Here is a 144,179-nt window from a genome sequence, read left to right as displayed (position 1 = left end):
TGGTAGAAGGGCTCTGCCAATCCTCCAAAGGCTCAGGACTAACAGAATGGGGCCCTGTAAAATGTGCCTTCTCAGAGCACTCCAAAACATCCACAAATTTACCATCAGAACCCAGGGACAACGCTGGCATCACCCAGGGCTGACCCTGAGCTGGCACTCCCAGGCAGAGGCAGTACAGAGGCCCTGGGCCCCGTGTACCCCGATCTGTCACACGCTGGGGCTCGCTGATCACTTTGCTCATTAGGGTGATCATGTGAGCATGGCAAGACCTTCTACTTTGTTCTACCCAAGTGCAGACCACTGACATTAAAAAGTTATATTTTCAGAAAAATATACTGCAGCAGGCTCTCTTTTATGAAAAACAACTCATTATTTCAAACAGTTCCTTTGCAGAGCAGGTGCCTCTGCCTCATCGGGTATCAAGCTCAGCTAATGTTTTGATTGCAAATAAACATCTGCCTTGCTTTTAACTCACACTGACAGTTCCCTGTAGCCATTTGCAGCACAATGTGGTGTGAAATCATCCATGTGAACTAGAAATCTTAATTGTTACTCTTGTTGCTCTCAATCAACACTGCAGGCTCTTACCTCACACCAAGTGACACCAGCAATGGACAAAAACGTGAGGTCCTGGTATTTATCTAATACAGCAGCAGAGGGAAGGCCCTGAATACTCATTCAAGATGTTGACCTGAGCAAAAACAAAAAAAGAATTATCTGGATGATGATTCAAATCAAAGGATCCAAAAAACACAGAGATTATTTATACTGTAGAAAAACCTTTTTGGCCTGCTTAGTACTTTTAAGCAGTTTTCCTGTAGTCACAGGCTTGCGATGGATAGTAATTATTTCAGTCCTTAATACAGACTTCAGCCCCCCTCCTTTTTCTCCTCCCTCAGAAAAAAAAGTTATAGGTAGTAATTTTCCTTCTTTGGCCAACACATGGCTGTGTGTGAAGAATACTCTGGATATCCAGCACGATGTAGGCTTTGATGGATGGAAATAAAAGATCATTCTCTGCAAGCTGGAGCTGAAATGTTAGCCTTTGAGAGCAAAGGTTATTTTATCAGGAAATAAATCAGAGCCCTCTTTCATTACTGTTTTTTTCCATGCTCATCTCAGTGATGACTAGGGTGTGTGTTCAGACCACAGGAATCTGAAGAACCACCCAGTCGCTTCATCAGTCCTAGAAGACGACAGGGCCCAGAGTCAGAGCTGCACCATCCTGGATCTTTTATTTTTTTCTTTTTCTTTTATTTTTTTAAATTATTTTTATTTTTATTTTTATTTGGTCTTATTTCTGTTTGTTCTTTTGGATGTTCTCATTTATAGGCTGGTGGTTACAGTTCATTCCATGGACTCTGAGCCAAGAGACACAGGGTTTTTCTTCCAGCAGCCTGTCCCCTGTGCTGCCATGCCACGAGGTGCCATCCCATGGCTCTCCCTGATCCATCCCTGGGGAGCTGCCTTCCCCCAGCTGTGGAAAGCACAGATCCTTCTGCAGATCAACATCCATGGCCCTTCAGTGCTTGTCTTCAAGGCAGAGGCTTTGCTCTTCCGTCTGGCACATCTGCCCTGCGCTCACGGCTCGCTGCCAGCTCCTTGCGTGTGGCACTGGGACAGTGTGCCAGCCACGGGGGTGGCTCCAGGGGATGTGGCTGTGGAGCCTCCAGATCCCCACAGAGTGAGGGGACTTGTTATTAGATCTATCCTAGGGAGGCATGCAGGAAGGAATTGCACTCTGCCCCTGTGTCTAAAGCCAGGGGAAAGGGGGGCCCAGCTGGAGTTGAGAGTTGGAGAGGAAGGAGGGGAGGGTTTGGGGAGACAAACATGGGATGGCAAGGGAGGAAGGCACTGGAACAAGCCTGCACATACATCACATACATAACATACATAACATCCCCCAGGGTGGGTGGCAGGGGCTGCCAGCAGGGCAGAACAAGAAGTGGCCATGGAGAAGCAGGGTCTGGGTACACGAGTGAGCAAGGAGGATGAGCAAGGAGGATGAGCAAGGAGGATGAGCACAGGCCTTGCCAGGGAGCCAGCCCTGTGAAGTATCCACAGCCCCAGGCCCACAATGCCTCCCTACATCAGTCCTCAAATAAACTGGGACACCACACCTTCAAGAAAAGATACAGCTATTTATAAGCATTCCAAGTATGCCTTTGATGCTATTTCAAAACCCTAAGATATAATTTAGGGTTGCTTTTTTTTTTTTTTTTTTTTTTTTTTTTTTTTTTTTTTTTAAGAAAAAAAAATGAGAGTATCAGAGAAGAGAGAAAAGAAAGATGTTTGAAACCAGAAATATAGTCCTACCATCACAGCTCACCACTGACTTACAGGCCTGCAGGTCCCACTCAGCCCCTGCCTTCCTGGCAATCAGATTTTAATTCACTGATTTATCACTGACATTTCATACAATTAAGTGTGTATTTTTTCCAAATATGAATTTTACATTTATCAGCTGCTAAACATACATCACCCATGCCCCTTCAGGAAACATAATAGGTATCACCATTTTACAGATGGCAAAATTAAGACATCAACACACTAGGTGACATATCAGGTTTGCCAAAGCAAGCCTATGTCAGAGATAAGGTGAGAGCATGACTGCTTCATTTTCTGTTCTGATGCTATATGCCATGCTTTTCTTTTTAATCTGTCTTACTTCAACCTGGCAACAATTTTAAGTCTGACTGGAGAAATAAGATCTTCAAATTGAATGTCTCTCGGTGATCTCACTGTGAGTCTTACTTTTTTTACATCAAAATCCTGCCATGGATGGAGTTTTTGTTTGTTCTTGACATCACTGTAGATTATACATTGTTTTAATCATTGGACATACCCATCTTTTTGGATACTTGTCTGTTGTATTACAGAGGTCATGAAGTAGTTGCAAGATCCAAGCTTTAGAAGCATCATTGATCAAGATTCATGCTATGATATTAACCACAACAGAAGGTTCCTTTGAATAAAATGAGCAGAATTTATGCTGCTGCAAATGGGTCACCTCATCAAGACCTCTTTTGCTCGCCCATATTTTGCACAGCTTGGTTCACACATGGTTGTGAAAAATCTCTGACTAGGCTTTGCAGGAGGAACAATCAACTTGTAAGGGGCAGCTCTGGCCTTGCGTCCTCAAATGAGGTGAGAGGAATATCTGAACCAATATTTCATCATCCTGAACATGCACATCAAATCTGATAAATTTTAGAAGGCAGCATTTTAACCATGGCTGTGGCCTTTTTTGATCCTGGACTTGTGCCCATGATATTAGTCACATGCTATGAGAACAGCAGCTGGGTTTATCACAGCATACATTTTCTTCTATCTAATTACAGTCCTGAAGTCTAAATTATCTGCACGGCTTTGTTTGAAGTCTACAATCCTGCTTTGAACATCCCTTTAACTTCCTGCCGGTCTTGCAAAATCTTTCTGTGATTGCTCTGGAGGGTTTCTCGAGAACCCAGCATACTGAGCAGGAGCCAGCAAAGGCAGTGGCTTCAGGTAAGTGTAAGAGCAGAGTCTAATGTGTTAAAATTCAGCAACAGTGTGTCATGATTATATTACAATATATTTATATCCTTTCATTCCACAAGTGTAGTGAGAATTCTTCTCATCCTTTAAGGATTCTTTATGCTGCTCAGATGATACAAAAAGAAATGTTTTAAGGCATCAGTGCCCTTCTGCTAGGAAATATCATCCTTATAAAACAGCTCACCTGCTGCCTTGGGAATGGTGCAATGACTCTGGCCCTCTCAAGCCAGTGACCCAGGAGGGAAGGAGGGAGAGCAATGGGAAGGACAGGGAAGGGGAAAGGCCTACATGGAGAGGGCAGCACGCACAGTATGAGGATGCCCTGCCACAGCTCAAAGGATGATGCTCCAGGGCACCCTTCAGAGTGTGTTGATTTGGCACAGCCTGGTTTTTGGTAGCAGGGGAGGGCTACAGAAGTGGTTTCTGTGAGAAGCTGCTGGAATCTTCCACCATATGTGACAGAGCAATCTCTGATGGTTCTGAAGACAGACACGCTACTGGGCCAGTTAGAGAGGCTGCTAACACCTCTGTGATCACATATTTAAGAAGAAAATCAAAACAGCACAAGCGTAGTTTTTCCCCAGGGGCAGCCCATGGCGATGCACCATGGCCACCGCCACATGGTGCGGCCTGCAGTGCCCCTTGCCGGCCTGGCCACCCCTCACCAGCCACTGCAGCATCCCACAGGAATCTTTAAATTAGTGGAACTTGTTGGCAATGGCACCTACGAGCAGCAGTTTTTATTCTGGTCAGAGAAGAGGAGGAAATGAGGACACGTGAGGGAAAACAACACAGCGGCACCAGTGGAAGAGAAAGTGGGAGGAGGTGCTCCAAGCACCGGAGCCAAAATTCCTCTGCAAGCCAGAGTGAGGACTATGGTGAGACAGGCTGTCCCCCATAATGCAGGAAGTCCATGGGAGATGCAGAGATCCACTAGATCCACTCACAGTCTGTGGGAAAAATACTCACACCAGAGCAGGTGGATACCAGAGAAAGCTGTGATCCAGTGGGAGAACCAAATGGAGAGAGGGGGTCCTGGTTCCAGAGACACAGAGTCCTTGAATCCAAACTAGAGCAGCCTATCCTTAAAGGACTGCACCCCACGGATGAATGACCCACGCCACAACAGTTTTGGGAGAACTCTTTGCCTGTGGGAGGGACCCCATGGCACAGCAGAGAAGGCTCCTCTCCCTGAGCAAAAAGAAAGGATCTCAAGTGATGGACAAACTGACCAAAACCCCATGCCCCGTCTCCCTGTGCTTTGATAGGAAGGAGGGAGGGCCTGAGGAGAAAAAAAAAGGTGTTTTAAAGGCATATTGTACTTCTCATTATCCTCCTCTGACTCTGTTAATAATAAATTTACTTTATACCTTTAAATTTGAACCTATTTTGCCCCTTACAGTGCTTTCTCCCAATCCTTATCTCAACTCATGAGCCCTTCATTTATTTTTTTTTTTTCCTCTCCTGTGCACAGCTGAAAGCAAGAAAGGGGTGAGCAAATGACTTTCATGAGTGTCTGGCATTTGGCCACTGTCAAACCATGGCACAGAGTCCAAGAGGTGCCCTGAAACCCTCAGAAATGCAGCCCTGCCTCCCAGCATCACAGAGGGTATTTTATCCATACTGTACTCCTGGTTGGGACTCCATACACACCTGCTGAGTTTAACATTTGTGATAGCCTGAGTGCATCACTGAAGACATTATATTTATCTGTACAGTATGGGGAAAGTTAGCAAAATATACTGTGAACAGACTTTTCTTAAACACCATTTTCAAAATGCCTTAGGATTATTCACCTCATTTTAAATACATACTGCATTTGAAACCTGCTTAAATATATCTTTAACTGAAGACTGGACATGTTCCAACAAAGTCATCTATATAGTTGAGCAAATGATACTAAATTTGTGACCATATGTTATTTTATTAAATAAAAAACAACAAAAATTGTTATTGACAAAGAGAAAAAGAAAATATCTTCCCAGAAAACATGTATTTACTTAGTGTTATGGCTGCTATACAAGTTAAGAGAAGCCAAGACATTCAAAATCAAGGCTATCCTTTATGCTTTTACCCAGCAGCTATGTGAGGTAAGAGTCAAGTGCCAGCCATAACTTGCATTTCTTGTCCAGCACTGGTTGATGTACCAATTTGTGTGTTATGGCAACAGGCTTCATCTGTTCCTTCAAACCCTTTCCTGCTTTTGCAGTGCCTACAGTAAGCATCCAGAATTTTCCTCTTCCTGACTCTTTTATCTTCCATCTTTTTTACCCAGAGCTGCTGCAGCTCAGCCGTCCCTGAGACGGTGCCATTGCAGGACAGACTTTCCTGGGAGAGGCAAAATCCCAGAGGCCTGAGGGATGGAGGGGAAGGATGGGGGCCAGAGGCTGACTGAACCAAGGGGCCAATGAGTCCTGGTACAGGGAGTGCCTCAGCTGCTGCTGAGCCTGTGGCCACACACCACAGCCAGGGGAACATGATGCATGTTCCTGCAGATTTGGGCAGCTCTGGGCACCAGCTGCCTCCACCCAACCCCTCTGGACTCAGATCCCTGGACTCATCCACCCTCTCAGAGTACACTCCAGGCCCTACAGGCACTAGTGTGAGGATGATCCTCGCTCTAAGCAATGCTTGGATTGGCTTGCTCATACTTAGGATCCAGCAGGAAAGAGAGCTATGTATCCCCCATAATTCAGGAGCATCCAGGCAAAGCTCAGGGTTTCACAGGTCCTGTCCAACCTTGTGATAAGGTGCCTAGAACCAAGAAGAGCTGAGTATCAGCCACAGCAGAAGTAGCTGGTGAGCCTCACTCCACAAACCCCACTATTATTTACTGTACAGGTTGCATTAAACTAAACACCTGAGCCACAGAGCAAGACACCATGCTCTCAAGTTCTGTGCAGCCTCAGAACTGAGGGATGATCTCCTCTCTGACAAGGATACTGGAATGAGAGCCTGACATTGTTCTTGCAGATGAGTTCTGTTCATTTCTCTGAACCAGTATCACAACATACAAACAAGTAATTTCCTTACAAGATATACTTTCCAGAGTTCCCTTGTGCACAGCATTTGTCCTCGCAGAAGCACAAGGAGAGGAGAGAAGGATATGAGCAGGGGTCAGTGTGGGAGAGGTGTCCCTGACCAAGGGTTTGTAGGGTGAATGGCTTGTACTTGAATTCAGTGCATGCTGGCTGACAGGCCAGGACTAAAGGGTTGCATACCAAGTGGAATTAAGATGTGCTAGTTTTCCTAGCTCCCATAATTTTTAAAGAACGGAAAGAAAAAAAAAATTCTCGTGGAATTAATCTATTTCTTATGCTCATTCCAGCTGTGCTTAATTTACCCTCTGCTATTTCTCCCCTCTGATCGAGGAATGCTGTATCCGTACATTCATATTTCCCCTTAAAATCCCTGTGTTGAGCAGAGCTTTTCTTAATTGCTTTAATATGCTGCATTCTGGGATGGGAGAAGCTGATCCAGAGTGACAACTGCTCCTTGTCCCCCAGGCTGTGGCTGCAGCCCACGCTGGCCCATCTCACCCAGCTCTGCCTGTGCAGAGAGGCAACCACGTCATGTGCTGGACACAGTGACACCAAGCACTCTGCAGCAAAGCCAGAATATTCCCCTCTGCCTGGCTCACTTTCATTCATGGATTAAAGGCAAGAGAGAGGCCTTTGGGCGGTCAGATGGAACCCAGCATCCTGGCAAGGCTGCCCAGCCCTGATTTAGCAACCAACCAGATGGACCAAGCCTGGAAGAACAGGGACGGGGCAATGCCAAGCCAACGAGGCAAAGGAAGCACAAAAGGGAGAAACCAGGGAAGAGGAGGGAGATTCAGAGCAGTTTGAGGTTTGTGTGTATGTGTTTGCCTCGACTTGGCTGCAGCTGGTTTCTGTCTGCAGCCCCTCAGATAACCTGGGCTCTGCACCTAGCTCTTGCATATGAGACAGGCTGCTAGACAGAGCATCTGTGCTGCAGGCAGCCTAAACATTGCCACAAGCTCTAATGCCACAGGAAGACCTCCCTGCAGGCAGAACAAGAGCCTTCTCCCACCAAGTAGCCTTGGCTGCACCAGTGACACCAGTATGTTAGCCCAGACCCAGAGCAGGGACACATCTTCCACCACCTTCACCTGCCAGTTTCCTACTGACCCACCCTGCAGATGAGGTGTTGCAAGACTGTGAGAGTACTAGCTACCAAACCACAGCCCTGTTTTCTTCAAGTGGAAGGAGTTTCCATGAGTTGTCCCAGTGGTTTCATTTTTCTTGTCCTTGAAACAGTATCCCATACCCCAGACAATGTGTTATTCTGTTCAGCAATACAGGAGTGTCCAGGAGGAAGGTACACACCTCTCCTGAGGATGAACCACAGAGGGGTAATGTATCTAGACCCCTGCATAATGACCAGATTGAACATAACACAGCTCTTTGCCAAAATAATCACCCCATGTAGGCCAGTCTCATGAGGTGTGCAAATCATTAGGTCTAACGTATGTGGCAGAACTGCTCAGCAAAATAGGAATTACATAACAATTTATGGGGGATAGAATGCACATTCTATGCCATAACTTCCTCCTCATGGAAATTTCTCTGTAGGTATTCCTCCCCAGCCCTGTTCCCCTGCTGAAGATGCCCTGACCATTATTCAGCCTCACGTGACGCCCCTTACTAGGAGTCTGTGGAGACTGCTCCCTCCCTGAGGTGTTTAGGATTCATTGCTCCCCTCTTTGAAAGCCACTCCAGGGAAGCTTGGGGCAGATCATGTAGCAGGAATTTTTTTTATTTTTTTAAATTTTCCTATTCTGTCCTTTTCAGAGACAGATGAACAACCATAAATAGACCAAACTCTTGGAAGGAAGGAAAAATAAAAGAGAAAGGCAGGCAAGATGATGATGATGTGAAGTTATGCAGTGAGACCAGGAAGCTGACAAAGAGGTAAATTATCTGGCCTTTTACAGAGGTGGTCCATGGTGGTGTGTACACTGTGCCCTGCCTTTGGCTTTGGAACAACCCACAAGCAGCAGCCCAGTGTCTGAAACAAGCTGGGCTGAGTCTCTGGATGCCAGGGAACACCAGCACCACCGTGTCCACTAACAGGCCAGGCTGGGGTTTCCTCCTCTTGTGGCCACAGCTATGCTTCACCACCGTCTGGCTGGCTGCTGCTATTTATTCCATGATTTTCTAAAAATGTGCTCCAGCTAGATATCCAGACTGTTGCCAACCTCCTTCTTTAATAAAAGTAACAACAGCAAGGTATTGAAAATCACGAGGCATTTAGAAATATACAGACTCCTTTATGGGTGAAATAATCTAATAGACAAGCTGTTGTTAATTTACAGCCTCAATTTTCAGACACACTTCTTGAGTCAAAAGTACTTCCTGCTCCATAATTCCTACAGGGACACAGGTGGCCCAAATTGCAGTATACATCTACTGTACATTAAAATGTATTTCGGACTTAGCTTAAACATTTTTGAAATCTCAAGTTTATGTCTAGACTATTTTAATCAGCTAAATGTCATAATAAGCCATATGTTGGGCTTGATAGGTTACATATACCAGCCCTGCTCATAAAGTATCAAAAGGTGTTTTTAAAAAGGAGTCTGTGTTTGTTTTACCAGGAAAATGGTGCTTTTAGTCAGTCGTATCAAACCTACTGGCAAAGTGCACAGGTTCTGACGTAACTACTGGGAAAGACGGAGGCCAGGGTGGCCGCAGTGTGGGGAACAGAGATGGCTCAGTGCAGCCCCCGGGCACAGGCAGCTCTGCTGGCAGGGAGCCCTTCTCCTCCTGCCCGCTCGGAACGGCTGCCGGCACCCACGCACCCCCCAGGCTGCTCCTCTCTGAGGAGCATTCCTGGGCTGAAGTGCATGAATATTTTTTGCCAGACCCTTCTATGCAAGAGCAAAGGGCACCAGCCAGATCCTAAGCATCGCTTTGCATCAGGCCTTACCTGTGTAGGGGGTGACTTGCTAGAGCAGTGCTGGCAGGTTCTTTGGGTTACACCAGAGAAAGAGAGCTTTCACCAATAAAAATCTGCCATTACCAAATTAAATTAATTAAGCATAACTGCACAAAATCAACCATTCTTTCTCCAGAGATTTTGCTAGTATAAACCAGCAAAAATCAAAGTCTCTTTCCTGAGCATTGTTAAGCCAAAACGCCCAGCTTGGGAAATGACCCATGACTGAGGGATGCCTCATGCCAGAGGGACGGTTCCTCACCACGTAGGCTGAAAGGGATCCTCTGTTTGCTCTGAGCCACAGAGGGCCTATGGCACACAGACACGTAGCTTGGACTGGCTCCAGCAGCCAAGGATATACATGCACACAAATTCATCACACTGTTGTATGAGATTATTTCCTTATGAAAAGCTGGCTCCCTTCTGGATGCAGAAATTCCCCTTCAGTTTCCAGACACTGCCACAGGGAGGTCTCGCAGCCCCAACTCAGGCACCGTGACCACCAGAATGGCTATGGGCCATGCCATGCCCAGTGTCCCCCAGGGCAGTATGTCCATCCTCCTCATTCTCTTCTCCTGATAGCCCTGGCACAGAAGACTTTTATTGGAAAAACCACATATGACCCTTGGAGACATATTTGTGTGTGTCCCAGTGGATGAATCTCAGGAGTTCTATGTCTGGGCACTTCCCTCTGGAGGTTCCCCAGGGACTGAATATACATACAGGAGAGCTTAAAGAGTATTTTAATTACAGTCTTTCCTCAGGAAAAACAGTCCATTCAGTGCACAGAGATCCCCAGGGGCAACACCTGAATTGTGACTAAAAGTAGAGTAACCCTTTGGTTACCCTCCATCATAGTTCCATGGGATGAGCCATTTGAGATAATAGCTGGAGTAACCCACAAACTTTACATCTAACCCCCCTCACACTATCCCAATTCTTTGGCTCCTGAGTAATTTAGCCACTCGCTTTCCAGATGCAATTTTTTTTCCTCCTTTTAACAAGCCTCCAGGGCAGAGGATGAGAGAGAAGTTGTCACGCTCTCATTCTGCAAAGAAAGTGTACTTCCTCTGCAGAGTGTGAAATACAGTCCAGTGGGGTGAAACCACGAAGAAGCAGAGAGTGCCCATGGTACCAGGTAAGAATACTGGCTTTTTTAAAAATATATTTTACTGTCAGTTTCTCCACCACAAAGCATAAATCCTTACGGGATCCCTTTTTTCAGAGTTCCCCTGTTTGCCAGCAGTAAACATCTGAGAGCTGTTTTTATTCCCACAACAGTTTATTGCCATGCAAATACCATAATTTTCAGTCTCTACAAACAGAGAGATCGTCATCCACCCAGTTTGTTACTATACTTGCTGGGCAGAAGGATGTAGTAAAAGTCATGATTGCTCTTCATGTCCAAACTGGAATTCCAGTTTTTAACTCTTTCCCTGCCTCTGCAAGCCTCAGGTTATTTCTTCTAATGCCAGCTAGTCAAGTTGAACTCTGGTGTGAAAATCTGCCCCATCTTCTCCCTGTCATGCTGAGCACCTGCAGAGGAAGGAATAGGCACAGAGTTACAAACACACAGTGGAACTCATCAGCCAGTGGAAATTGGTACAGCTTCACTGAAGGTGCCATGCTGAAGATATGCAGCATCAGGGCTTATGGCCTTAGTTCCAAAATAATGAGTCCATGGCCATGACCCACAGGTGGTCATTTCACTTTTTTCTCTCCCAGGCATACATCCAAGACCCTGGATCACTGCAGTGTAGGTCTGCCCAACACCTTCCAGTCTATCTGTCTGTCTGTGCCTGGACATGAGGAGTGAGCTTGCTTGCCCCAACAAGAAACTTTGGCATGCAGCACTGCAGGAAGGGACAAGGCCAGCTGGATTTGGGGGGCCTCTCGGGGTCTTACTGGTATAGACAGATCAGCCCCTTTAAGAGAGGACATGCAAGCAAATGTAATTCTGCAACTTCTGGATGACTGATTCCTAATATGGGTGAACAGGAATCAAGAAAAGAAAGCAGGAAGCAATTAGGAATAAAATGGAAAGAGTAGACAGTATCAGCTGAGTCTCTTTTCTCAGACACATAGCTCAGCTGGGCTGGGGACATCTAGTTTTCTGTAGAAGCAAATGGTGATATCAGAACAAGGATAAGGAATGGGATCTGTGTTCATCAATAAAGAGAGGTTAAATTCTGTTGTTAAATCAGAGACACACTGAGCCTTGCCATCACAGTCACTAGGATTATGCATGAGTTTTCAGTCCCTCTACCTGATAATGCTCTTTCTTGCTTTAACAGTTCAGTGTCACAGAGGCAATAAATAGTCCAGGTAGGATCAATCTACTTAATTAAGGCTCCTCTAATTCTCAATACAATGGTTCTTCTAATTCCTAATATATTCATCATGGAAATTACATGCCTCCAGAGACTTCCAAAATGTCAGTCCTGGCTATGTCCTTAACAAGGGACTAGAAAGAGCTTCCCAGTCCTAGGTCCAGACATGTAACTCTTTTCTTTCTGTGGGAAGCAAATCTGGGTGTGTTGGAAGGGGACAAGCAATGTCCCTTCTCATCTGGCTGAAGGGAAAACCAGGGCTGTGAGGCACCTGCTCTTCCTGCTTAAAATCAGCTCTACAGGGAAATCAGGCACTTATTAAGGAGACCCAGATCCCATTAACAAGTACATCCATCTTTCCTGTCAATTTGATGCACCACTTTGTTCCCAGATGAAGGGAGTTGAACACAGCTGTTACCTTGAAGGTCAAACTCTGAGTTCAGTCTTGCACCTGAACAGGCAAAGGACACTCCTTGGTGTGATCCTGCAATTATACTGAGACATCTCATCTAAACACTCTTGCACACATTCTTGACATGAAACATTTTCATAAGCATGTACATTTCTTTTATCATTGAAACGCTCTATGTGGCTTGTTTGGGGTTTTTTAAAATCAAATCCTTGTGTAAGGTGTTCACACTTTTAATCTATTTCTCATTAAAAGTTGTTGGTTTTTTTCCTAGAAGTAGCTTTGCTTTCATTTTTTGAGGGTCTGTTGAGATTTCCTTTTTTTAAACTTACAATGAGGATGATATTTTTAACAAGCAGTAATTATAAAACACAATACCTGATAGCTTCACAGACAGATGGATCACAAGAGAGTGTAACTGGAGGCGGGTAGGAAATTACACCCCTACCATTCACAGATGCCTCTGTTCCTTAGACAGAGACACTTCTTCTGATCCTTGAGAGCTCTTTAATCTAACAAGCACACAGGGAAGAAAATATACTCTTCTACATTGAATGTTGTTGACTACATCTCTGTCAATCAGCACAATATTTCAATTAGGTTTTAGACAGTGGATTTTGACAAAACACTGTCTGTTAGACCAAAGTTGCTGTTTGTACAAGTTGCTAAATGGTGTGATGCATTTTTCATTACTTATCCAGTCCTGAATCAAAGTCTCTATCTTTCTAAAATATATGCTGCAGTTTCACCATAAATTGTTATGTTGGGAGCAGTTTTCATAGTACAAAATCTACAGCTTGTGCAATACTAGTCAAAACAGGAGTAAATTCAAAAGCGACTTGGGATCAAAAACAGAAACCATTTTTTTGATGAGTTTTAATGTTTTTAAGTACCAAAGAAAGATACAAGGTTGCTAAGTCACTCAGGCATTTCTGAACATGCCTAAGTCTTGAGTAATCTCTAGTGTTTCTATACCATTTCTATTTCCAGAAATAACCTGTTCAGTTCCATGATGAAAGGCTCACACCCACACAGGAGAGCACAGAGACACCAGTGGCGCCTCAGTCAGAGACAAGAAACCTTGTCCCAGCTCCTCCAAGGCTGTCCCAGGAGAGCATCAGCCTCAGGAGGTAGGAAAGACCCAGGAGCATGAGTCCAGCAGGGCAAATCTCTGGGGTACTGCATAGGACAGGACTGACCAGAGGGCAGGATTAGGTCATTTGTGCTGTGTTTGTGTATTTCTACCTGCTTTACTCCCTGTTGCTTTCAGGCTGTGCACACAGGTGTGTGTGTGTGTGTGCACTCATCTGCCTACTGGGAGCACGTGCTCAGTGTCACTGCTGGTTGGGCCTGAGCCTGTGGAGCTGCAGCAGCTTCCCCTCTACTACAGAGCTACTGGTTTTGGCAACTTGTAATATAAATCTTGTGGGTATTTTCAGGCAAAGCTTGAAATTAAGCATTCATTGCTCTTAAATTGATTGTTTAATGTCAGATTAAAAATAAAGCATGAGCTGTAATGGTCATTAATAGAAGAACCATGGGAAAAGTAAATAACAATATCAGATCCTCTTAATAAAGCCACAGTATCTCCATTCCCAGCTCCATCTTAAGCTCTTCTGGCAGTGAGAAAGATAGACATGATATGGAAAATGATGGAGGGAAAGTCACAAAGCAGGGAAGGGCACATCCTGGGAGGTCTGCAGGCTGTCAGCTCTGTCAGGGCAGAGGACAATTAGATCAATGTGACACACATTTGTAAAAGTGTCCTGATCAAGCAGATCAGCCTTAAAGGACCTGATGCCCTCCCAAGCTGCTGAACCCACTGACCCAGAACAGGGGCAATGAGGGAGGCAGCAGCATGGCCTGCAAGCAAGGAACCTGCGAGGGAAAACACAGCCAAGGCCAGAGCAAATCAGATGATGGTGTTTCTCCTGGTGTCTCCCCTAGACCAACACCAGAAGCAGTTATAAAAATATCATTCCCAAAATTAGAAGACAAGGGGGAGGAGAAGGAACAGAGGGAGTTATTGACAACATCATCAGTCCAACAGACAGACGCCCACACCACTGCCATCCTCCACCAGAAACTGGGTTAGGTCTGTATTTGTTGGGTTGGTTAGTTGGTTGGCTTACTTGTTTGTCTTGATAATAATATCCTGTGGGTTTCTTCTTGTTCAACTTTTGGGTTTTCATCCTTGAAGTTGAAAAACTCTCAAGTTTTTCTTCAATAAACTTAGAGCATTACTTAGAAAATTTCGTCCTTCTAACACAAAAAGAAACCCAAGATTCTTCTCTGCTCACAGGAAATGATACTTAAAGAAAATAAAATAAAGAGCCACACAAGCAAATTGCTGCACCATCATTTTTTTTCAATTGACTACAGGAAAGAACACATTCCTACAGGCAGGTGACAAGGGCTCCGTTCTCATCTGCTCCTGTGACAATAAATCCCAATTGCTCATCTGTGAGGAATGATTTAGTTTTCTTTAGCTATGGGACAGGTAAGGTACAGAGGTCTCCTCCCTGGGGAGAGTAGAGAGGTCCAATGCTGTCTCCACCGACCCTGCTGCAAGTCATGCACTTGGCAGGGTAGAAAGATTTGCTCTTTGAGTAGATTTGCTGTTGCTATTATGAGGAATGGGCTGCAAAGTGCCTGAGGCAAAACAGCAGGATCCCTCTATTTTAAGGAATGTGTGTGTATACACTGAGTATATAAACCAGATCTGACAACCAAAGCGGCAGCAAAATTAAAAGAAAATGAAAAGAATGCTATTTATGACTGAAAAGAAAAATCACTTTAAGATTAGGAACAAGCAAAAGAGAGCCAGCAAACTATATAATCCTGTTGCCCTGTCTCTTCCAGTGTTTTGAAACAGCAACAAAAACGGCCATGACATCAATGTTTGAAATGCAGCACATGCCCCAAATGTTTTTTACAGTGGCTGTTCACGAGCAGGGTTAAGCTCTGCTGCAGCACAGCCAGATTTATCACTCAGCCAGTTGCCCACAGAATGGGATGTATGTACTGGAGAGTTCAAGTACTACAGACCATCAGCCACTCCTGAAAAAACTGGCCGGGCCAAACAGATCAAAAGCCCAGCTACTAAGTGGTAACCTGCTCACTAATTCCCATTTTAACACACAGTGATTGATTTACCTTTTCTTTGTCCTAATCCTATCAGCACTCATCTTTCCTAGGTGGGTACCTTTGGCTCTGTTGCCCTGGGAACTCTGCAGGTGGATGCAGGAAGTGGGAACCTGTCACTGCTGCAGGACCAGCAGATCTCAGCCTGAAGCCATGAGCTGTGCATTAAATATTGGCACATGACATCTTTTGAAAGCAGCTTTTTTCTTAGCATTTGCCCAAGACTCCGACTACAGGAATTGAGAGAGGGTAATGAAGTGATGTCAGTCACTTCCCATGCTGTGCCCCAGCCCTGCACTCCCCTGTCAGACACCCAGGGCATCTGTCAGCTCCTCCTCAGGGCAGGTTGGGATTTTAATCTGTGACCACCAACTACCCACTGACCCCAGTGTCCAGGGCTGTCACTGATTTGACACAACAGAAAACAAACATCCCTAGAAAGACCCCACTGCTGGGGTGCAGGGCAGCAGCAGCAGCACACAGTCCTCTGCAGGGCAAAATGATGCTGACCAGTCTCCTGACAGTTTCATGCATCCCTAGGAAGGAGCTTGGGTTCCCTGTGAAGCAGCAAGCTCAGCAAACCAAGACCACACTGAGCTGGCCTTGAAGTCCAGCTCCTGTGAAACTTTTTCTTCCACTGGGCTGGAAGAGAGCATCCAACTTTCAATTTCCTGCCTGCAGCCACTTTGAAGCTGGCTCGTACAACTGAAGTGTATTTTTTTAATGTTAAATTTAAGAATTCCTACATTTAATACAGAAAAATTATTACAGATGCTGAAAGGTTTCTAACGTTTCACCTGAAATGCACACATTGGATGAAACCCTTGGACGCAATGTCTGAATTACTGTAGATCGTTGTAAAGAAATAATTGCTAAATTAAAGTCTATATGAGAAAACCAGTAAAGATGGATAATTGCAAAACAAGGCATGCAGGACTAGATAGGAACACAAATTCTACCTCAGCCACTTATCAATATCAAAGTACTTCAGAGAGAAGTGATTATTTCAGGGAATATATGTAACAGCACATAAATCCTTCATCCATAGTGCCTCTGGTGCAGCCAAGTTCTAAATAGTCATCCAGCTCAGCCTTGCTCCGTGGGGCCCATGGGCAATCCACAATCCAAAAGGCACCAGAAGGTGGTCCGGGAACTGATTGCAGAAAAATAATTAAGGAACCAAACTAAAAAACACACACAGCATCCCACGCAGTTGGCAGGCATTTCTGTCAGTGCTGCCTACAGGCACCACTCACTCCCTGGCTGCTGGTGCTCAGATCAAAAACCTTGTAGGTCCTTTGATTTTAAAAGATTGAGAAACGCTCGTTTAGCTTCTGTGAAATAGGGCAGAGCTCTGACTTGGGCTCCCAAGGCCTGAGTCTTCTTCTACTGCATCAGGAATGTGCCACCTCCTCTCCCCTGTTCCTCCATCACACAGAAACTACCAGCAGAAGGTTCCCTGGCCAGTAACATGCAAAATAATGCCTCTCAAATTCACTCCAAAGTCTTACCCTGGTGCCAGGCCCATGGCCCCAGCCCTGTTAGCAGCATTACAGGGGCAGGACTGGACCCACTGTGCTGGGGTGCTGGGTGGGAAGTGCTGCCACTCCAGAAGTGATGTCGCTTCATCTGCCCTTGCAGAACCACCCCACCCATGATCACCCCATCCCAGAAGCATGACAAGAAATGCCTGACCCTGAAGAGGCTACAGGGCAATGGAGTTAAACCATAGCTACAACTGAGAGATGCAGCTCATCCAGTAGCTAAATAAAAGGTGAAAGGATCCCATTATTCCTAAATTTGCCATCCTGACAAGCACCAAAACTTGAAAAATAATAACATCTAGAAATATTTCCAGGTGTGACAGACTCTGCAGTTTTCCAGTGAGCAGTTTGCATGACCCTGGAGGAATTATTGGGTATGCACGTTTAGCTGATTGATAGATTTTATTAGTAAAGCAGATTTCTCTGTCACAAAGTCTGCTCCAGTCTCCAACTAGGAGTAAAAGAACATTGTTTCTCCCCAATAAAGAAACCAGTATCTTATAACTGCCCAAATTTAAGAAAAATGTAGTTCAGGGATTTTATTTTTTTTAATTACCCTGTATTTAAAGAATTACCAGCAAGCACCCTGTTTCTCTTGTTGGGAGCTAACATCAAAAAATTGCCTGACAATTTTTCTAAGAGCCAAGAAAGTCAGCTAGTAATCATGTGGAGTTGTGTGGCCAAAGGTACATAAACTGGCTTCACATGGGACCAGCAGTAGATCAGATTGCATTGGGCGGAATGAAATAAAAAATCCCAGAAGTCTAGTTTCTTTGGAAATGTACCAAAACTGTCTAACCATACCAACCTGGCACATCGTATGTAAAAAGTGACTATTTCCTAGTACAGTATATGGGGTGTTTTATAGAAGTCAAAAAATCAGAATGGCCTTAGTCTGACATCGTAAACACAATATACTGTAATGTCATTGAGAGACTACTTGTTACCTACTTGTCCCAAGATTAATGCTGAAATTGAGCACACAGATCTACCTACAGTTTCCCTCTGAGCGCAGACATGCCTGAAAAATCTTTTTGACATGCAACTTGGAAATAGTTACAATAACTATGTAATAGTAGAAACCACTTCTGTTTAATTCACATATATTATTTACATTGGCCCAGGGAGTTTACAGCACTGGGAAGCAACACTAAGGGAATGACACCTTGTTGTGCAGCAAATCTTCTTCCTATCTGCAGCAGAGCTGCCCTCCTTGCTGTGACAGCAGGACTGTGTTTGGAGATACAGGTTACTCTTTCTCCCCCAGTCCCTCCTCACCTGGGGCAGCATGGCAGGGACAGAGCCCACAGCCACCAGAGTAGGGGAGGCAGGTCTGCAGTGAGGCAGCTCTTCAGCTTGGGCTGGCTTATCTGGTGCCATCCAAGAGGTAATTTTTGTGCCCCCTTTTCAAGACCAGGCCTGCAAGGGCAAGTCTGTGTGTAAACAGGTTGCAGAAGATTAACAGGTGTCTATGCAGTTGATAAGGTTTAGGGTTTCATGATAATCACAGATTGCAATTCTGCTGTGCTTCAGGTGCAGATGGAGGCTTGACAACAGGGAGGGAGTTGTCATTAAAGCCCATGAGCCCAGTCACAAACTGCAATTCTGAAAGTGACTACATCCTTAATCTATTCATATTTAGCATTTAGATTAGATTATCTCTTTTAACAGGCTGCACTGTGTCTTGGAGTCAGTGCATCATTCTTGCTGAATTAGATATATTGTCTCCAATGTAACTTACAGATCACCAGCAGCCTGGAGGCACAAATCACTTAGATTTCAATAATAAGAAAGAGTGGTAATTAAAAGATGTTGCAGAAAAAATCTAACACGATTTTATGCAAATCAAGGTTTCTTTAAATGCAAACCAATATTTGTTAAGATTATATTCTCAAATATAGCTTGTGAACTCCTAAAGGAAAACACTATGACTTCAACTCTCATGTGAGATGCCAAGACTGCTAGAGCCACAAAATACAAAATGAAACAACAACAGTTAGATTTGATGACATTTGCTCTAACTGCAGACAGTAATCACTAGGTGTCCATAGGCATGCAGAAAAGACAGCAAAAAAGGTGAGAAAGCAGTAGGAAACCAATATGATCAACCAATTTGTAAACAGCACAGGACCTAAACCTGGAAGTTTCTGCCCACAGCTCCTTCATGCCAGCTTTCAACAGAACTTTATGTAGCTGCATCTAGTGAGGGCAATCAGTCATGCTTGTAGCAAGAGTGTCTCCCACAGTTACTGGTTAATAGATTGGTGTGGTGATCTTTTTGGGTCCCTTCCAACCCAGCATATTCTGTGATTCTGACTCTAACAAAGGTAGCCTTCCTTGCAAAAGTAATGCATGCAATGAAGAGTTTAAATTATATTTATGACACTTGCTTCTAAAGTGTGAAGGTATTTCTGAAAATGGGAGAAATTTTCATGCTCTTCTTTTTGCCTTGTATGGTTATCAACTTGTAGCAATTAACTCGGTCGTGCTCCCGCCGCTGCCTCTCTCCCCAGCGAGCATCAGTGGGTCTCACCCACAGTGTGCTCTCCTCGCTGCATTCCTCAGCTCTACCAGATGTCAGTCCCTTCCCTTCCTTCAGGAGGGCTAGAAGCTCATGCTCAGAAGGTCCACAGCCCTTTCTAGCCTCTCCATGTCCATCTCAGAAGGTCCACAGCCCTTTCTAGCCTCTCCATCTCCATCTCAGAAGGTCCACAGCCCTTTCTAGCCTCTCCATGTCCATCTTGGGGTTTTTCTCCTTTTCTCTTTTGCCATGAAAGGACAGAGCACAGAGGAGCTGAATCAAGTACAAGGTTTTCCAAGTTATCTGCTTGCTATTAGGTATCACTGTACATCACTGAATTATTTATTCCAGCTTCCTAGGCAGGTGTGTGGCAAATTTCCATACAGCTTTAATGGGAATCAGATTGCCAACTTCAAACCCAAATTCTTCATCTGCACCACAGCATGACTGTGAAGTGTTGCTGAGCAAGGGCGGAGTGAGCAGCTATGTAGGAACAGACCGCAGTCACAGCTGGGAGAAGTATGTGGGTCTCACTTAATAAAACTTGATAGAAAATATTTGTAGCTATTAAAAAATATCAACAAAGGCATGATACACTTCGTGTAACCAACAGGATTGTCTCACTGAGATGGACACAATCTGGATTTCAGAATTTGATCATCAGTGGGGACTCACTCCACTTTCAGAGCACATGGGACACACCTGCTGGCAGACACAGGGGAGGGTGGCACAGCAGAGCAAGAGCACTCCTTGCATGCAGACTTGCTTTAATTCCATTTCCAGGTGCAAAGTCAGGGTTTTCAGAGTATCACATGCCCAGCATGAAGAGGCAGATCTCATCTACATATAAAAGATATTGAATGAGCTGGGAAAAATGAGATGGGACCCTCCACTGCAGTGTGATCTCAGTGGAGGTACCAGGGGGATGTGCACTTGACTGACAGTCTGCATGCACCTGAGCAGGTACCCCTGTGCCTCCTCTGCAGTGGGCAGAGCTCAGGGCACAACCATCCCATCCAAAACGAGGTGCCTTCATCTGGTCTCCTGGGCATCGCACATTTCACAGAGAGGCACCAGAGGACAGGTCCAACACGGGCAGCAGAAGACAGCTGAGATGGACCACTCTGGGGTAACAGATACACGAGAGCCCTTGGCAGGTGGTAGCCTTTAGAACAAAGCCAGCTTGTGTGGTCTCATCAAAGGGCAGCAACCAGCAATCCAGGTGGCATGGCAGCCAGGATCTCAGTGGTATTGCTGGATCTGCTCTGGAAGCAGGTAGTGGGATGCTCCCTGGGTGGTGGCTCCCAGCAGCGCTTCCCCTGCCAAGCTGATTGCTAAATATTTATCCTACCAACCCACAATCAGGAGAGTTTTGTGAAGAATCATGGGGTGTACTTTCTGCATAGCACACTACAGACCTAGATGACAAAACAAACTCTAACCAGAGAGCAAGAAACACCCCTCCCCCCCCCAAAAAAAAACAACAAAACCCCCCTCCTTTCACAGGGAAACAACAGAATGCCTTTGTTTGTTCCTTGCCAATGTCAAACACGATTCACAGTCAGATGTTAAAATAAAATGGCCTCATTTTTACTGTCACTGATACATTGTGCTGATTTGGTCAAAAATAAGACCTCTTAAAAATTACAAAAACCTGCACAGCTTCTGGAACAAAAAACCAGATCTGAGTGGAAGAACAAAAAGTTGGTACAAACTGATAGTGTCTGAATTTGTTTCTTTTAATAGATAAATGTCTGTGATTATCACAAAAGGGGTAGAGCCAGCAGTTTCACTGAAGAGTCCTTGACTGAAGAGTCCTCATGGTCTCCCTAGGCTTGCACAAATTGAATGACTGCACTGCTGGCATAGCTGCTCACCGTGCCAGCAGGGCACAGAGGGACTGTGGGGAAATTATGGTCTCAGTTATGGATGGGGAGAGGGAAAGCTGTGCCTGGAGACTGGCCATGTTTGCAATGCTGTAGCTTGAAAGTGTGCCAAGGGCAAGCATGCCTTTATCACAGTGGAGCAGACAGAAGCATTCAGCACACCTGAAATTTTAGAGTTTTAATCTGAAACTTCTCTAAGCGGGATTCAGTTGCCCAGGGTACCATGCAACCTTGGGTGAAGCACATACTTGGGAGCAACTTCTATCCTAATTATTCACTTAAATAAGAAAATAAACTGGAAATGGAAATAAATGTGTAAAGGAGTTCCATTTTGGCCATTGTTTTGAGTCACAACATGGAGTTCAATACTGCTGCTCTCTCATCTGGATCCATCTCCAAATGAGATGTTTCAAATCAGGATAACTACACTTGCAAATTGACTCAGTGAGCTGAGTATTGCAAACAGTGTGCAGCAGTGAAAGGGAAGCTCTGCAATGCCAGTAAAGCTTATTCTGAAAGAGACTCACACACAAACAGAAATGGCAGCCACTGGACAACAGCAAGATGGTGCTGGGGGATGTGATGGGTTCAGGGGTCTTGGTGAAGGCTCTGATTTGCAGACATAAGTGGTGAGGACACGTTCCAGTTCTTCAGAATAAAGTGTCATCTGTGAACTAATACCTGAGAAAAAAGTTTCCTGTCCACCAAGACCATTTTCACTTAGCATTGCCCTACACAGACACCTACTCTCTCCAGGTCACCAGCATAGTCTCACCACTTGCAGAAGATTGCTCATCATTGGCTTCAGTCTGCTCACATTCATATTTATACTTAGTTTGAAGAAATCTTCCCACTCAGTAATATGAAAAAACCCACATTTGCCTCTGCCCTTAATGTCTCCCTCACATATGGGCGTTTCCTCAAGTCAGTTGATTTTTTAGGGCAGTAAATAGCTCTGTGTCTTCCTAATTCCTTCCCTTTTCTCTCCCCACCAAGACATTCCAAAATGATCCCCCCTTTTCTTACCCTCTTAGTGATCATCTTCCTACCTGTGTTTTAGAAACACACCCTGTTTTAAAGCTGGCCCCAGATCCACTGCCCTCTGACATGCCAGGCTGGACCAAGAACAGGCACTCACTTCCCCCAGTCCTCCCTGTAACCTCAGTGTGCTCCTGCCAAAACCACAACACTCATACAAATCCAAACCAAGAAACATGGTCCTAAAGCAGGTTTTTCAACCCTTCCATGTCAGAAGGAAGGGTTTACACATATTACACATATTCTTAATAGCCATTACTCTTGTTATACCCCCTTTGGAGAGTTCAGACTTCAATTCATGTCTTTGGCAAACCAGTCATGCCAGGGCACCTGTGATGGGCACTCAGCTGGTGAACTACTAGAGAAAATCTTGGCCTGGAGATGACAAAGATTTTCATGACCAGTGTGAATAAAATCATTCTTGCAAAAAAGATTTAGAAGTTTGAAGCAAAGGCTATTAGAATACAACTTTTTTTTTTTTTTTGCTATCCACAATTTGTGATTAATCAGAAAAGACCTTGCTATTCCTGCATATATCACCCTTCAGTGATGAACAGGATTCAGGTCAGAAAGATCACAAGGAAGCAGAAGACCAAGGTACCTGCTTGTTAGAAGCGTCTCCTCCTGTTGGACTAGAGCAAACATCTGTGCCCAGCAGCCCACATAGGCTGTGTGCCAACAGCACACTCCATCTGCTCACAAACCACCATGTTTTTGTAAATGGTCACACCTGAGCCTGCTTTTGTCACTTGGGGAAATCCATCTGTTTATCCCACTAGTTGTGGACACTTGTTCTTCACTACAGTTAGCCCTCTTCAGCTCTGCAAACCCCAGTTCTCCTGGCTTTCCCACCTTGTCTTTTTCCTCTGCCTTTACCTCAGGCCCAAATGCCAGAGCACCTCATTCCCTGATGCACACACACCTTCACCAGCACGAGCCCAGCACTGCTGCCCCTGCTTTCACTGTGCCCTGCCCTCCCAACCTGCAGGGACGTATTGAGCAAAGCTTTGCCACCAAAAGCAATGGGAAACTGCACTGAGAAATGGAATGGCCTAGCAGCAGCCCCCAGCACTCATAATGAAAAACAATGCAGGAATTGGTGAGGTCTAAAAGATTTTTTAAAAATAAATTCTCTGTGTCAGGGTCTCACAGGAGGTGGGTCTGGATACTTTTTTTTCCATGCTGAGCAATAGAGATGGAGAAAAGTGTGAGTGGTCATCTAAGGGCACAGCACAGAAGTAGTTATGATCTTGAGATGAGAAGACTTCACTCAAAGGGACAAATAAAGCAATGAATTAAGGTATGGTGGCAAAAGTGCCATGTGAAATAAACAACTTTAATGAGGTTGCAACCCTGGATTTATAGTCCCATCTTCATGTGCAGGACTTCAGGTGCATAACACCATTAGCACTAATGGGATGTGCACAATTAAAGCCCCATACAACAAGATGAGACTGCTGCTATTAAAATCAGCCATGAACAAGCTTCAAAGAAGTTCTCCCATTTAGCTCAGCAGAGTGATCCAAAAGAGAGCATCTCTTTATAGCTGAGCTGATCACTTTGTAAGGTGCTCAAGTAGGAGCACCTACTGTGAGTTCTCTTTATGATGGGTATGAATGGGCTGGATGCTGCTCCTGCCCCTGGACATTTTAGATCTCCTCTGCCAGGAACAGGTTTCTGCTCTCCATGAATGGCCAGTAAAAGTGTTGGCTTCGGTCACCATCAGCTCTTGCTTTCAAGGGAGGGGTTGGAACAGAGGATAACCTGAAGCCTCCCTCCCTCTTGATTCCTTGGCACGTGTCATGGAAGGGCAGAGGCTGGGCAGCGTGGCTCAGCTCACAGACAGCGTGTGTGCCCTGAGGCTGCCAGCCCCAGGCTGGCTGTGCCCAGCACACAGAGAGGACTGCAGCTAGCTGGGGTACCACAGCCCAGCCAGGTGACTTACCTCAGGCACTGATTCATCCCTCTCAACTGCTCCCAAAGACAGCTCTGGGCTGGCCCATGCCCTGGTACAGCAGCTATTCAGCTCTGAAAAAAAAGCCCCTGGGGATTCAAAATCAACATGAGACAGCATTGAAGATACTCTATAGATTTTCACAGGGACAAAAAAAAAATTGTCTAACACATACAAAATACAGGACAAAATGGTTCAGTATATTAAATCTGCAAATGTCTCAACTGTTCTCAGGAGCAGAGCACATATTATACACCCCAGTGACAATATGCCAGCTGAGACCCTACTTGTTTACCTGCTATTAAATAGTGCCACCAGGCAGCCATCTCCAGCTGCAAAGGGCAGCAGTTTATATTATCAGTTTCTTTAGAAAACAATGCAGATAATACACTCAGAATTGCTTTCTTGCCAGAGAGAGGGAAAAGCTATTTAAATCTGAATAATTCCACAGCATATCTGAAGGTAATGGAATAAGGTGCAGAGGCTGAAGGCAGAACTACAATGACAAAACATTAAATACCAATATGACTTTAGATATTATATATTATGCTCTCCCAAGAGTTGTAATTCTTCAGATATATGAAGCATTCAGAAAAATTGAATTGAACCCTTCATCACACTTTTTTTTTAATACAATATTAAAAATGTAATTTTACCAGAAGCCATGGGGAGTCTTATGTTCTTAATACACTTAGAGATTTTTACAAGCTGATGTTAAAACTGACTGAATTGTCATACACATTCTTGTTCACACTTAAGTCTGGTCTGAAAGCTATTCTCTTTAATTTTGCACTGTAATGCCTATATTCTTATATTCTTAATACTCACAGATTTAACAGTACAAAATTTTCACATCACCCCTGAAAAGTCCACGTTCACACAGAATCCAACAATTTCACCATCAGCTTTAGTGGCAGCAGGCTTAAGCCTAGAAGTCTCAAATCTGATAGACATTAAAGAACGAGCAAATTTCCCAGCTAATCTAATTTAGCTAGCACAAGAACATTCTCTACGAGGCCAAGGATATTACTGGCAGCACAAGTAGCCACACTTATGAGGAAGCTACTTAACATTTTCCATTGTAATACTCTGCTTCAGGATAACTTTGAACAATTCAGGCTAAACATTCCTGATGTTAGCTGTCTGACTAATAGGATCTTTTTTGGGAAGGTTTAGCTCAAGGGATTCAGCTATTTCCAAGGCTGAGGTTACAGAAAAGGGAAAAAATAAAAGAAAAAGAAAAAAGAGAAGGAAAACTAGAGTTTCATATGAAAAGCTCTGGCACTTCCATAAGGGAAAATGAGAGTTTTGATCTTAAAATTCAAAGAATGACCAAGGATAAAGGCTGACAATGAGTAACATGATTATCTAATTACAGAATTAAGAAACATAAGAAATTAAAATCAGGTGCTAAGAAGAGGGGAGGCAGAACAACCTTGTCTGGCTGGTAGCATTACCAGACCAGAAGGGTTCATCACACCGATGCATTTTGCCTCAACCTGGCTTTGCTGTTCAGCAGGTAGCAAAGCAGCTCATTAACACCTCTCTGCTGTCAGCTACACATAGCAGGTAATTGCATTGTGCTGCTGCTTTCCACTCTCTTGGCTCTCAGAGAGAGTAACTGTGTCTCCAACACAGCCTCAAATACAGCTGGCATGGCAGTCTACACAAATTCATACAATAATTTCTGCTTTATTAGACTTTGGAAATCTGAGCCCTCAAGAGACAGGAAAAACCTGAATTGTCAGTGCAATCTTCATCCTGTTACTCAGTACACAACCTTTTAATAGCCTAATCATGTACTATTTTCTCCATAAGATGTAATAATAAGGCAATTATACTTAGATTCTCCAAATGATATCAAGGGCCTGCTGAGCATGGGCTGGATTGAGCACATGAAGTACTTTAAATGCATATGACAGATGACAGCATCTGTCTTAAGGAGCTTACACTCAGAAAATACAAAAGAGAGAACTGCTACTTGTTGTACTGGAGGAATGAAGCACTGGGATTCAAGGACCTTCTCAGGGAGGACCTTTATCTGGATCTATTGTATTCGGGTTTAGATGGGATCCTATTGGGCTCACGTCTATGTTGCTAGGCAGATGTGAATGAAGAAGCAGCTCATATGTTTCCAATCAAGAGCTGCCCTCTACATAAAGAAATTATTCACCCATGTCTATCAACAGCACTGCTGACACTCTAGTGCCTAGAGTGGCACATTCACTGCTATGGCCTGGTGGCAGGCAGAGCTTGCAGCTGGTGAGCCACAAGACATGGACAAGCTTCTCTCCAGGAATGGGGGTTTCCTCCTTTGGGATTGCTAAAACCCATGGCCCAGGTCCACTTTCACATCCTTCAGCAAGGATGCCCTTCTGTATTTTGTAGGAGAAAAGTAAAGTTTGGCTGTCTCAAGAGAGGAAGAAGCAGCAGCTGCCTATGAAGGGGATGAGAAATTTCAGACAGATGCCTGATTCGTGCCACATATTTAAAAGAGATGAAACGTACTATATATAAACAAAAGGAGTCTCTTCTAATAATGCTATGATCTAATGAAAGTTCTTATGATTTAAGAAATATTCACACCCACAAATGCTGACTTTTCTGCCAGCATGCATAATTTAAAGACAAACAAAAACCAGTCACTTTACAACCATGGAAGTAGTTTGGTGTTTGATGCAGAAGCGTCTCATAAATTACCTGATTTCCCTTCTACAGATACATAAAATTAAAATGTCTGGGTATCCCCATTTCCTTGGAGTGTGGGGATTAATTAAATGCTCTCAGAAATCTTAACAAAAAATCAATTTGCGAATGGGAGCTCTTCACTTCCCAAGAGCTTGTTTGACTGCACTCCATGTCAGCCAGCCCCGGATGGATGCTGGTGGTCCCTGTGAAGGCAGATCTGCACAGCCTCCCCTGCCACACTCTGTGCTGTGCACAGCTGGTGGTGTCAGCATTGATGAGGATTATGTTGAGCTTTTCTGAGGCAGAGCTGACGCAGTCATGCCATCTCTTAGCTCCTCTGATCCCTCCCCAAGCTCCCTGGCCAAGCGCAGTTACGAGAGAGCAGCGGCTGAGCTGCCAAGGTCCCGAGCGGGCCTGCAGGACGCATGGCCACGGGAGCTGCACCAGCACTCGCTCACCAGTGAGAAACTCCTGCAGAGAGAACTGAACATCTGATGTGGCAGTTGTGTGTAGGAGTCATTGTGAACAGCTATTTGTGGTTGAACTAAGAAGACCAAAAAGCCACAAGAAACCAAGACCATGATTGCTGGTGCTCACATATATAACTGTAGAAAGTGCTCTTCTATGAACTGCAAGGGCTTTTCCCCTTAACAGTACTAGAAATTTAGATGTTTTAGAGCATGACTTCAGGAGTCACGTGAAAAATTAACTTTAATATGACCTTAAAGTCCATGTAAAGAAGTTGTTAACATCACTGGAATTTGTAATTGCTAATCATTTTGGAAACTATTTTCTTCATAGCCAGTAACAACAGATTTGCCAGACTTCTGCACAGCAATTAATATGATCATGCCTTTTTTGTTGGGTTTTTTTTCCCCAATGAAAAAAAAAAAAAACTATCTGTGTGGAAATCACACATTTGGTCGAAAACAGAAACTGCTCATGTGTTAAAATTCTTGCAAGACAGACTAGCCTTGACCTACTTACTTCTAAAATAAATAAATTGGTCATTATTAGTCAGTAAATTGGTCATTATTAGTCCAGACTTCCCTTTCAAGCACATTTTTTACCACATCTTGAAAAAGGCAAGTCTATTGCGACTGGGGAATTCCAGTTATATAATACGTTTTTCTGCCTTAGATGTAATCTGTGAGCTAATAATTAAATGTGCTAATGCTAAAGAAGTAAAGTGAAAGATTTGGGAACAAAAAAAACCAAACCAACTTAATCAGTTCTGTGACAGAGAAAACCTTATTTAAGTGCTTTGTTTTCAAACATCAGGATACACAAGCAAGCAAACACTTCATGTGTTATGAGACCCCTGAAACTTTCAACCAGATTTCAACTTTCTAACCTGAGGGATATGGCTCTCCATAAGTTTTACTGAGAGATAAGGGATGAAATCACACACTGAGTAATGAAAACATGACATATATAAAACTACATATGTATTGGTCAAATCCAGAAGGGGGGGGAAAAAAAAGATTGATTTATTCTATGACACTTAAGCAACATCACCCTCAGTAATGGAGAGAGACTGAATAAATTGATCATTCAAACCAGAATGGCAATCCTTGTTACACATATTCTTTTCATCTTATGAAGTTTGGAAGGCTTCAGCTGTGTTTCTGATGGATGAATACATTGCTACTCTTCCTTGTTTATTTTACTGACACTCTAATGCCTTTTAATATCATTGTAAAATGGATCTGGCCATTTTTCCTCACATATAAATGTTTGCTTTAATTGAATAAGACATTAAGGGGTCTTTTGCTTTTCTCTCAGTAAGGAGCCTTTTGCAAAGCTGTTGTTTTCAGACATCCTCCACAGCTCTGCACAGTTCACTACTGTTAAGCATATGATGAGTTGTGTCAACAGCAATCTGTTCTGTCAATAAAAGATCAAAAATAAAACACAAGCCCAACTTTGTATAAACCTCCTTCCAGTAGTAAAGCTGACATGAAAAGCTTCTGAACAAATCCCTCTGGGCTAGTCCGAAGAGCAGCACCACCATCTCCTGAGCAGTGCCAAGTAGAAGTGCAGGGGCATGAGAAGGCTGAATTTGGGATCATACCTGACACCTGAGCAACTCAAACCTCCACCATAAATGGAATGTTCAGATCACAAAATATAAAGTGTCATTCCAACTGCAGACAAAGCTTTCCAGAAGAATTCATGGAAAAGTAAATATAATGACAGAAGGCATGGGTTTTAGAGCAGCATGCTGGTTTTGCTTAAAAATCAACAAGCTGTGGGCAAAATCTGAAGAAAATTAAATGGCAGTATAAAATTCAAGGGGAGAAATGCACAGGCATGGAAAATCATGAGGGACGTATCTTTCACCCCAGGGCTGTCAATCCGGATGAGAAGCAGTTCTACAGACAGCAATTCAACTTCTCTTGCTGCACACACTGCACTTATTTTGACTAGGATATTATTTGCACCACCAGCTCCTAACGACATCTCAACAGAGCATTCAGAGTCCTTTGGCTGCCAAGTGAGAACCATTAAATAGTGCTTGCTTCTTAAAGATGCCTGAGATTGTCACCCATGATTTGTCATATCAGAGATTTGTCAGAAGGCAAAAAAAATGAGCAATACAGGCTAACAAGATGAATGCATGGACACAGAAATTTGCAAAGTATAAAGAGCATAAACACAAAGATGTCAAATGTTCTTTACAAGCATTATTGGTTGCCAATTCCAATCCCATTGAGTATCCTTGCTAGCACCAAAAAGGACATCTGCAACCTCACTCAGACCTTCTCTACTCTGCCCCTCTGTGCACGTGTTTACATCTGCACAAACACTACCCATTCTTACATGGCAGCTCCTTATACCCACACTGGTCAGCTCTGCATACATGTCCAGACTTCGACAGGACACACAGGAGTAGAAATTATGCCTCCTACATGTTTAAGTATTTGGAAGAATATCATGTGGAGCTAAAAAGAAAAAAGGACATGATAATCTGGGTAGAAGAGTGGGAGTACCCTATGTTTCTTCTATGTGGGCAGTCAGCAGCAGAATGCTTTACAGCCTAGATGGCTGTAAAGAATACCAAACAGAGAATGGAAACAGTGCATCATATCATGATGTCAAGGCAAGGCCACATCAAGCATGTTCAGATTACAGAAAAGCTCTCCCATTTAGTTTCATTTTCCTTAAATACTAACATTAAGAACTAGATTCTGACAACAGCTGTGGCAGTTAACTGTATGTAAAGAATTTTTTTATTTTTTTTTAGTTAAACCGATAGAAGGTCCAAAGTTTAGCACCTTTTCCTATGGCTTGTCCTGAACATAACTGGGGTGCTGGTCCAACCAGACACATTTCAGACTGTTAGAAATGCTGAGATTAACCTGTTCCACTTTGCTTTGAGCCAAGTAGGAGCATGCACCATCCATTGCTGTGACTACCTCAAATGACCAGAGCATGGAATTTCTGCCCCTTTATGCAATACCAAGCTGCATCCACCCCACCTTTCACCAGCAAAGCCTTTCTGTCTACACAGGACAAGGGGGCTGGGAAAGGGGCACCTGTAAGTGGCAGCAATGGCACTGAGACCTGAGCTAGAGCTGTGGTTAAGGGAGACAGCACTTCACATCCACGTTTGCTCCAATTATCAGTAGAGTTAGACATTTCATAAGTAGCAGTGGAACAGAGGCAGTAAATCTCACAGCAAAATCTCACCAGCTATACTGGTGAAGATCCTAAGTAATAAACAACTAGAAGAAATGCTGTTCTTCTCCAGCATCAAAACTAAGATAATTGTCCCCTTTTTTCTCCTTTCAGATGTCACTTTTGAAACACTTGCACATCTAGCTTGAAGAGCCTGTAGGATTCACACCAATTAGAGATGGATACCATAGTAACACTTTCTCTTACAAGGACTACAGTTCTGCAGAAATAAAAAATCAATTACAAGCCAGTTATCCCAACACAAACCTGCAGTTAGGAGCCTGACAGGAGATGACAGCTTGATGCAGACCGTGTGTGTGTAACTGGTAACCACAGGGCAGGTTTTCCCCTGTGTGCACATTTGGTCTCCTGTGTGAATCTGTTACCTGTGGACATGTAACAGAGAGGGAATCATGGGGCAGAGGCCATGCCTGCCTCTGCAATGGCTTGCTGACCAAAAAGAAGCTCTAACTTCTTTATACGCATTTCTCAAAGACACTACGTCACTGCATATTCACTAGTACACAGAAAAGCCTTTCACAGAGAAGAAAGCAGAAAAAACAGGTAATGCTACAAAAATCAGAAACAGAAAGGACATACCTTGTGGTGAATGAGCTGCCAGCTCACTTACATTAGGTAAAGAACAAGTAAAAGCAAAGCTATAGAAATACATAGATAGTGGGGAAAGTCCACACTGAATCCAGTATGAAGACACAGCCCCATCCCTATTAATCTCCAATCTCCACAGATGTTTATTCTCTTTTCTCGATCAACACCTTCAAGTGACTCCACCTCTTGCCTCCCAGAGAAGCTTCCTCTGAATTATTTCCACCATGACAGAAGACCAAAGTGTAATTCAGAACAGAACAGTTAAATTATCTCCAAAATTTACTTACATGTCACCTACTTTTTTATCTCATTTCCCTCTCTGACACAGGTCTATGCCTTTAGAAGCTAAAAATCTCTACTGAAGTCTTCCTTGTTTCTTAATGGACTTTAATTGACATTTAGCACATTTTCAATCTGGCTAAAAAAAAAAATCCACTGAGTGCAGAATATTACTGCCTTCTTTCTCCATTTACATCCTCAATCTTAAAGAACTAATTCAAAACACACAGGTTGTTTTTAAGCTGTTCCAAGTATTTGTTTTGCTAACTTTGCAGACCTCCTAGTATGTATAATGTTACTGCTGCTTTCTTCCATACACATACAGAGTCAGTCTTCTATTCCCAGTTATCCAGGAGATCATTTTTTCTCACTCAAATATCTCATCTTAGCCTAATTATCTGCTCCAACTTCTGTTCCCTGGTGGTTATTTTGGTGCTACAGAAAACTAGAAAAATTAACTCAGTTTGAATACTCTTTGTATAGGAAATGAAACTCAATCATGTGGCACTGTAGCAGGATACTTCAGTGATCTTTGATTTCACTGTATAAAAGCTAACACAAAAAAAGGTGCCCAAAGTTTCCAAAGTAAAATATCAGCCTGGCAATTTGACAGATATGTGAGGGCTGACCAAAATTTGCATGCATATCTACATAAATATTGCAATCACTATAGTTTAGATTGGAAAAGAATAAGTACTTAGTCTAAACCCCAGGTTTCACACACTTATGACTTTCCAAAATATTCACCTTAGAGGCTGAGATATTCCATGCTAGGCCCATATTTAAATAATATTATTTTAAAAGACCAAACCACACTTTTTCAGCTTTTTACGCTCTTGGTATTCAAGACACAATAACATGCAAGAACTCAAGAGGAAAAAAAGATGAAATCACGACAGCAACATGTGTGAGCTGCCATGTACTAAATCTTTAACTTTCCTCTTAAAAAGATGAGTAGACCAAGTTTAGGAATAAAGACTCATCCACATGACAAAGCTCCAGCAGATGCTGCTCTTTTACACCGCACTGGCTGCTCCAGCTACTTCTGCACTTTCTGTCATGAACAATTCAGTATCATCACTGGATTGCACAGAATTGCTTAGGTTGAAAAAGACCTTTAAGATCTCCAAGTCCAACCATTAACTGGTTTTCATTCCAGCTTTTGGTTCCAGATTCTGATTTCAACCCAGCTGATGGCAGCAAGAGGAAATGGGAACACACCAAAATGTGGTGGAGACCTGTCTCCACGTCTCACTGGTTTTGTATGTTCTGAATGTGAAGTCTAAGAAACATTTGTGATACAGAAGGACCATTGCACCATACCATCCAAAGAGATTAAAAGAAAAAAGAGCAACTGCCCCAAGTGTCTAACACATTGCAGTTGTAACTTCTCAAGCAAAACTGGGAAATCTTAAATTTCTTCTCTAAGACAGTTATACTGAACATTTGTAATATTTGTTTTTATTTCTGACTCCAAGTTAAATAAAACCTGTATTATTTGCTATGACTAAACATGAATAACTGCCAAGCATTTATAAAACCTGAGTGACCACAGAAAATTCCAGTTCAATTCGGCCAACAAGTAAGAAAATACTAAAATATCATTAAAATGTGCCTTTATTTTTCTATTATAAGAGAATTCTCCATAAACCAAGTTGATTCTGTTTTACAAGACTTTCCTCCCAATATAATAAATTTTCAAGATGATCATGAACAGTGTAAAGCTGTAAATTACACTTCTTGTTCAGGGCTTCAGCAAAGTTTCTTCAGTTGCTGTAATCCTGGAGAGCCTGAGCCATGAAAAGCTTGCCCAGGTTCTGTGCATTGAACTCCTTAATATTCTGGCAGTAGGTATTAATTTGACCTGTCAAAAGAAAAGAGTAAACCCTTGTCAGTTTTGAAATTCAGAAAGACACCCCAAAAAATAGTTTTTCAAAAGACAAATGTGTATGAATCACTGAGGATTTATATGGACGCCACTAACTTGCTCAGCTACTCCACACTTAGGAATTTTACATTTTCAGGATGCCCAAATATGTTTGTAACTAAATTAGGAAAACAGGTAAAATGATATGCTCAGAAAAAACCCTTACTTTTCCAGCACTACAATTTCTGAAAATACATATGACAATAAAAACAATAAGCAATTCTTGCTGCTGAACTGAAAGCTCAATCACATTAATTCTTCATTTTAGCTGCTCTAAAAATTCTACAAGACTGAATTTCAGTTCTGTTCTTATGTATATGCCTTCTCTATTAAAATATTTGCAAGAAATATTTTTCAGCAGCACATTGAAAATTGTGCCATTCCTCTCTGACATTCTGATAGCTTTTTTTTCTACCTAATATTTCACTTTATTTCAAAAATCATCAGGGTATGAAGATTTGTCAGTGCTTTACAAATCAAATGTGCCCATCAAAGCATTTTTATACTCTTACAGCTACAAGTTATTTCCCTTGTTAGCTACGAATAGCAAAACCTGAAGCCAGTTTAATCAAAATTAAGGCTGTTTAGAAAGCCAATAAACTCTCGATTTAAAGAGAAGTAGAGAACTGTCTATTTGAGAAGTTTTTCAATGCCTCAGAGACAAAGACCTGAGTTTTATTCTTTATCCACAAACTTTACTTCATCTAAGTTGAAGTGGATGCTTTCAATTCTTCCCCTGACTATGGTAAAAGAACAAACAAAGAAAGTGCTTTGGCTGAAAACTGTCTTTTCCTTTAAGTATAATAGTTTTCAATTGCTTCTCTCGTAAGGGGTGATTCATCCTAAGCTTCACTTTCATAAAAAACACATCTACACATATACACTCTTCAGTTGCATTTATAAGCTCTGCTAGAGCTGAATATTTAAATACTTTAATGCTGCTAGGATTCAGTAACTGCTAAAAACTATAAAAACAATAGGGTTTTCTAAAAGAGTCTGTAAGGAGTAATAAATCAAGAACATTCTTTCTTCTAAACACAGCACTTATTATCAGTGTGAAACTATTCAATATTAAAATAATAAACTCTTGATCACTTCAAAACTCAGGTAATTCAAATCCCCCCTTTTTTTTTTTTTTTTAATGCCAAAGCACTCTTTGGTGTACAGAACATTACCAGGATTTTGAATTTTCTCTCAGTACAAAACAAGGTGATAGCTATCTGATCCAAAAAGCCTGCTACAGTTAAACAATTTGACATGACATTTTCCAAACTTATTTTACTTAGCAGGGCACCTAGGTTGCCTGCTCTCTGGTGGCACTGTGAGGTCCCAGGTGTTTTTATCCTTTCAGGAGGCACAGAACAGGCACTGACAGTGGCTATGCCTGCAGCCCACCAGTGAACTGAAGAAACTGGGGGGTGGTATCTCTAGCTATGCTTTATTCCAATTTATATTTTCTCTCTCCTGACAGTGCAAGAATATGGGGCTAGTTTCTCTAAATCTCTGGCCATACAAAAAAAAGAAATTATCTCCACTCTATTTGAAATTAAAAACAAAACCTTCTCAGCTGCTGCAACAATCAGTTTAAACCTAAAATATTATCAATAACTTGGGGCTGCTATCAACTGCTCTGAATGAGAAGTTCCAGCCCAAAGAGCTTATTCCTGAGTCTTGTCTGTACAGCTCCTGAACTTCTGGAGCTGAGGGAGGGGCTGGGGCGTCAGTGAAGGGGGCAGTTACACCCATTCAAGGAAAAAGCCTGCCCCATGGAGCATTTCTCAATCTCTCCTTTAAAATGTCAAATTTACAATATCAAGGATAGGATGTGGAATGCTACCTAGCTAAAATATCATACCATGATGGCAAAGGTAATGAAAACTTAAAATGCTTTCAAAGGATACAACTGTACTTTTTTCCAAGCAGACATTCTTCTGTTCAAAGGCAATTTGAAAGCACTGCTAAACATTACCTGCAATAAGGAGTGACTCCATTCTTGGAGGTGGTTGTGGTGGTTTAAAAAGCTTATTGATGTCCTCCTCAGGAAGAGGGGGCTCTCCTCGGCTTTGACGCTGTATATTTTCTTGCTGACGTCTCTGCTGATACTGAAATAAAACAACAGAATCAAAATGCAGCAGGACTTACAAAGCTGCAAAAAGATTTCTTTTCAGATGCTTTCAAGAAACCAGTAAGTATGTTTTAAAAATTACATTTTTTTAATGCAATTCAGGTTACTACAAACAATATAATGCAATTCACAGTTTATTTCAATTCACTGGCAACAAGGCATTCCCCATTCCACACAATGGCACCTTAAATAAGGGAGATAATGGAGAATCATACAGTACTGAGGTAGTGGGCTTAGCTTCTAAAATTTTTCAAAGACAAACAGTGTATCTGATGGCAAGAATAGAGCACGGTTGAGAAAGGCCTCTACTGCCTCACACGACAGAGAAAAGCAAGGGTGGAATATGGAGGTATGAGAAGTCACCACCTCAGACAGTTGCACAAACCAAAAATTCTGCATTTTATGTAAGTTAAAGGTCAAAACAATATTAAAGTGAAAGGGGAAGAGAACTTGATTAAATAAGGTATTTTAAGCCAAAAAATATTAATTCCAAACTGAGAACAAAGTGGTGGCTGAAACCAAGCACAATGGTTCATTTCTCCATTAATATGCTAGAATAGCAGCTTGTAAAATTTTTTCTGCTATATATATATAAAAAAATTTGTTTTCCATACTTCTCTTTGCCACAGAGATTACTCAAACTTAATAAAAATTGAGAGAAACGTTTCTGCAGCTATCAGATAAACATTTGTTCTTGCAAAGCTCATAAATTCAGGAACTATGTGAGATTTCATACTGTATGAGGATTTAGTTATAAAGTTTGTCTTCAAATTCCTCCATCCAACACAAGAAAAAAGTCTTTAAGGAGACAAAGAGTACAGAGTGTTTTCTCTTGCTTACTTAAATGTATCTGTGATCCAATGAGTTTGAAAACAGTTCTTACTTGGTGGCACAATCAAATGAAGTAATTTTTTTCCAGTAGTAGTGACAAATACATGTTTTTGGACAATGTTAAAAATAAAATATGAAATGCCCATATTTGTATGTGAATTGCATGCAGTTTCTTCTTTCTTTGTATTACCCCATTCACTTCTCAGCAGTCTGCCTATTATTCTTTATTGAAATGGCTTGCTCTTAATCACAATTGCTCCATTCTAGAAATGAAGTTACGACCACTAAGTATGCTGCAATGAGCCACTACTGAAGCAGCTATAGTTAGTAAAGAAATTAGTGAGACACCATGGAACCTTCTTTGCTCTGCTTTTCAAAATAAATAGATCCCCTTGTTGTTAACAAAAACCTTTGAAGTAGATGCCATCATTCTATTCAAATTAGGCAGTAAGGGAAAAAAAAATTCTGAAGATAACATGCATGAAGCTTCTATGTCCTTGGGCATTCCATAGCTAGGACAGATCACTGATCATGTGCTCCTTCCCAAAAATATTCCCTGCCCAAGCTACACTTTACTTATGTGAAAAAAAGCAAGTTTGATTTTAAAACAGTCTGAATGAAGTCTTTTACATGAACAACAGGTGCTCTTTTTAATAATCACTTACTGTGTGTGGCAATACCTGCAACATTTTATCTTAAAAGTGATCTGGCCCATTTTCAGTTGCCAGTATTGAAACTTGTCATATCTCTGTCTGCTAGATGAAAGAGCTCAAATTTATCCTTCACGCAGGTATCTCTTGAGTAAGCAAGTAACTTGTTAACTTTTCATATTATGTGAATTCTGTTCACCAAAATCTTCCCTCCAGGCTTTCAAATAATTCTCATGGTGCTTTTTTCCAATTTACCACCATCCTCCTACAGTCAGACAGAGCATTGCTTTACCTGTGCAGCAAGAGCAAAGAAAGTAATACTGTCTTCAAATACCAGAATAGTTAAGGTTGGAAGGGACCTCTGGAGGTCCCTTGTCCAACCCTTCTGCTCAAGCAGGGTCAGAGACTGAATACGAAGAGTGCTGCTCTTCATACTCAATCTCTAATCAATGGATTTTAATTCTAATTCTCTAATGCTTTGGATTTTAAAGAGGCTCTTTGGCACCAGGAATTGATAGTCAGCATCACCCAACCAGCATCACTATTTATTGATACTAAATATGACTCAAATGTCCTTTTCAATCAGAGAACAGTCCAACTTCCTCACAGTCCACTGGACTATGCTTCTTTATTTCTAGATACATGACTACATGTGATTGTACTAAGACACAGTTTGGTTTGGAGCAAAACTAGTAGTTTCACCCCTTTCATTTACTGAATCTCTTATGCCTGTATCCATGGTGTATTTATAAATTATTTTGGTTTATCCTAAATCACTAAAAAACATGTAAAATAGCAAAGAAAGCTAAATTCATACCCTATGTCAGTAGAAGTGAATTCATTTGGTAATTGCCCACTGACTAACCCATTTTATAAATCTTCTTGTACTGGGTTTGTGTGGCAAGATTTTGGTAGCAGGGGGACTACAGAGGTGGATTCTGTGAAAAGCTGCCAGAAGCTGCCTCCATGTCCAATATGGCCAACAGCAGCTGGCTCTGAGATGGACCAAGCACTGGCCAACACCAAGCCCAACAGTGACAGCGACAGCACCTCTGGGGAAAAAATGCCAGCCAAGAGAGAGGAATGAGAGTATGTGAGAGACACAGCCCTGCAGACACCAAGGCCAGTGAGGAAGGAGATTCCTCTGCAGCCTGTGGTGCAGAACATGGTGGAGCAGCTGTGCCCTTGCAGCCCATGGAGCAGGGGAGGAATGTGAGGGGACCTCTCCCTGAGGAGGAAGGAGCAGCAGAGGTTTATGATGAACTGACCACAGCCCCTGTTCCCTGGCCCCCTGCACTACTGAGGGGAAGAAGGAGAGAACATTGGGACTGAAGTTGAACCCACAAAGTAGGGATGAGTAAAGGGAAGGTGTTTTAAGATTTAGGTTAATTTCTTATCACCCTACTCTGATTTGATTGATAACAAATTTAATTAATTACCCTAAGTCAAGCCTGTTTTACCTGAGATGGTAATTGGTGAGTGACTTCTCCCTGCCCTTAGATCAACCCATAAGACTTTTTTCTCCCATGCCCAGCTGAGGAGAGGAGTGATAAACTGGCTTTCTGGGGCATTTGGCACCCAGCCAGGGTCAACCCACCACACTGCTTAACAAGTGTATTTTTGAAAGATCTTGCTTAGATCCCAATTTATCTGTCTTGGACAACACAAGACAAACTATATTTTGTGGGGAAAAAAAATGCTCTCATTTAAGTTTGTCCATGTTACTAACCTGATGTTTCTGCTGCTGCTGCTTGCTTACATTCCTCAGGTAGGTATTATATTTAACAATGTCTTGGCTCATCTCATCCACTCTGTCCATCAGCAGCTGCAGGCTCTTCCCAAGGTGATTACTGAAAAAGGAGAAGCATTCATGAAAGATTAAATTTACTACCAAAAAAATTAAAAATTAAAAATCCATTCTGTCTCTTGACCAGTATTTCTACACTAATGACACCATTTGCAAATTTTTAAGTTCCTGATTATCTTTGTTCATATATTTATTTGATGATACTTTACATGGTATCTCCTCCTCTAGCATCTTTGCCTCACTGCAAATACCAACTTTAAGTGTTTTGGTCTTTCTAGGAACCTCCCACTAATGAAAAAACAATGCCTTGCATGAATTTACAGTTATTAGAGATGCAGAGCATACATCTAAAAGAAAAAGTATGATGTTTTGGTGACATGCAACCCAAGCAACAATCCAGGAGATGTGCTCAAAGTGTTTGGTTTCAAATTACTTTTTAAAATTCACTACCTGAATTTGGTTTTGCACAAATTTTTAATTATCCCTCTGTTAAATATTATTCTGAGTAAGAACAGTTAAATATTCTTCAGAACTCCATCTCATTAACCATGCCTGGAAGTTCAGCAGACATGGTTTGATCCTAGCTGTTGAGAGGGAGTCTGTGTCCTGTCCAGCCAGCTCCACATTCCATACCATAGGCAACATGGAAGCAGCAGGCTGGGCGTGTCCAGCTATGCGATCTACTGCCTTGGCCAGACAAATGCAGTCTGTTAAACAACTTTTATTGTTACCATTTTTAGCAATGCATTCAGTATTTTGCAGAAATGTTCAACTTAAGGTATACCTTCCAAGTCAAAGTTTTGGAAGTTTTTAGGTTGGTGCCCATGGAGACATCCTCCTAAATTGTGTTTACAGGGTAGAGCAGTAAAAGAAGGACACTTTCTACTCACTATTGATCTCTTTGATCAGAAGCTGTTTTGTTGGCTCTGTTATCCTACTTGGCTGATGACCAACAACTCAAAACTCCATCTTTCTCCTCCTCTGAAATCTAATAATCATGAGAGTTTCTTTCCAATTTAGAGTTTGGTGCACTTCAATGTCAGAATCCCACCCCTCAATCACTGTTTCACAATGTTATCTGAGATTCTCTCTTCTTTCACAATGCTTTCCTATCATCCTACAGCCTATGGACTGGAAAAACTCTAACTGGAAGACACAGGCATAAAGTCAAAAGAGAATCGCACATGTAATACTGTGCACACCCCTAAGTGTAAATTATTTCCAGACTCCATAGAACTCATAGCTGGAGACAGAAGGTGATCATGCACTTAGGAATACCTGCAGAGAAGAGAGCTGGAGACACCCTTATCTCTGAGTGCAAGGACAGCTGTTTCACTCACTGGGCTGCTCACTGAACAAAGGTCTGCATCAGGAACCTCAGACCACAATTTATTTACAAGCCAGAGTTAAATCGCACTTGTGTACAGAGGCAGATGGTGTGGAGGATTTCAGCTCCACAGCAGCAAGAAAGGCGCCACTATAATAATTATTTTTAAACTTCTTGGGGTTTTTTTGGTTGAGCATTTCAAGCACATGATATTTAGAACTGTGGAATATTGCCATGGCCAGGAGCATGCATGCTTTCAGTTTTTTACAGAGTTTACATTGTATGGAGTTAGTGTTAGAACTGGATATTATCAGAAATGCCTGTATGGGTACACACTAATAGCTTTGTAAGGTATGTGCACAACAGAAATACAGAATTATTTTACAGATAGTGTCCCTGTGAAATATAGTTGGTTACAAAGAATGATTTTATGTGAATCTCTTTGGGACCAGCTTAGTACAACAGAGCACAGAAACAGAGAGTTATTGTCAGAAGTTGCAGTAACACAGTGTTTGCTCTCATTGCCAGGGCAACAAAAAACAGATAACTTAAACAGATGTGAACTGAGACACGAAGTGATAAGTATGCTGCAAATACAGAACCAGCTTTTCCCTCAGTTCTCATGTGGCTGATACCCTTTTTTGCTCCATCTCTTAAAAAATAGAAAGACAAATAGGAAGCAGTTTATAAAAATGCTTACATACCATCTCTAAGTAAGTTTTATTCAGCTGAAGTTTATTCTGCTGATACTTTGAAGTTAGATCACATTGCTCCAGACCATAACACTCATCATACACCTAATTTGCCCAAAGAGTGCTTTAGGCACCTCCATACACTGTGCATTCCCTACAGCAGATCTTAAAGCTCACACTGCCACATACCTAAATGCCCTCTATGCATCAATACAATTAAAAAAAAAAGTTTAAAAAAAAAAAAAATATATATATATATTTTAAAAAGTGGTCCCAGTAAGTGCTGCTTGCATCCTTATCTAGACTCATTTCCCTACAGGGCTCTGTGACAGTCAAGTGTAGACAATGCAGAGCTCAGCACTTGCATTTGTTGTTGTTCTGGGGGGATCAGTAATAAAGAAACTGCTATTTCAATGGCTGCATTTCAGTCAGCAGATTCAGCAAAAGAGTCAATTAAATTGAGTTTACATTTAAATTAGTGAGTAATGCAGACCAACAGGAACAGACCTATAAAGCAAAACAGCTGGTGCTGAGAAACCAATGGCCATGCTACATGTGTTTGGGGGGGTTCTTATCACTGCTTCTGACATGGTCCAGTGATCTGCAAGTGGCTGAGGCACAGTAATTATCCTCCCAAAGCCTCTTTTCAGTTTAGTTTCATCTGAAACAAATCAGGTCTGAGATCACAATGACCTGAAGGCACTCTTGAATTGAGCTAGAAGACAGCTCCACCATAAGATAGCACCAGGAGACCACCACTCCTCTGGTACAGTGAATCTTCATGGAAGAAAACTATCAGCTTTCATCACAAAGTCCCCCCTCTCACATGGGGACTGTGTTCTTTTTTGTGAAGAAATACAGATAAGAAAAGAGGGGGAAAATTAAAAATCAGAAAAAGTACCTGCCATGTGGATTCTTACACATCTAATGAAGAATAATCTAATGTGAGAACACTCCTTCACCACAACTGTTACCAGAATCACAGACCTGCAAGGAGTGACCCACAGAACTTCTGGAAATTTATAATTTGAGACTTATTTGTGTGGCTTAGATAGCATAAGCAAAAATGCCCCAAAATGACTAACACATACCAACTACCAAAGGGAAATGTCAAAGCCTCTTTACATCATAAAACACACTAGAAACTATAGTCTGGAAAGTAGTTTCTTGAGCTGTGCATTTTTTCTGTAACAGCCTTATATGTAATGGGATGTAATTGTTTACCCACAAGGGCAGATATAAGATCAGGTCATCGACACATGAGATTCCTTGTTTAACAATGATCAAATACAAGGGTCAATTAATTCTGAGGGTGAAAGGCAGAAACCTGTGAGCAGAATAGCCTAACCTGCAGATAACACTGATGGTCTTTCCTGTCTTGTTCTTCCTGCTGGTGATCCCTGCAGTTGGCAGTGATGGAATCCAGCACCCACAGAAGGAGAAAGCAACAATGATACATTAACTGAACTCACAGATCACTCACTGCACAAGGGCATCCTTGTAGGATACAGATCTGGCTAAGAGACCTGAATGCAAGCCTTGCTCTTCCCAAGGGAGTGAGTGCTCATACCACCAAAGCTTCTCTTTTGCAGATACATTTTAAGGAGAGCAAAGGTCCAGTTCACTGTTGCCAGCAAAGGCAGTTTAAGAGGTTCCACCATCAGCATCTCCCTGCCTCTCCCTTTGCCCACAGCTTACAGCAACCTGAGCTGTACGGATTCAGCTGTTTGCGTGGGCACACTTCAAACTCCTTCAGTGAAACAGTCTACTCTAAATGCAAAAACACCCCCTGTTAGGGTTTCTATTTTTTTGGGGAGGCAGAGGGGAAGGCTGGAAGGGAGGAGTGGGAGTCTGACTTTTTCCATCAGACTATGCCACAAAAGCTATTTGTACTGCCATATTCTGAAACAGATGAGGAAATAAAAATCTTTGAGGGTGGGAGGGATGTAGAGATGAAATGGGGGTAGTGGGGAGAAACAAGACAAACAGCTGGGACTGGAACCTCAAACTGGCTCTGCTTCTGTAGCATTCATAATGGGGAACTACACATGAAGCCCATATTTCAGCATCTTTAATCAGAAAAGGACTCCAGACACACTTGCTAAAGGTCTGAAACATCCAAAATGAAGCTTCAAGTCAGACAGCCAAGCTTCAAAGAGAAGAAGCAATTCCCTTGGCTCCCAGTTCCCCTGTGCCGCTCACTGCTTTGCCTGTGTCCAGGCACAGCTGGGCTCAGCTGGCACAGCCCACGGGCCCGCGCTGCCCCACGAGCCGGGGGCACTGCTCCTCCTGCTCCTCTGAGACCCCAGTCACGGTGCTGCACCCAGGCACCAAAGTTTGGGCTATAACAATCCTGAAGCTGGAGATGTGCAAAAAAGACAGCCCCCTAAACCTGCCTACAATTGCCATAATTGGACCCCCTCACTTAATTGATTTTATTCTGCTTGTACCATGGCTAAGGAAGATGAGAGCAAGGAACAGCAAGAGAAAGCGCTGGAAAATGCTGGATCTGCTGCTCATTTTTTCCACTTTCCACCACTCCACCGAGGCCTCCTCTCAGCCACTGCTTTTTGGGACAGGTGCCATCCTGTTCAGAATTTTCCTCCTGGTGGGAACAGCTTTGGGTGGATTAGAGAAGTACTGCTGGGCAAAGCACATCTTTTTGACTAAAAATGTGTAAGGTACGTTCCCACTACTTAGCAGAACTTGTTTACATCTCAGCATTTCAGCCTGAGTTCAACCTGTGTTATTTAAGAGGATTTTGTTTGAATGAGATATGTAAGTCAAGAGTCTTGAGTTCCATTCTGTTTTCTATTCTGACTTTGATGTGTACCTTTGGGCAACAAATTTACTCTCTCTGTGTCAGGTTCCCCCACCTGCAAATTAGAGATTTTCATAATTATCTTAATAATCCGTTAAGCACATTGAGAGTTTTGAATAAGCAGTGCAATGTATAAAGGTTAATATTGTTTTTAAAAGCCAAAGCAACCCTTCTTATGTTACTTCTGCAAAAATACTGCATCTGATGTTTGAAAAATATAACTGCCAAGTAGATGTTAGTGCAGTAAATGTTCAGCACATGTTTGCTTCTACTGACGCACACTATTAGAAAAATTGCTTGAGACAAATTGAGATATTATAGAACAACCCTATTATGAAGCTAGACCACAAAAAAGCTTTTTTTAATTTAAACTAGATCATCAATAGAATAAGGAAGAGATGGAAGAGAATGAGAAAGTTGGTTGTAATTATTTCCCTGCAGATCTGGAACATTATCTGACAGGATTTTAATTCTTGAGTCTCTATCAAAAGACTGGCAGTACTCCAAGGTCTTCAAGACATTTTGGTCCTTAAGGGTAGCAGGATAACTGTTTGAGTAAAAGGCCTTTACTTGCTATTACTTGCTAACCTTGTGCTGGTCTGCCTTCAACCTCTTTGCCTAGAGGACTTGAGTCAATTCATATTTCACAAGAGAAACACAACTTTATGTCCAAAAAAGTAAATTACTATATACAATTATCACAAATATACTTCAAATGGAGAAAGATACTAAGGTGCAAGCAAAGTGCCTCAAATAGGTAGAGCTTTAAACTCAGACAAGGTGGGTGGCTGAACATGTGAAAATCCTGAAGAAGCAAACTCTCCAGAAGAGAGGAACTATGGGTAAATAATTTTATTGCCAAAATCATTGCTTCAGAGAGTACAGAAGTTCAGGGATGCTACCAAGGAGCCAAAAAAGCCCCCCAAAAGCCCATCAAACCCAAGACTCCAAAGAAATAAAACAACAACAAAAACCTAAACAAAAATAAAAACAAACAAACAAAATGTCACAAACTCTAAACAAACAAAAAACCAAAACAAAACCACCCACAATTAAACAAAACAAACTAAGACAAAAACCAAAAAACAAGGCCAAACCCAAAAAGTAGCTTTGAAGTTACTGTCAACAACAGCAAAGTTAAGTAAGGAAGATATGCACCAAAATTAAAAGTTGTTATTTGAAATGTTTTAGCCTAAACTGCTGAAAGACAAAAATAAGGAAATATGAAAATAAAACTCCAGAATAGTGGAGATTTGAACTCCCTTTCTTCAGGTAATACATGCTTTGACAGAGTAACCTTCATAGCTGAATTCAAGTAAAAACTGGCTAAACATTTCAGCAGGCAGTACAAGTCACCTAACCTTGAATAAACAAGCATTAAAATGCTTTAATTTGCCACCTGCTTTGCCAGTTATACCAATATAAGATATCATTGAATATAACCTGCCTGGTAACTAAAAGTAGCTATCAAATATTAAACAAAGGACACATACAAAAACCTCCAAACAACCCACTGGAGTAATTCCCAAAACTTTCTCTCCTTCAAACCAAACTAAGCACCTTACGTTCCTCAAAGAGATCAGGTGAGCTTCAAAAACCTGCCAGGAAAAGTCTGGTTTTAGTTTTGGGCTGGTACTTTTCTTGTTCACCTCTCATTCCCTTTTCTGGTAAAAAGACCAACACAAAAGCCTGTCTGTCTTGCATCAGACATTTAACACCAGAACAGAAAGTAATTTGTACATTTCTTATCTTTTATCTTGAGTCAGGACAGTGGCACAGAACAGTTACTACATAAGAGCTAAAGCTGTGATTTGTGATCTGTTCAAATTACTTTCCATTTCCGGAACTGTATTGTGTCACTAGCAGCAGCCCTTACTAGATCCAGGGTGCCAGGCAGTCCCAGCCCTTTATACAGGAGGAAACCCAAAGAATCAACTGAGGGCAATGCTGCCAGGCCACCTGGGAACCTTCTGTACCCTCAGCATGGTCCTTCCTCATTTTCACCACAAAGTGAAAGAGGTCACAAGGAATCAAACCACTGTCATCTCCTACATCCAGTCCTCACCCTCTCCTCAAACGGGAAAAGCTTTGTGATCTTTGACCATGGAAAGAAAATTACTTACAGAACACCTGCAGAGTAAACACACTGAGTATCTCAGCAAGAATTCTTCACTTCATTAATTCCAATGTGCAAAGTAACAACTTTACTGGACAGAATTACTGACTAAGTATTACTTGTGGCATTCGTAAATACCCCAGCAGAGTTCAACTCTACACTCATTCTCTCTTCATCACTTCTCTAAAAGCTATCAGATCCCTCTGAACATCCACATAAGCTCAAGTAGAGAAAGTGGAAAATTTCTGCTAACTTAGGCAACACAGGGACCACTAGAAATACATATCCATTAACTTCAGCCTTACATGATGGGAGAGGGAAGGGGAGCAGGAGAAAAAAGGAAAAAGAAAAAAGGCCACTAGAATCAGAATCTTGGCAGACAATAGCTTGATGCCAAAGTGAAGTGTTTTACCCCAAAAAACTATTCATGAATACAACCTAGCATTATTTTGTGTATCTCGTTATTTTGGTCAGACCAATAATAATCCAACTGATTGTATTGTGTAAGATTTAAATACTGCCAAATTTTTGATCATTCTGCTAGAAGTCATGCCTACTTTGTCATGCCTACAAAGTGGATTTTCAGGGCAAAGTGCTACAAGAAGAAAAAGTTATTCCTAGACAAACTTATGAGAAGATCATTTTAGAAACTCTTAAAACAATTTCCAACATCATGAATGCTGTCTGTCATGACAATCAGTGGCATTTTTGCCTGTTTATCAGAGCCTTTATTATTTTATTTTAAAATTCATCCTTCTACTGAAGATTTCTTTTTTATTAAAATAATTTATGTAATTACTAACAGAATGTTTAACAAAACCGATTTTTTAATAGATCTATTTGCGTGAAATTTCTGAGTGCCCATATTTTCTTGAAAAACCACGCTCTTGTGAAACATTTATACATTTCAAGCACTGCAAGTATATGAGGGTAAGAGACTGAATTTAGTCCTTGAATCTAATGCTACAGTTTTACCATGCAGTTTTTCCTTCAGCAAAAGAACATGAAGGGTAAAGTGTTAACCCCATTAGAAGTCAAGGCAAAGCTTCCATGGACTGTAATGAGACTGGGATTTCACCCAAGGTGTTAAACTGTGGTTTGGGAAAGCGAATAAAAGTACATCCATTATTGTAACAAGTACTTACCTGCTAGCCAGACTGAGCAACTCATGTCTATCGGCTACTGCAGATTTCTTTTCCAGTTCCCACAACATCACATTGATCAGGTATGAATTCTTAATTACAATAGGCACTTCTTCAAACATGTTTTCATATGCAATATTTGCTTTTTTCAAGCTGTGAAAAAAGTTATGGAATATTTACTAATATAAACAGTATTTCTCTTATTCTCTTTGTTGAATTGTTGCTCCAACAAACAACAGTTTTGTAAAAATTCTTAATTTTCATACTTTCAAAATTAAACAAGAGTCAAATTTTATTAAGAAAGCATTTGCATGGCAAAACCTCACGTTTACAAAGACTAGGAAAAGCTGCTCTAGGAAAAATTCTCAGAAGACAAGCAGCTGCCTTGCTTGTTAATAGATTACCTACGTGAAAAAGCCTCCAGCAAGAGACTGTACTGACAGGATTAACTCTGCCCCTTCCAAAATATTTTACTGGTTTTCCTGCCATCAGCGTTTCTTGAGCAGAATTAAACAGTTAGTTACCACATGATGCTAAAATACCTTTAAATATCATAACTACGACCATGAAGAACAATTTTCCCAATACCTGAATAAGTAAAACTTTTACTGACCAAAAAAGTAGATTCACAAAATATTGTCTGTTTTGGAATAAATCAATTCTGTGGTGAATATTAAAACATAAATTTTTAGTGTGCATTTTTTTACAACATACACATAAAAAACTATTGCTGTTGCTTTATAATAAAGTAAATAAAATAGACAGTAATACTTTTCATAAAATATGGATATAAAGCATGATTTAGAAGTCTCTAAGGAAATAGAGCTTTAACTTCCTTATATTCATACTGGATTTTGTAACAAAAACTTTTGCTTTTTGCCTCCACCCCCCCCTTTTTTTGACTGATCACTGATTTGTTTGCTCATCATTACAGTTTAAGACACTAAGCAATGAAATGAATACATTTTTCCTCAACAAAAGTGATTTTAACAAGTTGTTTGTGCTTTTGCTTTTGAACACCAAGCAGTTGGAGGCAAAGGATGCTAAGGCCTACATCTGTAACAAGTAGTAATCTTTTGAAACAGAGTAATTATCCTACTTTACTCCAGAAGATGGTGTCCACATGGGGAGTTAATCTAGAACAAATACACTGGGACAGCTACTCCAGAATACCTGTTCTATTTTAATTCTGGGGGGCGGAAAGAGCTTAAAGATAGATCAGCTATTTCCCTCCCTCCATTTTTTTCCCTGTTTTTGGCTCTGCTCCCACGTACAGCTATCTACCCCATGGTCCTTACAGCACACCCTCTGAGTAGCCCCAAACCCAGTTTGGGTGCCCCCACTTCTGGAAATGCCCAGCCAGCCTCTCACACCTCCTCAGCCCACTGTGCCACTGCACGACTGTCACAGCCCATACAGGGCTTTTCCCCCAGCACACACTGCTACATGAGATTTTAAAATACAGCGCTCCATAACCCCAGGTACCGTTCTGTGTCCCAATAACTCAGCAAACCCTATGAGAAAATGTTATTTGAAGTTACTTACGCTTCTGGAGAGAAGTCTTTTTCCTTGCAAACTTCCATCAATTTGGGAGTCAGCCTATATGCCTTCAGTGACAGAGACCCTTGGGCAGTCTTAATGGGATCTATTATTAAAAATGGAAGGAAGCCTATTATTACCAAACCCAGACTGCCTTTTTCTTTTTAAATATCTGAATGACATAAACAGGAGGAAAATTACTAAGTAGTCCTAGTGAAAAAAAAAAAAAGATAATAAACACAGAAAAGACACCATAGCAGAGGCAGTCCTATTGCACTGCTATGTAAAATACAACCAACAATATAAAGTGATGCCAAGTAGTAAATTTAGCTTGGAGAACTTGGGGGGAATCTTGATCCATTCTATTCATATTATTTCCCCATTAAAGGTCCAATTCACATTTCCTTTTTTTGTATGAATTATCCACAGAACTTATGTAAGAGTGACCTCATTTAAATAAAGAGTCTTCCTTCCAGTCATTCTGCAGTAAATTAAAATATTCATTAAACAGCATTTTATATGAAAAAAATTAATTTTAGAGTAGCAATAAGCTAATTCAGATCAAGCTGCCATGCCACTTTGTGCATGACAATGTAACTGGTACATACAAAGATTCGTTTTGCCTTGAATTTAGGCGGAAATTTTCTAAACAAACTGTTACATTCCTTGGACAAAGAAGCTTAACACTTGCAGCATGATAACAGCTGAAGCATGCCAACACAAGAATAAAAGCTGTGTTAACATTCATGTTGTCTGAAACTTAACACAGTAAAACTTTTAGCAATCGGTGATAAAATGAAAACCAAAATAGACTGAAACAAGTGGAAAATTCATCAAGGTCTGATGATGCAATGTTTCCAGCCAATATAACTATACTTTAACAACTTGTTCTTTACTGTAATCCAATTGTTAACATACTGAAACAATTTTGGGGCAGCTCATAAGATTGATCGTATTCATTAGTATTTTTTCTGACAGATACTCAGGACGTTACATTTACTTCTCAGCTGGAAACTATATGCAAGTCTGCCAGATATGGCAAACTGTGAGTGTTTGGGGAGGGGGAGGCTATAAAGCTGTTAAATTGCCTACGGTTCTGATACAGCACAGAACATCTGGTCTGGAGAGCTTGAGGAAACACCATTAAATAGGCAGAAAAGAAAAAAATCTTTGTGCTAAGAAACAGTCCAGGTTTTGTATGCTTCTGTCAGAGGTATTAAAAAAACTTGGCAATTCGTGTGATGATTGGTCAGTCACGTACAGAGCCAGACATGCTAGCAAGCGGGGTTTGTTAGACATCTGGTCGGGTTCCACCAGCCCCTTCCACGAGGGAGGGGAGATGAAGGAATAAAAATGAAGCAGCTACTCCAGCATTCCAAAACGTACACATCAGGGCTCTGATAGCAAGAAAAATAAACAGAAAGAAGGAAACCCTGTCTAGACTTAGCTGCTGCTGAGGCTGCTGTAGACACAGGGTTGGTATTTACTCGAAAAGGCCTGCCAGGCTACTCTTACAGGCAAAAGACAGAATACAAAAATAGTAGTAATAATATTAAGAGGGGAAAAGAGTAATAAAGGAAACCTCATACTAACCGTAAATGAGAACTACAGACTCCTCAATTGCATGCTGGTAACTGAACTGGGAGTCCAGGAGGGCACGGGTGACAAAAGAGCCATAGTATGTGGACTGGTACCAGCCAACGTGAAGATGATCAATGTTTACGTGGCGCAGGCTTCGCATCATTTCCATCTGGTATTGGACTGGATTAAATAAAAGGCGTGTTAAAAAAGTAAACTTACACAATCGGTACTATTTAAAGAGAAAGCTTGATATTAAATGAGTCACTTGTATTTTATTTTCATTTTTTGTAACTGACTAGAAATTTGTTTACTCACTGGACTGTCTTCATTAAAACCCAGAGTTTCCTCAGAGAATGAGAGTAAAACCAGCCTGAGTAAGTAGACTTTTTTCAGCTGCAGTTAATTGCTAAAGTGATCAACAAACTGTTACACGTCATTTACAGTGTGCATTACCTTCCACATTCATAAAAAAAAAATCTGATACTGGGTTTCATTAAGCAGTAACATTTTACCATTTAGTAACAAAGACTTATTGTGATTTAAGTTGCAATACTGTCTGGAATTAGGTAACTTTTGGAATCAAAAGGAGAATTATTTAATGAATATATGAAATTGATTATAAACTGTCTTTTTCACAACATAAAACTACATTTTCAGTATCAGAGCGTGGGGAACCAGCTACAGCTGTTAGATACTTCTGTTTGCAATTTATTTCCAATGTTCAACACTGTTTCTTCTTTTTAGGTGTATATAAATGCAAAGGATACATGCATGTACATATTATTGTTTATAATACACATATATCTAAATACAGCAAGTTACCTTAAACAGTAAATGACATATTTTTTGTACGGCTTTTTACACCAGCAGCACAAAAATTCTATTTCTATTAAATGCTTCATTCAAACAATCACCTTCATGGAACAGAGTTCTGTTCAGGAATATTTAACATAATCCTATCAAACAGAACAACATACTTTATCACTTATCAGACCTTTTAAACAGACAGACACTGTGACTGCTGGTTAAACTTAAGGAAAGAGAAATCAGTGTGATTATCAGATGAACCAACATTCGGAGCCAACTCACAGGAAATCAAATGCAAGAACACTACACAAGCCTTAAGTTTTGTCTGCAGCTGCAAAAATTACAAAGATAACACACACACCCCATGTGTTCATTTTCGGTAATTTTTTTCAAGGCTTCTCCTTGTACCGATGCAAATATGATATTCATTATAAAAGAGAGAAACACAAATTAATTAGCTGCAGAATGTGCTACATTTTCAGACTCTACTTCATATCCTTTCAAAAGGGGAAAAAATCCACACATATTACTTAAAGATATGAAGAGACATTCTTCAAGACTGGACAAATATTTTTCCAACTTATCACTCATCCTTGCAGCACAAACTACATTCTGCAGTCTTCTTAAATTGCCTTTTCATTAAATTGCCATATCTGACTGTTGTTTGTAGGAACCTATATACACTTACAGAAACCTTGCAGACTTCTTCTATCAGTACATGCTGGTGATTGTATTTTATACCATAGTATCTTAACAGGAATTACTTGAAATTTGTGTTTCATCCAGGGCACCATGATAATCCAGCATCCCCCAACCAATACAGGAAAACCATGTGGGCTCTGTCTTAACACAGCCAGTGAAGGAGAGGCCTGCTTGATGTGGGTGTCTCTAAACCAAGGCAAATCTGGAGATGCCTCTACACTCTTCAGGGCAGCCTGCACAATTGATCAAACAACTATTCCCAAGTCAGAATGAAAACCTTTCCCCTTGCCAGACCTAAGCAAGCTCATTGTGCTACTTCCAGAAACAGAGGCCAGGCTGAACAAAGCTGCTTACCCAGAGCCCAATGCTTTTGCATCTCAGTGTTTAGCTCAAAAGCAAAGATCTAGTTTGTCAAAGAGGTTCAGTCCTTTAGAAGTTTTTGCGGACTTTTTGGAGGTGAAGATGATAAGTTTCTAAATTTTATAATTAAAACAAGAACAAAGATCTCCCCCAAAACAAACTAAAAGACTCCTCATGCAAGCATGATTTTTAATTGAAAAAGCATATCAAGTTACTAAGTGTAGCTAGAATAAACTCTTTTGGTTAAAAAAAGCTTCTCAAAGGTATATCTGTGTAGAAAGCAAGAATGACTTGTTTCTCATATGACTTGCTACAACATGCTAAAAAATGAAATTATAGTTAGATCCTTTGTAGCCAAATGAAGTCATTAAGAGGAAAAACTAGGAAGGATTTTGTGATTATTAAATTTAATTAAATTAAATGTGGACTTTTAGATAGCTGAGCTAGAACTTCTTGCAGTGGCAATTCTCTTGTAATGTTAGACACTCTCAAAGTAGAGATGGTCATGTAATGATGGGGGAAAGATACTTAGACATAGATTCCTATGAAATCACGCGGCTGATACATCCAGATAATTTCCACCTTGAGAAGTGTAATATTCAAGAGCAGGAAAACACCCAGGTCTTTAACAAACTTGAATAAAGGCATTTCATGCTCTCAAAAGTGTTCCTCTGAGAGCTAACTGGTAACCAAGTTCCAGGAACAAGTTCTTTTCTTAAACACAGTATACCCAGCTACACGTAAGAGATGTAACACGACGCAAGAGATACTATCCAGAAGAAAAAGGACTCACTGAAAACCATCCAGATTTCATGTCAGCAATTCCTCCTCTCATGACTGTTAGCAGTTAGATGATAATGAAGGCAATAGTGGAAAAAATGTCAAAGAACCAATAAAGCATCAATAGCTAACATCTTTGCCTTGGGAAAACAACTGCAGAAATTAAAACATGATGCAGTCCCCACCAGGGAGAAATGGAAACTCTTTTAACCAAACATATATATTTTATAACATGTATTAGAAGCTAGATAGCTCCAACAAACTGCCAACTTGCACAAATGGATAACAGCCCCCAAGCTGCTTTTGTTGATACCGTTACCACTGTTTCTTTACATCCTTTGCCCAATCTACAGAATGTCATCTTTTTACCTAGAAGCTTAGCACAGACTGGGCAAGAGTTCCCTCTCTCCTTCTATTTATTACTCAATCTGCTAGCATTTGGGACAGCTGTGCAATTTTTCATGTCACAGTCCTTCCCAAGCCACTCTGCAAAGCTGACACTGAAAGAGCCTCTTAGTCTAAGAGTGCCCAGAACTGAGGTGAGCAAAGAAAAGGGCAGGGGAACAGCCAGACCAGGATGCTGCCTCCTTCTCCCTCACATTTAGACAGTGTACCTACATTTTAAAACAAACTATTTGTTCAGGAATGTCCTTATGATGAGCAAAGGCAACAGGCACGCCTGCACTTCCCAGCAGTACTGCTTGCACTGAGAATGTGCAAACTCTGTCTCCTGAGCCACCAATGCTCTCCTGAGCACCTTTCTGAGATTCTTAGATTTTAAATTTTTTTAAAGATTCTCACTTTTCTTATTATTAAAAAACACCAACTCCTTCCTCTAAAATGTCAATTTTGTTAGTTTGCAAACAAATGGGTGGGGGGAGGGAATAAAGGAAGCTAGAAAGCATTACTATAATTTGTCTAGAACAAACAAAGTGCAAAACTATACAATATGGGGTTTTGTTTGAAAATGACTGACTTGTGTGGATTTGTATTACCAAAATGCCTTGACTGAAAAACCTTGACAGTAAACCCTATTATAGCAGTTTATTTGTTTTAATAAATATTGTAAAAGATTTTTAAAAATAATAGAATAACAAAGACATTTTCCTTTTCTAGAAAGTACTGCCAATATTAGAAACTTTTTCTGGGCTTTAACATATAGGAAATATATACCCTACCTTACCAACAACAACAACAAAAAAAAAAAAAAAAAAAAAAAAAAACAAAAACAAAACAAAAAAAAAAAAAAAAAACACCAACTCAAAAAACCCCAAACCAACCACAACCAAAAGAAAAAAAAAAACATAATATATCAGACACATGACAAAGAATTGAGCCCTGATGTAACGGCCCATTCAACACTGGGACAATTCAGCCACGTTTTCTGTACCTTAAAATATCTGGTCAGTAATTTCACTATTTGAAAACCTAATTTCAGAATAGGTCAAGTCAGCTGAAGCATTGAAAAAAAGGTCCATCATTATTCTAAAATGCAAACAAATCTAAGACCCTAGAGTTAAAAACAACTGGCAAATGATGCAAGTTTACTTATTACTGAATTCTTTACCAAGAAAAATTCATTAGAATTCACCTCTCATGGGGTCACATATGCATGTTGCTGACTGAAACAGTGATTGTTATCATCAGAGGAGATGCACTTCAGCCTGGCCACATTCAGACTATCAGTAACTATTGTGACACGTGAAACCCACGTGATCATAGTGGCCTGGAGGCAATATATTTGATATCACCTCACTGGCTCAAGGCCTTAATTTCCAAAAGATAACTCAATTGATACACCTTAAGAAACTTGATTTTAAGAGCAGCAATCCACATGCCTCCTAAAAAGCCACACCCCACTGAAATGGAAGGACTCTGTACCAGTGTTAGGTGCCACAGACTGACTGGTTTTATGTTGAGCAGCTGCTCATCACCAAGCTTGCTGCAGTGGGCCCTGTGCAAAAGAAGTAACAACCAACTCTAAGCTACAAATCACTAACATCTGTGCAGCGTTCTGCCACCTCGGTCTGCCACTCACAACTTAGTGTTTGCCTCAACCTGCCTTTCCCAAATTTGTCCTTTAAGTGTGCTCAAAGAGCAGAAGCTGCATGTGCCTTCAGGAGGGCAGGTCACTGGTTCAAGAACAAAGCAGACCTTTACTGCTCCCTCACCTTCTACAGACTCCTCACAAAGACACTCTCAAGGAGAATGAATCTGAGGATGAATATTGTTTGCCCAAAGAATGCTGAGCACCCAGAAGACAGATAAAGTAAAACTACCTAAAATTTACTCACAATTAGGCATACTGTCCAAAGGACACAAAAGTCCATCAGAAGAGACAGCATCCAGTTTCTGTGCCAACACTTCTCTGAATTTAACTAGCAACATGAACATAGCAAATTTTGGTTAATCTGGTCAAAATATACTGAAAAACAACCAAAATATTCCTTTTATAGCACTGCTATTAATGTGGGTTGTATTTTTAATGCAATAATTTATCTGTTTTGAAGTGCTACCATGTGGTAGCATGCGTACTGAACAAGTGCTATACACTTCGCAGCACAAAAAAATTTGGGTTTTTCTATACATATTAACTTTGCCAAACCACATGTATGCTTCAGACAGTATCTTCAATGACTAAACCAAGTTAGCAGATGCTAGTTCAAGGAACCAGCGTATGCATTTGAAAAGAAGGAAAATTGATTTATTTAATTTAGCACAGAGAATTATGGAGACAACAGATTAATTCGTTTCCCTCCACACACACAATCTCAATTAATTGTCTAAAAAACTATGAATCACAATAACTGCATCTATTGATAACAATTCCAATTGTGAAGATACAAAAAAAAAAGGAATGCTACAACCAACTTGTTATGGTTAAAAAATATAACTACAAAGAATGAGAAAAGAGAAACCAGAATTCAGAATTAATTCCAGCAAAGGCAATGTTTCATCTGAAAAAGCCTTTAGATACTGTTGAAATATATTTCTCCGTCCAAAGTGTGCAACACATATGCATACAAATATTTACAGATTTTTATCTATATCCAACCACCTCACACGTACACACTTCTCCCAAGACAAATGCACAAACTCAGTAACTCAACAATTCCCCTATTCATGGAGAAAAAAAATTAAAAGTAAATATTGCCTTCCTCAATAATATTAATTTCCTCCTCTGAAATATCAAGTCATGGTTACAAAACAGTGCTCTATTTTATGCACTTTTGCTATACAGGGCTGGAAGCACCTGACCTCATCTAAACTTGGAAGTTAAGCAGACCAGGGTCTGTAGGTAGCTGGATGGGAAAAAAAAATCATGAAAACAGGCAAAAGTCCAAGAGTCATAGTTATAAGAGCACAAAACAAAAAGCAAGTCGAAAGACTTAATTCAACCCTATTTTAATTGCTAAACTGAAGAATGAAAATAAGACTAGAACCTATGTGGCCAAATCACAGAATCACTATCACTGGGTTGGAAGAGACCTTCAAGATTGAAGACGCATTCCCACTGCAACACAAGATCACCAAGTCCAACCCAGCCCCAACACTTCAGCTAAACCATGGCACCCAGTGCCACATCCAGGCTTTTTTTAAACACATCCAAGGATGGTGACTCCATCACCTCCCCGGCAGACCATTCCAGTACTTTATCACCCTTTCTGTAAAAAACTTCTTCCTAATATCCAACCTATATTTCCCTTGGTGCAGCTTGAGACTGCGTCCTCTCGTTCTGTCAGTTGCTGCCCCTGGAGAAAGAGACCAACCCCCACCTGACCACAACCACCTTTCAGGGAGTTGTAGAGAGTGATAAGTTCACCTCTGAGTCTCCTTTTCTCCAGGCTAAATACCCCCAGCCCCCTCACTTGTTCCTCATCAAACTTGTGTTCCAAGCCTCTCACCGGCCCTTTTTTCTTTTTTTTTTTTTTTTTTTTTTTGAGGAAATTGGGTTCTAATGAGTTAGCAACAGAGGAAGAAAAACTGAACATTCACAAATCTGCCTTTTCTGTACAGGCTATGTGATAAATTTGCTACAAATCTTTAGGAATCCACTCCATCTATGCCACCAACACTATTGCTCTAGTAAAAGCCAACCTCTTCTGAGTGAATGCTTATTACAGCAACTGAGGCTTTGCTAGTACCTTCATGTTTTTCTAAAACAAAAAGGTCCTTGCTTTTATGAGAAAGAATGAGAGAAACAGAAGAGGAAAGACTCTTCAGTACCAATTCATTATGTACACTCAGTAAACTCATTCATTTTTAACCTCGATCACAACCCAATGTTAGTTTTATGACAGCACTGTGTGATATTAATTGTGCTCAACAGAATAAAGTACAGGACACCCAAAGGAGATATCACAATCAGTAGGTGAACAGTGAAAAGTAACAGAACATAATAAAAATAAAACCCCACATTTAGAGTGCTTCTGTCGGGAGATACTTACCCAAGTGTAAGCATGTACCTCCAGAGTGTTATTTGTTATTGGGATCAGGGACATCCCAGCACAGCCAGCAGTGACTGCCCATGACTACCTTGCTACTTTACAGAGGAGGCTCCAAGCCAAAGGCCAGCACAAGGACAGCTGACAGCTCCTGACCAAGTAGGGCAAGGTAGGAAAGGGCAGCTCTGTCACTGGTGGGAATAAAGGATGAGGACAAGTTTTGAGAGCAAATGAGTAAAACAAGGGAATGGGGAGCACGGGGATGTGCGTGACAGGACAAAGGGAAAGCAGAAAATGGAAGCACACCACTTCCTGCACATGTGCTGGCACTCACCCAGGGTTTTCTGACAGTGGGTTTGGGACTCTGGTCTAAGCACACAATCAGTGAATTAGGAGCAATCAAAGCCATCAACCTATTACAGCATTTTATTAACACATGAGTAAACAGTCAGATAAGCCTTTGGACAAGCTAAATCTCACTGACCACACAATTCTCTACACAATTCAAGGTAATGGAAACTTGTCCTGTTTTTAAATAAGTACATTCAAGCCTCAAGACGACTCTAAATGTGATGGGTAGGACTGTCCAGGTAACTTGTGAAATTGTCTTCTAATGTGTGCAACATTATTCCAAAGGATAAAAGCATTATAATACAATCTTTCAGAAATATTAAAACACTGAGTTTTCAAAATGCATTTTTAATTCAGAAATTCACTACAAACTAGCATCCTGAAATAATGTTAAAATCAAGCAATATAATTAAACTATTTTGTTGGCAATGATTATCAAGAAGAAATGGTCAAAAGAAAAAGCAACATATTTGAAGGCTTTCTGCCATATCTTTGGAGTATTTTTTCACATTTATCTAGAAAGATCCATCTTCACAGCATCTTACAAACACCCGCTAATTAATCCTCCATCTCCTCCTACAGGGCAGGTAAATATTATTCTTGTCCAAGCATCCATCTGGCTAACTACCCTACTATTTCTACACTGATTGAAGACAAATTTGATATGAGATCAAAATCTTTATCCAGAGAAAAAGTTTCAGTCAGCCTACACTGTCATGACAGCAGTAAATTGTACTACTAAAAATGCCATCTGTTCAGCCTAAAGCTTGCTTTCCTTGTAAGAAGGCAGGAAGATGATATCTCATTTCCTAATAAACATCACATGCCTAATGAAAGCATCAACTGTTTTCTATTAGGAGTGTATTCCCATGGACTTCAGCCCACCTTGAAGCCTTTACTTACACCAATTTTGTCCGGTGTCATTCTAGCTGCTAACATGCAAAGTAGGATTAAAGGCATGAAAAGGAATTAGCATGGTCAAAAACCAACTCTTTGTTACAGTAACCTCATATCTAACAAAGCACATCCTTTAAAAAAAATGGTTTTTTTAAAGTTTCCTAAGATGTCCTTAACTTTGTTTAACAGCCATTGATTTTAGCTTGTTTACTCTAGTGAGGATACATTAACAGGTAAAAGCTCTCTCTTTACAAAATATCAACATATTCTTTACAACATATCATACAATGCTCTAAGTTACAAAGCAATTAAGCACACAATAACACAAAAATGTGTGGTGAAAGTAATTCCTTTCCTACATAAATGTCAATCAGATTAATGTATTTTTTATGAAATTTTATATTACATAAATACTCAAAGAGGTTATTCAATTACCTGGAAAAAATTGGAAATGTTTAAAGATTAATGAATTAGACAGTCACTTTTACTTTAATGTAACACAGTTTTTCATATTCAACAATTTGAAAGCAGAACAGGAACAGACTGAAATGGAAACAACTCAAAAATCACTGCATTTTTAAAATCAGTAATTTCATACAGCATGCATCACAAGAAAGTCAGTCTCATTTAGTTAATAACTTCTCAGTAAGTGAAGAAAAATGATGATTTCACATAAGAGGTTTTGGGCCTTTTAAATTCCTCATCTCCCTGAAAACACAGAAAAAACCCCACTTTTCTTCTTTGTAAAGCTTCAAAGTTTGGGTATTTTCTACCAATCACTGTTTGCACTGCTGAAATTGAAAGGGCAGTGGGAAGTGGAAGGACATCTTCCACAGCTTATTTAAAGTCAAGACACCCATCTTGTGTTACCAGATACAATGAAGCAAGTGGTTTTCTGATGGCTTGGTATTAAATATGCACAAGTCTGCTTTCAAGAATTTCTCACATTGTTCTTAAGTTTCAAGCTCATAAAACAGTCTGAGCACTGAAGCATACACAGCCCCCATACAGCAATTTTCCTGAATTGTCTTTACAGCAGTTCATTGCTACTGCCTATTTTTTCAGCTGAAAGTTACACCAGTTATTTTTCTGTGACCTCCATCAGCCCATCATGTAGGGATAACACTACTAAACATTTAGCAGTGAGACTCAGTGAAGTTCCAATTTTTGGCAAAACAAAAGAACATGGTAGCCACCACCATAAACTCATCCTTTGAATCAAAATTACACAGGTATTTTATTAAAAAATAAAAATATGATTGTATCTTCAACATTGCCCTTACTGCTTCTGCTGGGGCCTACTGTGCAGGGCAGGACCTTCCCATGCACTGGGGTGGGTGTGAAGCAGTCAGCATCTATTGCTCCTTTCAGGAAGGCAGAAGGACCCCACACAACCCCCAAAATTCAACTAGTTTTACAAAGTCTACCAGTTTTGTCTAGCCCAGGTGCTGTTACTTGCTGAGCAAACAGCTATGAAATGCCACATTAACTTCTTTCTCTTCAGTAAGAACAGCACTTAACTATCACCCCTCATTTAACACAGCAACTAGGAGCTTTGTCTAACACCTAGACGAACACAATGTCACAAGGACGCTTCAGCACACCTCTTACAACATTCTTAGAGCCCCACTTCCATCTCCAAGGAACACATCCCACTGAGCAGTCCAGGACACAGCCTGAGACATCCCATCTGACCAGCTTAGAGAGCAATGACTAAGCTGAAAGCTCTAACAAAGGGCAGCTTCACTTGGGTCTCTGCGGTAGGACCATCTACGAGTGCTCCTCATGGCTGTCAGCCAGGTCTTCAAGCCATGAGCAACACTTTAATTCACAGGAGGTACAAGTAAGTCAGAACTCAAGCCAAGCCCTACCCAGCAGACAGATGACAAAGTATCTCTTCACTACTAGATCCAGGGTCAGACATTTGCTTTGCCAAGCATTGGCTTCCAGATAAAATAAGTCAAGTCCTTTTGCTTGCAATCCCTGCCACAACAGAAATCTTTGCCCTTGTTTAGCTTGCAGGCAGATTAGAGTGACAGGTTCCCTTCTGGTTTAGTTCCTGAGCTAATGATTGCCACTACACAACAGACACATATTTAACACCACTTCTTATCACTAGGCAACTCTTCAAAAGAGAGGGAAAACTCAGCTTTTTTTATCCAAACTGTAACACAAAAAATTCTTAACATGCAGGCTTACAAAAGGATAAGTAAACAACCCGTCCACCTAAAGATTTCTCTGGATGAAGTGCAAGGTTTGCATTGCACATGTGGAGGCCACGGATCCATACAGAGATGATGCCTAATGAGAGCCAGAACTGAGTATATCAGACAACTCCGTTTTTTGAGTGGCACAGCTTACACTAGTATTTTATTGTAGCATGATGGCTACCAAGAGGTGTTTGTAGTTTTCTTCAGGATAGTTTTAAGTTTGTGAAATAATATGAAGGAAACTGATTTTAGATGGGTTCAAAAGTAGAAGACACTGATCAACATTTTCTAGGGAGCTTGAGGAAAAATATTCAATTTTGGAGGAAGAATAAGACTACTGGTTCAAACCTTGTGAAAGCATTTGCCCCAAGGACTCTTAAATTACTGCAATTAGATCACAAGACATTTTCTGCTTTTTTATTAAGTCTTCCCTGCCAACCAACACTCACAGTTATTTTGGAAGCTGTTGGCTGCACCAAGAAACAACAGATTAAATCAAATCTCATAGAGGTAGTCCCTTCCTGCATGTGAAAATCAGCCTCCTTTGCTCCCTAAATATTACATATAATATTGTGTGCACTTCAACATGACAGGTGATAGCATTAGAAGGATATTGGAGATGCAAGAAGTTATACAGTGGCCACGTATGCTAGCAGGTAGCAAGAGCTTGCAGTGAGAGACATGACACTGACCAAAAATTCATCATCCAGAACTGATGGCATCCAAATTCTGAACACATCTCATCCCATACAGCTAAGCAGTGATGTTAGAAAAAAGCCAGTGTTATGCTTCATTAGGTAAAACCTTGTTTTTATGCCAATTCCAAAACAGAAATGTTCAAGAACATCACTAATACATTGTACTGTTTCCTTACATGACTACTACCACAGCATCTATCAATTAATTACAATGTGTGCAACATTTAATTAGTAAAAGAGTATTACAGTACTTAAGGTTTTAAAACTGTTACAGTTTCAGGCATAGCAGCACAGGCTTCTAAATAACTACAAAATGATGCTTTTAAACAGGGTTAGCAACTCACAGCCCAGGTGCCATGGAAAGCCAGCAGTACAGTTTTGAAAGGCTCAGTGGAAGCTACTGCGCCGCTTTACCACAAGAGCCACCACAATTAGGGAGACACACGCACACCAGATCTTGTTTTAACACACAGGAATCTACTGCAGTACCTAAAAAACAATGGGTCAGTTTCCAGAGGCTTCCTATGTGGATGTAAAAAAGGTAAAATCTCGTACACCAAAATGGCATTTCAACTGGTCAAGACAGATCCAGACTAACTGTGCATTAACTGCATTAACATTATCCAAATCCCCAAACTATTTCTATACCAGACTTCCAACCTTGTCCTGAACAACCTGCATAGTTAGCTACTACATGTCCCATTTTCTTCCCAAGGAAATCAGATGCATCATCATCCCTTACTGCCTCCTTTATTTTCAGTCATGCATGTGCATATATGTACACACACATACATACAGATGTGAGGGGGGTGGAAGAAGGGGGAGAGAGGAAAGAACACATACGTACACACAACATATACATATATATATCCCATATGTAAATACATATTTAACCATTAATCAAGGTGTATTTCCCATGGTAAATGTTAATGCACATGACCATGCTTTTATATACACAGAAAAAGTAAGGTAAAGGCAACTTCTCAACAATAAACAAGACACAGAAGGCTGACAGCATTTGTTTCCAGTATTACAAAGTTCATCTCAATCCTTACCCCCACTCCACCCACTCCAAAAAATTTTCAGCTTATAATTTCTCACCACTGCCCAGATAATAACATCAAGGTCAGGGGAAATCAGGCCAAGGTAACTCAGGACAGAAATCCCCATTTCACTGAGCATTACTCCTGCAGTAAGGAACTACAACACTGCACAGCATCTACTGAATGGCATCGTCATTGGTATTGCTCAGTGGAGTTTCTAAAGCCCGAGCTAACACTAGCAATGCCTGCATCAGTATCACTTCTACTTCTTCAATGTGTCCTCAAAAAAACAATTAATTCAGGCCAGATTCAGGAAGTCTATTCCATAGCCCAGCAAGAGAAACAATAAAACCAGGAGTGGTTAGATATCTGAGGTAAAAGACAATCATGCCTTTGCAGGTGCAGCCTTTGGCATACACAATTTGAGATTGTGCACTATGTTCAAATGCAAAGATACCAAATAATTTAAACAAAACTAAAACCCACAACAGCTTAAGAATATTTAATTTAGAAAATAAAGCTCATGGCTTTTAGATCAAGCTACACAAGACAGAGTCAGGACGAATTCCTCCTCTTTCTAGGGCTTGTAACATCATATGGCAGGATTTTGCAAGCCAAAGCTAATATTTCAGCAACATAGCACTTGCAACTTTTATATCTAAGTGTGGCTTGTTCTTTTAAAGTAGCCAAGAACTGAACTCACACCCTGTTTGAACAGGCAGAAGAAGTGTTCTGTGCCAAGAAGGAAGTTATAAACTTAAGGTTTTTTACATTGGAACCAAGTTGGGAAGCAGAGGGGCAGATTCACTGCAATCAATTCTTTAATGAGTAAGAGAAAAAGCACAGTACATCAGAGCTGGAGGCAGTAGGCTGTGGTTCCACTGCTTGCTCAGCTGAAGGACTCCCTGATGGGGGCTGGACAAGTCAATTCTTTCCACTCCCACTTTTCTCTGAAGAATACAAACCCTTGGGACAGCACTCACCATTTATTCTGAACAAAGCCTCGAAGCAAAACAGTTTCATTTGAGGAAGAGATGAATCATCAAATCACTTGGTGGTACCTATTTTTCACTAACTGCCAAAATGCCTTTGTAACAACATTGTATTTACAAACTTAAATTATAGTTGGAGGGGGAAAAAAAGAATACAAAAGATTAATACTATCCAAACACACTTCAGAAAAAAGCCACAAAGATGATGAGCCTTGCAGGGCTGTGAGCAGCAGCACTAAGTCCATCTGGATGCCAGTCACTCTTTGTGTGCCCAAGGGATTGATACTGGGTCCAATACTCTTCAGTCATCTTCATTAATGACCTGGATGATGGGACAGAGTGCACCCTCAGCTACTTTGCCATGATAAAAACCATAAGGAGGTTTGTGCTGACTTCCAGAGTGACTTAAACAGGCTGGAAAAAAGTTCAGCAAAGGCAAATGCAATGTCCTGCTCCTGGGACAGAGTAGGCGGAAAGAAACTCAGCAGAAAATGCAACTGTGAGTCCTGGATGGACATTTGGTTGAGCCATCAGTGGACCCTTGCCATCAATGGATGGCATCAGTGGAGCCATCAATGGACAGGCCAGGAGTTCTTGGGCATTAAGGGAAGCATTCCCAGCAGGTTGAGGGAGGTGATCCTTCCCCTCTGCTCAGCCCTGGCGAGACACATCTGGGGTGCTGTGTCCAGTGCTGGGCTCCTGGACCGACTGCAAAGAGCTCAGGGACAGGCCACAAAAATGACTGGGACTGGGGCATCTGTCATTCAAGGAGAGGCTGAGAGAGCTGGAGAAGGGAGAGGGATCTCATCCATGTGCGTGAAGATTTTGGAAATTCAACTTCAATATATGACAAAATACCTTATTTGTTTGCTTGATTTCAAACTCTGAGGAAGGGCAAACTTCCCAGCGCCTGTCAAGAGAAGCCGTAGAGCCTCCAGCCTTGGAGACAATCAAAACTCGTGTGTACAACCTGCTCTAGCTGTGCTGCTTTGAGCAGGAGGATTGAACCAGAGACCTCCAGACACTCCTTCCAAGCTCAGCAATTCAATGATTCTCTGACTGGAAAAGATGGCTTAATAAGTTAGAATACAGTAATGAAAAATAACAAAAAGAAATGCCAAACATTAATTTCAGTCACATAAAACATTATTTTTTTAAAGGGGTCAGAATCACAAAGTTTTGCTGATTGCTAAAATAAAAATATCACAATGTAAGTAAACCAAGTTTGCCTTGAATAAAATATAGGTTTCTAGAAACAACTATAGTGTGAAATCTCATTACAGGATATTTTCTGTGTTTCAAAAGCATTTATTTTCATTCTGCATTCATCTTTTTGTTAGTTATTGAAAATGTTAAAAGCAATTATACAGAGGACTATATAATTCTCAAAGGATTCAGCCTAAATACTTTTTCAAATGCAAACAAGACACAGTCACAATAGGTGCAAAATCTTTGGTTAACAGCCACAGACTATATTTATTTTACACACTCTCACTGAATGTCAAAAATGTAACAGAAATTGTTTCAAAAAATTAACATGGGTAAGCCAGTCTGAAAATATTTTGTTACACAAACTGTGCTTAGATTTGCATCTGCAGTTCAATATGGTAAGCAAATACAAAAATACAGAACTGTCAAAGGACAAAAAGGAAACAAAGGCAAGGACTGAATAACACTGAACTGCAATGTCAAGAGAACTTGAAAATAAAGGCCTGAAGAATTAATTTTGTTCAACAGAGAAACGTGGCAGAAAGAAATGTAAATTAAAAAGGATTTAATGCTTTTTAACCATGATGTCCTATTTTTAAAGTTGCATTTAAATTTTTTAAAAATAGTGTTGCAGCCATCAAGAGCAGACTCAGTAAATTCTCTTTAATATCAATATAACCAGAATTACAACTAGATGGGCTGCTGAAGACTCCTTCTCTGCAAGATATTACAAAGAATGATATTTCCTGAAGTATTTCACTGAAAAAACTAAAAACTTGCATTTGCCACAGTTACACATTTATACCAGAAAACAGTTCAAAATAATACAAGTTTAATGAGCGGAACAGTAGCAACTTTGAGGTATCTGTTAAGGTGACAATTCAGCAAGAATAACCTCAATTTATGCTCACCTAATTATTTTAAATTTCTCAATGTATTTTATTTTTACGTATAACGATCACAGTATCAGGTCCCAGTAGGGAATCTGCAAACTTTGTAAGAAGTTTACTCTGCCTTAGATGAAAGATGTTTATATCTTTCTCTCAAGAGTCTCTAAACAACTACTTAAAAACCTGCAATTTGTGTTTTAAACACCTCCTCCATATTTTATCATTTGAATATACTCAAGGGGACTGGAAAAAAATCCTTCTTTCTGTGGGAAGACTGAGTCAGCGATGCTTATTAGAGAGCCTTAACATATCCACACAGACACAGAGCTTGTGGTGTATATGCACAGAGCCTTAGCCATAAAACACCAACCAAATCATGCAGATTGGTAGCATAACAGTTTTTTCACTGCCCAATACATTCAGTTGCTGATTAGCTAAGAGTCTAATACAGTTTTTTTACAAATAATCTTTCTTCAAGTCTTAACATAAGGAGTTCAGGAGTCTCGAAACCATGTCCCACTCTATTAGCAAGTGGAAGATTCCACAGAAAAGAAATGTCCTTGCCAAAGTCCTGAAAGTTAGAAACACTCAAGAAACTGACAATTGCACCTACTGAAACTTCTCTGCAGGAGAGCTGAATTTCACAAATCCAGATGTCTACCTTGGACTCAGCATAACCCATCCCATGGTGATCCATCCCACTTCTGCGATGGACAACCACTCCTGCAAAGAGATTTCCAGGCAACTGGCAAAATGAGCTGCATGATCACCACAACACAACTGAAACTTTGCCCTTTCCATCGTTGTCCTTTAAAGAGAAGGAGGCCAAGGTCTTCTCCTCTGCTCCTCTCTCACAAAAAGGCCATGTGGTGAACCAAGTCTATTCTCACAGCCTACTCTCTTAGCCATTACTTTGGAAGCATGAGGAGAGTCAGGAATAGTACCCTGGACTTAAAGACATGTAATTAGCTTTTAAAGCAGACCTCCAAATTCCCTGACATGTCCTCACATTATTAAACATGACTGATGAACAAAATTCACTGAACACAGATAAACATTTCACTTGCTATCCTCTAAAATTTTCTCAGGCAAAACTTTCCATGACATGGGAGTGATACACTAACTTTTTGTTCACAGACACACATAAGCTTTTAAACAATGCTGTAACTGAAATATGGCAAGGGTGGCACATGGTTTGAGCACAGGAGTAGCTGAGGGTGGACAGAAGCTGAATTTCTGATACCCCACTCTGCAGAGAGGTGAAGGCCTTTGTGCAAAGACAAAACCAGTGAGTCACACAAGTGGCCCACTTATTCAAAGATGAAATTAAAAGATTAATTTCCTTCAAGAAATATCAACTGCATCAGCCCAAGGGATCTATTCTAGAGATTCAGAATTATTACTGAAATTACTGAGGCTTCTTCATCCAAAAGACTACTTCATGCTGTGAACAATCTCTAGCAGTAAATATGTAAGATATCAAATCACTTGAACTATTAATAAATATAGAAGTAGACAATAGGCTTAGATAAACATACAAAATCTGCTCTGTTTAGTGTTACATTATCTTTACAGGCAAGCTTAGTCTAAGACTAGATCATATACAAATGGAAATTATAAAATATCTTGCTGAAATACAATCTAAAAGAAAAATATATTTAATATGAGACATTACAATGGTTCTTCAAGTTATAAAAGGTTTCCTTTATCTCCAAATATTCATAACATGTTTAAAATATATTCCGAATTTTATTTCTCACAGTGTTTGATATAAAAAACAAACCAGAAGGTTGCCCTAAAGATAAATGAAACATCTGGTGGAACATGTAATAAGCTTCAGGCTCACATCTGCTACTGAAGTTAGTATTCCCGCACCATAGCTACAAACTCTGTGCAAAGCCCTACAAGAATAACTGAGAACAGGGAGGATTATAGGGAACACATTCCTCAATCTAAATTGATATTTCCTCTTCCATCTGAAACAACATTATGCTTCCATATGTATGCATTAATGCCCAGCACTAACCCTCAGTGGAAAATAATTTCTAAAAGTAAAGTTATCTCAATTAAAACCTATCCTATTATTTTATATCATTAGGGGTTTTAAGCAGTTTTAAACATATGAAACCATTTATCTAGGCATATTTATATACATAAATATATATAGCTAAAACTGGATATGTGCATATATATACATGTATACATATAGTTTCACTAGTTTTAGAGTGCAAGCAAATTACAGTTAATTCATCCATATATCATTACATTTGACAAAACTTAGTGGCAAAATAACAAAGAGTAGACAGTAGACAGCATAGTCACTGCAATTATATAGAAGTGAAGCCCCAAGTATATTCAAGCAGTAACTGATAAAACTGAATGTAAGATATTTCCTAAGGAACAAACTATGTGTAACTCACATTCCTGTTTCTATAAGGAGACTGCTCAATATTTATCTTTTTTTATCCATTCACTCCTAAACTTTCAATTTCCATAAACAATGACAGCAAAATGTTTACATTTAATGCGAACAGAAATTGCTTTATATTTGTGACATTTTAAGAAGACCCTTTTGTGCCATGGAGAGTTTAGAAAAAGGCAGATATCTGCACAGCAGGGAAAAAACACACTTACATTTTGCAACAGCTGTGAAAGATCAGTCCACCAGGGAAACCAAAATCAACGGCAAACTAGGAAGTGTTTAGGAAATAAAATGTTTCCATCACCTCATACTATCATTCACTTCCATTAGTACTGACGAAAGAGAGACTGGATTTTATACAGTGTTATAAATGGTAGGAACATTACAGGCAGTGGAAACAGAACTGATCACTAAACATTGTTTGGTGACCAACAAAATTGGTCACTAACAATTCTAACATCAAATCTGGGACAAAAAAACAAAAATTCCCATTGAGCATCTGGTTAGTCAGGAGATGAAGAAGTAATATCGACATCCAAACTTATTTTTCTTGGCTAAAAATTTCATAGTAGAACTGAAAGTGATTAAGATGTTTAATCAGAGGAACATGGAAACTTTTTCAAAAAATAGATTACATGGTAACACAAACTGCGCTGCAGAAAACTCCCTCAGTACAGTGCCCTTTTCTCACACTTAAATTTGCAAAAATGAAATTATTATAATAATCAAAAAGGTTTTATATATATTTAATGCAAGACATGGGAGAAAATCAGGGAAGATATATATGTCATGTGATCACCTAGGGAACAGAAATTAAGGACTGACCACAGAAAACGTGATCAGGCCAGCAGTGTCATGATATAAATCATGCACCATACCAAGAATCTATCATGCAGAAACAGAATTGCAATACCAAGCATACCAAATTATTAGGTGCTACTTGTGTCCTGCTCCTTGACACCCCGCAGAAAAGGGGCGAAAGGCTGCAGGAGAAGAATGGACAAAGAAAGACTGCTTCTGACACAAGGAGAACCAAGGCGTGGAGGGGGCACTTGCATTTGTTCAGATTTAAGAAAAAACAAGCAAGCCCCAGCTTCTCTTCCAAATAACTCCTGCAAATAATCCACCAATGTAACTTTGCAATACTCTGAAGACGAGTGTGATGCAAAAGCTTTTCAGAACTCAAAGCAGCTGTAGGGGCAAAACCCACTCCGTATTCCCAAAAAATCCAAACGGGCACAGAGAACCAAAATGTCAATCTGATGCACAGAGTCCTGTGCATTCAAGGCTCTAGAAATCATTATCTATTTACACTGCCTTGAACATAGTAGAGCAGTTTGGATGAATCTCAAGTATTGTCTAAATGCTCAAGTAACCTGTCTGTCTTTGTGAGCTCAAATGTAGTTCTTCCCTTAATGAGAGTCATGGCAGCTGCTTCGCTTTTTTATAGAATTTGACAAGTCTACAGTGGTCAAACAGGTAATACTTTGCTCAGGCTTATTTCAGAATTACTGTATCTGACATTATCTGCATATTTAGCTGAGTATAAAACAAGTCACCACAATAATGTTTACAGCACTTGGTAATTTTATGATAAAATAAACTCTCTGCTGTGTTCACAGACAACAAAGTAAATAAGCTGGCAACAAAAATCAGACTACTTCATGTCACACTCAATCCTTTACCCTTAACTGCTGCTGAAATGGGTGGTCCATACCCAATCCTGCTCTTCCTCCAGCTACATGAGCTTCACCAATTTGTTGGATTCAGTCTCCAGTAGATCAATAAGCTGATCTGACTTGCTCTGTGGCCATGCAAGCCCTGGATCCTGCACAAGGCAGGAGGCAGGACCAGGCAGCCAAATGCACAGAGGGACAGTTGGGATGGCTCCCATCCTCAGCTGATAGATTAAATCACATGTATTATAAAAGTTCAACTGCAGAGAAAAAATCACTCCTTCTAGAATGAACAGAGCTGTAACTAGAAATACCCAATCAATTCTTTTTTTTTTTTCCTATTCATCATTTTAAAAAAACTGTCCTAAGAATATCAAAGAAGGGATAAATTACATGTTATGATTAATTTACCATTCTTGAAGCCATTCAACTTAATCAATACACCATTGCTTTCAGGCCACAATACAAATGCCTTGGGTAGGTAAGGGTTGCTTTGCCAGGGGTGCTTAAATTACAAAATTTAACAGCCAAGAAGATATTTAAATTAAACTCTGCCTACAAAGGTCTTCCTATAGCAATGATCATTTGCTTCAGAAACTGCAGAGCAGTGAAATGGTCTGCTCTCAGCAGTAAGTGCCCTAACAAGAGCTATAACAGATTAGGAAAAACATCAGCAAGACACTTAAATAAGACTTAAATCATTTAAAGTTATCCAGAACTTACAGAATTGATCAAATAATACCTATGTACTTTGTTTCTTACATTTGAGAAACTGAGAAAATATTGTAAAATTAAAAGCAAGGGCTCTGTGTCATTAACTGGAAACTTTAATTCACTGAATTTACAGTGTGAAGGACAAATACATACTCAGAGTGCCTTACATACCGACACAGGATTTATGCAGCAAATGATTAAAAAGGAGTGTCAGAATTCCAAAATACAAATCTTCTCTTAACAAAAAAACAAACAAAACCAACCACAGAACCCCTCACTTCTGTGTGGAAAGCTGTCTAAAGAGTAAGCATTTGTTTTGTCATCAAAAACAGGCATTTAGGAGAGCATCATGTATCAATACAAAAAGTATTCTAGTGATTAAAAGATCCAATCCAGTTTGAGGCAGAAAAACATGCAATAGAAGAGTGCATCAATAGTCAAGGTCTTCAGAGGCTGCCGGTGTTGGAACTACTGATTTGACTATTTTTACATAACATTAGGTTAGGAAATAGTTTCTGAAATTGCCAAGCAGAGTTGCAGGACTTGAAGATGTTGACCTATCTTGCTTTAAGTCATTCTGCAGTGTTCTCTCTATCCTGAAGTGTGTGCAACTCACTATCCCCATCCATACACACACATCTCTGGTGCTATTGGCAAGTAGGAGTAAGATCAAGTTACGAAGAGGAAATAATGGTACATACTGTATTTCAATCTATGACCAATTAACAACTACATGAAATAAGTCAAGACAGGAACCATCAAAGAAAGGGTCTTCCTCTCTGCAGAATGCTATGCAGACAAGATTAATCACAAAAAATATTATTCAAATTTCAACTGTGAAAATGGAAGGGGAGGAAGACAAGGAAGGAAAAGGAAAAGGAAAAGGAAAAGGAAAAGGAAAAGGAAAAGGAAAAGGAAAAGGAAAAGGAAAAGGAAAAGGAAAAGGAAAAGGAAAAGGAAAAGGAAAAGGAAAAGGAAAAGGAAAAGGAAAGAAACCAGAGATTTCTATTCTTGGTAGAATAGCAAAATAGCAGAATAACTAAAAGTATTGAGGCATATGTTTAATTTTACAGCAAATGGATCAAGTCCCGGAATTAAGTTTGATCCTTCAGGCTGGATCACAAGAGCATGTTCCCACAGCACCAGTTAACACCTCCATACCCTTTACTAGGCACTGACATTCTTGGGCATCTTTGTCTTCAATGAAAGCCACTTCACCAGCTCAGGCTTTATACAACCCACTGAATCACCTTTTACCCATTTCACAAAACCTCTCAACTTCCTCTCTGAGTAGGACAGCTGATAAAAACTAGCCAGTGTATTTCCTTCTTATTATTTCCAGCTGTCTTTCTTCCTTAGCTTGACGTTCCCTACAGCTCATTTTCTTTTCAATCCAAGCAAGCTTCATGTTGCATAGAAAATCCCACCTTGAAACACATCTGCTCTTTTTGATGCATAAAGCTCACTAAATGTACTGCTTACAGTCAAAATGTGGGGATCCTCTCAAGTTGTCTCCTAGACACATTCTTAAAAGAAGTCAATTGCAACTTAAAACATAGCCATTCCTATGTACAGCATCCACAAGGCAACAAATAAACAATCCAGTCTCTTGGTATCTTCCTCTGTATTATAATTGGCCTTCCTTTAGCTTTGACCAGTATACTGATAATTTCTTCATATCAATTCACCAAGATAATACAGATAGTTCTCCTATTCAACTGCTTTAATACATTAATAAAGAAGGCTGGAGGGGAAAGGAAAAGCTGTTGTTGCTATAACAAATGTAAGTTTATCTCTCTACTTTTAAGCTTTTGTCTAGCTTTCCGTTTTCTGCATGTAAATACTCCTTCAATACTAAAGCTTCATCTCCATTTTCCTATTCTCACACTTCCCATCACCTTTTGCCATTATTTCAGCTACATTTTTTACAAAAAGCACAAACACTGCCGACTTTGCTTATGAAGAGTTGTCCAAAAACAGCTGCAAATCATTCTCGCTTTTCTTTGAGGAACCACTCCTCTGTCAGGATGCTCAAGAAAGCTTGATAAAAATCTATTATTTTATCAGGTGTATTTTATAATCCCAACACTCAACTTGCTAACACTTCCAAGCAAGGGAACATGGCAGTTGGTGCATTACACAAATGCAACGTGACCACATTTGAGTTTACAGGTACCTTGACAGAAATAAGCAAATGTACAGCAACCCCTCTGGGGCCACTATTCTAGAGCTAGTTTTACCTGCTACACCATCAAATGGAAGCTGCAAGCAAGGAGGACACTTTGCTAGGAACTGAAGAACCCATTCACACTTTCTGAGTCACTTAAATAAAATTTATGGGAAAAGACTGAGTTCCGTGAAAAATTAGTGAGTAGCTTACAAAGTACTCTAAAAATCCTCTGAGATACCCAACTTCTAGGAACATGAAAACCCAGCAGAGAAAACATGCTTGTGTTTTAACAGAGACAGTTCATTAAAGTGAATACTTGAAAGGCTGAAATACTTGTAAAAATCAAAACACCAGAATGATTTTTAGAAAATTGTTTCAGCATATACTTAAAAACAAAACCAAACCAAAACAAAGAAAACACTCAGGGATACAGGCCCCTCCATCTCACCAGAACACTGCGTGCAATTACAGTTTAAAATGTGCTCAAACAAAGAACTCCTGAGAGGTTTTGCAAAAAAACAGACTGCATCAGCTAAAGCACAGGAAAAACTTGATTAAAAGCATGTACCTTATTGTAAACCAAATGTGCTACCCTTGAAGTTTATACATTGAAAGTAGTTCTGTGTCTAGTAAAATGGAAGATATCTCACCTTATCATCTCTTTACTTGCATATTTCTGTGAGAGTGTAACACAGTACTGCCTTATAAACTTGGAATGAAAAACTATCATCTCCTCCAGTAAATACTTTCAACATTTAACAGGTTGAAACATTTAACATATCTGGGTTTTACCATTTGTTGCTTAATTCTGATCACTGTTGTGCTTTTTTTATGGCCAATTACAGTTACCTTCTCATCCTAGGGTGAAATGCCAATTGAGATTTCCCCTGCCACCAAATTTGCTACTCTCTGGGAGAGAGAGAGAGAAAATTTACAATTTTATAAACACAAAGTAAGCCTAAGGAGATTTGTTTCAATAGAATAAATCTGGCCTTTGAAATACTGTTAAGGGACATTCCCAAGCTTCTACCCCACCCTTCCTCCACCTTTGTAAACTGCTCCCTTTGTCTGCAATAGCCCACACTTCCACAGCAGCTACCAAGAAACTAAAAAAAATTAGAAGAAAGAAAAAAAATCTGCATGTTACCTTCATGTTATTTAAAATATCCAAAAAGGTGTCTGAAAAATGGTAGATTCCTTGTGCCTGTAATGTTAGGTGTTAAGTGGGACTAGATAATGGTCAACTCAATTTGTCATTGTCTTTTTCCCCAATTACATGAGACTAGTGGAATTTTCAGAACCAGGTAAGTAGCTGGCTTATTCTAAAGAAATGCTTAAAAATCCTGCTTTAATCTGCCCATTGCATGGAACAGTGAAGTTACCAGACTTCATCTTTTGTGGAATTGTATCAAAAAGTAACTGAAAATCTGTTTGGCTTGTTTGAGTTTTTTCCCATTGGTAATAATTGACTTATATAAATTAGACATGAAAAAAATTAGGAGCCATTAATAAATTATACTTAGAAAAACAACACGTTAAAATATTTCTAAAGATTTTACTTTTCCTCCTTTCCAGTATCACAGTAAGAACCACAAGCTTTATTTATTTTGGAATGACTTACAATCCATTTTTTTCTAGCTGGTTATAATATTGTGCAGTCTTCTAATAGATGTGAAGTATCCTTTTTTCAAAAACAAATTACACAATCTATTAGCAAGTCAGCTATTTCTCTTTCTTTTTCAACTACCATGAAGGCCATCCAGCTATAGTAATTTACTGAAATATATTTTCTTTTTACTCCTACAGAAAACAATATACCTATGATAAGCAGCAGACAGAGCAGACCTCAAATACTGTGACTCTTGCAACTGTTCAGGTCTTGTTCCCCAGTTGGTTTTACAATGACACATTTTAAAAATCTCAAGGTAAATTTTTAGAAGGAATGTTTCTGTTGGGGAGGAAGGAGAGCACTATTTACATGCCCAGTTTTCAGATAAATTATGTTTAAAATAAAATCTAGCCTGAAACATCAGAATACTTGTAAGCATGGTGTGCCAAAAACATATACTACCATCTGACAGCACCTCAAACAGATTCTAGTCATTAACTTCATATGTGTCCTGAAGTGACAATATTTTGTATAAACAGCTCACTTTACTTAAGATAATAAACTTGTTTTCTTGAGTACGTTTGAAGCAAACATCTTTCCTGGTATGCAGACAGATTACCTTCCAGAATATCTACAGAGCCCACTAAATTTTTCTAATATGTCTTTTATATGTGTTTTTTGTGAAATACTGTCTATCAAAATGGAATACACAATGATAAAGTACTTCTAGCAATTTTTTAAAAGCATACAAAGCATATTCCTCTGACAAAAAGGAAGCAGAGTGATATGGTTTGGCCCACATGAAGATCTACCTAAAGCTCAAGTAATTATAGGTTTCATATCCAGTTCCTTCATTTTCAGAAAAGGAAAGCCATAGTTTCATATGTAGAGGATTAGTCCATGGAAGCCTGGGGAAAGAAAAGGCTTCAAAATCTTTTTTGAACAGAAGACATAAACTGAAAGTAGAAATTACTATTAAAAAAGAAAACACCACATGTTCTAGAACAGACGCCCATATTTTCATTTTGTAGTGTTTTGTAGTGTTATCAGATTAGGTGGCACAAGGCAAAGATTACTATCCTCTATTCATACAAAACACAGCTTATTACCAATTTATGGTGAAATACATTCTTTGCTGTCATATGTTCAGCAATTGTGTGTCTGGGAGCCACAGAAAAGCCTGCATGAAACACCATATCTGCATTTCTGGCATGACAAAAGTAACATATATTATGTTTCCATATGGAAGTTCTCTCTTAGGTTAACAGCAGGAGTTACTTTAAAAAATTATACATTTCCCTCAGTGTCAAAAACTTGCAGGCCTCAGGGTCTCTTGTGGAGGTAAAATAATCACTTAGCACACAGTTCATCAAATTTCTCAAATGCTGGTTTTTATGCATTGAATCAAATCCTTTGATTTTTACAATGCAGAAAATAAATTTACCCATTTTAGCCTTATCTTTACAGAAAGAGACTATACTAAAATAACAACACCCTGCCTTTTAACTTCTACCTCCCATCACCACTTCACTCCCAGTAACACAGAATTACAACTCCCACTATAGTAAATATACTCTTTCTTCATGTACAAATTCTCTTCTCTCTCCTTCCACTCTTAGCCTATTTAATGCCCATATTTCTTTCCACTGTTCCTGCTTCTTAAAGCTTTGCCTGCTTACTTATGCAACTCTCACTGACTAATTACAAAACTAGCAAATTACCATCTTATAAACATAAAAGTGGTACACTATCATCTTCTGCATTCTCACTGATATGTTTTTTGCCAATCCTTCTTTGCCTATTTATCACTGGGGACTATGGCTAATTCATCTGATTTTTTTCTCAAAAAACATAATAAAGACATTCTTTTCCCAGTTAAAACTGTAAGCAAACATTATCTTGTAGTCCATTTACTACTTAAATTTAGTAACCCACTTGGCTCGTTCAAGTCCCAGGATGTAACTGGCACATCTCTATCCTCACCAGAATGGACCTATACTATTTCACTGTTATGATATAAATTAATTACTACATAGTTTCCATTACACAGAATCTCATGACATCCATTACATTTGTAAAAAATACTTATTATCTACAAATATAAGGACACCTACTTTTACACAGCAAAGTTTCTTAAATAATGAAAATGTATTCATTTTTAAAATGTAAAATTAATAAAATGTAATCTTCAAATCAATATTGACCTGCAGTGAGATTACTAGTGTTTTATTCTTCTTGGGAGTAAGGTCTAATTAACTTGCACTAAAAGTAGTCAATTCAATTTAAAAAATAAAAATAAAATCTCTTCCTTCAGGGCTGAATCATTAAATACTAAAAACTTCATTTCCAGCCCACTGTGAAGGGAAACAGTAAATAGGTGTTTCAAATAGGTCAGCTGGATTATTTTCTGTAAAGACAATTACACTGCATGTAAGAGCTATGTTTTCTTGGGCATTATTATTTTACAAACTGTTTTGTAGAAGAGGCAAACAAAATAAATATGTCTTTCAATGAAACACCAAGCTTTTAAAAGAAGTCTCTTCATATTTCTGGAATTTTCTGCATATCTTAAAAATAATTGTGTAAAGCAACCAGGAGGCCCTACTACTTAGCAGGATGCCAATTTAAAAGAAGGAAACAACATGTTCTTTTGCCAGATTCCAAATCAGCTTTATGTCCAGGCCAGGAACAAAGAACCACCATGCTCTGAGATAATAATTTAATAAAATTTGTGGCATCCGAAGTAGCAATCTTTACCTCAGCATGTTATTCACAGGCATCAAATTTAATAAAATGGCCCCAATAAAAGTTAATCAAAAGTGTTTAAATGTATTGGCAATAAAACAAATTTTATGGCAGCAGAGTCAGTTCTCTTCTGTGTGACAAATGAACTGAGCACTGAAAATGGGTGACGCATCAATACCATTTCAACAATGAAAAACGTGTGCAAGTCTGGCAGGAGAGAAACTCCATGCAGGAATAGCACAGAAATTAGTAAAACACCCATAACACCATGCATTTTGTACTACACAGAAGAAAAAAACAACCAAAGGGGTTTTCTTTTCTTCAGCATGACCATAACTTTACCCAGGCTACAGCAACAGGCAATGTCTGCTCTTGAATTAAATTGCCAAGTGCAGAACAAGTACCAAACACTCGTCGGAAGGTTTGCAGGTATCCTTACAAGAGATGAATTCTGCTCCACTCTCTGCCATGCCAGTTTGAACACTCACCAGTATGAACCTCTGAAAGTTGTAACACACAAATTGTGGCCCTAATTAACTTTCTTGGAGCTGGGTGATGAATTGGAACGAGTTGGTTCGTGTTACCTGTATGCATACATTACAGCAGTTTGACAGAATCATTTTCCACAGCAGAGGGGCTAGAACTAAGTGATCTTTAAGGTCCTTTGCAACCCAGGCCATTCTGTGATGCTAAAATTTTTAAAAACAGCATCAGCAACTGCACTTTGCTCAAAACCTCTCAGCTTGTCATTTGAACTTAAAACTGCTAACTTCTTTTCACTGACAACAAGCAACAGGACAAGAGGAAATGCCTCAAGCTGTGTCTCAGAAGGTTCAGGTTTGACATCAAGATGAATTTCTTCACTGAAAGGGTAGTCAGGCATTGGAAGAGGCTTCTCAGGAAAGTGGCGGAGTCACCATCACCAGAAGGGTTCAAGGATTGCCTGGATGTGGTACTACAGGCTATGGTGTTCAGTAAAAGGCTGGACTCAATCATCTTGGAGGTCTTTTCCAACCTAAATGATTTAAAGTTTTCTCCCTGGAAACCATCCATTTCCCTTCTCATCACAGAAATCACCTTGTGCCACCTAAAAAGTTTCTAAGATTGTCTTCTCTAACAAAGACAAGCTTTGTACATCTGTTTCAAAATATTTCTCTTTAAGAAACTAGTTAAATAATGTTCAGCCCTAGTCACTCTTATTTTAAGGAAGAAGTACTGTATGGCCTTCCTAAATGAGATGCAGATCAGAAATAAAAGACAAACCGCAGGTTTGGGGTTAAAAAAAAGTAAGTAAAAAAATTTCATCTATCTTGAATACCTCACTTTATGATTTTGCCTTGCAGCATGAGATGCACTGTGGCATATTCAGAAGTAGAAAAAAACCCTGCTTCATCTTGTGAGGCCAAGCAGCTGAAATGAAAGATTAAAACCAATTACCAGTACTGTCAAGTCCACAGTACTTTAACAGAAAATCCTGTTTACTTTTTTTTTCCTCTACAAAGCTGAGCTCAAAAAATGTGTTCTACTTACTGAGCACATGACTATTATTATATTTTTCTCACTACCTTTGACTGTCCAGTGTCTTAAAACCAAAAGGAAGTCACTATTAATAACTGGCACATGTAATATAGAAATCATGTTTCATGATGTGGGGAGGTATGTAAGCAATGTCCATTTTTATCCTTGTGTATTTTAAATCAGAATATATATTGTCATAGTTCAAAAAACTTCTGAAGTACACCTCTACCTTAAGAATTACTACTTTGAGTCATCTTTCTGAAGATAGCTTTTCACATATACTACTACAAAGGATGCAGCCTGCAGCACTGTTTCCCCTAAAACACAAATTTCATTTTCATATGTCTCTTTAACCAATGACTTGAGGTATCCTTTCCCAGGACATACTTAGCTTCCAGGTACTCCTGTTCTCCTAACCAGGATGGACAAGCAGGAATTTTACACCAACATGGTTAAAACAATAAAAAACCAGCTCTGGTTAATTTATTTATAACATGAAAAAAAAGACGAATAGGAAAAAACTAAGTGGAAGTTTACTCTGGGTAACAGAGAGGTGTGTCCATACACTAAAAGAGAAATGCAATTTTATTTAATGTTCATAAATTCTAACAGAGACAAAGCCATGCCTTCATGGGAGCATTGTTAGTTACTTTTTAGTTCATCCAGAATTGCCCAGCCACCATGAGCAAAACACATATTTAGCTTCAAGCATGGCAACTCAGGGACTACAGGATTACTGGTTTATGATTTCTTTAAGTGACAAGAACAAAAGGGAATATACGAAGAATGTATTTTGACACCTGTATTTTGAGAAGAGTGGGAAGAAAGTCAAGACTTAACTATTTCCATGGTAATACTCTGCTCTTCAGCTTTTAAGATACAGACAATTTGCATTGCTCTAACTCAGTTAAAAGAACTTTATTTCCCTTTTCAACAGCTGTCACCTGTAAGACCACAGTTCAAAGGACCATGGGGAAAAAAAGCACAGGGAAGGAACTCACACAACTGAAGAGCTGGAGGAACAACAAGAGCTAGAATCAATTACTGCCTTTTGTGTAGGGAAATTAAGTGTTGTGATGCTAGACATCCCAAAATTAGCATGAGATGAACTTCAAATATTTCTGCCACAACTACCCAGGCATCCCAAGGAAGTTACTTCAATTCTTCTATGCATCAGCTTTAACCGTAAACTAGTGATAGTTTTTACCTCACAGAGAGGTTATGAGGCAATTAACTGATCATAAAGCACGCCAAGATCGTCAAATGAAAGGTGCTATGCAAGTGCAGGGTATTAATCTCACACTCCAGGTACAAATCACTCTCTTATCCCACCTTTTACCTAGTGTTGGCAGCTTTACAACCATTAAAACTCTCTACTACACACACTGGCTCGATTCCCTGCAGCAGACATCTTAGACACAGTGCACTTTTGTGGTTCAGCTACCTACATTTTCCTACATAAAACAGGGCATTTGGTGCAAGGCATCTGCAGCTTCAGGTAGACTTCCCAAACACCCAGCCTGCAAGCTGGACACAGACTGTGTTTTTGGCTGCAGTACTACAAGATCCATGAAACTTCTGTCAGCTGCATGTAATGTATGTTGCTAGATACCATCTAATGAGCATAAAAGCTGTAAAGTAGAAGCAGCAAAAGGACCACCAGCCACCCTTGCGAATTTAACTCCTAATTGCATATTTTTCAAAACATGCATTGGTTCTATTACCAGTCTGAATGCTTTCACTTCATTCATCATAATGTTATTTAAATAATATATTAGATGGAGACTTCCTTCTAAATTAATAACACAATTTTAATTTTGGAACAGGCAGTAACATAAACACTAGAAAATTTACACTCAGGATCACTGGTGATACAGATCCAGCAGAGGTAGCAAAAAGGACAGTCCAGCAAAGAGATAGTGCTTTTATCAGCCTAGTCTGCAGGTCAGAAGATCAAGCAGAAAAAAGGTTTCCAAGCAGGAAGTGCAGGGGAAAAAGAGCAGCAGTGCAAGCAAGGGCAGTTCTGTTCTATGTTAACAGGACAAGCTGGGGGAAGGAAACAAAAAGATCAAGGCAAGAGACAAGAGAACTATAAATCACATGTAACCCTAATGCCATAATCTGGACAGGGAATGGGAGAGACTTTAAAAAAGAGAGACTTCCTAAAAAGGAGGTGACAGTAAAAATTGATTTATCATAGAGTGATATTCCATACAAAAAGATGGAATAAGACACCAAACACTTTAGAAAGCTAAAGAAAATAGAGCATTTGCAAGGTTCCAGATAACACAGAAGAGCAGTTTCGGAGTCTGCACGTGTGGATGACATGATGACAACAAAGCCATTTCAAAGATAGCCTGGGACACTATGAAGGAAATGCAAAACAAACCATAATGATGATCAAAGTTACACAGCACTGGCTAAATCCACTTTAGTCCTGCATTCACTATAGCTTCAAGTTATGATTTACTAGGATAAACGAAGTAATTTTTTTTTCCTTCCACAGCTCAGAAGTGCTTTGCAGTTCCCCAAGCCTGAAACCTACGTCCCTTTCCATTATTTTCTTCCAAGTCTCTTTTGAGTAATTTTCCCTTCTCACAGAGCCAACAGCAATAGCATTTTATAGATGTTCAGTGCGCTAGACACCTCTCTTCTACACAGAGACAGAAAGAAGCATACATATACCTTTACACTAGTTCTGACAAGAGAAAAGCATTTTGTGAAGAAAAATATCAACAGGACTTCTAAATAGTTAATACTTCTTAAATTAAAAGACTACTTATGTGTTTAAAAACACCTGATCAAGCATGTTCTTCATGTCATACTATATTCATTCTGTACCTACATAATAAAAAGTGGGGGGCCAGAGTGGTCTTAAGTTGTAAGAGTTTCAATGCATATATATAAAAAAACATATTTAGCATTAGTAAATAAATTTTATTAAACTCGTAGTTGTTCATCCATGTCTACAATTCTTTTAACACTTTTAGCCACAACATGATAAAATGAGAATGGTGACCTTGTGTTAATCAAGATATGACATTGATCTCTGATGATATTGGAAGGTATATTATTTTACCACTTTACAGAATAAGCTGAGTAGGAAGAGACCCACAAGGATCATCCAGTCCAACTCCTGGCCCTGCACAGCACACGACCAAGAGTCCCACCATGTGCCTCAGAGTATTGTCCAAACACTTCTCAAACTCTGTCAGGGCTGTCACCACTTCCCTGGGGACCCTGGGTGCCCCAGCACGCTCAGGGTGAAAAACTTTTTTCTTGATATCCAACCTAAGCCTCCCTTGACACAACTTTAGGCTGTTCTCTTGGGTCCTGTTGCTGGTTGCCACAGAGAAGATATCAGTGTCTGGCCCTCCTCTCCTCCTCCTCTCATGAGGAACTCTGCATGCACTCCTCATATGGTTTCCCCTCAAGGCCCTTCAACGCTTTCTTTGCCCTCCTTTGGATGCTCTCTAATAGTTAGAATCTTTCTCATATTGTGGCACTCAAAACTGCACACAGGACTTGAGGTGAGGCTGCCCCAGTGCAGAGCAGAGCAGGACAATCCCCTGCCTTGCCCAGCTGGTGATGCTGGGCCTGATGCCCCCAGGACAGGGTTGGCCCTCCTGGCTGCCAGGGCACTGCTGGCTCATGTTCATCTTTCCATCAACCACAACCCCCAGGTCTCTTTCCACAGCACTGCTCTCCAGCCTCTCATTCCCCAGTCTTTCCATACATTCATGGATGCCCCATCCCAGGTGCAGAATTCAGCACTTGCCCTTATTGAACTTCACGCTGTTGGAGATTGCCAAGCCCTCAGATTTGTCAAGGTCTCTCTGCAGGACCTCCCTGCCTCTGAGGGAGCCAACAGCTCCTCCCACTTCTGTATCATCTGGCAACTTGCTCAGTGTCCCTTGCAGTCCCCTGTCCAAGTCATTCATGAAGATGCTGAAGAGCACAGAGCCCGAGATGAAGCCCTGCAGAACCCCAGGAGTGACAGGTTGCCAGTCTGATGTCACCTCATTCACTACAACCTTTTGTGCCTGACCCATCAGCAGTTGCTCACCCATCCCATGATGTCTTGATCCAGCTGTGGGCTGGACATTTTATCCAGAAGCATCCTGTGAGAGACAGGAATGCTGAAGCTTTACTGGAATCCAAAAAGCTCACAACAACTGGCTTCCCTTTATCAACTAGGTGAGTTGCCTGACATGAAAAGAAATCAGGTTTGATACCAGGACTTTCCTCCCATGAAGCCATTCTGGATGTGACCTACAACTGCATTGTCTTCCTGGTGTTTTCAATATCTCTCAGAATAATATTTTCCTTAATTTTCCCAGGCACTCCAGTAAGACTGACAGTTCTGTAGTTTCTGGGCTCCTCCTTCTTGCCCTTCTTGAAAACTGGGATAATGTTTGCCAGCTTCCAGTTAGCTGGGACCTCTCTGAATTCCCAAAACAGCTCAAAAATCAAGAGGTTCTGCAATGACATCAACCAGCTCCTTGGAGATCCTTGGATGAATCTCACCAGGCACCACAGATTTGTAAGGATACAGCTGGAGCAGCAAATCCTGAACAGTTTCAGGGTCAACTGGGAGATAACCATTCTCTCAGTCATGGTCCTCCAGCTCAGGGCAACCCTTGGAGCCTCCTCTGTGTTAAAGAAAGAGGCAAAGAATGCATTAAACACCTCTGCCTTATGTCTGCCCGTTTGTGAGGTGACCATCCTCATCCCGTAACAGGACAATTTTATTTCTACACTGCCTTTTGCCACAAACAGATTTGAAAAAACTCTTTTTATTGTGCCCCACAGTTCTGCCCAGATTCAACTCCAACTGAGTTTTGGCCACACAAATTCTCTCCTTAGAGAAACAATCAGCATCTCTGTAATCCTCTCATGTGCTTCCAGTGGGCATGCACCTTCCTTTTTTACCTTCCTTCCAAGAGAAGATCCCTGCTCAGCCAAGCTGGTCTTCTGCCTCCCCTGCCCGACTCCCAACATTTGAGAATCGCCTGCTCCTGTGCCCTTAGGAGGTGATGTTTAAAATGTGACCAGCAGTGATGGACCCCAGCATCTGCAAAAACATTTTCCATGAGGACTTTACTCACTAATTCCTTGAGCAGCCTGAAGTCTGCTCTCTTCATGTCCAGAGCTGGGGTCTTACTGGCACCTTTCTTCCTGTCAACAGAGATTTTAAACTTTATCACTTTGTTGTCAATGTGGCCAAGACAGCCACCAATCTTGACTTTGCTCATGAGATCCACTCTGTTAACAAGCAGCAAATCAAGGAGGGAACCTCTCCCTGCCAGCTCCCTTAGGACCTGTTCCATAAAGCTGTCATCCAGGATTTTTAGAAATCTTCTGATGCAGGTTGTACCAGCTGTGTGATGCTCCCAGTTGATTTCTGGCAAGTTAAAGCCCTCCATAAGGAAAGGGCAGTTGACCTGGAAGTGTCCCTTAGTTTCTCAAAGAATAAATTCATCACCATCATTGTCCTGGCTGGGAGGTCTACAGCAGACTCCTACAATGATATCTGCAGTATTTGTTTGCCCCTTGATTCTGCCACAGAGACTCTCCATTGTGAGCTCCATACATTCAAACACTTCTATTATGTACAATGACAACCACCAGCCTCTTCCACCCTGCCTGTCCCTCCTGAAGAGCCTGCAACCATCCAAGAGGGCACTCCAGACACAAGACTCATCCCACCAGGTTTCACTTATACCAGTAATGTCAAATCTCTGGGACTGGGATAAAGCCTGAAGCTCCTCTTGTTTGTTCCTCACATTGCATATATTAGTGTAGAAACATTCTGAGTGTGGTAGATTGCATCCAATATCTGGTAAAGCAGATTGGGGGATTCACTAGTACTCCCTTCCTCAGGTTTTGGCATAGGGTCCCATAACTCATCACTGGTGAGCCTTGTTTGTTCCTTTCTCCCTTCCAAGCTTATTTAAAGCTCTAACAATGAGCCTTATTAGTTCCTGTCCTAGACATGCATCCTGTCAGGTGTTAGACTGGGTGTTGAGTATACCATCCTGCAGTCAAAAATCCCAACGTTTTTCCACTGACACCAACCTCAGAGTCACAAATTGACCTGATGGATCTCCTTATCCCTATCAGTATTATTTCTTGTTACCAGAAGGATCAAGAAAATCATTATCCACACTCCTGATCCTTCTACCAATCGCCCCAGGGCCCTGAAGTCTTTTTTGATTGCCCTCAGATTTCTGTTATTTCATCACGACCAGCTTGAACAGCTGAAGTGGATAGTAATCAGATGGCTTTATTGACTGGAGAGTTTTTCAGTCATGTCCCTTACCTGAGTCCATGGGAGACAGCAGAATTCCCTGAGAGTGAGGTCCAGTCTGCATATTGGGCCCTTTGTACCCCTTAGAAGGGAGTCTCCCATTGCAACTACCCCACTTCTTCTGTTAAATGAGGAGGTTTTGATACAGGGTAGAGGTAGCACTGCTTCAGGAGGCCCCACTATCCCAGAAAGACCTTCACTCACCTCATCAGTTGTCTGGCTTTCTAGTTCCAGAGCCTCACACCTTTGCAGAAGGTGCCAGTCTTACTTGTCAAATTCCAAGGAGGAACCTTCCTCCTGCTATGTGCAGTGACCTACTTCCAGCCTTCATGGTGAACAGACCCTTGACTAACAGTCCTTTGACTAATTAATTACCCTGCAGGGTTCTGAATCCACCTGCTTTTCCTCTGCAATGGAGGTTTAAGACTCCCGAGAGTCTGAGACCGTGGTGTCTCTGAAAAGAACCGGTCAATCTCCTACTCCTTGGCTGAAAGACTATGTAACCTATCCACTTCCTCCTGTAGCTCCTTCACCTGGTGACACAGCTCTTAAACCACAGCACACCTTCTGCAAAAGAACTGTTGGCTCCAGCCTTGGGGAGCGGTATCAGGCACTTCTGGCAACCTGTGACCTGGAGAGCTGCAGTAACAGCAACTGTTAGCTGTAATCTTCAAAAACACAGAGATAGGCCTTTACCTGAGCTGAAGATCTCCAATACGTTACTAGGAAATAAAACTAAAAAAGTCTACTTGAGCTGAAGGCCCAGAACATTAGCAACATCTTTCCTAAAAATGGCCTATCCAAAAATGTGCTCTTACAAGTGACAATGACTATTTTTATCCAAATTTACAATAAACAAATAATATAATCAATGTATTTCCATATTTAAAACACACATATTTGGCTGAAAGCCTTACAAATATGATGGAAGTAACTTAATGAGTTAATGGGGATTGGGAGTGCACATTAATATTATGCTTTGACACTTGAATATAAAAATTGACCACTAACATTTGCTTCTTTCCACCAATACCTTTTTAACCTTAAGAAGAGCACTACATTTGAGACCTGATCCAGACAGAAATAAACCCACTGATGAGAGATAACTGAAAGTCTCTTAAACACACAGGCTAGGTCCACACAACCCCAGGCAGTGACCATCTGCCCCCATTCATATGGCACTTCCCAGTTCACACCTGTACAAGCAAGGGCTTGGCTACAGGTCTGGCTGGAGTGGAGCAGGACCAGGGACACACCAGCTGGGCACCAGGAGGAGTGGCGGGACCCCAGCCCACCAAGTCAGTCCAGCATCTCCTGTGGACACATTCAGAGGTTCACTTAAGCTTTGAAAGTGAGTAAAAGCATAGTGACACAAGGATGAGAACTTCTGAAGCAAGGAAAAGTGAAATAGGCAGGAAAGTTACAGACAGAGTGCATGCTCATGGCCTGAAAATACAGACCTGCTGCCATTTCAACTAAGATTGTAGCACTTCCTTGAATGCAAAACAGTCAGTGGTAAAAGTTATTAAAAAATTTAGCTTAATTATTAAACATTATTTGTTCTGAAAGAGAAAATGTGGACTAATGAAACAGTTGCTTGCACATATGTAATGAATTTTAATATTAACACTAAAATTGCTAAAAATATCAAGAAAAAAAAACAGATTTTCCAATAAAAAATATATGGAAGCTTTGACTTTTGTATGCAATTTAAAAACAGAAAAAAAGAAAAACCACCAAAATCAGAAATTTACAAATGGGGAGGATTCCCCCAAATTTGCCCTATTCCCTACTAAAATTACCTGTTTTTATTTTATAAAGTAGCAGATCTTAAAAGACATTTGGGCATGACTCCATGTTTACCATGTTCACATCAACTACTTTCCTTTATGCTAAAAAGGAAAAACCTGCAACATATGCAACTGAGTAAAATGACAAATAATTAAAAGTAAAATATTATTTCTTCTTTATACTATTCTGACATACTTAAACTACATCAGTTGAGATGCTTTCATGCAAATGTTGGGTTTCCATTTCATAACTGTACATATTTCCAATTAAATCACCTTCACATCAGCCCTTGCACAAATGAAGACTCCCACATACAGGAGGGTGTATGGAAAATATTACTTAACTAGTTGATCAAATTACAGTAGTTGAAATGCATCAGTTTCAGTAATTTAAAAGTCTCTTTCAAATTCAGGATAAATAGGATATCAAAATCATAGGGACAGAGCTAAAAGTCATCCGATAGCCGTTTCCTCTCATTACACACTGTTTGCAGCAAACATCTGGCTAACGTATCCTTCACGACCTCCCCAGACTTCCACTCAACCTGCCCTACTGTACCACTACTCTTATGGGGTTTCTCCTCATGACTCACCCTAATACAAGTTGAACCTTCTGCTTCTTCTTGCAACCACCCTGGACACAGGAAAAAATATCGGGCAAAACCATTTTTCTTTAGAGATTTAATCAAATGTCCCTTCAGACTCTCTACACTGAAGAAAGCAAAAGCACACAACAGAATCAATCCCAATTAAGAACTCCTGTCACCATTACTGTAAAACACTAGCTGCTACACAGCTGTAATACTAAAAAGGGGGAAGGCAGGGGAGAGGGAATTTTCAGCAGCAGGTAACTCGGCAAGAAAAGCAGTGTCGTTCCAGGCTCAATAATATGCTCAAGTATCCATAACCAAACCAATACCCAGACACCACCAAACAAGCAGCTCTCCTACCTTTGCCAATCATCAAAGCCTCAAAGAGATAACCTACACAACTTCTATATAGTGATGGCTTTATTTCATAGCTGCAGAACTGTATCAAAATTTTAGCAATAGAAAGAATAAAAAACAGATCTTTCCCCTATTCAAGTTATTAAGATGGATCAGATTTTATTAATTGGTTAGCAAGTATGAGCAGTATCAGAAGCTGGACCCAAGAACTCCTCCTTTCATGTTAAAGTGTCATTTAACTGCAAGAAAGGGAAATCCTAAGGAGCATGTCTGCATTGTGCAAAGGGCTGTGCTGGGAAGCCAAGGCTGGACCAGAGGTGCATTGCAGAGCTGTGCACCAGGCCTACAGCCGTGCCTCCTTGTGACACCAGTTCCTAAAGGACACAGCTGCACCAAACCAGCACACACATGGCCTTACTCACTGGCCCTGATCCCCCCGTCCAAGATGACAGCACCCCATTCCATGTGAACTCCTCTGTTTGCTGCCAGCAAGCCTGAGTTATTACCACTCTCTCCACGGCATGATGTGTCCCACATCTCCTGAAAGCCATCTACTGCTCTTCCAGATTACAGGTCTTGCTTAAACAGGTACTTTTGTTCCCAGGTTGACACACTGAACTAGCATCTCTCCCATACCAGTTTACCATTTGAGTACTGTCTTGATTTTTGCAATTCCTCTTTGTATTGTGTCAGATTAAAATCTAAATCACAGTGATGACAAGGAACATTGATGTTGTAAACAGACACCTCTTTAAATAAAGTTGTGATCAAAGCATCGAGTAGCCCAATAAAACTCACAGGGCTCTGGCTTATCATATGCCATACTCATTATTTAAAATGTCCCATTTAATAGATTTCCAGGTGTCAACAAAAGGTTTGTGCCAGTTCTTTCATTTTTGGCTCTGTTTATATATCTGGTGATTTCTGATAAGAAGGTTTAATATGAAAAAATAAAAAAAGGTTAAAAATACCAATTTTAAAATCAGGCATTTCACCACAGTTGGCAAAACCACAGAAACCAGTGTGTCTTTGTATTATTCACCATCTACATAAAGCATAGCTAATTACAGAGGAATACCAAATGATTCATGTTTGCCATAGTTTTCAGTGGGCCAATATGTTTATCCAAAAAAGTCCAAAAAATTTAAAAATTTAATGTCAACTTTACGAGATTTAATCTGAAAGTTTCATGTAAAAACACAGTCAAAATTTTTACCTATTTATGGAAGTCATTACCTTTAAAATTACTATAAGCTCTGACAGCAAGCAGATAAAGAGGAAAATAAAGCTGATTTGACATTTATTCTTCATTTAACTTTGTGCTTTATGTGTTCAAATACATCAATTAATTTTTCACTTGAAACATCATTACAAGAAAAATGCCTTGGAAGATTTGGTCAAGTATCATACAATGGAGCACTGTGAATAGCAGGAACCTTTTTCAAATGTCATTTTAAAAAGTAAAACCAAGAGCTGAAATTTCTACATTTGAGGATAGAGGCATGTTTTGTTTTTAATTCTACATCATTTCATCAAAGTAGAATTTTACAAGGCGCTTCCTCATCCCTCACCGTGTCATTTATCATTTCAAGTAGTGTCTTGCTTCCTCTCCAAGCGCATGTTATTTTCTGACCCACTATTTCAATTTCTTTTCATACAAAAGAGACAAAATTTTTGTATGGAAATAAGGTTTAGAGGTCTAATCTTTCTAAAATGCTACGGTATTTCACCTTCCAAATCCTCACTTGCCTTTCAGCTATAACTGAAATTTCAGTTTCCAAATTAGCCACGTAGAGATGCCAACAATATTCCACTGAAAGCCATTAAGAACTGGACACCTAAACTCCTGTGCTGTTTCTAAAATGTTTGAGCAAGTATGTGTTTGTATAATGTTCAGGACACCCAGAGCCAGCTGACGCCTCTGGGCATGAGCACAGTAAAGCATAAATCAGGTCACGCTTCCTAGTTTGAGAGCTACACAGCTTTCAGGGTGGAAGCACTAACCTCATTCCAATTTACATCTAAACATTTCTTACTCCCACTCCTTATTCCATCTCCTCAGCATTCCTCGTATCTTCAACACTTAGTGCCTATTGGAAACCATCACTGCTTCCAAGTCCAGCAAACTGACCAATCCCAAACCCATCCTCAACTGTCCTTTCCTCTAGTCTTCTACCAGTAACACATCACCAAATGAATCTGACACTGAAATGATGTAAAAAGAAAGCACATGGCAGAATGAAACTATATATAAAAATACATACATACATATGTGTATATGTATATATGTGTGTGTATATATATATATATTTATATATATATATGCTTGCAGGCAGACATTTCATTAACATTTTTTAGTTTTGCAATTATTTTTTCTATTTCTGAGGAGAATTGTCATATTTGGTCTGGTTCCTGAACAGTTGGTGTTGCACTCTTATCTCTCTTACACATGATGGGAGGTATGGAACGAGACAGCAACATACCAAGTCTAGAAAACCATTCTCAGTAGAACTGAAAAAAAAAAAAAATCCTGCCCCTGTATCTTTGGTTACTCCTCGCAGGACTGAGGACAATGTTTCTCAGCTACAAGAACCACTAGGCTCAGGGGACGAAGACCTTCAGAATTTCCTGAGTATACAAAGACCTCCATTTTTAAGTGCCTGCTGTTCCACGGTGTGAGAAAGTCTTTGAGGCTCAGTGTGTACCAGGAGTGGCACCCAGTGTCCAAACTGCATCCTTACAACAGCGTCTCCAGTTCCCTCCTCAGTCTCTCTTTGTTCCTTTCTCCCAGGCTGCAGTTACAGAAAATCAGCAATTCTCTGCTTAAACTGTACATATATTCTAAGCAAAATAGTTTACACACAATTTTTGCCAAACTGTTTAAATCAACTGTGCACAGATGAATGAAATTTTCAACTATTCAATGTGGACAACAACTATTAAGTCCCGTAAAATACTTCAATTAAGCCACAGAGATACAGATTTAAACTGTGAATGAAATCAACATTTGTGTAGACTATGGTCTTTTAACTATACTCAACAACTGACTTCACAGTACCAGGCTGATTTATTCTTGATCATTGGCAGTGCTTTAATAGTCCACACCAGTCTTCCTAAACACATTTTGTTAAAACAGAAGTAAAAATCACTAAAAGAATTGGAAAAAAACCCCAAAACAACAAAGCCCCAACAAACAATTTTCCTGTTTTGCAGCTATGCGGGATTTTATAGACCATCTACCGTGCTTGGCAAAAACAACTGAGTAAAACTGAGAGTAACAAATCTAGAAAATAAAATTGCTTTGTTTTTCCCAAAACTGATCAGAGGGATAACACTTAATTTTAAACAAGATTCAACACCGAGAGTAAGTTATAAAGAAAGCTTCCCCCAAATTGCTGCAAAAGCCACAATTTCTAGCTTTTTTTTCTCTTTCATTATCACAGAGTAGCAGAAAACAGATCAAGATAAAACACTTAATTATTATAACAATTATCCTAAAGCATTAAACAGCTATTGTTCTATCCGTAGGTAAGAGCACAGTATGGAACAGTGGAGCGATAGAAATTGGTAAAAATTAAAAGAACAAAAAATAGGAAAAGAAAAAAAAAAACTATTTCCATCTACAGTCAAATTGCAAACACCCCTTTAAGTAGTTTTGCCCAGCTCCACCTGGCCAGTTTTCCTTTTTCACTAATATCAAAAGCTAACCCCTACCATAACATCTCTCCCCTCAAACAATGAAGCCCAGCACTATTTGCCTCACATGTGCAAGCTGCAAGAACATTACATGCACCTCTTCAGGAGTCAAATGCCTTGCAGCTAAGTGAAATTCTGCGTTGATTAAAACCTAAAAGATTAGATCTCAGCTCTACTGCAAATATCTCTAAAGAAGATTTTGTTTCTCAACCAAAGACACAAAACTGGCACAATTTAACAGTTTATCGAGAACTTCAAAATCATGATGTTTAGAGTCTGCAGTTCCTCCCTGACCCCTCCGATTTCTCTGCTGCATAAAAGAGCATCACAAAATCTGCAATACACCCCACATGGATCAGGTTTTTACATATAAATATATATATACACACAGACACTGAACAGCATGTTCAAATCCTTGAATTACTTCCCTGGTAAGATTTATTTTGTTTCAACGAGACTTCTACTTGCAAAAACACGCACACATTGCACAGCAAATACATCTCTTGTTAGGTGCCTAATATGGCCAGGGAAACCATTTTGATTATTCTGTGCCCGCTTATGCATTGTCCTACAAAACAATAAGATAGAACAGCAAGAAACTAGCAATTAACGGAGTCTAAATGCACATCGGGAATCACTAAAATCCACGCTAGCCAAGTCAGGAACAATATGACTGATGAATAGGCCATATTATATTAGGATTGTTAGCAAGTGTTAGAAAATTATCCTTAGCAGATGTCCCTTATGACCTATATATATGACACAAAGAATATGCCTGTCTTGTTTTCTAAAAAAGTTTTAAGAAATCTTTCCATTTTTATTTCTAACTAGAACTCCACATGTCTGCATGCTGACTATAAATATCTATAGAGGATTTATCACACTAAACTTACAAAAACATTTAAGTATTTTACTGTAAACAACCTATTTTCATGTGTATTTTTCTACTGCATTAATTTACACTGTACTGAAGCACGTAATCCAATAAAAGAAATCAAATTGTGAATTCAGCACAGTGAAACAAAAGGCAAGATACATACTACAAGCTACATATTACTACTGCAACTTATCAACCAACACACCACAAACCAAAACAGAGTGAATTAGTGAATTAGTGAATTTCTTCAGTCAGATGGGTGAGAGTCTTATCTGCAATAAAAACATTTTGTGGATGCAGTCAATAAGGAATTATATAAATTTAAGTTACTGTATACTATTACATATGCTACTATACACACCCTGCTCATCTTTACTAGAGCTTTAAAGTAGTTTTTACTTTCTTAAATTTTGCTGATATTACGATTCTATACACTGGATTACCTTCAAACTACAGAGATAAGCAAGATCTGCTCAGTTTGAGCTTTCTCAGTTTCTCCATATAGTTTTGACTGCACCACTGGATTTCACAATATGTACTAATCATAAACAACTAATGCTAAAATAAAGATACAAACATAAACTTTACTAAGATTTTTCTATTTTCTATCAAAGACTAGTATTTTTAAAAAACTTTAAAGTTCTATAATTTTTTATTAAAAAAATTCATATATCTCTAACTCCACTGCTGCAGTGGGTTTCCTGCCAGCAGAATGGATTTCGAGTCTGTTCCTCAACTATTTAATTCCAAATTCAGTCCTGAACCTTGGGCCAGCTTCTTGTCTCTGCCTTTACATCAAAAAAATAAATGTGAACACTATGAACAAAAGAGGTGCAACTTAGCTTTCATGTGTACTGTATCTTGAGTATGGAACATTTTCTTAGAGAATAATGCTACATAATTTTTCCACATTATGCAGTTGATAAGTCCATCAAACATTATTGAACAAGAAATAAGAATGAAAATGATTTTTCATAATTTACTACTACTATTTATTTCAATCAGTTTCTATTACCTCTCACACAGATGTATTGATTGGAACTGCTTTTCAATAGAACTATAGGCATTTCCTTAATTTTAGCTCTCAGAAAAAAAAAATAGGGGATCTGCTCATTTTGCTGTGCTTGCCTTCAGCTCCTTCAATTTTATTACAGCTTTCTTGGGAAAGGAAATGGCTAAATACTTGCATTAGCAAAAAAGGAAAGGAGGGGGAATGGAAAGAGGTAATAAGAAGGTGTTGAAAGGACTCTCTCTTCCTCTTGGTCCAGTCCCACTGGGAAAAGAACAGAGGAGCGTAGAGTCCAAATGTATGGCCAAGGCTGAGGGGAACCACAAGGTCCACAAATAATTGGTCCCTTAAGAAAGGACATGCTACAGACCCAAGCAAGACATGCAAAAAGCAGAGAGAGTGAGATCCAGGCAGTCCTACTGAAACAGCCACTCCTGTACCACATTGTCCAAGACCAAGGAATAATCACTGAGGATGAAGAAGCTGAACGTTTTTAGCAGAACTGCCAATGTTGTCTTCACAACACTGCGCTTCCTTCTGGATGAAGCTTTAGTTCCTCCAAACACAGAGGCAGACACGAGCAGATCCTAAGTATGTTTGTATATACATACACACACACGCATGCACTTTCATTATTTAATTGGTTATCTGCTTCTGTGCTCTTTTATGTCTTCAGTCAATGCTGAGCTGATTATATTAGCACCAAAAAAATTAAATTCAGAATATCTCATTTGTAATATTTTACCAAAAGTGAAGGTAAAAGAAACTGGGCTTTCATATTGCTGACCATATAAAAATTAATGAGTTTCTGCAAGTCTTACAAGATTATATTAAATATCCATATAACAAACTAAATTATTGTATATCATGATTATAAATAAAAAATACAGCTAAGATAGAACACAAGCTCCAAAGTAAAAACTCCTGGCTTCAAGATGAAATCTTCCATATAACGAAATGTTTAAATAGCTGAGTTGGATACAATCTCCCAGCTCATTTTAGAGCTGCTAAAAATCAGTTATATACATCTAACTACCTATCTGTGAAAACAGATGCTTTTCTAACTTCATTTTCAGGCTAAGTAAGTGAATATTCTTAAACACAATTTTAAGTAAAGTACAGCATGGGAGTTTATTAAGTATGATAATAATATCCCTGCAATTGCGAATTACAGAGAAAAAAAAAATCAAGCAACCTACAACAGATTTTAGGCTAGGTTTTTCTGTTTAAAATTGCTCAAGGAAAAATGCCATTAAATATGTTTTCTTAAAAAAAAAAAAAGCTAAGAGCTAGTAGAACATTTTGCATTTTAAATCAAATTACACTAATATATTTTGCAGCAAAATTTCAATGGAAACTGATTTAAATAAAACTTTAATATGCATGGTACTTTAAAGAGCAAAATAATTTCTCTTTTTTGATATAAAATTACATGTTGAACAAAAGTATTAACCTACCACTTTACAGTATTGCCCCTACAGTAAAAATCAACTTGAAAATCCAAAAATGCAGTAAACAAAGCATTTCAGGCAGTTTGTGCAATACTGTCAGAAGAGGAATAGTTGATGTGCAGTTTTTGTGTCTGCACAGTCCAGTAGTGTAAATCCCTTTAGATAAACCATTGAGTTCCATCCCAATTGCTGCCTCCTCTTTCTTAGTTAGCGTGGTAGAATTGGGAAGCAAAGAAGCAAACCCGCAGAAGAAGCAAGCTCCGTCCTGCTTTTAGGATACACACACATGGAAGTCTGAATCGAATTCTTCCATCTACACTGAGCCCTAGCGCACACAGCCCATTTAGGCTGATTTAAGAACCACGAAAACACTGAGTCAGGATACTCAATGCACTTTCTAACAAATTTTCTGAATTCGTTTGTGCAAAAGATTACATGCACCGTGTCAGAGAAGGCACCGTGTGCCCCGCGCTGCCGCACGCCCCGGGACACCCGGCCGGGAGGGCGGCGCGGGCTGCGCCGAGCGCTGGCCACGGGCGCCCTCTGCCGGCGGCTCCCGGCCACGGGGAGACAGACACACGCACACGGGACGGGACACTCGGCCATGAGGGGGACAGGCGGCCATCGTGGGGGGGACACGAGGGGCCATGGCGGGGACACCCGGACAATTCACCGGCCTCGGGCACGGGCAGTAAAAGCACTGTTTCTTAGCACTTGTGATTACAAAACCATCCTGTGGCATACACTGCCGCCTCTGATAGAGACACGCGCACTTCAGCCCGCGCCCGGCAAAGTAGCCTTTTACTGGGATTTCTCCTTTCTTACTTATTGAAGACAAAAGCCTCCAGTCGCTACAGGTAAGTCTGCACAGTATGAAAACGTCGGCAAAACATCTAACAGGCTGCATGCCTGCTACTCCACTGAACCATCACAATTACACAAACCATGTCAGTATTAGCTTCCTTTCAGGAAACAAATCAAGGGATTGCACTAGGGACAAGTAAAGTACAAAATAATTCAGGTGTGATCAGAAGTTTTATTGAAGAACCTTGAAAAAGTGATACATCTTATTAAATTAAGCACATAATAAATAACATCTTTGTCCATCATTTTATTGCAATATCAGTTCTGGCAAACAATAAAAAAAATATCAAAGATAAGATGACATTATTCTGAATGCTTAACAACTGATCATCCACCCTTTGTCATCATCATCTGAATTCCTTATATAAATTAAACCTTATTGAGCCTATGGACTATTTCACATATTCATTACACCCAAATGATAAAGAAACAAAAACAAACAAACAAGCATAAAAATCTATATCCTTTTTTACATAGAGAATGAAGTGTAACTTCATAAATGCATGGACAAACCTGACAGGCTTTCACCAGCACTCAGTAATTGAAAAGTCAACATTTACACAGTATGGCTTTTTTCCTAAATTACAACAGGCCTTACAAAAAACACAGATGAGGAATTTACATAAACGGACTACAACTGGAACCAGAACCAAGGCTTTGATTAGGGAGCTTTTGGGTTATCTGTTCCTGCCTTAGTGAAATAAAATTCAAATATCATGTAACCTGATTTTTTCATTTCATAAACATTCAATTTTCTTAAAGTAAACAACAAAAGACATGAGCTACAACTGTTATAGCTAAAGAGAATAAGCCTATACAAACACAAAAAAAAAGAAGAAAAAAAACAGCTAAAATTGTATCTGCCTATTCAGAACATAGTTACAGTCACTGCATGTTCAAGGTCTGTCACACAATACAAGAGAAATACAAGATGATAAATACAATGATAAAACCTTTGATTTAAAATAGGAATAAAACAAGAAAAACTCACTAAATCTAACCTGGACAGAAGCCTTTACAGAAAGCAGATGAACCAACACTGCTGGGAGGGCAGTGATTTAATGACACCAGGACTTCTCCAGCAATACTAACAAAAGAAATCAACCCTCACCGAGTCCATTTGGACCCTATTGCAACAAGGTTATGAAAGGTCTAGAAAATATGTCTTAAGGGACCAGCTGATGGAGCTGTGTCTGCTCCATCTTGAGTAGAGAAGGTTCAGGAGGGACCTCACTGCTCTCCACAACCATCTGAAAGGAGGGTGTAATGAGGTGGAGGCCAGTCTATTCTGCTGTGCCTGCAGTGGGGACCAGAGGAAATGGCTTAAACTGAGACAGGGAAGATGCAGATTCGGTATTAGAATTTCTTTTTCCAGTGTTGGGGTAGTCAGGCCCTGGAATAGGTTGCCCAGGGAGGTGGCAGATTCACCAGCCCTGGAAGTATTTAAGGGGTATCTGGATCTGGTCCTGGGTGATGTGGTTCAGGGGTTACAGTGATAGTACTGGGCAATAGTGGGACTTGGTAATCTTCTCGTTTTCTTCCAGCCTTGATGATCCTGTGATTCTACCTGAAGCCCTCTGCTTCTGCAAGGACCACATGTCACAGGTGAGCAAACAGAGCAGGTAAGGCTCAGCAGCTCAAACTGCTCCTGCCCTTGGCCAAGTAAAACCCTGAATAAGCACTATTTTTGAGTTATGACAACTTTGTCCACATGAAACTGCACCTATCTGAGGCTAAAAAAATGGTGGGTTAGTGGAAATGTCGTACTATGTTATTTCTAGTTGTTACTGAATGATTACACAACTAAATTCAACCTAAAGCACAGAAAACCACAGGTAATTGAATATTTAATAATCTAGCTAATTCTAACCTGAAAACAGAAATTAATCCTCCTAAGTAACAAAGTAAAAATCATGTTGGGGGATAGGGGGAGAAGGCATCAACTTTTCTTCTGGAGCATCTCAGAGAGATTCTAATAAAAGAAAAAAAGGTTGCAACCATATAGAACTTATTTCGATTATATAATTATATAACTGTCTCAAAGTTCCAACTGGCATATTTACCACAGGACCTGGTTTATCATCTTAGCTTTGTAACTAAGTTACTAAAATACATCAGACTGAAATAAATCTTTAATTATTCAAATTAATGTCTCACAACATCTATAATGAGTGACAAGAGGTATGCTTCGTTTTTAACTGTTGTATTTCCAAGAAGTGAATATAAATTTCCTTTAAATTGGGAGAAAAGCTACTCAGTGAAAAGGACCGAAGATAAAGTCAATAAAGCGCAAAGGATTGAACTTAACATGTTGCTTAGAAATATATAGACATGAAAAGTACATTTATTGATCAGGAAGAACATAGAGAAAATAAGGTTTTTAGTAAACCTTAACTGAAAGACAGCAAAACTATGCTCAGACAAAGGCTTGCAAGTGCCCTAAAGTGAAAGCACTTCTCAGAAAACTACCCTCAGTAAGACAAGCTGGAATACTACAACTTTTCACAGAAGTACCTAAGCCAAAAATTGTTACAGCAGAAATCTGATTTTCCCTAAACAAGAGTTCAATCTGTGGGGTGGAGGATGTGGGGAAGGGGAGACAGGGGGCACAGGAATAGGGGTTGTACGTGTAAATCACTGAAAGTATCTTTATGAAATTTAAGATCAGTGCTTTGAAAAATAAAGCCAATGCCTATGAGGATTTAAGTGCACCAGCAATAAGGAAACACAGCTATGTGAAAAGTAAATGCCTAACCAAAAGCCCAAAGTGCAGCCCTAAAGTACTGAACATTCACATTGAAGCATCTTTTGCTGAGGACTCAACAACAATTCTGCAATTTTCCTCTGTTAGCTCACACATCATCAACTAAACTTCACCTACAGATTTCTAACAGAGGGCGGGGTTGAACCCTCTCACCCCCACTAAAAATCTCATGCTGCAGCAGGCCAGCCTAAGTGTTTAAGACTTCCCTGACAGGAAATCTTACCAAAAAATTGCACTTTGTAAAAAGAATCATAGGAAGACAACACTTCAGGAGAAACTTTCTATGATGAAAAACACCTGCAGATTCATACATGGTGGACAGGCTGCCCACATTTGAAATAAGAATTATCTGAAAAAAACCTCTCTCTGTTTTCTGTAGTTTCAGAAATAGTCCAATTCAAACTGCATTAAAAATGTTCTTGCAGTAAAAGAACAAGTTCAGATATGTTTTGTTTTTTTAATTAATTTTTGAAGTAATTCTGAAACAGCAAATAGTCAAAATTTGATATTATCTCAACCATTAGAAGCAAGAGACAAAATGGCACCATCACAAAAGCATAACTAAGCATATCTAAAGAAATGGTTGCAAGTTTAAATACATCTTTATCAAACTGATTCTTAAATGTCATGCATACCTATTTCAAGTTCAATTTAAGGATATTTTCTTAGCACCCTCAAAAATGTGTTTTGTATTAGGTTTGCACAGCTTAAAAGAGGAAAACATTCACGTAAATGTGTCTTGCCAATTACCCAACAGTTTATTTGCTCAAATATCACCCTCTTGTACAAAGGCTCAAATTCTCTTAACAACAGTCACCTCGAGACCACTAAGGCCTACGCTGAGGCAGAAGATGATGCCACATCATGCTGACAAAAGAGCACAATGTTAAGTATTATTCTGTGTGACAGCAGCACTGAAGTGCCAAGGTCTTTGTATTTTCCCTCCATATCTGTGGGCCTGAATTTGTGCAAATATGTAAAGCCAGGTAGGGTACTGAAGTAACACACAAGTCATAGGGGGAAGGAGGTGCCTTGTTTTCTTTGGTTTTTAGCATCCTCCATTTTAATATTCTGGCACATAACAAGAGATTTCTCTACTTGAATTATCTGCATCTAGAAGAAAAAGAATCTTTTGAAAATCTGGCAGGATGCTTACATAGGGAAACACAGCTCCAGGAAAAACAAACAGGGGGCATTTATAAAACATTATTGTTTTTCACATTGGCAAGACAGAAGACAACTCTGAGGAGCCTAAAAAGATACAAAAGGCTCAAGCAAACAACCCCAACAGCCATTTTGTTTAAGTTTTCATCTTCTCTAGGCTCTACTACATAGGTTTAAGAGCCCAACAGGCCCCTAGTAAAGGGAATGCAGAATGAACACGAGCACTTGGCATTTTCTAAGTGGTTCAGTCTATTTAAGTGCATTTCACTGAAAAGAATACAGAGGCAACATCTCTGTGATCCATGTACTACAGGCTAGGGAAGATGGAAATCCATAGGAAATTCTCCTGAATTAGCTTACAGGATTTAGCACAGGCAAGCTCCCTGACCTAGCTGCAGCTTGCCCCCCACTGCCAGAGGCAGCATCAGCCTCACTTCCCTCTCTGGCCAGAGTTTGCTCTGCTTTCTGTGCCACAGCATGGGAACAGAAAGCTGAAAAGCTAAGGGGTCCAGGTGAGGGAAGCTTTGCCTTTGGACCTTACTTAATATAAGGAGTATTGCCTACTTGCTAAAAAAGGAAAGACTTGCACCAAAAATCACTTTCCTGGAAGGAAGTTTCTCCCAAACACAAAGAGTTGAACCCTGCATACCAGATCACAGGCTTACAGCTCAGCATGGGAGCCATCCTACAGTGAGCTGAATCCATCTCTGACACTGAGAAATTCCTTTCAATACTTGCTCTCCTATCAGCTACATGGAAATAATTCAGCCATTTTCTACAGAAAAAAATTAAGCATGGGGTCCAATTAAGAATTTTGATTACTTCAATCCTTTGAAGAGCTCCAGAAGAGAAGGAGCCTAGAAGGAGCTAAAATATTTCTTAGGCTTTAGTAAAATATAGTTCTGACTCAAGCACCACATTATTGTAGGACAATTAAGATTCCTTTTTGGTTTTGCACTCTTAATTTCTTTGACCTAACTGTATAATCCCACAAGAAGACAATTAACAGCGACGAAACCTTACCAAGTTGCAAAGAATTCTTAAAATTATCTCTGCTAGAAAAGCAGAGTCCAAGATTCTTTTAAGATAAAATATTAATTTAATAATACCTAATCTTGTTATAAGCAAGAAAAAGCAGTTTATACGTACGGATTAAGTGACCTTGCTCAAACTGAGTTATCAAAACAGAACTACTGCAACTACTTTGACTATATTGCCTCTTTAGTTACTCTTGAAGTTAAACTGACTCTTTATGCCCTAAAAAAGTTTTTCTAACAGTATCCTTAAATACACACGTGTATACTTATAATATCAAGATTAGAACTGTAAGCCTTTTAAGTTTGCTTTATAAATTTGATGTCATTCTGTGCCAAGCTAATCATACTATCTTACAGTGTCACTAACACAACATCACTAGGACCAACAAAAAACATTGAGACAGACAGAAACTACCCATACTACATTCTAGCTCACTTAGAAAGCAAAATGATCACCCAGACTTCAAGTTAGCCAAAGCCTCTCAAAACTCACAAAGCTCTGCTCTCCAGATTTCCAATAAGTACTTAATGCATACAATTAAATCCACAGAGAGGCAATCTATGTGCCAAGCTACATCCAGATGTGTATGTATGCACACACGTACACACAGCCATTTCCATAAAAAGCATTAAATTGATTATGAATTACAGACAGGAAACTAATGTAACTTCCTGTGTGGAGTCTCATCCTAAAATAAATGTCCATATCATACTGTATTCATCCCCTATAACTTCCCTTATACAGAAAAGCTTTAAGTTGGATTTTCAGGACAGCACTCCAATTAACCATTGACACTTCAACCCAGAGTAAAAAATCTGAGTACATACAAGCTTCTGCTCACTGTGAGGGAAAAAAGGCCTTTACAGCCCATAGAGACCTTCTTTTTAGTCTAAGTTTTACAAAACTTTAACCATTACCTTCATCAAAGTCTGCATCATCCTCTGTATGTTGAGGGAAAGGGAAGCAATTTGTGATTTCCAGTCTGTCATCCACCACAAGACCCAGCAGCACGCCTTGCACCACTTCATTCCCCTGTCCTTCTTCTTGGTAATGTTTAATGATCTTTAACACAACCTAGAACACAAAATGATAAAATCATAATATGCAATGCATTGTTTTTGTCCTCAAACCTATGTATCTGGAATTTTAAATTTGTTGCATGGTTTAGAGCTGCAAACAAAGTGAGCTTAAGCACCAGCAATTTTAATACAGGTTGAGGAACAGACAGCCATCCTAATATTACAGAGAAAAAACAAGACCATTAAATAAACCATCAAAATGCAGTTCTAAATCAATTTTCTGAAACACCATTCTAAAATGAAATATTGATCGTTTTTACTTTAGCTTGTTGCTTTAACTGTGAGCTTTTAACGGTAGGTTAAATAAGCCCCAGGTCCAATAAGCCCCCTCTTGAAGGAAACAGGGCACAAAGAACTAACAAAACATCTCAAAAAACTATGCAGAAACTGGTAGGAATTTTTTAAAAGGTGCAGATCCCATCAAATTTCAATTGCATTAATCTTCTAAAGTACATCTCACTGAAGTTTTACTTCAGATGATAGTTCAAGTTATATAATGTGAATGGCATGTCATAGGGTATTTAAGGAAAATCAATGATAAAGGAAAAAAAATATGCACAAATTACTCGTAATATTTTTAACAACATAATTTCCACTTCCTTCCTTAAATCTGAACTCTACAATGAATAATTCTCATGAGATGATACTGTAAATTGGAACAGTATGAACAAAACGAGTCAAAAATAGTCAGTCATTTGCTAGCAACACTTCATACTTGAATAACATTTTATACTTGACAAGAACTACAATAAGGTACGACACTAACCACAAACCTTGACTTGAAAGAACTTAGGCTTTCTCCAGTGTAAGAGAGGTTTATTCTACTAAACCCTAATCCATCCATTCAAAATCCAACAGAAAATGTCTGATGATTATTGTTTTCATTAAAGCAATACTACTTTAACATCTGCTGGCAAACAAACTAGTTTAGTAGGTTTCAGCTCAACTGCCCTTAGAACAGGCTTTGTACAAGTACTGGCTTTTAGAGAACATTCTATGGGGGGGGGGGGGGGAAGGAAGTTAAGCTCATACTTAGACATCAGGAACATATATTTGTACTTAGCTATCTCCTTTGTTGATTAGCAGATGTCACTCTTTGTAAAACACCATTAATGTACTGAAGTACCATAATACAGATTAAATGAAAGAAAAAGGAGAGTAGAAGATATTTGCAAATACACTGCCTTCTTGGGCTAAAATGGGAAAACGAGCTTCATACTTGGAGGCAGGGCAGAGAGGGTAAAACTGAAAAGAAATACCATTTCCAACTAAGTTGGATTTCAGTATCAAACTGGTCTAACACCCACTGACTCTTTGTTTATTTACAGTATCACATATTTGTGCTTCCTCTTTAATCTAGATATACTTGCATTGAAGCTTCTCAATCATAGATAGAAAACAACATTTCACTCCAATACTCATTCACATCTGTCACTCAAATCCTTTGCAGCCACACCTTTTTATTCAATTTGCTAAAACAGGTCTACAGAGCAGAGACACAAAGAGATACTTTAGTTATATACACCTTATTTCATGGGAAAACAATAAGGAAATTAGGATCAGTGGGCAGTGAAGCAGTATTTAACAGTGATGGAAACAATATACCAATCACCAGTTTGAGATCACCTAGACATAGCAGATGAATGTACCAGTCAGCACATAAATAATATTCAGCTTGCATTTACTATAAAGCTAAGGTTTATCATACATTTGCCATAAGCCCTGTCTTCCACAGCCATGGCATCCCTAACTACCCTGCCAGAATACAGCACAGCGTGTACTCAGTTGTCTACAACTATTCTCAGCATCTTTACAGTCTTGTAAGCTTCACCTTTTCCAGTATTTTTCTCATTTTCTCTTGAGCTCTCTATGCACACTGACTGTCCCTGTTAATGTGAGTATTTTTTGCCTGTTTGACTTCATTCAGGAGCATTTGTGATACAATGCCAATTTGCTGCAGCGTTTCTGATGATAATTGCTCACAGAAAGCAGTCACAAACGAAACAAGCATGGGCTGTCACAGAATATCAATGATTGTTTCAGAGGAAGAAAACTAGGAGTTCAAAGCTCTTAAATGTTAACCAAATATCCCAATACACAATGAAGTTATCACACAAGCCTGCCACTTTTCAATTGCCAGCCTGAAGACCAGAGCAGACTTTATCCAGGGAGACACAAACCCCAGGGATTTAAGCCTACCTACAACCTCATTTTCCAACAGAGTCTGAGAAAGGGAGCAGAGAGGTTCATGAACTCAATACTCCAAATTTCACAACCATTAGGACACTGGAGAAGTTTGTGTTTATGACTGCATTGGAAAATACATTAGCTACCGAAACCACTTATAAAAAGATGCATCCAATGACACAGGATTTTTGTTTTCATTTTGTTCTTTGTTCTGGACAGTTTTATTCAGCACTTAAGACACCAGTCTTTTGTACAGCAGACTCTTCAGCTCAGATTGAAAAACCTGCCACCAAAACACTACCATATGACCAAGCAGGAAATGTGCTCTGAAACTTGTGTTTCAGTACTAAAAGCAGATCTGCAGGTGTAAAGCAGAACTACTTGTCTAGTAATAACATCAGCTACAACAATAAAAATGTAATTTCCATTTAATTTCCATTTGGTTGCTAGTCTAGATACAGCAGGAAGAGCTGACCACTATGCAAACACCAATGCCATAACATTTCAATATTTCATACTGAATAAACCACATATACTCAAGAAAAATGAGCACTAACTTGTATCTAGACATTTCCTAAAAGAAAAATATGTTATGTTTGTGAAGCATGGGAACAGAATCAGAGTAATTATATTGGTCTGAAAATAAATGTAGTAAGTGTTAATATAAATAATGCAAGTAATGCAGCACATTGAAAAGTATCAGTTTTTCCAAATAACACTTAAAAAAAAAATCCCAAAGAAATCTAAATGAACACCAGTATAAGCATCTTTCAGTCAATGCTGATTCACCTTCCAAACACCATTTATAATTCCCATCCAATTAATCCCCTAATAGGAGATATTGCTCCTTTGTACAAGCTATAAATTGTTTTAAATACCCATAGACCCTTCACTGCTATGCCATAGCTACACAAAATTAACAGTATCCAAACCAAACCATTTCAACTGCTGCTGTTACTAAAGTAATGCAGCTGGCCAGCCAGGAAAGGGTATGTTTTTAAGGAGAAAATGTATCAAATAACAAAAAAGCCCTCAGATTTGTAAACTCTAATACCCTGAACACAAGTCAATAATCATATGCAGCACGATTTAGTAAATCAGCATAGTAAATCAAAGAAATATTCAGGTACATAATGACTCTTTAGAAAAGAATATACAAGAAATTACTAAATAAAACTCAGGAGTCCCCCCAGCCTTGTAAATTTAGTGTTCAAAACACCAAAGTAATTTAATCATTTGGAGTAGCCACTTATCAGATTTTAATGACCATTAATCCTCAATTTAAAAAAAAAAAAAAAAAACAACTTTGCAATTCTGCAGTGCTTATAATCTCCAAATCTTCAAAGCACTGCTCAAACATTAAGAATAAAGTTAAACTAAAAACAAAATTCAAAAAAATGTAAAAGCCATTCTGAAACTATTAAGAACATCAAAGATACATATTTTAACTGCATACTGCCAAATTTTGAACTGGGCTACATCCCAACATCATAGTTGCTAATTTCAAAAGTTTGTACTTCACTACAGAAATACATGTAACAGGAACCCACAGCTGAAGTATTATGAGCCTTTGGAGGAAAATTCTGTGAAGATCCCACTGTAGGGACATGAATATACCAAGATGCACATTTCTGCATTTATCTAAAGAGAAACAACAGCAAATCAAAGCACTGAGGATTCATTTACAGCAGTGTTCCAGAGAGCTGAATGTCATCACATTGAAACCAGATTGCAGTACCTGTGCCATGCCTTGCACATGTGAAATCAAACAAGAGAGAGCTTCTGTTAGCCCAACGAATACATGATATAGCACACTGATCTACAGTCCTAAATTAAGTATTTATGTCTTTTTAAATGCTTAACATTTTTTGCCACCCAAGAAAGCTTTGTGGTCACAACCACTAGCATCAATTGCCAACATCTGGGGAAGAGAGAGGAATGGGGAGGGAGTCTAAATAACTCTGGGCAATGTAGCTGGTGTAGGCACTGACGTGCAAGTGCCACAACACTCACATCTCCCAGTGCTTAACACACTGACACTGTGACCAACAGTTAGCTTGGCAAAAGGGTCTCCAAAGTTGTGACTGCTAATAATGTGTGATACACTTTGAATACATCCATATCACACATGTAGCCTTCTCCATACAAACCCTTAAAACTCAAACCATGGACTTTTATATATCAGTGTTTCGGCGCAAGCAAATTTACATAGTAAACTCCTAGCATAAACCAGATTCAAGAGAGAACTGATAATGCAGCTTTGTAAATGAACAGATCACAATGTTAGTCATTACTAACAATGACTCAGGCAATCGTGTTAACCTCAGAGTTGCCTGGAATCAACATCTTCTTGATACACATAAATGGTGTGTATATGTATGGCATATATGCCACCTCTGGATAAAGAGTTGAACTGTTTAGCAATTAATATCCACATGAAGACATACCACATTTTACTCTAATTTAGTGGCCATGTCTCCTTCTCCAGGTAGCCCTACACCAAAAGCAAATCTACAACTGCTGGTGTGCTAAAACAACCAATTAGCTATGCAAAAATGAAATTTAATTAAACAGTTCTGAAATACCCAAGTAAGCATGGAATGGCTTTGTTTTTAAACAAAGACTTGGAAAAAAATACAAAAAGCCTAGATATCATGAAACATGAGCAATGTTAACATTTTAATAGCTCCAGATGAGGTTTTTACACACTACAGATAAGTGCTTATCCTACAGTTACAAAAGACAAGCTCTGGAAGCTTACCAAAAAAACTTGCCTTGAGCTGATTTGTCTCCTGGCTACAGCACCATTTGATAAGACAATAACAGAGACTCTCAACTTTCCTGCCAGGAGAAAAGGAACTCTAAAGTAAATTAAAGATATTACTGCAACGATTAACATTAAGAGAACATATGTCTGATACACATGACACACTCTTCCAGATGATTAAAGAGACAGATGTTTATAGACACACATCGAAAATTCCACCTTAATCAGGGCAGTGCACAGAAATGGGTTCTAGAAAGCACTGTGACAGATAACATGTCAGAATTAAGTACAGAATCAACAGGTTGATACCCTGGTCTCATAGCTGCTGCATATGAACCTTTGTGGCACACGACTCACAACCACATAAAGTCATGGCATGAGTCCAACATCAAGCTGAGTTGTGTGGCTGACAGTCCTGAAGGACAGAATGCTATCCAGAGGGACCTGGACAAGCACAAGAAGTAGGCCACAGGAACTGCATCAGATTTTGTAAGGGCAAGGGCAGGGTGCTGCACCTGGGTCAGAGCAACCCCCAGTAGCGGCACAGGCTGGGGATGAAGGCATGGAGAGCAGCCCTGCCCAGCAGGACTTGGGGTGCTGCTGGATGTGAGTGAGGCTGGACAGGAGCTGGCAATGGGCACCCCCTGTCACAAAGCCAAACAGGTCCTGGGCTGCATCCAGGGCAGACTGGGCAGCAGGTCGAGCAGGTGACTCTGTCCCTTCTGCTCCACTCTCATGAGATCCCACCTGCGGTGGTGTGTCCAGCTCTGGACTCCCCAGTGCAGGAAGGCCATGGACCTGTTGGAGTGAATCCAGAGGAAGCCACCAAGTTGATCAGAGGGATGGAATACCTCTCCTATAAGGAAAAGCTGAGAGATTTGGGCTTTTTCGGCCTGGAAAAAAAAGGCCTTGGGCTGACCTGACTGCGGCCTTCCAGCACCTGCAGGGAACCTACAAGGATAATGGAGAGGATTTACAAGCACATGTTGTGACAGGACAAGGGGGAATGGCTTCAAACTTAAAGAGAGTGGTTCTAGATCAGATATTAGAAAAAAATCCTTAACTGTGAGGATGGTGAGGCACTGGCACAGGTTGCCCAGAGAAGCAGTGGATGCCCCATCCTTGAAGGTGTTCAAGGCCAGGCTGGATGGAGCTCTGAGCAACCTGGTCTTGTGAGAAGTTTCCCTGCCCATGACAGGGGGGCTGGAACTAGATGATTCTTAAGGAACCTTCCAACCCAAACCATTGTATGAAACTAAAGATTAGAGGTGAAACTGAACTTTGCATGTTATACTAATCTCAATAAAGATGACAATTTCTACTGATAAACACTGAATTCACTTAAATGCATATTCCAGCTTATTTGCAGAGATCTTTGATTTTTTCTAGATTCTCTTATTGAACAGGACTGCATTTTTGACCATTCCTGACATGATGGATGTCTAGACATTTTTTCTTTTGTTCTTCATACTTAACTTCTATTCTAAAGTTCTTAAAGCTCTTAGACCAATTTTATCTCAGAAGAAGTAAAAGAAAAAAAATTTTAAAATAATTTTCTATTAAGACCTTCAACATCTGAAAGTAATTATTTTGGCAGATATCTTCAGTTCTAACTATGTTTAGTGTCCAAAAAAAAAAAAATTAATTCCCTGAGAAGTGATCAAAAGCTACTTAATCTAAGCATTCTGCTGAAAAACCTAAGGCCAAGACTGAGTAGACTTAAAAGCAAGGTAACTGCAGAAGAATGTAGTTCTGAACAGCAACTTAAAAAATAACAAGCCTTAGCCCTCACTGTTCTATCTAGTAAGTGTAGCAGTCATCCTTTGGACAGAAGACCTCAAACACCCCCAATAATTTACCTTTATCTTGACTTGCTAGAGTCAAAACAGCAACATTTATGAAGTCTTTGTAAATACAGTTCTTGGAATAATAAGCTTACATTTTATGTCACTCAACACCTAATTCAACATCAGATGTTAAAATCTTATTTCTGAACTTGACAAAAATTTGGGGCTTAAAAACAATAATTATATAGGAGCATAACAAAACGATGCATGCAATTTCATACCATCTCAATTGGGTGCAAATAGTAAAATATCCTTTTGACATGAACAGAGGTTTCTTGGAGCTGAGCCTAAATTCACCAGCAATGAACAATGTGCACTGATCTCAGGTGGGCCTCAAGCAGAGAATGCTACATGTATTTTTTACACTGAAATTATAAATTATAGGAATCTGTCAACTTTGTCTCATGTAGGTGCTCAGCACCAAACCATTCTGGAAATCCATGTTAAATTGAACAGAAAATTATCCATCTTGAACTATGGGGGGATGATGCTACATGCTTCTGTACTACAATAATATTTTTGAGTATTAGGAAGTACATGAGAAGCATCCAAAGCTTTTTGTTCCCTGGGTGTCTTATGACATCACTTAGTACCATAATACTTGTTTAGTTTGTAAACCTCAAGACTTCAAATGATTTAACTGCAAGAGGGAATATCAGTAACCTTTCTGCTCCACAATATCTACATGAGGCTAAAGAAAACTACCCAAATCATAACAGATTATTGATGTAACAAGTCTTTTCTGTAACTTCTGCTTGGTTTAGGAACCATTTCCCCCTGTAATCATAGGAAACTAGATGGTTTTCCAGACTACCTCTTGCTTATAGCCATCTCACTTTCCTTCAGCATTTGGTTAGGGTTTCTTTCCAACAGGACAACAAAGGTGATAATATCTATGTCCAGCAATAAAGCAGATATAACATCCCTTGTCACTTTATTTCAGTAAGTGGCTGACTCAAAGCACAGTTTTTAGTCAGCGACTGGCCAAGAGGCATTTTATCATTCTTCCTGTACATTAACTGCTTATGTGCACTGTTTGGAGCATGGCTGAAAAAGCTGTAGCTTGCTTATCCTGAAGCTTAGTCTAGAAAAAATAGGCATTCTGTTAATATTTCACTTTCTGGAGTGTTGTGTTGTGTCTGTATAACTTGGACTGTTCTGTCCCCCCCATCATGTAATGGTTCTGCCCTGGTTCTCCTTTCCCTCCTTTATGCTGCCAGTTATCCCAACTCCTCCCCAGTTGCCTTGGAGATTAATGCACCCTTTCTCAAATCCCTCCCTGGTGCCCTGTCCATCACCTGGCGCTCCCACCCTTCTCTCTAGAACTCTCTAGAAACTTCCAGCTAGAGCGTCGAGTGATTGGCTCAGGGGCCAGGGTCCCACCTCAAGTTATCCCCATTGGTGTTCTCCCTAAGTCAATCTTTCATATCCCCCTCCCCTCTGAAACCCTATTCGTCCAAGGACTGACTCCTCCCTTGTGTCCCTCCCTCCTTATAAGCTGTTGCAACTTTCCCCTCTTTCTCTTTGGCGGTCGGTTCTGGGATCCAGTAAGCCTGGGTTCACCACAGCTGGAGAGCGCTCTCTTATTTCTGCTGACTGTAGCCACAGGCCAAGCCACGTCCTACCACAAGGCAGCGCTGCTGTCATAGCACAGGGTTTGCCTCAGGTGCTGTCCCGAACCACGGAGATGGGGACAGTGCCCCCGTACTGCTAGCGGTGCTGGATAGCCAGCGGGATGTCCGAGAAGGACAATCTTTCTCCAGCTGCACCGCTTCACTTCTACACTCTTGCATAGGTTATGTGTAGCTCAGCAGCATGCTCAACACAAACTGCAAGCAAAGCTTCAACCACCACTGAAACACCCCAGAGAAAACACTTCTAAAGTAACTGCTCTTTCAGTTGTTCTATTTCTCTTTTTCAGAAGAATTACTTCCAAACTGCTGTGACTCGAGAGCTCTAGGATTTCCCTACTAGCAGGAGGGAAAAGCATTCTAACAAGAAAGGGGCGTCCCTACAGCGACAGGGCTGCACCTGCCAGCAGCACCCCACTTCCAGTCAGGGTGGTTGTTCCCACAGTGCAAGCCCAGGTTCCTACAGACACTGCCAAGTGATTGACACACAGGCTATTCACTCACTGGAAGCAAGCTTAGCTGCTGCAAACACGGGTTGGCTGCTCCCTCATTCTATTAATGGGACACTTTCAAAGTCATAAAAGATTTTTTTAAAAATCGTAATCTACAAAAAAACTTAGTTCAAATTACAAAAATCACTGATTTAATGTGAAACCAGACACAGAACATGAAACATTTGTCAGTACCTAGAACTAAGACAAGTTAATATCCAAAATATAAAATGGAATAGACAAACTGAGACAAGACTCCACAGGTAGGTGGAGTTCAGACTGAAGAACTGGAATAGTACAGACACCAAGCCTGTTTCTGCACAAGTTCAACATTAGAATGGAAGATTACTGGGTTCTGGCTAGAGGCGTGTTGAGTTTTCATAGGCTGTGGTTTTCCTTGACTCTGCCAGGAATTTATATTCATCAGCTAATGTCTAGTAGGTACCATGAAATATCTGTTTAAGTCATTTATTTACTCATGTCCAAGTGAGCTGCTTGTTCTTGCAAAAGGAAGCAGTTAAACACAAACTGCAGCACATCAAAGGAAAAACTACTTAAATAGTGGAGAAAAGCAAAGGTTATTAAAACAGAAAAATACTGAATGTTAATCAAGGTGTGTGTTACCAAATAAATCAATCTCTTCTTCATTTTTGTCCTGCGACATTTGAGTTTTACAGTAGTTCAGTCTAATAACCATCTCCAGGGCTAATCACAAGCCATTAGCACACTTTAATATTGCCTGAATGTAAGTAAAAATGCAGCATTACATCTGCATTGAAACTCCCCAAACTCCCCATTGCTGTGCTCACACGCTGGTAAAACACAGTTCTCTGCAATGCAAAGTTTCATAACACATTTCACAGTACATGGATTCGTGCACAATCCCATGGAAACCATCAAGGCCACAGGCACTGCAGAATCACTTCCTTATAGAAACACTTCCATAGGACAGCCTAGGACCTCATGGTGCAGGGCATTAGACGTTATTAGCACACTGACAGGAGGCAGAGATAGGGATGGGATGAGATTAGCATCCAAAATTCTGCTGGTTGCAAGAGGGATGGAGCATTTCCCCAGGACTACTTAGTATATTATTTCTTCTATTTCCCAAATCTCACCAAAAAAACCACTTGAAAACATTTAGTATTTCAGGCAGTTTTTGCAAAATTGCCAATATAATTCATCTTTATTATTCTTAATGAATTCAATATCTAGCCATCATTTCAAGAATGAAAGCTAAGGAATATACTCCTTCAGAGCACAACATATGGAAATTATATACAAGTGGTACAGACAGGCACAGTTTCAACATTTTCTGCTCGAAACACCAGAACTTTGCATTTATCCTTCAACACACAGTCGATAAAATGTTCTGTGTATTAGTGAATCACCAGTGTTCACATTCATGGTGCACAAGGAGTGTATTACAAGTATAAGGTTTTCTTCAGCATCAACTTCTAGCAGCTTCCTACAAAAAGATTTAAAGATGACAGCCAAAGGCAGCAGTAGCAACTTTATTTAACAGCCTATTCTTTAATCAGATTGTGCCAGACTGCTACCATTTTGAAGTTGAAGAAAAGCTGCAAGACAGTTACTCTTACCTATTTGACCTTCAAAAATTAGCAAAGGCAGACCTAGATGGGGATGAGGGAGTTCATCTGAGACTACTGATCTTTTCCAAAAAACATACCCTGCACAATGAAATTGGAATATGCTATTTAAGGGTGTGTCTTTAAAGCATGACTTCCATATGCATTCAACAGATGCTTCCAAGTAACCAGTAAAATCCCTACTGGAATGACTTCCATATCGTTTTAATAATTTATAACTTTTTGCACAACGATTTTTTCCACATTGAAACACTCAGCCTTCCTGGCAAACACTTGGTTATGTGCTAAGGGGCTGCAACAGAGACAGATCCTCCTAGTAACAGCTAGTGCAATCCAGAGAACCAAGCCTGCGTGGAGTCTCAGTTTTCCTGCTGACTTAAAAGTATAAAATTGAGGGGGAAAAAAAAGCCCAAACCATGAACATCAGTTATTGCTTCAGCTTTCCCATCTTTCGAACAGAGATTTGCCTTTGTATCATCATCTGAAGACTGCCACATGAAAATCACTTCCAGCAGAGTTCCATTTCTAATAACAGCTACTGTGACAAAGAGATTAAAAACAACCATTCTAAATTTTATCACTAAGAGTGCCAATGGAGAAGGCAGTATGGCTTTCAAATTGCTTCCAAGGAGTGATGACAGCTGCAGTAAATATCCTACGTCTCATCTAAAGTTTAAAAAGCTTTAAAACAGCTGGTTTTTTTCTTTGCATTTATAATAATGTAATAGGAAAAAACCCCAAGACCTAAGTGCTCAAAACTCAGCCCTACACTGAAGAAGCATTTTGTCAGACTCCATACTTTCCTCAGGTATGCACAAAAAAAACCCCAAATAATGATAAATGATTACACCTCCACATTCCTAAACACCAAAGAACTTGCTAAACAGGAAGGGGTATGAACACTGCTTCTTGCACAGATATGGGCTCCAAGGAACAGGAAGGATGTGCAGCAAACACACTGCAAAGCAGGATACAACATGTGAGCAGAACAAAGGCAAAGGCAAAGACCAACAAGACTTACATGCTCAAAGCAATATCCACACACTCTCTTTCCAGAAAAAACCCCAAATATTTACAAAAGAGAATTAGCTTGTTATTGTATGCATGAAGCAAAATTCAGGCATATCTTTAAACTCCAGTGAGTAAATAAGCCTGTCTATTAACTCTAAAATTTGATAAAGCCAAAAGAAATTAATAGAATGCTTATCTGAAATAAATATCCATACACAAGTCATTCAAAAATATTCCCAGACTTAGCTGAAGTAACTTTGTGTATGCACATTAAAAAAGACATTATCAAAGTTAAGCTCTATTGTCTTGGTTTTAGATTATTGAATAATCATACAAAATACTAACAAGAATATTTATTATATGAGTCTAAGTTTTTCCCATTTGGTACATTAACAATTGATTTACTTTCCATTAAGCTGATATGATTTTATTATGTGGTAACATAATTTAACTGTTAGACACTGTTGGTAAAACCAGTATCACATCTCTGCAATCTTAATACTGCTGGAAGATTAAAAATAATATGAAAGAAAAGTATGCTCAAAACTATACCATCACTGAGAAGGTATTTTGAGCTTGTGTGTAAATAAGGAAAAACAACATCCAAAAGGAACCATATCCAAAAAATATCTCTGGCAAAGAAAGATTAATGATAAAATACTACAGCAACAAAAAGTTGAAGATACACAATCCTTTTTCAAAGATTAGGGGACCAAAAAAAAAGTTTGCTCCTCTTCCTACAAGGCCTTTCATATAGTCTATAAGATTTATTTAAAAGGTGGAAGGAAAAGTCCTAAGACTGAATAGGGTCTGGGAGGTGTTCATTTCATACACACCACCAAGGGCCTTTCAGTATCTGTACCTGCTGGGTCTCTCCCTGGGGCCTGCAGTTCTGTGTACATTTCTCTCACCCACACCACACTGAATGTCAGCTGCAAAGCTCTCATCTTTTTACAGTAAACTGAAAACCAAAGGAGAACATTTAACAATGTTCAGTGTGCAAGCAGACATAATGCACTGATTGCATTCAGCAACAAAACCATCACTGGTCACCTCCCAACACACAGAGTCAAAGCTAACACCAACCAGCATAAAAGGTCATGATTATTACCTGCTGCATTTTAGATGTAACATTTCAATCACTAAAAGGTAGGAATTTATTTGAAAGATATCTGGTGGAAATACTCTTGTCCTCCAGTATCAACACAAACAGGAACCACAAGAGCATGATCTCCTGTTTTCACAGGAGCTATGAAATCACAATTACCACGCCAGAGACCAGTTTGATATGCACATAAGAAGGCCAAAAAACAGAATTTTAACTGCTAGTGACAGCAGTGTAGAGGGCAACACATTATTCCTCCCTGCATGCAGCAAAAGAAAGACCTGTTTTGAACTAAGATTTTCCCCTTGAAGTCTTGAAGTGTAACACTGCTCAACACATTTAAGCCACCTCCACATTCAGAGTAACTCCTTTTGTCAGCACACAAGTTTCATGGCATGAAGTGATACCAGATGTTCCAGATCTAAATGCCTCACTAGGGTACACTTACCATGACACTTAGGAGATGCTGAGTGCACCACTGCACTCTTACTTATCATTTAAAGTTTGTGCTCTGCTAGCACATATCCATTCCTATCCACTGACAAAACACACTGAAATTTGCATTCTCAGAACATCATGATATGGGTACTTCACCCACTGCAGTTCAAGAAATTTCACTAAGCCTGAAAATTGTTATATTCCAAGGAGGCTCTTGCCCTTTCAACTTACCAGCGCACATTACTGCTTTCTCTTCTGAATTTAAGCACAGATTATATGTCAGAGGTTCCCTTCTGGGTTAGATTCATGCAACTCATTGTTAATACATGAAGATTAATAGAATATAAAACAAAGCTCTTCTGTCTTCTCCATGGTTCAAGGTATCCATGAATACATCAAGCCAGTATTCAATCCACATACCAACTCTCAGAGCCAGCATAATGTCATCTAACTCTTTAGGGAAACAGGTCAAGGAAATGTCAACAAGATTAAACTTCAAATTAAAATTCCATTTTAACTCCTTTGGAAGAAACACAAAATACAATACAGCCTGGAGGATGTTATAGCCTAAAATACTCCCCTACAGCTCTGCAATGTCAGAAACATTACAAATGACAGCATGCAGAACCCACCACTGTGCATTCTTGCAAAGTCTTCAGAAAGGGTAAAGAAGGAAAAATCAAGAAACACAAGAAATGCTAGGGAAAGCACAATAGTCACAATTCAAGAAATGTCAGAGTTTTCAGCCAGTTCAATACAGGCTTCACCAGTACGACAAAATTACAAAATTTACTATGGAAATGGATTCTTTTCTTTCCATAGTGTCAAAAGTTGTCATTTTAAAAAGTCCTTACACAAACATTTACAAGTCTTAAAAATTGATTTTCAGTAATCATGGTAACCTTATTTCATTTACTGTGGTCAAACATATCATCCTGAAGGGCTCCTCCCTACAAAAACCTGAGGATACAGTCCAATGTATCCAACTCCTTTATGGCAAAAATGGATGGCAATTAAAAAAAAAGGCACAAGTGTGACGGTGTTCACAGGGGTCCAAGGATGAGGGAAGAGACGAGAATCTGACTCCATGTTTCAGAAGGCTTGATTTATTTATGATATATATTATACTAAAACTATACTAAAAGAATAGAAGAAAGGATTTCATCAGAAGGCTAGCTAAGAATAGAAAAGAAAGAATGATAACAAAAGCTTGTGTCTCAGACAGTCCAAGCCAGCTGACTGTGATTGGCCATTAATTAGAAACAACCACGAGACCAATCACAGATCCACCTGTTGCATTCCACAGCAACAGATAACCATTGTTTACATTTTGTTCCTGACGCCTCTCAGCTTCTCAGAAGAAAAAATTCTAGGGAAAGAATTTTTCATAAAATGTGTTTGTGACACACAAGCAACTTAAATATCACAATTATGAACAGAGCAGCTACTGAAAAAGAATTCAAAAATTATGTGAGAGGTTTTTTAAACATGTAGACTCATATATTCTTATCTGTGTTATTGTAAATAAGTAAATAAATCCTCTATATATACTTACCATAGATAAGAATACAAAGCACTAGGCACACCACAGCATCACCAAATCAGGGATGATGCAATGAAGCTTGAAGTAACAATCTTTGATTACATCACTCATATCTGACACAAGAGAATGTGGCACTATAGCCCCACTGATGATGGTGATGCACACATGCAGACAAGGCCTACAACTTCTAACTATCCTCTTGACATATTTTTGTTTTGGCCAATGTATGTTTGTATTTATCCAAACAAACTTACAAAGATATCTTAAGGTGGAGTGGCAATTTGTTATTAGTATTAAGGGTTTTGTGCATCAGCAGTTAGGAAGATATAAGAATAGAAACCTACAGGCCTTTTGAAAAGCCTACGTAACTTTTGCTACTTCCTGCAATATGTAAAAATTGTGTGCAAGGGACATATGTGTAAAAAGAAATCATATGCAGTGGTTGAGTAAACAAGGAACCATCATTCCCATTAGTGAAATGATAAAAGCAATGCACATATTAATGCTTTAGCATAAGCTAAGGATCTAGTTATATTATTTTGCAAGAGCCATGTATAGGCAAATCTTTTTCAGTCAGCTAACACTGTTCTTCAGAACCATTTCTGGGTGTGTAATTTTTTGAATGTGTAAATAAATGCAAGGGTAAGATTTAAAAGGAAAAATTAATTTTGGTTCTTAAGAATTTAATTAGATTAATTTAGGTAATTTAACCTTCTTTCCTAGAATAACCTCATACAGAAGATTTGCAGAGAATGAAACACCTTCCCAGTAAAAACACAGTCCCTTGGAACTACTCTGAAGGCAAATGTGATTAATAACACTTATCTGGCCTAGCAGCACACTTGCTTGCTAAGAGTTCCCCACCTCCCATCCCACAACTGCTATTTTCCAGAAGAAAATTTCCATATATCCATCACCCACATATTAGTGGTTGGCACAACCCACAATCCATCACATGGAGTACTTGGTTTTGGATATTAGTTCAATTTCTGAATGACACAGACTTTGATGCTCATCATGTAGAAATGCTACTTACTTACCCTACCAGATCTTACTATGCCTTTGAATGACACACCAGTTCACTTCTGCCTTCACAGTTCTCTATGTTGCCTGCTATCACTACTAAAATCATCAGAAATGCATAAATATGCCAAGGAAGTCCTCCATAGGTGCAACTGTAGACAGTGTAGTAGGGTTAGAAGTTTCACTAGGTAAGCATTTTAGAGAAGTCTCCAAGACTTGATGGAAATCTAGAATCTTCTGTTAACCTAAATATCATTCAAAGGAATAATTATTTCTTATGTCCTAAAATACATCAGCTTAAAGATGAAATTTCTTACTGAAAGAAGTTACTAAGTTACTATAATATCAGTGAACCAAATCTGATTAATTTTATCAGCTGAATTACCAAATATTTGGTTCCTATTGGAGAATTTCCAGAATAGAACAAACCAGAGTCCGTCAACACCTCTTGGGAAAAAAAAAAAAAAAAAAGTGTAAGCAAATTATGGTAAGCAAATTCTGTATAATTATTTCTGACAGCTTGCAATAATTATAGAATCAGAGAACTGTTTAGGCTGGAAAAGATCTCTTAAGATCATCAAGTCTCACCATCAACCATGAAACCACATATTTAAGTGCCACATCTACATGTATTTTCAAACACTTTTGAGGAATGATGATTCCACCACTCTGGGCTGCCTGTTACAATATTTAACCACCCTTGCAGTAAAGAAATTTTTCCTAATATCCAATTTAAACCTCTCCTGTACCAACCTGAGGCCATTTCCTCTTGTTCTATCACTGGTTACCTTGGAGAAGAGACCAACCCCACCTGGCTCCAGCCTCCTTTAAGGGAGCTGTAGGGAGTGACAAGGTCTCCCCTGGGCCTCCTTTTCTCCAGGCTGAACAGCCCCAGCTCCCTAAGGTGCTCCTCGTCTGAGTTGTGCTCCAGGCCCTCAATGACTTCCTTGTAGCAGAGAGCCCAAAACTGAACATGGGATTTGAGGTGCAGCCTCACCAGTGCTGTGTCCAGGGGCACAATCATTCCCCTGCTCCTGCTGCCACACTGCTCCTGCCCCAGGCCAGGATGCCATTGGTCCTTCTGGACACCTGGGCACACAGTGGTCACGTCTGGTTGCTGTCAACCAGCACTCCCAGGCTCTTTTCCACCAGTCACTCTTTCCCAAGCCTGTGCACTGCTGTAAACAAAAGCTCTCTCTGGGCTCCTTGACTGGAGAAAACATGATGGAATATCCATTTAAATTTCTACAACAGGAAGCAAAGACAACAGGATATCACACATGGCACTTAATCTGATCTTTTTGTCAGGATGGTCAAAAACAAATACATGAATTCTTACATCTCACCTGAAGGAAAAAGCACATTTTATAATGTGCTTCTGGAGGCTAATTTTTTACCCTCCATTTTCTAATTTCTTAGAAAAACCAGACCACCTATACTGGAATCCACTTTCAATCTAAGTTTATTTATTAAGAAATTGAAGATTAAAACCAGATTCTTAAAAGAGGCCCAAGAAGCAGACATTGCTGCACCATTACACAGTAAGATAACATCCTGACATTTAGAACGTCTTCTTTTCATTACAAATACTAGGGTTTTTTTTTTTACTTTATTACTCCTCTGAAACACCAAGCTTTCTAAACATACTTTCACATTCTCACATACAGAGACTACTCATGCATCTTCTATTTAGCACTCACAGACTCCAAAGCAGCCCACCTAAACATGCCTCTGCTTTCAAAGCAGCCCCACTTGAAGGGTTAATTGTGACACTGCCAGGAGATGGGTGACCACTGAAGAGAAAGAGATCACCAACTCCCCTGATGCCCACCTGAATTTAGAACTCTTGGTGTGTAATCACCCTGGCCATCACCAAGATGACCGATGAAGTGCTGTTACTTTGTGAGAGCAGACAAGACATTTAAACCAGTGAGGTATCAGGAACACTTCAGAGGCATTTCAGTAAGACATTATAACAGAATTCACATTGTTTGCATAGCAAGCAAATTTATGCCAACATTTCTCTCCGTCACAGATGTCGCAGAAGTTTGTGAACCAGTGCCAATGTCCTGAGAACACTTTCTTTGTCTAGGAGACATCTTCAGGAGGTGGAAAGTTGAAAGCTTTCATAGTTTTCAATAAATCACCTCCCTCTGTACTGACTCCATGTGAGAGGCACTCTGTGCTGTACCAGAAGAAAATACAGGGAGAAGGAAAAAAACCCATGAAACAAAACAAAATCATAAGCATTTGCTGAACTGTCAGAAGCAGAGCATCAGGTCACAGCTGATCTGAATCGACAGCAGCTCACAAAGCAGATTACATGCTTGCTAGAGAACAACCATGAGCAAAAGAAATCAAATTTACCAGTTGTTGTCAAAGTGTATAGCATCAGCCTGCAGCAGGAGCAGCCTGCTATCCACTGCTGGCTTTTTTGGAACATTTCACAACTGGTCAGTTTTCACCACTCCTTGAAAATGCACCAAAGCCACAGGCACACAGATAGCTAGACAAAACAGGGCAGAAAAAATGTGATTCAGATTTCCTCTTTCACAAGACCTACCACACACAAATAAATTATTCTTCATCTTCCCAAATATTTACTACACTGTATACCTCCAGGATAAGAGCTGAGATCTACCACTAGAAGTGCCAAGCAGGCATCAAAGCTTATCTCAAAACTATGATCTTCTTTCTCATAACCAGGGTGCCAACTCTCTCCTTCACACTCCAGCTGTACAGTGTTCTATTGACACTTGGCAAAGATGATGAAGCAAAAAAACAATGTTCCTATACTTAAGAAGTAACTTCTTCTCCTTCTGTCACTTAACAGTATTCCCAACTCTCTAAGGCCTAAACCAACACAAAAAGAACCAGCAGCAAAGCCAAGAACCAACTTTAGCAGATGCTCTTCCACTTTTGGCCTGCACGGATTGTTTGTATTAGGAAGGCTCTGTTCTCTGCTAAACCACTTCACCCCTTTAGTTTAATTTATTTCTCACTAAGCAAAGGCAGGAGGTCCTGGCAGCTCTGACAGATAAGGCAAAAGGCACAAAAGGTGAGGGAAAACCCACCGTGCTTCTCAGCTTACACCTGCGGCATTTTCCGGGTATCTGGTACGAGTGTGAGGTATGAAAGCTGCACATAGCAACTCCGGACACAGGGGCGGCAGAACTGAACGGGGGAATGGGACATTTATAGACAAATCACTCCGCTCTGGCCCGTTTGTTGACACACCAGGGACAAGCATCGGGAAGCCGGGCAGGGGTAAGAAGCCGTTCCTGCCCCTCGAGAAGCGCCGCTCCCCGCAGGACACGAGGCTCCGCCGCGGCACCGCCCCACGCACAGGCCCCGCCGGCGGCTCCACGCGGCCACCCCGACCGCCCCCCGCCCGCAGAGGTCCCGGGCCCTCTACTCACCAGCCCGTCGATCTGCACTTGCTTGACGGCCGAGTCTCCCGCGGCAGCGGCTTTGCCTTTGCCCTTGGAGGCGCCGAAGCCGCCACCGGCGGCACCCGAGCCTTCCTTGCGCGACGCCATGGCTGCCCCGCACGGCCGGAAAAGGAAACGCGCCACACCGGAAGCGGTGGCGCGGCCGGGGCGCTGCGCGGCCAAACGGCCCCGGGCGGGAACGGGGAGCGGCGAGCGCGGGGTCCGGCATGGCGGCGGTGCCGGCTCCGGGCTGCGGGCCCGGCTCGGCTCGGCCCGGCCCCGGTGTGCCCGCAGAGACTGGGCCTGAGACCTTGTGCCAGCTCATCCGGCATGCGACAGCCGAGACAGCCTTCCCTGCCGGTTTTCCTCTCCACAGAATCATTTACCTTGGAAAAAGCCGCCAGGATCATCGAGTCCACCCTATGAGCAAACACCAGCTTGTCCCCTACACCATGGCACTGAGTGCCACATCCAGGCGTCTTTGGGCACTTCCATCGATGCCGACTCCACTCCCTGGGCAGCCCATTCCAGTGGTTAATCGCCCTTTCTGGGAAGAAATTCTTCTTGATGCCCAACCTAAACCTCCCGCTTGAGGCCATGTCCTCTGTTCCTGTCATCCATCCTGTCGCTATTTACCTGGGAAATGAGGCCAACCTCTGTAGCCACATTTCTCCTCACAGAGAAAAGCAAGGCAATCTTCCCAAGAATATTTCTGAGATTCACATTCTCTGAACCTCAGAGAATGATGAAAATAATTCTTATCTCATTTGCTGTGCCTGTGTTGTGCCAAAGTAGAATGCACTATAGAGACTGTTCACCCAAAGTGCTGGTGTTTTGTTTCCTTGGCCTATCAGGGCCAAGTGTGTGTGTGTGTGATGGTGTGTGTGTGTTGGGACTGTCTGCTGACAGTCACCAGATTCTGTGCAGTTGGGGTGCAGAGTGGAGTGCTTGGCAGATTCAGTTTAGATGTAAGGTAATATAGTGTAATATAATATAGAATAATATAGTATAATAATTATTAGCCTTCTGATAAGATGGAGTCCTCCTCATCATTTCTCCCTGCCACGGGGGTCAACCTGTTTCAATAGCCCTCCATCTGGCTACAACCATCTTTGGTTTCAAAATGTGGAATATGTAAAAAAAAATTTTAAGAAGGGATATTCTTTGACATTTGTTCTTTGTATGCCTTCAAGCCTAATCAACAAAAAAGGAGATTTATTCTGTGAATTAGATAGCAGCTAACAAGGTCTAAGTGATGTCCAGGCATTAGAAAGAAAAAATACTTGTTGCCTTGTTAAGGTTTAATGCTGGATATTCTTCAATGATCTCAGATCTAGGGGAAAGTTAACAAAGAGCTTGGGAAGAAGGATATGCCACTGGACACAAACAATGTGGAATTTATGGGCCACAAGGATATTTGGCAGAATCCCCAAGATAAGGAAGAAACTAATAAGGACAACTCAGCAACTGTGCTGTATCAGCTCCCATGGGGTAAAAAGTAATTCAGCAGTGGAAAATCATGACTCAAGAAAGCCACCAACTCAAAGGACAACAAGGACTTAGCATGCAGACTAATTAACATGGGAAGCAAGAGAATCATTAACCAATAGAAGATAGAATACTAATTAATAAGAGGACTAAGTAATTTCTAATGAATGAACATTAGTGCCTTTGCTAAATGTACAAATAGTGAAAAGTTTTGGTAGTCATTGTGCTGTCTTTGTGGATTTGCACCTCTTTCTGCACAGAACTGTAAATAAATAGAATACCTCAGTTCTGTGTGGATTGGCCTCTTTCACACTGGCTGAAAGAACCTGTGTGGGCAACGCTTTCAGGGAGATGTAGAGAGCAATAAGGTCCCCCTTGAGCCTCTTTTTCCCCAGGCCAAACACTCCCAGCTCCCTCAGCTGCTGTTCATCAGCCCTGTGTTCCAGAGCCTTCCCCAGCTCCACTGCCCATCTCTGGACTCACTCCAGCCCCTAAATGTCCTTCTTGTAGTGAGGGGCCCAGAACTGAGTGCAGGGCTTGAGGTGTGGCCTCACCAGTGCTGAGGGGAGGGGAAGGGTCACTGCCCTGGTCCAGCTGCCAGCTGGCCCCTGGCAAACCATTTCTGGCAGCCCAGGAAGCTCCATCTGTGCATTTCCATGGCCACCTCGGGCAGCTCTGCTGCCACAGGGACCCGAATTCCCAGCCCTGGGCTGCAGTGAGGGCTCCCCAGCATGGCTGAGGAGACTCTAGTCTTGGGGGGGATTTACACCTCATAATCCTGGAAGTGTTGAGGGAGATGTACTTCTAAGAGTTTTGAAAGCTTTGTGTATTACCTTTACAAAAAGCAAACTGCTGTGGAGTGACGAGGCATCGGTGCAAACTGAACTATCAACTTCTCATGCAATTCTTAGGAATGAGTTTGTGTTACATTAAAACAGTTGGTTTTGCTTCTCTATTTTGTCTGAGGTAGGGGGTTTTTTTATGTACTTTTTTCCTAATTTAATTTCAAACTCTACTCTTCAAATTCCTCCTGAAAAATGCAGCGCGCTGTGAAAGCCAGCCCTACCATACCTCCCAAATCTGTTCAGACACTTTGCAAATATGTCACTTCATAAAAATTTTTCTTTTCAACAATGTAGTTAACAGTCATTTCTAATTAAGGGTGAGGAACATACTTATCAACACCAGTATTAAAATGTATGTGTATTTGCCTGCAGCCGCAGACCCAACATTTGCCTGTTCCTATAAAACAATTTTAACATCACTTAGAATAGTCCCTATCAGTTGCTTGCATTGCTGCTGGAATAAATTCAAGCAAAGAATCCAGTATAATAATCCTCCCAGGAAGGCAAAATGTATCCTAAATGCCACTGATACCACTGACTAGAACTGCATTGACATTAGCAAGAAATCCGGACACCCAGCTCTGCTAAGGACACCTTGTGATAGATGTCTGAAGCAGGGTATGATGAATCCCACTTCACATTTTCCTTTGGGAAAATAATTCTTAAATGGAGATTGAAGGGGAAGTTCACAATGGCAGCATCACTGAGGTAAATAGGCCCTGTGCCCCAAAGAGACTGAAGTGCATGTGCCGTGGGATTAGGGGGTTTTTCTACAAGCAGTTTGTAGAGAGGCTGATGCAATAACAACCCTGAGCTTTAGGGAAGTATGCTGTGGCCAGCAAGCTCAGCCATCACGTAGGTGTTGAACATTGAGTCCTGCCCTTGGGTTTCCATGACTGAAGGCTGCACTCCCACTGGAATTGCCTTTTGACGTTTTTCTAGAGAATGAAGTTGTTTAATTCAATACTATTATTTCACTTAGCTGTTATATAAACATGAATATCCAGTTTTAACTCACAATATAATAGAGTCATAGGATCATTGAATATGCTGAGTTGGAAGGGACCCCTCAGGATCGAGTGCAGCTCTGGCTGCAGAGGACATCCCCAAGACTCACACCATGTGCATGAGAGTGTTGTTCTAATGCCTCTTGAGCTCTGTCAGGTTTCATGCCATGACCACTTCCCTGGGGGCCTGTTCCAGTGCCCAAACACCCTCTGGGTGAAGAACCTTTTCCTGATATCCAACCTAAGCCTCCCCTGACTCAGCTTCATGCTGTTTCTTCATGTGCTGTCACTGGTCATGAGGGTGAAGAGATCTATACCTGCCCCTCCACTTCCCCCACTGAGGAAGCTGTAAAGTCTGTGATGTCTCTCCTCAGTCTCCTCCAGGCTGAACAGACCAAGTGACCTCAGCTGCTCCTCGTACAGCATCTCCTCAAGGCCCTGCACCTTGGTTGTCCTCCTTTGGATGCTCTTTAATGGTTTAATATCTTTTTTATATTGTGGTTACCAAAACTGTCCCCAGCACTCAAGGTGAGGATGCCCCAGAGCAGAGCAGAGCAGGACAATCCCCTCCCTTGCCCAGCTGGTGATGCTGGGCCTGATGCCCCCAAGACAGGGTTGGCCCTCCTGGCTGCCAGGGCACTGCTGGCTCATGTTCCACTTGACATCAACCTCCAGGTCTCCTTCCATGACTCTGCTCTCCAGCCTCTCATTCTCCTGTCTGTGCACAGCCAGGGTTGCCCTGTCCTGGGTGCAGAATCCAGCACTTACCCTTGTTAAACTAAATCTGGTCAAATAGTTTTAATTAAGAAAACAAAGAGCAGGAAGCAGTACTGTGGTAATACAGGGATTTTCAACTCCCATCCATGGACTGCTGGAGATGCATGGAATACTTCAAAGATGTTGAAGAGTATTTAAATAGGAGAACATACTTTCTGAAATGCACAGTGCTTTAACACTGGCAAATTCTTAGGGATCTGAAAAAGAATGAAAACACCTGGGATAATACAAATGTGATATATTATCCTGGCCTACAAAATTTCTGAACAGAAAATCAATCTAATTAAAAACAAAACAAAAAAAAACAAACAACACACAAACAAAATCAAACAAAGCAAAACAAAAAAACAAACAACCAACAACAAAAACCCAAAAAACTACAAACCCAAAATACCCACCAAAAAACCCCAACAAGTAGCTACAGCACAGAACATCACCATGTTCAGAGATATTGCTGTGGGCACCCAAAATATCCCTATTCAAGGGACTGGCATAGGGCTCATTACTTAATGCACTGCCAGAATAATTGAGTCAATTTTGTTAATTATTATTAACATGAAAAATGAAAAACAAATATCAACTTTCTACCTTACAAAACTCACCAAATCACTGGGGGCAAGAGGCCATAAAAATTTCACCGTTGAAAATTATGAATTCTTGAAAAGGAGGCCACAAAAAAGATGTCCGTGTGAAGAATTTAGAAACATTGCCCAAGCTACTCAGGAAAACCACAAAACAGAAGACTTTCATCACAAAATACTTTAGAAAATTCAAGTAGTGCACAGTCTCCATTAATCATTTTTAAATTGTTCTCTTAAATCAAAAGACAGCTGGAACCAACCAAAAACCCTTTAATTCCCCAGTCCCGTTTAAGTTAAAACCTTGGTGAAACTGAGATGTGTCATATCCCCCAAAGCACCTCTGCACCATATCAGGGCTATGAGCAGAACTAGAGTTGCTAAACAGAAATTATCTGATTAGGGTTCAAAGATATAATCCCTTCCAAATCGTCAGACTGACTGTACCTTAAGGGCTAAACCAACTTGAGTTTCATTTGTGTATGCTGCAGGCTAAGACCATGCACCAGAGATGGGCTAGCCTGCAATGACTTGTTACCACTTGGTAAATAGGTCATGTCTGAATTCTGAGTTTTTCTTCCCTGCCCTCTCAGCAATTCCAAATATGTCTAGGCATAATGAATACCTTAATTTCATTATCACAAAGTGTAGAGGAATAGGGAAGAATCACTTAGGATTCACATAGCAGTCTGTACTTGCACTGAGACATAACAACACCCAAATACGAACTTGAACAAATAACTAGAGTTGCCTAAAACAACATTAATTATGTTAAAAAAATAAATAATTGCTTCCAGTAAAATAATCTCCAAAACTAGGTGGCAAAACTAACACAAACTTAAAATCACCTTGTAATGTCTTGCAGTTTACAGAAGTTTCAAGTTCAGAAAATCTTGGTATTCTGAGAGAGGTGATGTATTCAGGCTCAAGCTTTCAAACATGGGGAAACACAGGTTTGTGGCACATCTCTGTATGAGTACACTGGTGACCTTTTTCAGTGTGCCACAAAGGGAATGAGCTCCTACACTGCCTCAGCAGGCCAGTGCACTGCTCACAAATGAAGTAGGAATCCAACACTTTCCCATATAAAGTAAGGCTTGTATTTGGGAGGAGTGTAGTGATTTTAAGGCTGCTTAATCCTTCAAGTATAAAGCTATTTTACAATAATTCTATGCTTGGCATGGCCTCTGCTCCTTTTGAAATCCCTTTCTTATTTACCTTTTCATAGGAGCTTCTCCTTTCCATGCCACGCTCACATCCCTTTGGGAGAGTGAAAACCCTAATGACAAGAGGTCCATCTGTGTATCTGTGAAGATATCTGTGGTGGGTTAACCCTGGCCAGCAGCCAAACACCTACTCAGCTCTCATCCCCCAGCATGGGGGGAGAACAGAAAGATGGCAAGAAGACCTGTAACACTTCCAAAGCCATGGAACAGACAGGATCTCTTAAATGCTCATTCTTTTCTTACTTTTGTTTCCCCCCCAGAAAAGAGGGAACCCTCAGTGACCCTCATGTCTCACCAGCAGATGAAGTTTAGCCAGGTGCATGCCTCTCTAACAGTACAGAACCTGTAACTGCAGTTATGGTCAGCAGCACTGTCTGCCACGTGCAGGGCAATTCCAAATTCCAGCCCCAGTCTCAGGAAGCAGCTTTGTGTATAAGCCTTGTGAAATTCAGGAGTTTCAGCTATTTGTGTCCTGCTGACCACAGCAATTTAAGACTCAAAGAAATAAAATATCCCCAGGCATGCCAACCCATGTTAAGGTAGGTTCTCCCTGATAAATGAGGCAGCACTCCATTCCCAATTTGTTCAGATATCACTGATCACCAGCTGCAACTCACTGAAGTCAGGACCTTTGCATACTTACTTCTACAGCATCTACAGCATTCTGTTTCACTGATAAATAATCACCCTCTGAAGTGTCAGGTATTCATCTAATGTTTACTACTTTCCACAGAGGAGCTCAATGGGAAAATTTAAGATCAGGCTACATAAATGCATGGGCATTTTGTGCAGATGGATTTTTAATTACTATTATTTCTCAAGAGGCTAGTTGAGATTTTAGAAGTTAATGATACCAATGCTCAGATCTATTCCACATTTTTTTTCTAATTTTCTTCAAGACAATCAAAGTGAAGGAATTGGTTTTATTGTTGTTGTTTGGGTTTTTTTTAAATTTGAAGTAGGAAATGGAAAGTAATAAGGTATAGGAGAGAGAGAAAAATTGTAAAAGTGGGAGCTGCAAGAGCATAGAAACCCCCAGGGACAAACATCAAATGCAATAAGGAACTATGGGACTAGAATATAAACTTGGAAAATTCAATTTCTTTTCTGTAAGAATGGAGGTTTCAGAGGCCATGGAAGGTTTCAGCCATGCTGTTACACAGGCAACCTTTTAGTATTTACTGGACTAGAAGTATAAGCATTATATTAAAAAAAAAAAAAAGGCAGTAGCATAATAAGGTATTTCTGCATGTGAAGGAAATATTAAAAAATATAAGCTCTTTCCTTGGGAAAGTCTGGGGATTTTCCACCACTCAACCTTTTTTCTCTGCTTTTTTCAATAGATGCTTTCCCATAAGTGTTTTTAGTTATCTTCTATTCTTACTAACTTTTATGTTTCAAGTGTTTATAGCTATTTTTTATTATTAATGGATCATTTACTACTGCATCTCAAACCCATTAGCATACAGCTAACAGGAACAAAAAAAAGACAAAGGAATTAACAATAAAATTGCCTAATTGAAAATGCATTTGATAAAACAAACTCAGACATTTTAAGTGCTAATTTTAGCCTGTAAAACAAAGACAAGGTATTTCACATAGTTACCATATGTTTCTTTCTAAGCAGAGCTAAACTCTTTTCTAGAGTATCAAGTTAGAAAATTGTGTAAGTGTAGGGAGCATGTATGATTTATTACCACACTGTAAAAATTCTACTTCTCTGTTCCCAGTAAACTGATTTCTCCCTGAAATCAATGAAAAGGTGAAAAGATACATATGGTATCTCAGGCTACTGAAGTGAGTTCTCTGGCATAAATCAGAATTTTGGCCATAAGTTAATTTCTTGTTGGAGAATTCTTCTCACATAATTTCTCTTTTGATGTAAATTTGTTCAGCCTTCTCTTCATAATCAGTTAATTAATCAATCAAGTAATTGACCCTTCTAATTCTTGATGACACACAAGCCCTACCATGATGAATATAACAACCTTCTCTAAGGAGAACAAGAACTGAGGAAATGGAAGTGAGCATACCAAAAATCAAAAATGTTTTATGTCTTCTGAGCTTCCTGTCATCTCCAAGGTAAGACCATGTAGGTGTTTAAGAGATCTAAAATGGACTTATATTTACTTTGTATGAGAAATAGTAAAAAAAGGGGAGAGGGATGTTCTGCTCAAAATGAAGGCACAATAGGAGATGATGTGTAAAGCATCACTCTGTTATTCCCCTCTACCCACCTTTCATATCAGGTGTAGAATAGTGAGGGTTTGGCAGGGTATCTTCCTGTCTCCTGTGTTTTTCACAATTCACAAACTGAAGTTACAATTCCAGTCCTGGATACTCCATTAAGCCTTCTATTTTCCTACATTATGGCACTTTGACATCCTTCAAGGGCTTCTTCAAGTGAGTACAGAGGGAGCAGTACTGCAGGATGTCACACGTGGTGCAGAATAGCAGCTAACTGGTGCAGATCTTGAGGAACAGTGCAGGGAGGGAAGGCTGCTCCAAAACAGTGTCCTTGTGTGTCCTTACAGGAGTATGAAAGCAGTTGTTTAACATCATAAAGAGCTGCATCAACCAAAAATGCTGCATAAACTAAATGATGTGCATCAGAGATGTGTATCTATTTAGAAAGTTTTGTTATATTGGATAAGATCTGATTCTGTTCTGATCTTTCATGTGAATTTAGCTCAAGGTCAAAAAAGACAGCAAAGCTGGTTTAACATTTGAGAAACTGTCAAGAATCCCACTGGTTATTTTCATTTCTGTAATTTCTTTCAGCTCTAGTAAGAAAGGTAAAGTTGCCTGCAAAATCTTTGGTCTCCAGAGCATTCTCAAAATACATGCTAATATAAGCAGTCACTTAAAACCTGCACTGATATTCTCTGTATTTTATTTCTTATCCTTGTGAAACTAAATATGCTGATCTCTACATTAAATGTGTGCTTCCTATGATACACAATTTAAAAGATAGTTATGTGGGACATACAGTGATGGGTTGTTATGGTATTTAAACCAGAAATAATTTTCTAGCTATGGTAATGGTAGAGCCAGAAAAGCAGAAAGCTTTGTCATACACAAAATTCTCATCTGCTGAAATCATACTAATCCATGCAGGAAAAACAGAACTTGTCACAGCCATATACTGCATTCCCATGAAATATCAGAAAAACAGGCACTGTAAAAGAAGAATGCACATGATAAAGACTAAAATTCAAAAGCTCAATACCAGCCTCAAGGTAATGAAAGGTGGGGCCAGCAATGAATAATATACATTCTGACAGATACAATTTAGCAGTAATGAATCTGAATCTTCTTTATGGCTTATACATACCTCAGAAAAATTAATAAAAAATACACCTAGGAAAGTATTTTCAGATACCCTCCAACAATGATTTATGGGCTGTGTTTATTACAGTTTTGTTTATTTTTAAATGTTGAAATTGAAAACCTTATCCTTTTCTTTTTTTTTTCTAAATCAGTTTATTTCTCATATTTAAGCATGGTGCTAAGACTTACTGCAGATAACCACTCAGCACATTTGCCCAAAGCAACACATTCAGATTAAAAAGGTCTGACACAGGACAACTTAGGGAGAATCAGAAGCTATTTTCTCAACAAGCTACAGCATTTAACAAGTGCCAGCTATTAGGGGAAATCCTTGTTACTAGGCCTACATCAAAGCTCTTTTGATAAAGAACAGCTTTCACTTCAAGTAATCCATGTCACAGCAATTTTGTTATTTAATTCTACTACTGCATTACCTAGCACTCAAAACCAGAGCTGAACTCATTTATGCCAAGAGATAGCCTGCTCTGCAGAGGGCTAATTTTCTGCTGGAGCAGATTTTGTGTGCAGTGTGCCTGGTGAAGCCCAGCTTTCTGTGATGCCTGGTTTTCACCTCTGCACAGGCTTGGGAAGTTCAGCATGAACATCTCCTCCCACTTTGGATACAGAGAAAGGTCTCCTCCTTCAGTGACATGTTTTTTCATAAATAATGTCTATTTACCTTCAAAGTATTAATATTATTGATAAAGACACAGGAACTACTGTGTCAGATCAGACCTGTACCCAGAAACCTGTACTGTGTCTGGCAGCAAACAAGGACTTGTATTTCAGAAAACTAAGTTCCCCATTTCCAATTCTGTTTCCTGTCTTTGGACAAAGCAAGTCACATTAATAAAGGTAATGTTAAAACAACCTCCATGTTCCTTCTCAGGCTCACTTCCACAGTGGCACTGCTGGTAGGCAGCCTACTGAAGATGCAAGTGGTTTGTAAGTGCTTCAATAAAATGCTCACTTAAAAAAAAAAAAGACAAAAACCAAAACCAAACCCCCCAAAACACTAAAACATGCAAAACCCCAAACTCAGAGTCTTTTGGTGGTGCAGCCAGATAATTGATGAAACTTCTTAATGACATACAAGGGCTATAACTTTCCCCTGAGCTTTATGACAAGCTTTGCTGTGCTACTGACAGTCTTTGTTAAGGGTATGTGGAATGCAAAAGCATCTGGTTCATTGCATTTGTTCAGTATAAAAGAAGATGAGGGCAAGTGATCTATGAAACACACACAGGTGCACAAAATTTGCTGAATAAGAAGGTGGTAACAGACAAGAGTGGAGAGCAGAACTTGGAGGCCATTGAAGGAGCTGCCCAGGAAGAGTCATCTTGAAGAGAAGAGGGTCTGTCTGAGCTTTGTTTCTGGGAAGAATAGGAAAACGTGATTATCCGTGAGTAGCACAAGATATTTGAGGGGGTGTATAGCACTGTGCAAAATTCCTTATGGTGTATCAGCAGGAGTCTGCAAAATGTTCTATGGGATGTTCACAGAACTGGCCAAAGCCAGGGAAAGAGAGGATCTAGGAAGACTCATGGGAAAATGAGATGTAAGGGGACTCACAGGTGAGCTGGCAGCATTCAGTACATTTGTCTTACTGAGCTCTCTGCCTGACCTCAGCAACTAGTCCTATCTTTTTATGAAGATGGTTTCTAACTTTTCTTTTGCACCTAAATATTCTGCCCCAGTGAATTTAATCCTGTGGATGTGTAATCTGCTATCAGATTTAAACTGGACTAGGCAGTGAGCAGGAGACACACATACATTTATGGGAGGGCCAGAGTCCAGGCATGGGCACTGGATGGACTGAGGGGCCATGGGGATTTGTGACTGAGGCAGTTCTGATGAGTACAGGGAATGAGGGTGTGTGAGTGATCTCCTGGGCATTTCAGTCCTGCTCAGCTGGACAGGGGGAGCAGCATTTCACTCTCTGAATGTGCATTATGTGTCATTGTTCTGTGTGCTGGCTCTGTGAGTGCCCTCTGTGTGTGCCACACTTGTCCAGCACACTTGGGAGCATAAGGATCCTGCTGGGTCCAGAAATTGTACATGGATGGATTTCAGCTGCCAGAAGCAACAAACCCCAGGTACCAGAGAAGTCTGGATTCAACACCTCTCATAATATCCCTAGACTTATTTTTTAAAAAAAATCCACTTTACAGATGGTTCATGGGAATAGTAAAAGATTTGAACTTGAAAGGAATATGGTGAATTTTAGTTTATGAAAAATACTGTCAAAATATGAAAGAAAATGCTGACAGAACTGTACTTCTCTGTACTGCTATAGTAATCTTACAGACCTTATTTTTAATATTTTAAATTTATTTAAAATAATTTTTAAGAGCACTGCATACATATGAAACATAATTGTACTAAAAGTAATTTATCATCCAATTAATGCCATCTTCTGAGGAATAAGAAGGCAAAATCTGTGCTGTGTTTTGCCTGCTAGCCAGCCTTCTGAACATATTCCACATCTACCAACTACATTACAACTTGTCTGTGATGATACTATTTACCAGGAAACAGTATCTCATTACAATGGTATTTAACACCCTACTGTGGACTACATCTTACTTTACACTTTGTTCAAAAACTAGTTCAAGCTCTTATTTCCTTTTTTTAAAATTTTTATCTCCATTCTGTAATAGCTGTGATAGCAGGTATTATCACTGGAGATTCCTCATTCTAAGGTAAGGTGTGGAAAGTGTTCTTAGCATGGAATAAGTGCCTGTCTTTGGGCAGTTACTTAGTTGTCATCACACACACACAGAACACAAAAACAAACAAGCAAAAACCCACTTGAAGAAAAAATAATTTCTCCAGTAAGGTTTTTCTTTGGAGTCTTGCTGAGTGTTTTTGTCTAACATCTTAAATAATTAAACTGTGCAGTGAGATAGGAGAACTGAGTCATCATGGCATTATGGAAACACATCAGCTACAGGACTGAAGTTTTATGAAGACTTTTATATATAGGACTATGTCTAATAATGAATTCAACATGTCACTTAGCTCATAACAAGGCATATATCCACGTATGTCCATGCTACTCAGGAGCATGCACAACTGTCCCCTGAAGACAGCTGGAAAGAAGGATTTAATGGCAGAAAATACTGTCAACACCACAACTGGATCCATGGAAAATATTCTTAATCACCTGTTCTTTGCCCTTTTCATCCTATGTGCTTTAAAATACTTTTCCATGTAAACATTTGAATTTCTAGAATAGTAATCAAATCCTTTATTTTTCACTTTCTCTTGACACTAACTGACTTACTGGGAAGCACTTATTTTCCATGTCTATTTGCTAGCAAAAAGGCCAATATGACAGCTGAGTATTTGCTTAAATGATCTTAGAGCAGCCTGACTGATTACAACAAACTGGCAGGTGCTTGCCGTGGTTTTGCTTGGAGTACAGTTGTCCCAGGCAGAAAGATGTCTCCTGTGAAACCTGCAGAGCAAGACAGATGTCTCCAATTATCATTTTGATGGTGTTAAGGTATCACATAATGCTCCTGTTTTAGGCAGGCAAGAGTAAGTTTGGTTTCTTAATGCCAGATGTCTGGTGTGTTCATGTTTTGTGTTGGACAGGGAGGAGTTTGTGCACTTTTCAATGACAGCTGTGTCCCCAGATTGCAGTGCAATTAAATTGTCTTGGAAAAAAAATTAAAATGTAGAATATGTGCTTTTCAACTTTGGTTTTTTGCACATTGAACTTGAGATTGATGTAGCCAATACAAGCAAACAATATAAATGGGCGCTGACTAAGCCTTCCTAAGTATTCCTAAGCCTTTCAGGTAACAAGTGTCAGGATGAGAGGATGTAGTGTTAAGCTGTGCCAGGGGTTTAGATTGGACATTAGGTGAACTTTCCTAACACAAAGGGCGACTAGACACTGGAATGGACTGCCCAGGGAGGCGGTGGAATCACCGTCTCTGGTGATGCTTGAGACTGAACATGGCACTCAGTGCCGTGGTCTGGTTGACAAAGTGGTGCTGGATCCTGAGTCGGACAAGATGATCTCAGAGGGCTTTTCCAACCAAATTGATTCTGTGATTCTGTAATTCTGTATGCTGAGGTGTGATTAAACTACAGTCTCTGCGACAGCAACTATAATTTTATCAGTACAGTGAACTGCAAAAAAAAAAAAAAAAAAAAAAAAAGAAAACTCGGCATTTCTTATCTCAGCAAACGGCAGGAGCCAGCACAGCACCGCAGAACAAGGGGCAATGAACTATCCCTGAGGTTACCCCTGTGCAGGGCGGGACGGGCAGGCGGGACCCTCCGGGGACGGGGCAGCGGTCCCGGCTCTCGGGGTGATGCCTCGGCGCTGCCGCGGCCGGTCCCGGCTCTCGGGGGAAGATCTCGGCAGGGCCCGGCCGGTCCCGGCTCTCCGGGTGCTGCCCCGGCGCTGCCCCGGCCGGTCCCGGCTCTCGGGGGAAGATCTCGGTACGGCCCGGCCGGTCCCGGCTCTCCGGGGAGGCCCCGCCCGGGCCTGGAGTAGCTTCCGGGGCAGCCGCGGCCGTTCCGGGCGGCGGCGCGGGCGCCATGGGGGTGACGAGACAGAAGCACGCGAAGAAGATCATGGGCTTCTACAAGCACAACTTCCAGTTCCGCGAACCCTTCCAGGTGCTGCTGGATGGCACCTTCTGCCAGGCCGCGCTTCGCAACAAGATCCAGATCCGGGAGCAGCTGCCCGGGTACCTGGGCGGCGCCGCGCAGCTCTGCACCACGCGGTACGGCGGGCAGCAGAGGCGCCCCGGGGCCGGAGGGCTGGGGGCTGAGGGTGACCGGCAGGAGGCTGGGAGCATCCTCGGGCCCAGCTGCCGTTCCGAAAGCGGCACGGACTGCGGGGCCAGCGGTGACCCCGCGGTGTGAGGGAGGGCCGGGTGGGTCTCTGCCCACCCGCAGCTGCTTGGCGGGGTGGTAGCAGCAGGGGCAAGCGCAGATCTGGGCCGGGAGGGAGCTCCTGCTGGGTTGTTTCCAAAGCTGCTGTTCGCAAGGGAGGACAAGGATAGGCCGGACAAAGATATGGTAGTTAAACATGCACACTGCATACTGAAGTTGCCTTCAAGTTGCCGTTGTTATTACTTGATTAGATATATTGTATATATTGAAATACAAAAATTCAGTTACATTGTATTTCTGCAATAACAGACTAGCCAACTGACCGCTATGGAGGCAAGTAGTGAAAACGCCAGGAAGAGGTATACCCTAGGCTCAAAAAACACACTGAACCTTCTTGCACAGCATCTTCTAAGCAGTGTAAAGTATTGAGTCATGTCGTTTGGTGTGAAAGGTTTGGGAATTGCTTTGATCCAAACTACTCCTGTCATGTTGAAACATCTCTTCTTTCTTCTTTTATCAGCAATAAAAGATGGTCATTTTGACCAGCTTCCACTTAGGCCCGCTGAATGTACATGTTTTCTCCGCTGCCAGAATACTGAGTTGCTGAGACAGCACCTCAATGTTATGAAAAGAGCCTCATGTGGGAAATGAGCTGGCTCGCTGTGACCCCAGGTGGGGTCTCACTAGTGTGGAGTAGGGAGGGAGACTCCCCTGCCTCACCTTGCAGTGCCTTGCCTGCACGGCTTTTGATGAAGCCCAGGACACAGTTGGCTTTCACACTGCCAGCTCATGTTGAGCTTCTTGTTCACCAACACACCTCCCAGGTCACTCTTGTCAGGGCTGCTCTCAATTCATTCTCTTCCATCTCAATCCATTTGTTCTTGGGTTGCACTGACCCATATACAGGACCTTGCACTTGGCATTGTTGAACTTTACAAGGATTACACAAGCCCATCTGAGGCATCTCCAGGCCCCTCTGGATGGCATTCCTTCCCTCCAGAGAGTCAACAGCACCACACAATTTTGTGTCTTTGGCAAACTTGCTGAGGGTGCACTGGATCCCACTGTCCATGTCACTGAGAAAGATGCCACATGTCCCAATACCAGCCCCTGAGGAACAACACTTGTCACTGGTCTCCACTTGGACATTGAGCTGTTCACTGCAATTCTTCAATGCAAGCCTCCAGTCAATCCATATCCACCCAGTGACACATCTGTCAAATCCATGCCTCCGGTGTAAAGACAAGGATGTTGTGTGGAACAGTGTGCAGAGCTTTGCATAAGTCCAGTTGGGTGACATCTGTTGCCCTTCCTTATCCATCAGCACTGTAACTCTGACACACCAGATTTTTCATTATTTCCCCTTAGTGAAACCATGTTGGCTATCACCAGTCAACTCCTTGTTTTCCTCATGTCTTACATATTTTCCAGGAGGATCTGCTCCATAATCTTGCCAGGCACAGAGGTGAGACTGACTGGCCTGTTGTTCCCCAGATCTTTTATTTCCATTTTAAAAAATAAAGTACATTTTCAAGTTTTATAATAAGTTAATTTAAAAATAAATTAAATTTTAAAAATAATTGTATTTGTTAGGTAGTGGTTCATATGCTCGGTGGTATTCAAGCATAAATTTAAGGACTCAGCATTGTCGCTGATGTGAATTATTTTTAAATCATTGAATATATCTTAATTTTATTACTGGTTAATCATGTTTACAGCCAAGGAAACCTTGGTGATGTCTTCAGATGGGCTATATTTTTCGGATTTCTAGGTGCCATTTACAAATCATAGAGCCTGAACAACTGGGCATTGCTCATTCCTAAGTAACTCCCATCAGCCTTTTGCTGTTGTAAAAAATATGAGGGGTTTTTCTGTTTAGAAATTATTGTCTCTTTTGGTTTTCAGATGTGTCATAAAAGAACTTGAATCACTGGGGAAAGCACTGTATGGAGCAAAATTAATTGCCCAGAGATTTCAAGTTCGAAGCTGTTCTCACCATAAGAATCCTGTGAGTGGTTCAACCTGTTTACTTTCCATGATTGAAGATGGCAACCCTCATCACTTCTTTATTGCCACACAGGTAAAAGCTCATGGGAAATGTAGCTCCATTTCTTTTGAAGTGATGTTTTGATACCTAAGGATAAAGAAGCCTATAGTAACTTTGATTATGAGGTTTTTAAATAGTTGGTGGGAATTAATCATGTAAAGTCTTACTTGCTCTTTAATGTATTTCCTAATTACAAAGCAGGGAATATTTTCTCCTACTTGAAGAACTAGATTTTTTTACTTTGTAATGATATTGCTTACTTTAGGTGAAAGAGTATGAAAACATACTGACTACCTATTGACGTGTAAAAAACAACTCATGAATGTTAATTTGCATATTGCTTGTGTGTGCATCCTCTTCCCTGAACTGCTTTGCACAGTAGTCTGAAAAATGAAATTAAATGTTAACATCCATATAACTTCAATTTTAAGATATTTTGAACTAAAGAATAAATAAATACAAGTAAAATAGGCATTTTTTCTTGGGTTTGTTATTGAGACTGCATCTATAAATGATATACAATATATATAAAAGAGTTTATAGTCAAATTCTTTATAGATATGTAAGTTACAGGAGTTAAAAAATTATTTATTACAGAAAAAATAATGTGGTGTGGTGGTCTGCATATAAGTGAATTGGGACATTTTCCTCAAAAAATGTATGTATGCATATACATGCAGGAAAAGGGAAAATGTTGGAAAATTTTGCATCAGGAGTACAGCTAATCAGGAGAGAAATTGAAATTTAGTTGCTCTGAAAGGCACTGCCATGTATATCTGCTAAATTAAGTTTCTTATCTTTTTCATAATGTAATTTATCTTCATAGTTTTGTATTAAAAGAGTAGGTGCATTTGAATTGCAAATACCATTTCATCTGAAAATATTGACTAAAGTGTTTAATCTTGCAGGACCAGGAATTATCAAACAAAGTGAAAAGGAAGCCTGGCATTCCTCTCCTCTTTATTATTCAGAACACTATGGTGCTGGACAAACCTTCTCCTAAATCTTTGGCATTTGTTCAAAAGTTGCAGACAAATCAGCTTGTTCCAGAGTACCAAAAACAAAGTATTGTGGAGCTTAAAGAAAAAGAAGGACTAATAAAGCAAGAAGGTGAAAAGAGAAGAAAACGCAAAAGGGCAGGAGGCCCCAATCCTCTCAGCTGTCTGAAGAAGAAAAAGAAGAAAACACAGGAGGGTCAGGAGCCTTCTGCTGAAAAGAAGAAAAGAAGAAAAAGAAAACGAAATAGAGTTAAAGCAGAAGTCATACAGTCATGCAGTCAGAATGAAGGAGAATAAACCCATCTTTGCAAATTTTGCAAACACAAAATTTGAACATTGTTTGAACTTTGAAAAAAAATACAGATTAATATGCAGTCATATGAAATTGAGTTGTTAATATTAAAATTTATTTTTGTGAGATGGTACTGTTTATTACTGTATCTCAGTATTTGCAGGTTATTGCCCTAATAATTTATTCTTATTTAGTGTTGCGTTTGCGACAAAATATTTAAGAACCCTCATATTTCATTATTCTCTCCAGCATCATGGTTTGTGTTAAAATTCACATGCTATGTAACCAGTTTTTAGAAATGCTTCTTGGCCTCAATATGGATTTCAGTGGGATATTAGACTTCTTTCTAAATGGAGGTTGCTGATCTTCATAAAACTAGTTTTTACAGCTGGCCTGTTAGAGATTATGAAACTGACCTAATATAACACAATAGCTTATTTATCTCTGTTTGAATACAAAAGTTTACTCTTGCAAAGAGAGCTCTTGCCCTCAAAAGCCCTGTCTAGCCTAAATTTCTCTCTAAGTACCATGTGAACCAATAGTTCTCTTGGTGCTGATCTTTATTTATTAAGAAAATCATGGAGGATGTGCAATTGTGTTGTTATTCTTGACATTATAAGAGCATCTCCAGTCTTACCTATTTCACCTGTAGTTTATTCTTTTTTTTTAATAGGAAAAATGCAACTTAAAATTGCTGAATCAAAGCACTGGTAGTACCTAATGCCATCACAGTGTAGCAGAGCTGTGCAGGACTCCTGGAATACAAACAGCTGAGGGTGATGGGGCTCAGGCCCTAATGACTGTTCTGTTCTGTTCTGTAAGGTTAGGAACAGATCAGAACTGGGTTGGAGGAGAGTTCTGGTCTAACCCCAGCTGGCAACTCAGCCCCATGCAGCCATGCACTCAGCTTCCCCCTGCGCTGGGATGGAGAGAATCGAAGGGTGAAGTGAGAGAACTTGTGGGTTAAGATAAGGAAAGTAAAAAGCATGCAAAACACAAGCAAAGCAAAACACAAGCAGTGCAGAAAAAGGAATTCATCCACAGCTTCCCATGGACAGGCAGGTGTTCAGCCACCCCCAGGAAAGCAGAGCTCCATCAGGTGTAATGGTGACATGGGAGGACAAACACCACTCCAAATGTCCTCCCACCTTCTTTCCCAGCTTTATATGCTGAGTGTGATGCCATATGCTATGGAATATCTTGGGTCAGCTGAAATCAGCTGCCCTGCCTGTGTCCCCTCCCAACTTCTTCTGTCCCCCCTGCCTACTTGCTGGTGAGGGGAGAAGCAGAAAATGCCTTGACCCTGTGTAAGCACTGCTCAGCAATAACGAAAACATCTCGACACTTAAGCACAAATCCAAAAACACAGCTACTGTGAAGAAAAGTAAGGCTACCACAGCCTAAAGCAACACAAGGAGATAGTTTCTAAAATGGTTTCAAGTACCTGATTTTCATTGCTTCCTATGCCTCCTTAAATGTTTGGTGGCATTAGAGTCTGAAGTGAGTGACCGAATTGACAATAGAGAGATGTGCATCATAGCACATGCTGTGGCATCAGTGTGCTCTCACAGTGTTCCAGTCATCTCTTGCCAGATTTTTAACTGTTATCAACGCATTTCTTCTTAATTGAGATGTTCTTTAAAGGAAAGCTTTCTGCTTCTTGACCTACATGGGTTTAAGCTGTGTGTTCTACACAATTCCTTAGCATGTGTATCATGCATTTGCAAAGTATTTTCGTGCACTGTCTGCACAGGTTCTTGAATGTCTGGAGCACATAGCTATCATCTATGGCGCTTTCTGTTGGCTTTTCAAATTATATAGACAGTTGTTTCACAGAGTTTGAGAAACCAGCTTGAGTGATGGGAGTTGGCCAGGCTTACCAGACTCTCCAGGGTCACATCTGCCTAGCACAGGAGGTGCATGGTGTGTGTGCTCTGTGCTCATGGCACAGGACACTGCTGCAGCCCCAGCCCAGGCCTTCCTTGCAACACAGCTGCTAGGAGCAGGCTATGCCTGCGTTGTTCTGTTTGAGGCCATAAGCATCTTTGGAACAGACTGTGAGAGACAGAAGCAGGGCAGAAGGGGGCTATAGTCAAGATGAAAGCTTTAACTGAAATTTAAAACAGTCACGCTCATTGTGATGTTGTTCTCACACTGATTGCTGAAGTGAGTCCTGAGGAGAAATTCAGTAACTCCTAGAAATATCTTAATGCAGCATATTTGTTTGACACTTTTCTCAAACTGTCATAGTCCCTATACCTTCACTTCTTTGGGCACAGTCCCATATTAATGTAGTTTTGCTTCCCATTCTTTCATAAATATTGCTTATATTTCTTCCTCCTCCTGAAACCCACCCACAGATATCACTACTGTAAGTAAAACTTGGAGCAGAGTTGGTTCGCCATCAAAATCACATTCTGAGTCAAAAGTATATTAAAACCCAGTCACTTTACTAAAAATATTGTTTAAAATAGAACAGAAAACACCCTAATTATTTACAGAAGTCCCTCTCAGTGTCATTGAAACACAAAGCTTAAATTCACCTTTTTTTAAAGACTGTGAACAGACACAAACATAATTTCTGTTAAAAAAAGAGAATATTTTAACAGTCCTCTAATGATTCCCACCTTAAGGAATTTAAAACAGCATTTTTCAGTGTTTCCTTATAATTTGAACACAAACTGGCTCATGGTGCTGCCATTGGGAAGAACTCAGAGAGGGAGTGAGCTCTTAAGAGAAAAACTGTAAAATTTATCTGCTGCATAAGTGCAACTCTGCTCCTGTGGTAAGTAATTTGCCTCTGAGCTTTGGGAGAGAGCGCCCACCCGGGCAACAAGCACAATCAATGGTTTGGAATTTGAAAGAGAAGCCCACCAATGTCCAAGTGAAGCAAGTCCAGCTGACTGGCTGTGTTTATGCCCTTAAGTCAGTAACCCCGGGAGCAGCCGCTCACACCGAGCCCTGCCCGGGCTGGGCTCTCGCAGCTCTCACCGCTGTGGCTGCCGGCTGAGCGGCCCCTCTGCCTCTGCCTGCCAGGTTCTGGGAGGTTTAGCTGGCCCAGGCTGTGAACCTTGGCAAGTCCCTCTAGGAATTCAGCAGTGTGAATCTCTAGGAGCATCCCTAGGCCTGTGAGAAACACCACTGTGGGAGCACTCACAGAGCCAACTTTGCTGTCATAGGTGTTCACTCCATGTACTGCCCAAAAGGCCACTGTTTCATTTAGCAATAAAAAGGCTGGAGTTGTGGCCACAACTCTGCTATAGGCAGGGCTCCCAATATAACTTTCTCATGAAGTTTAGGATTGTTTTGCTCTAGGGTGTTAGAGAGACTGGTTTCAGTTTTGAAATTACAGAAGCCAGAGGTAAATCAAAAGGCGCTTGACCAAAAACTTATTTGAGGCTGTTGATTTCCTCTTTTCTCAGACAGTATAAAAATATACCCCAAATCTGAGGCAGCAGCTCACTAAGTCTTTTTTTTTCTTTAAAAAGACAGGGAAATAACCAGTGTTATACAATACAATGTATGCTACATGTGCAGGGTAATAGATGAAGAAAACAATAATACATCAGCCACAGTCTGCAGGGCATTAATGTTGAATTTAGGATGGAGTCTCATCTACAAGCAGCAGAAGATATTTACCTAGACTGCCTGCCAATTCAATTGGCTGGATTTATATGTTAGTGTGATCCAGTAGAGTACAATAAATCACTCCCTGGGCATCTGTTAATGACACTAAATAGATGAGTTAATTAGAAGCCTCTGGAACCTGGGATGTTTATGAATCATTAAAGTAAATATGAATATCGTATGACTTGAGGAATAAATACATTCTGGTGGTGAAAGGAAAATAGGATGTCCAGATCAGTCCTGCTCATTTGTTTTCAACTACACTGTGATACAGTGTGAATGACTTCTCCATCAGCTTTATAGTGCTCCTGGAGTTTCTTGAACATGTTCTGTCAGATACAAGATGAAGAACATCGGAACAATGCCATTATTTATATTCACTGCATCTTTCATATAGAAGTTTCACAAACAGCTACTGTATATTTCATACCTCCGTGTGGGCGTAATATCTCACACAGGGAGCAGCCAGAGATACGGGAATGAACAAATAAGAGCCCCAGCAGGTGTTATCATTTACAATTTAAGGGAGAAAAATTGCAGTGTTCCGAGAGAGAATGACAGAAAGCAAAAGTTTTTGTACCCAGAGAGTCAGGAGTGAGAGAGAGACTGCACCTTGTGATTTAGGAATGGCCTAACTAATGCCAGGAAAGGGGCTTGTGATGTATTTCTGGTAATTATTATGTCTGTGCACTCCAAGCCCCAGATTTGTCTCAGAGAGCTCAGCTGTCTGCACACAGAGGCAGTCATTTTGTAAAAGTTGCTACAGCTTGTTATAGAAGAGCCAGGCTGGGCTCCCTCGGGGGGACTTTGTTTTCTGATTTCTTCTCCTGTGGTTGAGAGGGAGAGCATGCAGCTGTGCTTTGTGTATGGATACAGGGAAACAACGAAGCTGTTAACAAGGGTCCAATTAAAAACAAGCCAGAGCCAAGAGCTGGAAGAAAGAAAAAAGACAATATATTAGTCACTGAGATTTAAAGAAACCAAGGAAGAGAGAAAAAAACATATATGAGGGTTTCACAGTGCTAACTGGAGGAAAGAATTGGTCAGCAGTGAAAGGTGAACCAGAAATGGCTCAGCAATCAAGGAGAGTAGGGAACACAATAATAAACTATAAACAAGTTCTTTTAAAAAATCTTTCTAATTACCTTAAGAAAACCTCGTTATCCTTTGTGGCTCAGTTTCTCACTTTTCAAAACAGCAAGCTGAACTGACTAAACTGCTTGCAGATCCTGTGCTGAAGGCCCAAGAAGTCCTGCAGAACGTCTCATGCCACCAAACCCTTTGTGTCTTTATGGTTTTTCAATATTACTCACTTTGCAGCACTGCAGGTTAGCAGCCAAATCATTCTGCTGTAGAGTTTGCCTGACCTTGCATGTGGCTCACTGCCCAGCATGCAGATATTACATCCAGGAGCAACCCTACTCATGCCATTACTGATAGGGTTAATTGCTCCTGAGGGTACTCACAGCAATATTCTGGGATAGCCAGCCAGCAGTTCTGGCATGGTATGGGTTCTTTTTTAAGTCTAATCTCCTTCCAAGAACTCAGTAGGGGACCTCAAAAGTTTCTTGTTGCAGTCTTGACTTATGGTTGATCCAGAATGATCTTGTTGCCATAATAATTCCTCTGGGGCCAAAGATGCTACTGATCTGACTCTTCAGGGTGGATACTCTTTCAGATTGTCTTGGAAAAACACAGGAAATTTTTCACTTTGTGAATTGGCACCCTCTTTGACAGCCAGGTTTTCAGAAAAAAACTAAGAGAACAAACACTTTTCTGGAATTCCTGCCTCCCCCTTTCCACCCTGACCTCTCTTTCAGCATGAAAAATACAAGCAGGGCTTTTCTGGGATGGTCCAAAAATCTGTCTCAGCCAGCATCATGCCTCCAATAGTGGCTGAATGTTGTTCTCAGGAGTAGAATGAAAACTGACAAAACATCTTCTTGGTGCTTCCCCAAATGACTTTCCAACTTTCTGACAATTTATTAGGGAGTTCCTGACCCAAGAAAAATATTTTGTTTTTAACAACAGACAATGATTTTCTGTTTCACGAATTTGTTCAATGTCTCCTTGAAACCATGTAAACTTTAAACCTCTAATTTTCTGTGGCAAGAAGTTGCATAACTTGAACACATCTTATGAAAAATACTTTCATGTGTCAATAAAGAATGTGCTGCTTACCAGCTGGCCCTTATAACGGGTAAAAGTTTAAGGAGTCATTCCTTAGTCATCCTTCCCATGCCACTTATGCCTGAATAGACATCTGTGATATTTCCCCTCATTCATCTCTTTTCCAAGCTGAAGTATCTTCTGCATCACAACCAGCAGTACCTAAAAGAAAAGCAGATTTCAGCTTAGTCAGGTGCACTTGAGAAAACCAGTCTCTGCCTTCAGATGGATGGATGTTCTTCACAGGAAGAGTCTTGTGAGAGAAGGTGAAGGACAGGAACTCTGCATTTCGCTCTTTGTTTGTCACAGACTCTATGGGAGCTTGAGCCAAATGCCACTGCCCTTGAACATGTCTGGGCTTCTTGCCCATGGAATGACAGTGAATGCACTTCCCTGGGCTCCCAAGCTCTCCAGAGACTGGCATTCACAACTCAGCTGGCTACTGTGCTAATACTGTTCTGAGCCCAGTCTTCACCCAATACACAGTA

At 40.2% G+C, this 144,179-nt stretch overlaps 2 protein-coding genes and 1 long non-coding RNA gene across 3 annotated transcripts; 1 reads left to right on the top strand and 2 right to left on the bottom strand.

Annotated features, from left to right (window-relative positions):
- Nucleotides 1-33,180: 33,180 nt before the first annotated feature.
- Nucleotides 33,181-120,596, bottom strand: EIF3H (eukaryotic translation initiation factor 3 subunit H). The gene is made up of 8 exons (XM_071421696.1): nucleotides 120,439-120,596; nucleotides 101,205-101,361; nucleotides 50,152-50,319; nucleotides 48,565-48,664; nucleotides 47,023-47,172; nucleotides 38,844-38,964; nucleotides 35,478-35,610; nucleotides 33,181-33,445 (listed from the first exon to the last, which is right to left on the bottom strand). Exons 1-8 carry the CDS (start codon nucleotides 120,556-120,558, stop codon nucleotides 33,348-33,350), a joined length of 1,047 nt encoding a protein of 348 aa, XP_071277797.1. The 5' UTR covers nucleotides 120,559-120,596; the 3' UTR covers nucleotides 33,181-33,347.
- Nucleotides 118,464-120,399, bottom strand: LOC139587410 (uncharacterized). Its single transcript, XR_011678388.1, has 3 exons — nucleotides 120,094-120,399; nucleotides 119,387-119,525; nucleotides 118,464-119,204 (listed from the first exon to the last, which is right to left on the bottom strand). It is a non-coding gene; the product is annotated as an uncharacterized lncRNA (long non-coding RNA).
- Nucleotides 120,597-134,008: 13,412 nt separating the features above from the next.
- UTP23 (UTP23 small subunit processome component) lies at nucleotides 134,009-138,021 on the top strand. Its single transcript, XM_071421695.1, has 3 exons — nucleotides 134,009-134,446; nucleotides 136,464-136,638; nucleotides 137,514-138,021. The coding sequence occupies exons 1-3, from the start codon at nucleotides 134,259-134,261 to the stop codon at nucleotides 137,898-137,900; spliced, it is 750 nt and encodes a 249-aa protein (XP_071277796.1). The 5' UTR covers nucleotides 134,009-134,258; the 3' UTR covers nucleotides 137,901-138,021.
- The last annotated feature ends 6,158 nt before the right edge of the window (nucleotides 138,022-144,179 follow it).

Source organism: Agelaius tricolor, unplaced genomic scaffold, assembly GCF_023055355.1.
Source record: "Agelaius tricolor isolate 1412-34295 unplaced genomic scaffold, bAgeTri1.0.p SCAF_2, whole genome shotgun sequence".
Lineage (NCBI taxonomy): Eukaryota > Metazoa > Chordata > Aves > Passeriformes > Icteridae > Agelaius > Agelaius tricolor.
This window is presented reverse-complemented; position numbering and strand designations above follow the sequence as displayed.

What these genes read in the sequence shown, in the direction of transcription:
- UTP23 (XM_071421695.1), top strand. Translation starts at nt 134,259, where the DNA reads ATGGGGGTGACGAGACAGAAGCACGCGAAGAAGATCATGGGCTTCTAC. An exon ending in GCGCAGCTCTGCACCACGCG is followed by an intron (nt 134,447 to 136,463) that starts GTACGGCGGGCA and finishes TTTGGTTTTCAG; the next exon opens with ATGTGTCATAAAAGAACTTG. An exon ending in ACTTCTTTATTGCCACACAG is followed by an intron (nt 136,639 to 137,513) that starts GTAAAAGCTCAT and finishes TTAATCTTGCAG; the next exon opens with GACCAGGAATTATCAAACAA.
- EIF3H (XM_071421696.1), bottom strand. Translation starts at nt 120,558, where the DNA reads ATGGCGTCGCGCAAGGAAGGCTCGGGTGCCGCCGGTGGCGGCTTCGGC. An exon ending in GTCTGTAGTTCTCATTTACG is followed by an intron (nt 48,665 to 50,151) that starts GTTAGTATGAGG and finishes TTTTAATAATAG; the next exon opens with ATCCCATTAAGACTGCCCAA. An exon ending in AAAGACTTCTCTCCAGAAGC is followed by an intron (nt 47,173 to 48,564) that starts GTAAGTAACTTC and finishes CTTTTTTCACAG; the next exon opens with CTTGAAAAAAGCAAATATTG.